This window comes from Scyliorhinus canicula, chromosome 11 (genome assembly GCF_902713615.1).
Source record: "Scyliorhinus canicula chromosome 11, sScyCan1.1, whole genome shotgun sequence".
In the NCBI taxonomy this organism is placed as follows: domain Eukaryota; kingdom Metazoa; phylum Chordata; class Chondrichthyes; order Carcharhiniformes; family Scyliorhinidae; genus Scyliorhinus; species Scyliorhinus canicula.
This window is the reverse complement of record NC_052156.1, coordinates 28,393,652-28,537,830: the sequence shown is the minus strand read 5'-3', so window position 1 is coordinate 28,537,830 and position 144,179 is coordinate 28,393,652. Positions and strand designations below refer to the sequence as shown.

The 144,179-nt window shown below is 46.0% G+C and overlaps 1 protein-coding gene across 1 annotated transcript; it reads right to left on the bottom strand.

Moving 5' to 3' along the window:
• Positions 1-88,570: 88,570 nt before the first annotated feature.
• slc6a1b (solute carrier family 6 member 1b) lies at positions 88,571-138,589 on the bottom strand. Its single transcript, XM_038812653.1, has 15 exons — positions 138,230-138,589; positions 136,856-137,317; positions 136,236-136,367; positions 135,649-135,749; positions 135,175-135,284; positions 134,920-135,052; positions 133,329-133,463; positions 133,126-133,229; positions 129,528-129,652; positions 126,210-126,322; positions 123,190-123,321; positions 119,547-119,649; positions 102,875-102,975; positions 92,239-92,406; positions 88,571-90,842 (listed from the first exon to the last, which is right to left on the bottom strand). The coding sequence occupies exons 2-15, from the start codon at positions 137,088-137,090 to the stop codon at positions 90,738-90,740; spliced, it is 1,797 nt and encodes a 598-aa protein (XP_038668581.1). The 5' UTR covers positions 137,091-137,317; positions 138,230-138,589; the 3' UTR covers positions 88,571-90,737.
• Between the last annotated feature and the right edge of the window lie 5,590 nt (positions 138,590-144,179).

The following is a 144,179-nucleotide window of genomic DNA, read 5'->3' as shown; positions in this document are numbered from 1 at the left end:
ATCACAAGGAATAGTTTTGGTGAATAACATAGATGCATTTAAGAGAAGCTGGATATGTACATGAGGGAGAAAAAAGCGCAAAGATAGGTTGCTAGCATTAGATGCAGTGCAGTGGCAGAAGGCTCATGTGGAGCATAAACATTGGCATAAACTGACTGGGAAGAATTGCCTATTTATGTGCTGTACATTCTATAGAACCCTGTCTAACTTTGTTGATAGCAGATGATCCTTCTCTGGAGGCAATGGCCTATCTTTTGTTTAAAGTTATCTTGTCCATAGTTTGTTGTCTCGTTATTTGGTGCCTCACTAAGAGGTCTGGAGGTTGGACATAAACCATTTATTAACTAAATGATCATAACTATGTACACCTGCAAGGTACAGTTCTACATGGGTGCCGTCTCCATTTTGGCTTCTGCTAGATATACTGCACACGATCGGCTATCATGTGACTCCCTACATCATACTGTAGGTGGTGCTGTTTTCCAGTCCCATATTAACCTTGCTCTGCCCGAACACCATAATACTACACCCCCCCCCCCCCACCAAGTTCTTACCCAAATATGTTCAGAATACAATCTGCTTTAATTCCATTCCACCCCTTCTCCCGCCTCATTGAGTCTCCGGCTTTATAAATGCAGACCGCCTGGGAATTTGACAATTATTCCAGTTCTCATTCTTGTCACAATGGGAGGTATTTTAGCCTCAGTTATTTTGGGTTGACTTTGCGTGTTTGGTGCTTCTGATACTTGATTTTTCCCATTTGATTCACTTTTGTTGCTCGTTCAAGTTGAGTTTCTCTTTATCGACAAGCCATCTGCTTTGTTTGGACGCGGTGGGTTTTTCCCTTTCCTTCCGAAGGAAACGTTGGCCCGTAACCTCTAAGTATCGATGGAAAGCCAGAGCCCGCCCATGCTGGAAGAGAAAACTGTGCACTTACCTGTGCTCAGAAATCATGGCAAACCTTCCTGTTCCAGCTGCAGCCTCGGGCCTCCAGCGCAGCAGTCGGCGCAGGTTCCAACGTGGCGCAGTTTCGATGTAGCCACGCCGCCTTGTGCCGCAGCAGATACGGAATGTCCATCGAGGGCAGGCATATGAACTGCAGATTTATATTCAAGGCTACAAGTGTTTCAAAGGTATGTAGAAGTTTTTTTAACAGTTTTTGTTTCCTCTTTTTTTTATACAGGCATTGCTGTTGTTGGTTCTTTTAAAGTATTTTTTATTTTTTATGATCAAAGGTGTTTATTTTATTTATAAATGAACATAGGTTTTGTTATTTGCTTTTAAATCTGTGAAACTATTTAAATTTGCAGTACATTATTATATAACTTCATGTGTGCCAATCTCAAAAGTGTTCAAATGTTTTAATTTAGAATATGGTCATAAGATTTTAAAAGCACCCCAGGCTTTTTGATGTCACTGTCCTAGTAACATCTGGGGCTGGATTCTCCGACCCCCCGCCAGGTCGGAGAATCGCCGGGGGGGGCAGCGTGAATCCCGTCCCTGCCGTGTCCCGAAGTCTCCGGCACCAGAGATTTGGCGGGGGCGGGAATCGCGCCGCGCCTGTCGGCGGGCCCCCCTGGCGATTCTCCGGCCCGCGATGAGCCGAAGTCCCGCTGCTGTCATGCCGGTCCCGCTGGCAGGAATCAAAACACCCCCCTTACTGGTGAGACTGGCGGCGCGGGCGGGCTCCGGGGTCCTGGGGGGGGGGGCGATTTGGCCCCGGGGGTGCCCCCGCGTTGGCCTGGCCCGCGATCAGGGCCCACCAATCGGCGGGCGGGCCTGTGCCATGGGGGTACTCTTTTCCTTCCACGTTGACCATAGCGTTCACGATGGTGGACGAGGAAGTGACCCCCTCCACTGCGCATGCGCGGGGATGACGTCAGCAGCTGCTGACGCTCCGGTGCATGTGCGGACTTCTACCGGCCGGTGAAGTCCCTTTGACCCTGGCTGGTGTGGCGCAAAAGGCCTTTCCCGCCGGCCGGCGGGGCGCCAACCATTCCGGCGCGGGCCTGGGCCCTCAAGATTAGGGCTTGGCCCCTAAAGGTGTGGAGAAATCCTTTGGGGCAGCCCGACGCCGGAGTGGTTCACGCCACTCCATCCCGCCGGGACCCCCCGCCCCTCGGGTAGGGGAGAATCCCGGCCCTGATTTGTGTTTCTAGAGCTGTAGAATCACCACAGAGCGCAAAATAGCCATTTGGCCCATCAGGTCTGCACCAATGGTCAGAAAGACCACTCTACCCAGGCCTATGCCTCCATCCTATTCCTGTAACCCCACCTAACCCATTGGACACAATGGGCAATTTAGCAAGTCCAATCCGCCTAATCTACAGTCATTGGTCTATGGGAGGAAACCAAAGATCCCAGAGGAAACCCATGCATCCACAGGGAGAATGTGGAAACACCACACAGCCACCCAAGGTCTGAATTGAACACTGTTCCCTGGTCTTGTGAGGCAGCAGTGCTAACCAGTGTGCCACCGTGTTACCCCGTTATTATGTTTCTACCTTGTTTACTTCAGTTATCTTATTCATTTCTACTTATTTCATTAAATGTTGTGTTTTGATGTTTTAGTAAGACATTTGAAGAAGCTTGTAAAATTTAATGGAAAACATCTATCAACAAAAGTAATTTTATAAATACCACACTTTGAAACAAGCTAATATTTCACTTAACGTTTAACTTTATCGGCTGAACAATAACATTTTGTGTAATAACAGCCTCAACTTTTACAAATTCCTTGCTATAAAATATATTTTCTCACTTCAGCAGAACGGTCAATAAAACATACTTTTCCACAGAAACACTATGGTTCTGTCTATTTGTAAAGGAGAGGAGGGGGAAGGGAGGGATGGAAGGGAAGAGGGGGAGGGAGAGAGGGAGGGAGGGAGGGAGGGAGAGAGGGTTTAGACCTATCAATTATTAGTTTTACAAGCTTAAAGTCCAAAAACAACAGCTGTTAAAGTGCAGTATCCTTGCACATATCTCCTCTGACATCATTTCAGGATGTCCTTTGTCTGTACACACTTCGGCGTGGGTAATTGATTCGCTTCCTCACCAGTTGGAGATGTAGCCTGACTTGTCTCTCATGAGACCTACGTCGAAGCCTTAAAAGAAATTGAAAGATTTTAAGAAGCCAAGCTGTAAGTGTGATGCCCCAGTAGAGGTGAAACATGACTACAGATTTTGAATCTGCTCTGGATTCTGCAATACCTGTCAGAGAGATAGTTCACATTGGCTTATAGGAGGCTTGCGTATGTCAATGAAGGCATTAAACTTTGATGACCCGCGGGTGGGTTGCGGGCGGGTATTGGGAGGGTCGCGGAGCCGTTGTCCGCGGCGCTCCGGATCGTGCAAATCCCCGCGTAGCAGCCGGCCTTTCGTAACGCCGGCTGCAAGAGGCCGCGAGCATGTGAAAATTTTTTTTGCCCGCATTGCGCATGCGCGCTCGATGATCGGGCACGCATGCGCAGTGCGGCCGCTATTTTTTTAAGTAGTTGCAGCTTTTGGTTTTACATGTTCTGAAGTGGTTTTTATTCATTTATTCATTTATTTTATTCATTAAAAAAATTTTTTCATTTATTTTATTCATTTTATTTTTTTTACAAGTTCGGGAGGGTTTTATTAATTTTTAAAATTTATTTTATTCATTTTATTTTTTTTACAAGTTCGGGGGGGGGGGGTTTATTCATATTTTTTTCATTTATTTTATTCGCTTTATTTTTTTTACAAGTTCATTTATTCATTTTGTTCATTTATTTTACTCATTTTATTTATTTATTTTTTACAAGTTCGGGGGGGGGGGGGGGGTTTATTTGATAAAATTTTACAGGAAAAAAATTCAGAACTTTGGACAGATGGAGACTCCATACTTTCCAACACTGGATGGCTTCACCTTTATCCAACAGATTACATTGGAGGAGCGTGTACGAGGGCCAAAGGGACCCAAAACCATTTCCTCCATTTTTGTCAGCAGCAAACAAGGTAAGAGAAAATAATGCGTCACACATGTCGGATCTTTGGACAGATGGAGACTCCATACGTTCCGACACTGGATGGCTTCACCTTCATCCAACAGATTCCATTGGAGGAGCGTGTACGAGGGCCAAAGGGACCCCAAACCATTTCCTCCATTTTTGTGAGCAGCAAACAATGTAAGAGAAAATAGTGCGTCACGCAGGTCAGCCGGCATGGGTCACGCAGGTCGGCCGGCGTGGGTCGCGAAGATCGGCCGGCATGTGTCGCGAAGGTTGGCCGGGTTGGGTCCTGAAGGTTGGCCGATTGGTAAAAATGGGTCCCCGAAAAAAAAGTTTGAAGAACACTGGTCTAACGTCATGTAACCCTTTACATCATACTGTGGGTGGTACTGTTCTCAAGTCCCACGTTAACCTTTGCTCTGCTTGAACACCCTTATACTCTATAGTTTAGCATCCTTCTTCCTGAATTGTAGCCAGGTTTCTACATGTTATGAACCCCATTGATGTTCATTTCAAGGGCATCCAAATACAGGTTCTTAATTATTTATTTTTGTGATTTGGAAAAAATATGAGAAAAGAGATGAAACCCAGTGACGAAAGGGATCAGTCTTGTTGTAAATTATTCAAATAAAATGTTTATTAAACTTTAAAACATACAAGAAGAAAGGCAACACAAAAGAACGTTTACAATTAACCGTTATAATGGCTACCCAGACAGTATACTTAAATTATCCCCCCATTCAAATCTATCTACTTTCCTAAACTCTGAGAATACACCTTCTCCAAAACAACATCCCATATGTTTTAACACTATGAGCCAAATCCAGTAAATAATTACCACACAGGACTTGTAGCTTTCTTTTGGAAACCCTTCTTATAATTTAGAGTAGAACTTATGGGTTATGACACAGACAGACTTTTGTTGCTTTCATTTCTGATCAACAGTTTGATTCTGTAAGAGAAAGCTCTGCTTTACAACTGGGCATGGCTATGATCTAGGTCCGAGATAGATAGGGCGGGATTCTCCGACCGTGTCCGGAATGCGACCGGAGAATCCCACCCGAGGTCAATGGAATGCTCCATTGTCTGCGTCTCGCCCGTGGCATTCTTGTGGCGGGCAGGGCGGAAGAATCCAACCTATAGTCTCTACTTTTCTTAATGAAGTATCTGTTTCCTCCTGCTACTAGGCTAATCTGCATCTCACAAGTCCTTGGTGTACCTAAATCCCTATCCAATTCTTTACTTTTTGTTTGATTCAAACTTCATAACAGACATCACTCTTTGAATGATTGTTTCCAAACTAGCTGAACTAGTTCTTGAAGAAGGTGCTTTTCTTGTGCATGCATAAGTTATCTTTTTCCTAACTTCTTGAAATCATGCTTCCAATGCTTAATTATATTTAGGTCTATCCCACCCTGATTTCATTATACAGGAAAATGGTTGAGAAATCCCAGGGTTATCTCTCCCTTGTGTAAAATTTAGGGACTTAATTGTCAAGCTAAACCAACTAACTGTTGGTCTGTGTATTAATGATTCCTAATGCTCCATTGAACAATGCATTGTGCAGATGGAAGGGTCACATTATTTCCGAATGGGAACAGCAGTATTGAGCATAAATGACCAGATGAGAATTCACCTAAATATCATTTGTTGTCCATAGCCGTGCCCAAAATAGCATTTCAAGGGCAGGTTCTCCTCTCGAGTTACCAAATGGAAGTCTTTTTACAGCAGAAAGAATTAGATAGCTTGCAGCAATGTGGTCATATTTATTTTCTGTCAGAATAAAGGCTCCTTGTATTCTTTCAAGAAGACCTCTGGTGTTTTCTGATCAGAAAAGATTAAAAGTTTTAGCCTTGGGGGGAAGACGGGCAGGTTTTAGGGAGGTTTTAATGCTTCCATGATTACACAACATGGCTTTCTCATATGGCCTTATGGCTTTGAGCAAAGATATAGAGCTGCAATTAAATAGAGCTTAGCACACCTACTTTTCTGCCGCTTAACCATCTGTGTCTACAGTTATTTTTCAGGCACAATAAAGTTGAGATTGTCAACTAGAAGTACTTACTTTGTCAATCTTTAATAGCATTTTCTTAAGATGGTTAATTTTGTAAACTGCAAGCATAAACCAAGCGTAGAATATTGGTATGAAATGTATTTTCGTCACATGAGTTTCCCAGATAATGCAAAATGACTGTTCTCTACTTTATCATAAGACAGTATTAACATTATAAAATGCAATTAGTCATTGCTTTAGACTGTATAATTTCATTTATATGCTCCCTGCACTGCAGTTTTGGTATTTTGTTCCAATCTCTCTCATCTGTTTCACATTCACTAACCTCAAGAGAGAATTGACCAGAAATAGCACAAAATTGAGAATCTGACTCAGATTTGTGTGAGAATTATCAACCTTCACCACAGGGAAGTAAGTGGTGGCCTGACTGTTCTGCAATGGATTGTTGGCACAATGTAATTGGAAACAGATGACTGCTGCACACCTCTTTTATACACTGACACATTTATACACTCCCACCAGAGCAGGTTATTTACAATGCCCCACCCCCACTACCAGATCATCCATGGGCATCAGTCTTCAGCAGGCAGAATCATTTCTCCAAGTACTGCTACTTTACTTGTGGGTTGCAAAATATACGGTCGGATTCCCAATACTTCAGCACTATTAACAGAGAATCAAAAAAGCATTTTAATATCCGACTGTAATTCAAAAATGACCCAGAATGTCCGACCTCTGAACGGCCCGTCTCCATGATGCACTGGAGGCCCGCTCAGAGCCTGACGCACTGACTAGGTGAGAATTACCTGCAACGTTTGGACTACCAATGGGAATTCCTCTGCATCTGTAATCCTTTGGAAAGGTCTCCAACTCGGAGTTAGAATCAAAGACTTCGGATGGTTCTGATTTACTTACTTGCATAGTTAACAGAAAAAGTTAGAAAGGTTAAAACCAGTTATAACTTCTGGGTAACTATATTACTGATCCCCCCCCCCAACTAGCCCCCCCCCTCCCCCCGACTACCCCCCATGCCTCAACTACCTGCCCAAACCCTGTGATACAACTACCCACCCAACCACCTGACCTCCCGGTCCATCCTACTCTCTCGATCGCCCAGCTCCCACACTACCCCCTCACCCACCCACTTGCCACCCTATCCCTCACCCACTTATCTGTCCCCATGCCCCCACCAGCCACCCTACCCCCTCACCCATCTACTTGCAACTCTGTCCCTCAATGATTCACCAGCTACCACAGCTCCTCGCCCACCTTCCTACCACCTACCTTCTCTCCTCAGCTCCCCTAAGTGTCTTTGGGGCATTACGCTCTCTACTTACTGGAATGTGGCAGCAAGCGTTATAAAATAGGGATGTGGCTTCCGGTGCTATGTCTTTTCGTCCGACGTCATTTCGTCCAACGACACTTCGTCCACGTCTTTTGGTCCAACGTCTTTTTGTCCGCCCGTCTTTTGGTCCAACGTCACTTCGTCCAATTATCCAATTACAAAAAGTTTAATTTAGTTTTTCAATGTTACTGCTCAAGGATCCTCTCCACCTATTTCGCCTCTTGATGTTGAGTTCTGCATTTGTGCTGCTTGATCTCCAGACATTATTAAGATAAGCTGCAGGATATTCACCCATGTATGCTCCAGCGTGATGAGAGCCATTGTATCTGATGGAATATTTGATCATTTCAGACCTGTAATGTCAGAACCCACTGCCAACCAGAGGTTTTAATCACTCGACGAAAATCGAGAAATAAATCTGCTTCTTTCAGAACTGCACTCATTGTCTAAATCCAATTAGACTCCCACTTATATCTGTGTCTGTCGGAATTGTAGAATATCAAATCATCTTGTCCTCTCCCCATTATTCTCTCTCGGGTACAGTTCTGGAAATCTAACTTTTAGGGAATTTCGGGAATTTACAATTTACATCAATTTTAAGTAATTTCGGGAATTTTATGTAATTAGTAAACTTTTAGATTTTTTAACTGCACTTTTAGATTTTTTAACTTTTTAACTGCATTTTTCAACTTGCATTTTACTTGCATTTTATCAATTACTTGCATTTTAACAATTAAATTCACTTGCTGTATTGTACTTGCATTTTATCAATTAAATGGTTTTATACGGAGTTAATTTGTAATTGGATAATTGGACGAAGTGACGTTGGACCAAAAGACGGGCGGACAAAAAGACGTTGGACCAAAAGACGTGGACGAAGTGTCGTTGGACGAAGTGACGTCGGACGAAAAGACGCGACACGGTGGCTTCCACTGCTCTCTGTGAGGGCTTCTGCACCGTGTGAGTTTGGAAGGACTCTGCATTGGAAGATGAGCCCGAATAATATAGGAAGGGAAGTCGGTAACTTTTTATCTGATTAGTGTTGAAAATGGGGGTCTCTAGCCAGATCAGAAGTTCCGGGTTAATGTGACCCAACAGAGGCGTCTACCACTTAGGGTACCATTTCCTGTATTACAACAATTAATGCATTTTTAAAGCACTTTAATGTCTGTGAAGCACGTTGGGACATTCTGTGGTTAAGGAAGACGCTATATACTGTTGCTTCACAGCTCCCACTATTCTCCCCCCCCCAAAATGGCGTGTCCGGTTTTCCGACATGCCGCTCGGAGAAACGCGGGCCGCTGTTTTTCACGGCGGCCCGCGATTCTCCGACCCCGATGGGCCGAGCGGCCTGCCGTTCCCGACCTGTTCACGACGGTGGCAACCACACCTGGTCGCTGCCGTCGTGGACATGGCGCGCCAGGTAAGTGTGCGGCCTAGGGGGGAAGGATCGGGGATCGAGCACCGCGACCATGCTCGGGAGGGGACTGGCCCGTGAACGGTGCCCACCGATTGTCGGGCCGGCGTCTCAAGGGGACGCACTCTTTCCCCTCCGCCGCCCCGCAAGATCAAGCCGCCACGTCTTGCGGGTGGCTGAGGGGAAAGACGGCAACCGCGCATACGTGGGTTTGAGCTGTCCAACCCGCGCATGTGCGGCTGACGTCATTAGGCTCCGCCGCGGCGTCATTCTTGCGCGCCGGGCCTTGAAGCCAGGGACAAGGCCCGGCCGCCGAGTTTCCCGGTACGGCCCGCATATCCCCCCCGGGTAGGGGAGAATAGGGGGTCGGGAGAGGCTTCCGACGCCGTCGTGAACCTCTCCAGGTTTCACGACGGTGTCGGGCCATGCGGAGAATTCCGCCCATTGGGTGCGATTCAAAGGAAACATTTCTAAGTGTAATTTTGGGCAAGTTTGATGGGGTATTTCGCGCCGGCTTTTTCAGTGAGATCCACACCAGTATTTATGCACACCTAGGCTGGAGATTTCTGATCGTTGCAATTCATTTTTCCCACCGGCAATGCACCCACGGGGTCCCGGCAGTGTCAGGTAATTACATTGGGAAAAGTAATTGACAAGCAGCGGGGAGAAAGAATCCCGTTGCCAGTGAACGTTGCGCCTCTGAGAAACACATGGCTGGGGAACTGGAGAATCCCGTCCTTGGTCATTCTTTTGGGTATTGGGTAGCTTCCCCCTGGTTTAGCCCACATGTAGAAATGTTTTCATCACTGGGGAGCTGAACTCACTGGCGAGAACAGCTCCTCAAAGATTGGGCCGCCATTTTGAAAGGGTGCCCCGATCTCTCAGTGAGCATGCGGGTCCCCCACACCCCCCCCCCCCCCACCATGGGCAATGTCAGCCCCCGTACACATGCACATTACCCCACATCCCCCAAGTGAGGACACCCTGCTATGAGGTCGCTGAAGGCCCCCTTTGTTCAGGCCTCTCCATCTCCCTCTTTTGCCCCCCCTTTTGGGACCTTATCCCCCCCAACCTTTAGGAGGCCCCTTCATACCCATCTTTCACCCCCCCCCCATTCTTCAAACCCCCCTCATCACCTCTTTCGTGGGCAGGCCCCCCCTCAGGCTCCACCTAGGCAGTGCCACCCTGGCACCCGGGAACGCTGACACTGCCATCCTGGCACTCTGGTAGTGCCCCTGCCAGCCTGGCAGCGCCACCTTGACAGTTCCAGGATGGCAGTGTCAAGGTGCCAGCCTGGTGGATATACAAAAAAGAAGTTTGGAAGGGATCATGAAATTAGGTTCACTGAGTATAAGAGCAAGATGGTGTGCAGCAGAAAGGAGATCCCACCCCACTGAAAGAAGGTGTCATCTCCAATTTCTGCATAGGCTACAGACTAAGATCTCACAGGTCTTACTTTCAAAACTCAAATGCTTGCTGAAAATGGAGCCCAATGTATCTTTGGTGAGGTAGGCCTAACACCCATTTCTCCCACCCACTGATCCCACTGCTGCGTTCGGCATCCTTTCGGAAGATTCCGGTGTTTGGGAATACATCCTGGGAAGGGAAGTAAAATTGTGGTGACAAAACCTGGTCATCTCCCTCCAGGACAAAGGAAGAAAGATTTTTCAAATGATTAATAATGAAAGGGTAGTAATTACGCTCTGCTGTTTTTTTCCCACATTTTCAGTCTATTCCTGACCACTGCACCGATACTGCAGGATTACATGGATTTCCTGTTAAGCATCCAACTCCACTATGGTAAGAATGACAAGAAATGTATTTAGTGTCCCCCATTAATTGTGGTAAAAATCTCAGAAGGAGCAATGACCCACAGGAAGCCGGTGGAATAGTTTCCCCAGCCAAGCTCTCGCATCCACTCATCCTAAATCCACCTGAAATTGGGCAGCTGAAAACTCCGGCTTCAATCTCTTTTATTAATAGGTTCAAAAGATTTTGTTTGCAGGCACTTTTAGGTCTGGAATCTGCTTCAATGAGCGTCTTAATTGCCTCATGAGTAAAAGATGCTCAATTTACTTGTCATATTTGAATGGGAAGCGTCAATGAGATAATTTGACTTGCAGATATTTGCAGAAAATTTTCAACGCACAACCTGAATCGGAATCTGCATGAAGAGATGAAGCTCCTCTGTTCTAACAATATTCTGGGCCGAGCTCGTTAGAGCAATCAGAACTCATGCTTTTATCATAATTATGTTGTGTATGTTTGTGTGAGATAACTGCAAAGAAGCATTCGGCATGTCACTGGATAATTTAGGGTGTTTGCTGCTAAATGGTTCTTCCTGAGCAATGCATAAAGGCTTAAATATCTCCAGGCAATTATTTTTAATCAAAGTAACTTACAGACCATAACAAAGGATTATATACTGTGATAAAAAGCACTGATCACTGTTAAGTGTCCACGTTAGCTAAAACAAAATACGGTCGTGTATAGTATTTTATGGAAGAGACTGGATAAATGGATAATGCTGTTGATGTTTTAAGATATATGTTCCAGTATTTGTATGGTATGTGAAGAAGTATATTTGCATTTAGAATGTTAGGGTTTGTTAATGCAACTCAGGCAACTCGAACAATTCAGAATGATACAAAAATAGCTATTTCTGGCAACGATAAATACAGCGGGGGTGGGAGGTTAACCCTAAAATGTTGTTTAAGTAAGGTTTTGGGTTTAAAGTGTTAAAAATCTGAATCGTGACCCCAGACCATCTCGATATGTTTATGTTGCATGACTTTCCTACTTCCAGGATTCTATTGGCGTGCAGGCTAGGATTGCCAGCTCTGTTTGGGCATATTCCTGGAGATTGTCACATAGAACATAGAACAGTACAGCACAGAACAGGCCCTTCGGCCCTCGATGTTGTGCCGAGCCATGATCACCCTACTCAAACCCACGTATCCACCCTATACCCGTAACCCAATAACCCCCCCCTTAACCTTACTTTTTAGGACACTACGGGCAATTTAGCATGGCCAATCCACCTAACCCGCACATCTTTGGACTGTGGGAGGAAACCGGAGCACCCGGAGGAAACCCACGCACACACGGGGAGGACGTGCAGACTCCACACAGACAGTGACCCAGCCGGGAATTGAACCTGGGACCCTGGAGCTGTGAAGCATTTATGCTAACCACCATGCTACCGTGCTGCCCCGGCTGGCCTCCTTCACACTGCTCCACCCATTCAAACAGCCTTTTCCCCATCATTGATGCTTTTTTTTGCAAAGAGACAAAAGTGTGCAAAGAAAATATTTTTAAAAAAACACACCAAGATAAATTTTCTCCTGATTGGCTCAAGGTAACCCTAGAGGAGAACGAAAGGCCACAGCCCAATGTCACCACAACACTGTGATGTGATTTTAACTCCTGGGACTGGGAAACCCTCACTGCACTGAACCCATCAGAAAAAGCAATAACTGTTGAATCAAAAGAAACCCAGGGAGCATTACCGTTATATTTTCTTGTGGCTCAAAAAGGAAGCCTTGGGCCTCCACTCTCCCAAGCTTCCTCTCCCTCTTTTCCAGTCACAATTCATCTGGTTTCCTCCAGCTCCCTCTTCACTTAGCTTGCTAGGATTCAATCCCCTGATTCATCACTCCCACTCACCAGTTCTTAAATTATTTGCATTACCTATGGGTGGAAGACGGTACAGAGAAATATGGATGAGGCCCAGGAGTAAACGGCCCAGCCCTCACACTGATGAATCCATGGGAATTTTCCTCCCACCCTCACTCAGTCCACCTTGTTATGATCCCAATTGGTGTTACAACTGGACAGGAAGATTGCAGAATGGAATCCTGACTCAAAAAACTGTGACGTTTTCATTTCTTTTCGAAAACCGAGAGGAACAGAGTCACAGGAATGCCAATTAGCTTTTAGCAACAAACAAAGCATTTATTAAACACAAAAAGTTTGACTAAAATACAATACTCTTTCACTCCCACTTTTCTTTACAAATGTACACAGATTTCCAGGATAACACCCCACTCTGAAACCAAGTGTCAGATGTCACTCAATTGATCCGCTGTGGATTTGCTCTCAAATTCCCCCCAGGTGATTGTTACATGGGTTTGTCAAACTCAACTCTCAAAAAGACATACTTTAAAATCTTTTTTCAACCAATACTTTCCATCAAATGTTTTCATCAAGAATCCACCTCCAGTTTTCCAACTATCCTTTCAAACAAGGCTTCCTCTCCAGTGTTGTAACAAGGATTCTCCTCCAAGTTTTTGAACTCTCTTTTTAGGATCCCTTTGTCTTGAATGCTTTTACACGAACTCCGAGATCCAGCCTCCGATTACTCCAAAGTTATTTCACCATTCACAGGCTATAGTAGGATATCACATATCTCGTTCCAGTTTTCTCTGTTCCTTCAACTTCAGACTTCCTGGAAACCTCTCCTTATTTCTTTACTTTCCTTCACTAGCTGTTCTTTGAATTTCTGGCACTTGTTTACTTCCTCCATTGTATGCTTTTTCTTCTAGCAGGGCTGATAGAGATGTTCCCTCTCTACTTTGGTTTCCAATTAAAACTAAAATAAAAGAGGTATTTTCCCTAAAGTGGCCCCTGGTTGCCAAGCAACATCTCATTCTTTTCGCAATCTCTTATTTACTTCACCCATCGTAAACTCTTGCAGCTCAACAGGAACACAGATTGAACTGAAACCCAAAACAGTACATACATGCAACCACCTTTATTTAACATGAATCTAGCCAGAGTTGTACCCTTTCCTACACAAAACACTGAATTAAACCCACTTACATCTATAATCTATTTTTAATATTTAACAATACAAATATACATCACTTAAACTACCTGTTTCCTGACAACCTGAGTTAAGATCAAAACTAGAAGATTATTCATGGAATACACTATTTTCTATTCTGAAAGAGCTAGCATATTGGTTAGCACTGTTGCTGCACACCACCAGGGACCCGGATTCGATTCCCGGCTTGGGTCACTGTCTGTGCAGTCTGTACGTTCTCCACGTGTCTGTGTGGGTTTCCTTAATGTGCTCCGGTTTCCTCCCACAAGTCCCAAAAGCGTGCTTGTTAAGTGCTTTGAATATTCTGAATTCTCCCTCCGTGTACCCGAACAGGCACGGAGTGTGGCGACCAGAGGATTTTCACAGTGGCTTCATTGCAGTGTTAATGTAAGCCTACTTGTGACACTAATAAAGATTATTATTATTAATAATAATTGATTGCTATAGGATACCAAGCTTTGTTCAAAGATCCCTTTGTGCTTGGAAAGACAAATTGCCCCCTGGCAATTTGTTCAAAATCAAGACCATACAAAAAAATAAGCTGTGTTTCATTAGGTGCTGTATTAATGTCACTGACACTATTGAGAGGTTAAGACAATCAAAATAATCTCAATAGCACAAAATCCCCATTCGCAATGAATGAACAAGCACTTTTTTTTAAACAAAGATATGAGAAATCATTAAGAAGAATTGTTGGAATTAAACTGCGAACAAAGTAAGTGATACTGAAAGAACAATTTCACCAGTTGGTTTAATTTGTTCTTTAAACAGTGAACTACTTAGCAAATTTGTTGTGAAGATTTTTTAAAAATGAAGTTAAAATAAACCTGAACAAGGTATATCGGCACACCATACTGATGCATAGTGAGTTTGCAATTACAATTGCTGATATTAGCTCAGTGAACAATATAGACTCTTAAGTTCTTTCTGAACATCAGTTAAGGCAGATGGCTCAAATAAGTAGTAAAACTTTGATATAACACAATCCAATATCTACTTTTAATGGGGTGAAATACATTTAAGGTAAAAGCACCAACATTTTATTTCTGATTAGGAGCTACAGCATGTTCATTTTGATTTGCAAGCTATTAAATGGGACATTAGCTGCAGATGTTGACTCCTCAGTTAATTCCACATGAAATAGCACAATTGGGTGTTTTGCATTCTTCATTTTTCAAGTCACACACATATTTCTGTCTGATAAACCTCCCCTATCAAGCGTAACACAAAAAAATGCCAAGCCATGCTGAGACAATCACCACAGCACCAGCATAGCAAGTTAATGGGGAAATAAGTCACTGAAGGAGAAAGCCTGAATTGATGACATAACCGTTAAAAATAAACCAGGCGAATTAAAAATGTTAAGCGTTTTAATCTTCTAAACTAAATGAACGTATATCCAGCAGAAGAAAACAATATGCGGCGGGATTCTCCGTTGCTGTGTGTTGATGCCGGGGCAGGATTCATGGAGTTCCACGACAGCAAAACTGGCGCCGCCCTGGACCGATTCAGCGTCCGTTGAGAGGATAGCACCGGCGGAACGTGGAACACAACCGATTCCAATGAGGAATGGCGCCGGATTCGCCGGATATATGAGTGACACTTAGGAGGCCGGCAAGCTGCAGCCGAATATACATACTGCATTCCCACACACAAACTCATCCCAGCCAACAAGATGGCACTGGTTGCGCTGGAGGGCGCCCATCCCGCTGATGGGTCACCTGGGGCCAGAGAGTACCTGAGGGGGGTGGCCTGGAGGACTCCCGTACATCCCGTATCCCTAAGCTCACAGTGGGCAGTCAGTGGTGTGCCGCGATTTCGGCGTCGGAACCGATTTTCCGCCCAATCGTGTTTCCGATTCTGCTGTCGGTCAATGGAGAATCCCCCCCCCCCCCCATTATTTTTGGCTGCTTCCGTGGAGAGAGAAGCAGTGTTAACATTTCAGGTTGATAACCTTTCATCAGAATGTTCTAATGCAAGGTAAACTACTTGAAATGTTTAACTCTGTTTTCCTCTCTGCAGACGCTGCCTGCCCTGCTGAGCGTTTGCAACATTGTTTCAGATTTCCAGCATCCACAACATGCTTTTTTTGTTAGGCAAACATATCAAGAGATATAGAATTAAGGCGGGCAAATGGAGTTAAGGTGCAGATCAACCACTATCTAGCTGAGTGGTGGAACAGACTCAAGGGGCTGAACGGCAAACATATGTCCCTATATTCCGTTTGCAGTACAACATATTTGCGCTTTGAGGTATAGTGAGGTATAATGGCACAGAAGAATATAATTGTCATCTTCTTTTGTCTTCCCACTTACTCTGCTACATCCATAGTTCCCAAGGTTGGCCACCTTTCTCACCTACATGCTACCCCTCAGTGACAAAATCTGTAAACACATCCATTCCCATGTTCTGAGGATACTCAGATCACCAGGGTTTGTGGATGGTGTGGTCATATGCCTATGGGCTATACCATAGTTGGAAGGTGTGCAACCTCCAACCAGCAGGTGGTGGTACTGATGCACCATGCGGTCTCTAGACTGAGGTCATGTGACCTGAGACGCCGATATAAAGGGAGACACATCCGGACATCTTCAGAAGAAGATGGAGAGGGTAATAAGACAAACATGTGAATGGTCAGTGCTAGGTGTAAGTTCCAGAGGAGTGGTTAGCAGACTCCATGATAATGTGCTCTGTATCAGATTGCCATCTTACCACACGAGACTCAATAAAAGATTCTGGTTTGGGCAAGTCAAAGAGTTTGGTGGATTCCTTCATAAAGTACAAAGGACCAAACACAACAGATGGGAGTTGGGGCTTGTAAAATCCAACCTGGTGACTTCCTGCTGCCTACTCACAAATCTGACAACATTTAAAAAATAAATGTATTTTTCCAATTACAACCTTGGACATATTTGGGTTGTGGACTGATATCCACACAGACACGGGGAGAATGTGCAAGCTCTACACGGACAGTGACCCGGGGCCAGCATTGAACCCGGGTCCTTGTTGCCGTGAGGCAGCAGTGCTAACCACTGCGCCACCGTGCCACCAGCTGTTACAAATCTTATGTGAGTGGGATAGGCAATGTTGGCTACATAAGGGCCTCATCCCGCCCCACCGCTATTTTACCCACAGAACGGGGAGGCCGACACGAAGCAGGTAGAACGGATGTTAAGCTGCACCAGTTGGAATTGGGCAAGTGGGGAGGCACTTCCTTTGTGGGTCTCCTCTACCCATTGAAGGCACACCCCCACCCCCAGATCACACCTCCCCACCCCCAGATTACACCTCCCCCTTTATGCAAACCCCCCAACCATCTCACCCCCTTGTTGGGGCTTGCTAGCCTGATCCTGGTAAAATCCCCCCCCCCCCCCCCCCCCCATCCCCTACACTTACCCTGGTGTCTGGCGCCAGCAATGGTCTCCATTACAGACCGCCTGTAATCCAAGCAGTGGCAACCATTATTACCTGGTACAGCTGGTATTCCAGAGCTGCCAGCCATTGGATTGGCCGATAGCTTTCTGAGGTGGGACTTCCTATCCCTCAGGGATGGAATTTCCACCCCCAGTTTATTAACAACCAATTGGTTGTTGAGTGACAGTGGGGCCACCATTCTTCCTATCGACAGGCGGGATTGGTGGCGACCACAGCATCCCGTAAAATACCACCCCTGTGTTTGACACTGAGATGTGTTTCCACCCCCATAATCTCCTCCAGGACTGAATACTCTCATCTCTGCAACATTGCTCGACTCTAATCCTGCCTCAGCTGCTGCTGCAAACCTCATCCATGCCTTTTTATCTCCAGACTTGACTATTTGAATGTTTCCCTGGCTGGTCTCCCATCTTCCACCCTACATCACGTTGTACTCATCCTAGGAATCGGCTGTCCGTATCTTAACTCACTCCAAATCTCATTCACCCAACGGTCCTGTGCTGACAGACCCCACAAGACAAGTTTTCGGAATAGAGTAGACCGTGTAGTCCGTTGAGCCTTCTCCATCATTCATGGCTGATCTTCGGTTTCAACTCCACTTTCCTGCCCATTCCCCATATCCCTGGATGTCCTGAGAGATGAAAGCTCTGTCTATCCCGGCCTTAAATGTATTTAAACACTGCACATTCACAACCCTCTGGGTAGAGAATTTCAAAGATTCACGTCCCTTTGAGCGAAGTAATTTCGCCTCATCTCAGTCCTAAATGATTGGCCCCTTGTCCTAAGGTTGTGCCCCTGGGTTTTAGATTTCCCTGTCAGAGAAAACAATCTATCCTGTCAAGTCCCTTCAGAATCTTACATAAAAACAGAAAATGCTGGGAAACCTCTGGCAGCATCAATAGAGAGGGAAACGGAGTTAATGTTCCGAGTCTAGAATGACTGTTCTTCGGAAACTCGTATGTTTCAATGAGATCACTTCCCGGCGCCACGGGTTTTTGAAGGGCTTCAGCAATTGGTGAATAGGCCTTGCTGAGAACTCTTTCAGGCAGAGCGAGGAATATGGACGCACAGGCAAGAACAGCATGTGTAGACCATTTGGCCTCTCAAGATTGCTCCTCCAGACACCTTGATCAGCGAAATTATTTTAATTGGTCCCGTTCTCCAATCACTCTCAGTAACCTCATGGCCCTGGACATCTTTATCATTCTAGAACGTATGAAAGTAACTTTGGCATCCATTCACCGATAATGCCTCAACTGCACTATGTGTGAAGGACCAACCACTCACAACCCTCTGTTGGCAGATCCTATATATCTCAGTCCTAGATGACCTTAGCATTACTGTGAAATTGTGTTTCATCATCCTGAATGCCCCAAACAAGTTAAACATCTTTCCTGAATGGACACTGCTGTGCCCTGAGAGAGCTCTTGACGCATGCCGGGGCCCTGCTAGCCCCCTTGAAGACGGAGAATCATCCCGGATCTTCTGGGAAAAAGTCCGGAGTGATTCCCGCCCGTTTTCCGGCGCACGTGGGGACTTAGACCCCAGAAGGAAGAATCCCGCCCAGGTTTTTAGCCTTTGCTAAGGGTGTACATTCATTTTCAAGTTAATAGAAAGCATTCTGGACTGTTCCTTAATTTTTGCTTTCCCCTCGACTGTGACCGGGAGCCCTTGGGAGAGTCGGAGATGTGAAATGGAAAAGGTTTTTCAGTCAGTGTGTTGATTGTAGTACTGGTTGATCAAAATCATTGGCGGGCCCAAAGCCGCCTAGAAAATGAGCAAAGTAAAGAAATAAAGGGATGAGTTGCTTATTGAAGCTGGGGATCTTTCCAGCTGCCTGCCTTTGCACATGGCGGGCTCCAGCGTCGGACCTTGAACTCAGTGAGGGCGAGGCAGACCTGCTTTTGGAAAGAGCAACTGCACAGAATCGAACAATAATGCAATAGTAACCAAGATTGAGCAGAATTACCGCTGAAATCTTCTGATTTTAAAACAGATTACTGTTTACAAAAATCCAAAAAATTCTTAAAGGTACAGTCCAACCAAGAAAATAATTTTTTTTTAAAAACAACAAAAGAAATAATACAACTTAAATTGGATGAAAAAGACATTATGGGGGAGGAAGAGGTAAAGAAGGTACTACAACTTAAGAACAGGCAACTGCGATGGTGAGAAAAGGTGACGCCAGGGTATCATTTGATGAGAATGCGGAATCATGGAGTTCCTACGAAGAAAAATTCCAACACTAATTGCTGCAAACAGGATACCGAACTAAATTAAAGTAGTAACTTTCTTGTGTGTAATAGGGTGGAAAATCTTCACCCTATTACAAAGTCTAGTCCATTCTGCAAAGCCTGGTACAATAACTTACACAGAATTAAGGAAAACACTTGAATAACACAACCTGCCCAAACCATTAATCATAGCAGAGAGATTCAGATTTTCATGGACATAGTCAAGAAAATGTTCCACAATTTATACTTGTACTAAGGAGATTAGCCAAAAATTGAGAGTTTAGATGAACTCTTGAAGACACGCTATAAAACAGACTTGTGTGTGGATTGAGAAATGAGGCAATCCAGAGACGATTGCTGACAGAAAGCTCACTAAAGCTCAAACTTGCTCTGAATGCTGAAAGGAAACTGTGCCCTATGCTATCAAACCAAAAGTGGAAGTGGAACATGGCAAATTGATCAAAGATGGAGCGATCGAGAGTGTGACGACAACCGATTGAGCAACCCCAATTGTTCCAGTTATCAAGCCCATTGGAGGCTCAGTAAGAATCTGTGGTGACTTTAAAATGATGTGTTGTATCCCAACCAATATCCCTGACCATAAATAGAAGATGTATTTGTTGCATTGCTGAGCGGACAGTAGTTCAGTAAGATAGATTTTTCCCAAGCATACCTCCAGATGAAGGTAGCAGCTGAGTTGCAATCTCTTCTAACTATTGTAACACATAAAGGACTGTTCAGGTACAAGAGCCCACTGGTCAGAATAATGTCTGCACCGTCTCTATTCCAAAAAGTCCATTAACCAAATCCTTAGTGGTCTCAATAGTGTTCAATGTTATTTGGGCAACATTTTAATTACCAGCAGGACTGAACAGGAGCACCTAAAGAATTTAGAAGACACATTGGAATGTCTTGATTTGCATCAAGAGAGAAGAAATGCTAATTTTTCCAATCATCAATAAGTTACCGTGGCCATTTAATTGATAAAGATGGGATCCACAAGGAACCTAAGAACGTGACTACAATTTTAGATACGCCAAGATCGCAGAATATATCACAACTGAGATATTTTTTAGGACTCATCAATTACTACGGAAACTTTATTCCAAATATTGCTGCCACATTGAAACCACTTCATACATATGCATATCAACAATGGCTTGGGTAAAAGACTGCGAAGAGGCATAGACTGAAGTTCAAAATGTGCTAAAGAAATTGGAAGTCTTGGTTCATTTCGATCCTAAATTGAAAATATGACTCGCTGGTGACACATTACCCTATGGGGTGGGGAGGTTGTCTCTCATATAATGCCAAATAGAGATGAAAGAGCACTAACTTTCACTTCAAGCACATTGACAAACGCTGAACAGAATTATGCCCAATGAAGAAAGAAGCATACGATTTCATCACTACGTGGATGAAAGACATTTTACCTTGGCAACAGATCACAGGCTTTTGACAACGGTTTTTGGTCCATACAAAGGAATACCATCTCTAGCTGCGAGTTGTGTGTAGAAATGGTCCCTCATCTTATCAGCGCATAATTACGAGATTAAATGCAGGAAATCGGAGCAACATGCGAATGCTGGTACTCTATCACGTTTACCAATGCGGGGGCAAGGTTGAATCACAGGAGAACTATATGTCTACTTTTCCCAAGTGGAACAGTGTACCTATTACTGTATTTCAAGTGCAAAGACACACAAGGTAAGATCTGGAGATGGGGAAGGTCATGGACATGATAGTGAAAGGTAAATCCGTGGATAAACAGCAGGAATCTGGAATTCAGGTCAGACCGAAGAAGGGAACTTGAATTAAAGGTACAAAATGAAGTACTTACAAGGGGGATTCCAGTCATCATTTCTTCAGGCTTGCAGAGTCCCGGAATGGATGAGCTCCATGAAAAACAAAATACATATGAAAGAACTCACAAGGAGTTATTTCTGGTGGCCAGGACTAGACTCACAGATTGATAATAAAGTAGGTCAATATCAGTTTTGTGATGGGATAAGAAATACTCCACATCTCCATTCACTTCACCTTTGGGATTGGCCAATGCAACCATGGCAAAGAGTACATATCGATTTCACAGGACTAATTGAAGGATATATGTATCTTGTCCTCGTGGATCCACATTCCAAATAGCCCGAAACAATGATAATAAAGTTGTGACTATGGAAAATCAACCATCTGGATGAAATATTTTCACAGATTGGCAAACTGGAACAACTAGTCAGTGATCATGGACATCAGTTCACGTCAAAATAATTCATGGACTACCTTCAAAACAATGGCATACAACACATAAAAACTGCACTATATCGTCCCTTGTAAGTTTCAGCAAACTCAAAACCAGAGCTTGCAAAGAAACCTGAACAGCCAGAAATATACTGCTATAAATGACAAAACCTCCCCTAAATAAGTCAGAAACATCCTGTGCTCTAAATGCCACTCCCACATCATAATGGCTACTAGGTCATGCACTAGAACATCCCCAGCAGCTGCAAGAGCAGAGCCTTGTGCTAATTTATTTCAAGTTAAAGCAGGGTGCCAAAATGTATTTGCAACAAAGCAATTTTGCACGACCATACTGAGCATCTTGCATGCCTTACTGATTAATCTGCAAGGTACATCCGAAAGTTAATTCGACTAACACCAAAGAAACCTGGAAGAGCTAAAAATCTCCAGCAAATGGTTGCAACAACCAGAGAAGGAAATCAAACTGCTGGAGGAGGAGCTGTGAGACTCCTAACAGAGATAAAGAGGTGAAACTTCTGAAAGCTGCCTGTAGGTGGCAGCAGGGAACAACAACCGGACCTGGGAGAAGACAGTCCTGGCTAGGCCAGGAGATAAAAAGGCAGCGCCAAACTCAGGTGAGTGGTTGTGGAGAGCAAGAGGTGTGTGAAGAGTGAGAGACCAAAGGAGACAGAGCGGGAGAGACGAGAGCTAGAGACCGAAGGAGCAGAGCAAGCGGAAAATGCAAAAGAGCAAGCGGAAAAAAGGCAGAAGGAGCAGAGCAAGCAGAAGAAGCAAAAGGGCAGGCGGAAAAGAGACCAAAAGAACAGCAGCCCGGCAGCCACACGGACCAGCCAGTATTGAGGAAGAGCCAGAAATATCCATATCAGCTGGACTTTTCTCCCTGGGGACAGTGGGTAAGCTCTCTCAGCCCACAGAAACTCCCAATTAGTTTAGAGTGTTGAGGTTTTGGGGTGGGTGAGTGAATATATATGTTTATGCTTGTGGCTGTTGAAATAAATTTGTATAAAAGTTGATGTGCCATCAATTGCACGAGAGACGAGTTGCTTTACAAAAGTTAGGCTTTAATAAACTAGAACTTAGCCCTGCGGTTGTCTACAATAAAATGGACAACCGCCGGGCGTTTAACTATTTATACCTCGGCAAGGAGGCGTGGTTAACTCAGCCTCTCGACCAATCGGTCGAGAGACACATGACCGACCAGGGCCAATGGTAAGCCGGTGTTCTGCCCCAATGGCAGACAGGTATGCAAATCATATCACCACAAAAGTAAGAACCTTTGTTATGCCATTTTGTCTCTCGTTTTTATAGTATAGTATTTTTATAACCAGTGTTTATCTGATAGTTTGAGCTGTGGAAGGCCTAATTTTCTTGAATAAATGAATTAATTTCAAATCTACCATTGTTGTGGCCTCACCTTTCTTTCACTGTCTGCTCTGGGTGAGTCACAATTGCTGGAACATAATCCCGTAGTCGAGGACCCAAAGGGAATCTGAGCGCTTCGAACACGCTCACTCAAGAGAGGCTACTGGTTAGGGATAAACACTGGTCCCTCTTTCTCTCTCTCTCTTGTGAAGGTGCACTAGTGGGGCACTTCCAGGTGACATTTTACCATCACAGGACAGAGACTCACACAGGTGTAGGTGGCAGTCAGGGTAACTGGTGTGGCATAAGGAAAATCCCACTGGTTAGGTATAAACAGTGAGATTTGTTCTCTCTTGCGAAGCTGTCCCAGTGCGACACTTCCGGGTTGTAGTTTCAACACCAGGAGAGAGACACCCACAGTTACCTATGACACCCAATACCAGCCTGTTGTGGAGTAAAGGAAACCGTGACACCTTCCACAAATGGATTGGCGGACAGTCTTTGGAGAATACCATCAAAGCCTCCAAGGACGGACGTCCATTGTCAGTAAACAAGTTCCTTATTTCCTATAAAAATGCTGCCCATGCAACAACCCAAAACCCGCTGGCAATATTGTTTCTAAAATGGAAGTTGAGAACAGTTTGATTTGCTCTTATCGCCTGACACCATTACCAATGTAGAGCAACAACAAAACCAAATTGCTCGCCATGAATGGACATCGAAACCAAGAAATAAGCAGAAAGGGTTTTGACAAGAAACTACTCGGGTGAGAAGTGGGTACCTGTCACAATACTCACAATATGGTGCAAACTAATAATGAGGGAGTTTGGAGGACAGACTGATCAAATGCTCGCGTCAAAATGAAAATCTGCAGACGGTAGCTGAAGGGCCAACATCAGGCATTCACGGTTGGGAAATCCCATAACCTATGACTACAACTGAATCGAGGGCAGAATCTACAATAGTCGAACAAACCACAGCTGTTGAAGCTGAAGGAAAACCTTCAGTTAGATGATGTGCCTGAGCCCAGTGTATAACCGGCGACCGAGAGTTTGGAAACAAAGACTCCTGATCGACGGGTTCTGCCTAAGTGAAGAGACTCTCATACCAATAAATTGTATAACAATAATACTTGTTAATTGATCACTGTTTCACCATGAGTAAAAGTTTAAGTTAATATTTGTTGTCGCACTGCAGGTGTAAAGGAGGATGGATGTATGGTTACAATACATATGTCCTTCTGAATAGTATGTCACGTGATACATGGTGGCATCTCCAGAGGGACTAGGGAGATTTTCCCTATCTTTTACCAAGGACTGGAAGCAAGAAGCACCTCTGCAATAAACTCTCACAGCTGGTTAAATAACCTGTGGTATGGCATCCTTTATATCCTTTATATCTATTGTGAAGTAAAGGCAAAACCCCTTCAAACATAACCCTTAAAACATAATGCTAACTTCTAGGAAAACCTCTGGTTTTCTATTCTTCAGACTTGGAATATCACCATTCCCTCATTTAAAAAAAATATTTTTTTATTCTCCTTTTTCACATTTTCTCCCACATTTACACCCAACAATAAACAACAACCAGTAATGAATGTAATGTCAATCCCCATATCAATAACAACGATCCCATCCTTCCACCAAACCCCCAAACATTAGCCCGCATGTTAACATAAACAAATGATAAAAAGGAATCAGGATTCACCCAGTCACCATTAACATATACAGTCCCCCTCCCCCAACCCTCCCAGTCCCCCCCCCAATGTTCGATGTAACCTAATTCTCGAAAGTTTATAATGAATAACGCCCATGAATTGTAGAACCCCTGAATCCTTCCCCTCAGTTCAAATTTGACCTACTCAAGAGTCAAGAATTCCAGCATGTCCCTCCGCCACGTCAGGGCACAGAGTGGAGATGTTGATCTCCACCCTAACAGGATCCGCCTTCGGGCGATCAACGAGGCGAAGGCTACAACATCTGCCTCCGCACCCGTTTCCAACCCTGGCTGGTCCACGCCCCGAATATGCCTCCCGAGGGCCTGGGTCTAGTTTCACGTGCACCACTTAGAGGTTACCCTAAACACCTCCTGTTTCCAGTAATCCTCCAGCTTTGGACAGGACCAAAGCACATGAACGTGGTTTGTGCCCCCCCGCCCCCCATGCAACGTTCACACACATCATCTACCCCCACAAAGAGCCAGCTCATCCTCACCCTTGTAAGGTGTGCTCTATATACCACCTTCAGCTGCATCAGCCCCCAACCTCTCACACGAGGTGGAGGTGTTCACCCTCCGGAGCACTCATAGCAGAACCCCTCCTCCATACCCTCTCTCAACTCTTCCTCCCACTTTGCCTTGATCCCTTCCAGCGGTGCCTTCTCCTCTTCCAAAATAGCCCTGTAAACCGCCGATACTACCAACTTCTTCTCCTGTCCCCCTGTCGTCAGCACCTCCTCCAGCAATGTAGAAGCCGGCACTACTGGGAAGCTCTCTATCTCCTTTCTGGCTACGTCTCGAACCTGGATGTATCTAAATATTTCCCCCTGCTCCAGCCCATACTTCGCTCCCAGCTCCTTCAATCCTGCACACCATTCCTTCATTGTCACTGGGTCAAACTCTACCTAACAACACAGTGGGTGTTCCTACAACGCATGGACTGCAATAATTCAAGAAGGCAACAAGGGCAATTCGGAATGGGTAATATATTCTGACCTAGCCGGCCACACCCATATCCCATTAATTTATTTTAAATGAGATCACAGTGGAGACCTTCACTCTTAACCCTCAAACTAGCTGTATTTACATTGTTCCTTGCCATCCACATAGTTTGTTTAACTCCCCTGGAGAACTCCACTTCAGGGTAACAACAGCAGTAGATGCAATGACCTCGCTGCACATTCTGCACAGGCATCATTCTCAGAGTTCAGAACCTTGTAAGCTGCAAGTAATGGATTGCATGATGTCTGCCTGGCTGCACACTCACAAATGATAGCCAGTGTTTAAACATGTCAGAATTTTCAGAAATTACAATGCTGATAATATGGGAAGTAACTATGGCAGGACATTATTGGACTTTGATGAGTAAGTTCCATGCCCTTAAATGCACGTGACCATTGTAGCAACTAGCAGCAAAGTGTGGATCCAGGACACGACCAAACAGTGCAAATGAACATACATTTAAAAGTGCCAAAACTATATACAATGGTCATACACTCATACAGCCTAGACTTCAAAATGTCTTTATCTTTCTTTTCTACTGCAATGTCCAGGTGCAGCCCAACAATCATAGTTGAGGCAGTCTATTGACTGCTCTACCCTGTTACTGTGTTGACTTTCACAGGCATTCTCTGGTGGCCCGACGCCTGGAGGACTCCTAGCCTGCTATGGGTCTCCTGCACAGCTGCAGGTGCACCCTCCCTTGGCCTGACCTGCTGGAGGTTATGGGGCCACTGGCCAAGGGGAGATGGAGCAGTAGGACCCCCTTGGAGTGTCCTGGGCTGAAGCCATTAGGTTGTATGCCTGGCGCTCCTCCTTCATATCAATGCGTGATGGCACCTCCCTGACTCCTTGAGGATGTCATGTGAGAGTACCTTTAAAAAATAGGTGTTTATAAATGGGTATGTATATAAATATCTGTAGTGAGAGTGCCTTTAAGAAACCGATGTTCACTGCTGCAGTGATGTCAGAGAGTGGGTGGAGCTGGGCTGTCTGTCAGCTTTTTACTTTCGCTTTAGGCTTTTTGTTGCAGGGTGGGTTTGGTTTCATTTTAGTTTGAGAGAAGCGGAAATCACAGCAGGATGTGTATTAATCTCTGCAAGCTTATGAATGTTCATTTGCTGATGTCAACCTGCTAACTGTTCTCAGTAGTGAATATAACCTTGATGTGCTTCTGTTAAAAGGTGTTTTTTTAAGTCTTATGGGTGTTAAAAGGAAAGTAAGGATTACTTAGTGTTGTATTCTTGGGTTGTATTTGAATTAATGGCTGCTAAGATATTCACTGTATGTTTTAAAAAGGTTAACTTGAGTTCAGAATAAACATTGTTTTGCTTTAAAAAATACTTTTCCATTTCTGCTGTACCACACCTGTAGAGTGGGCCATGTGCTCCCCATACCACAATCTAGTAAATGTTGTGGGTCAGGTGAACTCCATGATACACTTTGGGGTTCTCTAAACCCTGGACCATAACAAGGAGAAGGGGTGGCTCCTTCCACAAGTCCTGAGAGCCCTCCCCTAGTAATATTTTTCATTCCATGGGTTTTTCAGCCGCGTCATTGGATCAGTTTGAAAAGTGGTGGTGCTGGGGCATTACTACCAGTCCAACTTTGAGGCTTCCCTCCCCCCCCACCCGTGACCTCCAAAGTCCCTCTCACCATGGCGAAGGAGCATCGTATTCAGGTTTCCCTCCCTCCCATGTCTCTCCTTCCTCCCACTCTATTCCTTGACTCCATCATTAAAGTGGTTAATATCCCTCTGCACCTCCCTGAATCATTTGATTTTGATGTCCCAATGCCCTATGTAGACCTCCCAACTCGAAACCCATTGTATTGTGGCATAATGAGACCGCCATTGAGCACCCCTCTCCCCAACCACACCACCCTCCAAAATTACCTGTTCCCCATCTACAGGCCACAAATGCCTCCCATGCAACCTGTGGCCCAGTGTCAAACCAGCAACCCCCAGGACCTCTGGCCATGCCTTGCGCAACATGCTGGCCATGGCTGGCACAGAACTAATAGACCCTCTCCCTTCCTGGACAGGGACATGGACAGGCATGCCAAAAGCAACCCTCCAAAGTGTGGTGAGATCCACAGGACTGTCTCAGTTTCGTGGCTCTGATTATTTCTCCCCCTCAGTCGTGTGTTTCTGTGCACTTTCCACACCCCTCTCCCACCCCAGTCAAGCGGCTGCCCTCCAGCATCTTCCACCACCGCTCTCCCCCGTCTTCCCACTGGTTTTGCATGGTAAGCCTTGGCTCTGAGACCCAGCACCCCCCACCCCCCCATTAAGTTTCCACTGAATCCTTGGTGCAGAGTTGAAGCTGCTGCGAGCTGCAATCAAAGTTCGGCAAAGATACCTCAAGGCCATGAGTGAAGTGGTGCCCACCAGGTGCATATCATTTATAGCCATTCAGTTGTGAATCACGCCTGTGTAACTAACCACCGTTGTGGTCATTTGATCTGGATTCAGAGTGTGAATCTGGCGAGCTGCCTATTTAATGAGCATTAATGGTATTCAAATCAATGTGAATATAGTTTCCGACATGGCGCGGTGGGCTACATGATTTGCCATGAAAACCGGGAGCTATGCCAGTGGGAAACCGACTTTTAGGCGTTCTCCACATTTTCCCATCCTGCCTGTAAGCACCTGAAAAATTCCACCCTAAATTTCAAGTGGCACACCTTATAAGAAACTTGTAATATTTTTTGCCATGTTTCCCCAGCCCCCCCCCCAGGCCACACTTAGACTTTGTTAGAATGAAATACAGTCTATTGTATCTTGTTCTGCATAGCTTTGGGTGGCTTGTCCAGTATGAATCTAGTTCTTGTACAAAATGATTGATGTGTGCTCGACATTGACCATCTTGGTTCCCTTTGTCCCTTTGTGTTCAAAAGCACAAAAAAGTGAAATTAATATAAATCACTCTCGACTGATTTCCAGTGTCTCTGTGAAAAAAAAGACACAATCATTCCTGTCAGTATTTATTAGTTAAAAGTCTTAACGTGTAAGGAACAAATTCTTTCCCACAGAATTTTCCTTCAGTTGCCAATTTCTGCCAATGAACCGCACGATGATTATACATTTATGGGAACTCATTAGTTCAAATCGATAATAAAATATGTGGTAAGCGTGTCTGAATGTGAAGAGTACAAACGAGAGATGAATTGGAGTTATCAAAGGGACATTGTCAAATTGACATTTTATACAATTTAATCTCTGATATGTGTGCAGACCAAAAGTGGTCAATTTACAATTACTGATGATCAGCTGGGTTAAAGCCAGCTCTGGCGAACGGGTGCTCCCTTGAAAATAATTAACCATCATGGGGAAATGGCAGGGGGAAGGGTGAAACTTTTTCTTTGACAAAGAACACAAGAATGCTTGCTGTTCTCCATAATTAATGACCTACTAATGAAACTGAATTCTCAGAAATGGCATGTTGCTGTAGGCAAGTAATTATGGAGAATAATTGGCATTCTGCTTTTCATCATCAAAAGACAAATTTGTGTACAATTCTGGCAGCAGTCACGATCCTATACAGTAGAAACAACATCTGGGATCTATATTGACCTTCAACACACTGCTGCGAGTCAGTTACATTTCCAAGTAGCGGGGTGCCTGGAACAATGCAGGTTGAAGTTCAGCTTGTTGTGTTATGTACTCTGGGATACCACAGACTGCAACTCGATACAGCTTTGACCAAAAGATACTCCAGACTTTGAAGTAAGTTCAATGTGATTTATTGAACCATTAGCACAGTTCTCTATCAGTTTGACTCTCCTGCTAATCTTGCGATAGTAACTCAGTCTAACTAACCAGTCTGCTCTAAGCCACAAGGTTGGTGTGATGCTTCTGATCTGCCCCTGCCCTAGTCTCTAAGTGTCGCCTGTGGAAAGAGACAGAGCATGTGTGCCCTGTCCTTATATATGGATTGTGTAATGCCCCCTTGTGGTAGTGCCACCTCTGGGTGTCTTGACTGCTCATTGGTTGTGTCCTATTCTAAGTGTTCATTAGCTGCATGTTTGCATATCATGACATCTCTGGTGCTCCCTCTAGTGGTTACTTAGTTGTAGTGTATTTACATTAACCCCTTGTGTATATACAGTGATGCATATCACCAAACAGCCCACTAAGTTTCAACAGCTGGCAGACAGTTGTGAAAAACTTGTAAAAGAGGACTCTGTCTTTTGACTGATGCATTTGATTGTTTGAAGGATTTGGAAAGCGATTATTCTGAAATCAGATGGTTGAGCATTCGACTACTTTGTGTAACGTGCACAGGAGTTTTATGAAAGTTAAATACATTTTATGACAACTTCAACATGCTGAAACTCAAAACAAAACCTGCCAACGTCTATCCAAACAACCTTCACATTCTGCAACCTTAAAATGATTTCACCATGAAGCATATCTCTCCCTTCCTACCTCTATATCTTCCCAGGCGACACATTCCCTGGACAATACACTTCCACTATCCCGACTTCCGGTTGTCCTCCTGCGCTTTCCAGTGTAATGTACGTCCATTTTTCCTCCTCCCAAAGGCTCTTTGCATGTAAAACAGTCAATTACCTAGGATATCCGGTGGCGACATGTAGGAGGAGGTCACATGTTGGGTAGCTCCCTGCCAGTCCTCGGTTTTTGGCCTTCACTCACTTTTTGGGGAGAATAGGATTGGAAACCTTTCCCAATTGAATGTTGGTTATGAAAGAATTTCTGAAAGCCAAAGAAAGAATACTTTGAAGAAAGGTGTGAGCGCTAGTCCACCGACAGAGTTGGGTTTAGTGAGGAGTGCGGTAGGAGGGAAGATGGCGGAAGTGAGCTCTTCGGATGGGGCCCCTCTGGTAATGATTGAAGCGCTGGCGGAGGTGATGGTGGCTGGGTTTGAGAAGTAGTTCAGCAAGCAGTTCGAGTGGCAAGGAAGGCAAATGCTGGAGAGTCTGAAGCATAGAGTGGAAGACTCATTGGCCCGATGAGGGAGGAGATTGGGAAGCCGTCGGGGACGGTGTGGGAGCATGGTGAGGTGTTGAAGGGGGTGGAGGCAGCGCACCCCAGGCACAGTGACCAGCTCACTTCTTTGTAAGCCGAGCTGTTGAACGTGGAGGCCAGTAATAAGGGCCTGAGAGCAAAGTTTGAGGACCTGGAAAACACGTCCTGGAAGCTGAACTTGCGGATCGTGGGGCTGCCTGAGAGTATGGAGGGCCTGAGGCCGATGAAGTACTTTTTGGCAATGTTTGGCAAGCTGTTGGGGAAGGAGGGAGAACCCTCCCCCCTTCAAGCTGGTTGCTCCGGCAGAAGCCACGGGCTAATGAGTCACCTGCAGCTGTGATCGTTCGCTTTCACAGCTATCAGATGAAGGAGAATGTACTGCAATGGGATAAGCAGAACCTTGAGGTGAGGTGGGAAGGCAGTGGCATTCGGGTATACCAAGATGTTACTGTGAAGTTGGCGAGAAGGCGGTCCCGTTCAACAAGGCGAAGGCAGCACTTTTCAAAAGTGGAGTGCATTTTGGAGTGGTCTACCCGGCAAAGTAAAGGACACGCACAGCTCGAGGGATCACTTCTTCGAGAGGCTGGAGGAGGCGTTCGTACAGGTAGCGTGTCTTGGATTGAAGTGAGAATGGTTGAAGGGGGACGTTGTTGTGAAAAGGGGGCGTTGGAGGGTTGGAGGGCTATGTTAGAGGGCTAGGTGTTTTGTGCTTTTTGTGTTGCATCTGGGGCCTTGTATTTTCTTTGTATTTTGGTATTGTTAATCGTTAATTGAACATTGTTTTGGGGACTGTTTGATGGATTGGGTTGCTTCTCTGGGTGTGGGCGTGGAGCATTCATTGTTTTATTGCTGATGAGAGGGTGAGAGGGTCTCTGGCCAGGGGGGAGGGGTGGTCTACCCTGCCAGCAAACTGAAAATGGGAGTGAGGTGGGGGCAGGGGCTGCGGCCTGTGATGCGACCATCAATTCATTCGAGACATGAGTAGAAGTAAACCTTGGCTTTAATCAACTTAGAACAGTGCCTGCCTGCGACTGAACTAATGCTGAGAACTGCCTGCAGGTCGACTGCTCTTTATACCTCCCTTCAAGGGGAGGAGCCATGGGCAGAGCCCATACATGCCCCAACATGTTCCCCTATGGATAGTGCCATACAATGGACCATAGGAGAAGCCCACAAGGGCAACAGCAGAGCACAGATACAAATACAAGTGCAACAGCACAGATACAAATATACTGGTGAATTATTAGTATAATACATTCACCCCCTGTTAAAAAATTGAAGTCCGGCGGGGGTGACGGGTTCATAAGTTCAGCCGGTCCGGCTCACGGATTGTACGCTGTGATCACCAAAGCTGTGGCGTTGTTGCTGGACCGGGTGTCGAACTCATCCGTGCTGGCATCGGTAGTGAGGGCGCCGGTGCGGGTACAGACGTGGACTCCGGGAGCATCTCTTCTGGAGCTTCATTTCTGTGGATCGGTGAAGGGGGGATGGCGGGCAGGAGGGAGCGCGGGAGCCATATAGGGGCGGGGGCGCTGGTCGTGGTAGGTTGGGCGGGATATGGTGGAGGGGCGGTGGTGGAACCGGCAGGCGCCAGATCCCGGAGGGAGACCGTATCCTGTCGGCCATCGGGGTGTTCGATATAAGCGTACTGGGGGTTGGAGTATAGGAGCTGGACCCTCTCTACCAGAGGATCGGACTTATGGCTCCTGATGTGCTTTCTGAGTAGGACCAGCCTGAGAAGTGTCTTCAGCCAGGATGGAAGCGAGGCCCCTGAGGTGGATCTCCTAGGGAAAACAGATAGTCGGTCATGAGGGGTCTCGTTTGTGGCCGTGCAAAGTAGGGACCTAATAGAGTGGAGCGCATCGGGGAGGATCTCCTGCCAATGTGAAATTGGGAGGTTCCTGGACTGCAGGGTCAGTCGGACGGTCTTCCAGACCGTCGCGTTCTCCCTCTCCACCTGCCCGTTTCCCCTGGGGTTGTAACTGGTAGTCCTGCTCGAGGCGATGCCCTTACCGACTAGGTACTGACGCAGTTCGTCGCTCATGAACGACGAGCCCCGGTCACTGCGGACATAATTCGGGAAACCAAACAGGGTGAAGACACTATGTAGGGCTTTAATGACGGTGGACGTGTCATGTCGGGGCAAGGGATTGCAAAGGGGAAGCGGGAGAACTCATCAGAGGAAATATGTATTGCGGTTATTGGAGGGGAGGGGCCCTTTGAAATCGATACTGAGGCGCTCAAAGGGCCGGGATGCCTTTACCAGGTGGGCCCTATCTGATAGAAGTGTGGTTTACACTCCGCACAGATCTGGCAGTCCTTGGTCATGGCTCTGACCTCCTCATTGGAGTAGGGCAGGTTGCGGGCCTTGATGTAGTGGAGAAGCCGAGTGACCCCCGGGTGGCAGAGGTCATCGTGGATAGCCCGTAGTCGGTCACCTTGCGCGCTGGCGCATGTGCCGCGGGACAGGGCATCTGGGGCTCAGTGAGCTTCCCAGGATGATATACAATATCGTAATTATAAGTGGAGAGTTCGATCATCCACCTCAAGATCTTATCGTTCTTGATTTTTGCCCCGCTGCGTATTGTCGAACATGAAGGCTACCGATCGTTGGTTGGCGACGAGGGTAAACCTCCTACCAGCGAGGTAGTGCCTCCAGTGCCGTACAGCTTCCACAATGGCTTGGGCCTCCTTCTTGACTGAGGAGTGCCAAATTTGAGAGGTGGTGAGGGTGCACGGAAAAAAACACTACCGGTCTGCCTGCTTGATTGAGGGTAGCAGCGAGAGCGACCTCTGATGCGTCGCTCTCCACCTGGAAGGGGACGGACTCGTCCACCACGCGCATCGCGGCTTTGACGATGTCCGCCATGATGCAGCTGAAGGCCTGGCGGACCTCAGTTGCCAGTGGGAAGATGGTGGCCTTGATTAGTGGGCGGGCTTTGTCCACGTAGTTGGGGACCCACTGGGCGTAATATGAAAATAACCTGAGGCACCTCTTCAGGACCTTGGGGCAGTGGGGGAGGGGAAGTTGCAGGAGGAGGTGCATACGGTCAGGGTCAGGTCCTAGAACCCGGTTTTCCACGACGTAGCCGAGGATGGCCAGTCTGGTTGTGCGGATAACACATTTCTCCTTGTTGTACGTGAGGTTTAGGGTTTGGGCGGTTTGGAGAAATCTGTGAAGGTTGGCATTGTGGTCCTGCTGATCATGGCCACAGATGGTGACATTGTCCAAGTACGGAAATGTGGCCCACAGCCTGTACTGTTCCACCATTTGGTCCATTGTTCTTTGGAACATCGAAACCATGTTTGTGACGCCACAGGGGGCCGGAGGAAGTGGAAAAGGCAGCCGTCTGCCTCAAAAGCCGTGTAGTGATGGTCCTCCGAGCGGATTGGGAGCTGGTGGCACGCAGACTTCAGATCCACCATGGAGAACACCCTGTAGTGTGCAATCTGGTTAACCATGTCTGCGATCCGGGGAAGGGGATACGCATCGAGTTGCGTGTGCCAGTTTATGGTTTGGCTGTAGTCTACAACCCGGTCCTGACGACCATCACCTGAGCTCTCCAGGGGCAATTGCTGGCCTCGATGATCCCCTCCCGCAAGAGTCGCTGGACCTCCGACCTGATAAAAGTCCTGTCCTCTATGCTATATCGCCTGCTCTGGTAGCAACCGGTTTGCAGTCAGCGGTGAGTTTGCGAAGAGCGGGGGAGGGTCGACATTTAAGGTCGCGAGGCTGCATATGGTGAGTGGGGGTAGGGACCCCCTGAACTTCAGAGTTAGGCTCCTGAGGTTGCATTGGAAATCTAGTCCCAATAGGAGAAGAGCGCAGAGGTCTGGGAGCACATATAATTTAAAATTGGCGTACTCGGCGCCCTGTATTGCTAAGGTTGCGGTAGTGCACCCTCAGATTTGCACCGAGTGCGACCCAGAGGTGAGGGAGATGGTTTGATGCACCGGGAAAATTGTGAGGGAGCAGCGTCTTACCATGTCCGGGTGAATGAAGCTCTCTGTGCTCCCGGAGTCGAAAAGGCAAGGCGTCTCGTGCCCATTTATCCGGACGGTCATCATAGAGCTCCGGAGGAGCTTGGGTCACGACTGGTCCAGAGTGACCGCGCTGAGTTGCGGGTAGCTGGCGTGGTCGGAGGTGCTGGGGCGGCTCCGTGATGGCTGCTCTTGTTGATCGTACACGTCGAGCGGCGTAGCAGATGGCAGCCAATATGGCGGCCCCCATTGGTCGAGCGTGGCGGGCGGTGAGGAAGATGGCGTCCAAGATGGCAGCCCCCATGGATCGCATGTGGCCTGCCATGTGGGGGAGGATGTCCAAGATGGCAGCCCCCATGGATCGCATGTGGCCTGCCACGTGGGGGAGGATGTCCAAGATGGCGGCCCCCGTGAGTCGCACGTGCTGTGAGGTCTGGAAGATGGCTGCCCCCACGGATAGCACGAGGCTGATGACGCGTCTGCAGGGGGTGGAGTCGGCAGACACGCTGCCACACTGCGGGGTCTGCGGGCCTGTGTGTCTGAGGATCGGGCCTGTGAGTTAGAGTTCTTGGACTTGGCCAGGCAAACTATGGCGAAATGTCCTTTTCTCCCGCAGCTGCTGCAGTTCGTGTTACGGGCCGGGCAGTGCTGTCGGGGAGTGTTGGGACTGGTCGCAGAAATAGCAGGGTAGCCCCCCGTGATGGGCGGGTGGCCGGGCGGCACAGGCCTGGGGTAGTCTTTGGTCGGGGGTCCACGAGGGGGCCGCGTGGTCAGCAGGGAACACCTTAAGGCTCTGGAACGCTCCTTCCAGAGAGGAGGCTAACTTTACTGTCTGATCCAGGGCCAGGGCCCCCTTTTCGAGTAGGCTCTATCTCACATAGTTGGACCGAACTCCCGCCACATAGACGTCTCGGACAGCGAGTTCCATATGTTGAGTGGCCGTAATGGCCTGGTAGTTGCAGCTGCGTGCGAGGACTTTGAGGTCGCGTAGGTAGTCATCTAGCGATTCCCCGGGATGCTGGCGGTGAGTGGTGAGGATGTGTCTTGCCTTGACCTCACTCACGGGCCGTACATAGAGGCGTTCGAGCATCGCGAGGGCGCCTGCGTAGGAGGAGGCCCCGTCGAGTTGAACAGAGGTTCGATGGCTCACCCGTGCGTGGAGGAGGCTCAGCCTCTGTTTGTCGGTGACGGAAGGCGTGGAGAAGGCTACGAGATAGGCCTTGAAGCAGCGGAGCCAGTGCGAAAAAATCTCTTTTGCCTCCGTGGCTTGCGGATCGAGTTCCAGTCGGTCAGGTTTGAGGGCCGATTCGATAGTTGCGTTTAAGTTGATTAAATTGATGCGACCATTAATTCACTCGAGACATGAGTAGAAGTAAACCGTGGCTTTAATCAACTTAGAACAGTGCCTGCCTGCAACTGAACCAATGCTGAGAACTGCCTACAGGTCGACTGCTCTTTATACCTCCCTTCAAGGGGAGGAGCCATGGGTGGAGCCCATACATGCCCCAACATGTTCCCCTATGGATAATGCCATACAATGGCCCATAGGAGAAGCCCACAAGGGCAACAGCATAGCACAGATACAAATACAAGGGCAACAGCACAGATACAAATACACTGGTGGATTATTAGTATAATACATTCAGCACAGCCTGCTGATCCTGTTTGTGCAGGTCTTGGCATGCCTAGGATGTGTGAATGGTGGGGGCATTAGGATGGGGGACATAAGCGTGGTTTGGAGAGGAAGTGGCTTTGGGATTTATGGGATGGGGAGGGGAAGAGGGGTAGATTGCTAACGGTGACTGGGGGTTGTTCATTTGGCTCCATCCAATGTGTTGGGCCAGGTGCCATCATGGGCGGAGACTGCTGCTTGGGGAATGTAGGGATGATGACTTATCCAAGGAGGGTGGGGACGGTTGGCGATGTGGAATGTGCAGGAGTTGGGGTTGCGGTAAAACGGGTGATACTTTTTACTCGTCTGAAGAGCTTGTTGGCCGATGTGGTGCTGTTACAGGATACTCACTTGCGGGTGAAGGATCAGGTAGGAGTGCGTGAGTGCCGGGTAAGAGAGATGTTTCATTCGGGCTTGGACACTTGAGCCCAGGGGGTGGCAATTTTGATCAATAAGACAGTCAGGTTCCAGGTGTAGAAGGAGGTGGTGGATCAGGGGGATAGACATCTTATGGGCGCAGGAGTGTTGGAGGACAGGCCGATAGCGTTGGGAAATGTATACGCTCCAAATTGAGACGATGTAGATTTCCTGAAGGGGGTGGTGACTATCCTGGATATGAACACTAATCAGTTGAACCTGGGGGGGGGTCAGAATACGTTCTTGGATCTGTAGGTGGATCATTCCACGCAAATTCTTTATCGGGTGGGGGGGGGGGGGGCGGTTGGTGAAGGTGTTGCCGGCATTTATGAGGGAGACGGATGGGGCGGATCCATGGAAAGCTATGTGCTTTGTGTTATTTTTTTTGTCATATCTGGGGCCTTGCATTTTCTTTGTATTTTGGTATTATTAATTGAAAGTGTTTTAGGGGGGACTTTTAGATGGATCGTGTTGCCCCTATCCCCATTTTTGTTTTGTGGCTCTTAGAGGCGGGTATGGGCATATGGAAAGGGGCAGGGGGTCAATGGTGTTTTGAAAGATGGGTTGGCTGGCCAGTTGAGATGGTAGGCAGCTTTCTAGAGATTGTTCATGTGCGGGATATGGGAGGCGGGTTGCTGGATGTCCCCGAGAAGGTGAATGTGGCGTTTGAGGCATTCTATGAAATGCTATAGAGGTTGGAATCACCGGAGGATGAGTTGGGCATGGGAGAGTTTTTGGTGGGATTTGAGTCTCCCACATTGGAGGAGGGGGATCAGGAAGGATTAGAGGAGTCTACAAGATTATGAGTTGCATGGACAGAGTGGATATGAAAGATGCTCTTTCCTAGGGTAGGAAAGTCAAGTACTAGGGCACATAGGTTTAAAGTGGAGAAAAGTTCAGAAGATGTGCAGGTTAAGTGGATTGGCCATGCTAAATTGCACTTCGTGCCCAAAAACGTTAGGTGGGGTTATTGGGATAGGAGGGAGGTGTGGCCTTAGGTAGGTTGCTCATTCCAAGGGCCGGTTCAGACTTGATGGGCCGAATTGCTTCCTTCTAAACTCTAAATTCTATGATTCTATGAGTGGGAGCAACTGTTTGAGAGAATTCCAAGATCGCCGAAGGTGAAGATTGGAATCCTTCATGAGTGGCAGTGTTTCAATGAGATAGATTGTTTCACTGTGTTTACTTTATGTTTGGGTAAATGGTCGAGAAATCCATGGAATCTGACTTGGTTGCATTTGCAATTGTTGTTGCAGTGTATTGCGCCTGACCACAGTTTGCCTCGTACTAATCCTGAAGGTTAGCATATGAGATCGATATTATAAATCGTTTTATCGTTTTGACCTTGTATGCTAAAGTATGTTTTGTTTGTTTAAAACCTGTGGAATCGTGTGGCTTTATTCTCTTACTAAGTGTGTTGAATCTCAAACTTTCTCTCCTTTAATCATAACATTATTGGTCCGTAATCAGATCTCACCAAAATCTGGCGGTCCTGGTCTTGGATCACAGCAATGTTTACAAAACAAATTCCCACAAACCACAATGTGATATAAAATGATCAGATAATCTTTTTTATTTGTGACGCTGATTGAGTGATAAATATTGATCAGGGCTCTCAGGATAACTCTCCTGCTACGCTTCAAAATAGTGCCACGGGATTGTTTCCATTCACCTGAAGGCAGAAGGGGCCTTAAACCTAACATCCCATTCTAAAGTTGATTTTTCTGACAGTGCAGTCCTCCCTCGGTAGAGCTCTGGAATTTCAATTGGGATATGTGCACTCAAGTTCAGGACCTATAGGTCAGAGTGCTGCTGTCAAGCGAGCCACCGCTGAAGGAGTTGGGTTTCGATTTGCTCTATCCCTGCTGTGCAGCATTTATTTGTACACAAGACAAAAAGTGCTGTTGAATAAGAAATAGGTACTGGCTGACATGTTCCAGTCGTTCCCTCCAGCAGATTCCCCGGCGGTGGAGGGTGTGAACAACAGGAAAGCATGTTGACAGCGGCAGAACCGGATGATCCCACCGTTGGACAATGACGGGCCGCTCACTGCTACAAAACACACCACGGGGGGTGGGGAACACACGGCCAATCTCATCCACTGCTTCCGATGATCAGTCAGTGCCTGATAAAGAAAGGACAAAATACAGTTCATACAATTCTGAAACATTGATCTATTTTGCATGGATGCTAGTGGCCCTGCTATGTATTTCCAGTATTTTCTATTTTTCTGTTTGGTTTTCAATCATAGTATCATAGAATTTACAGTGCAGAAGCAGGCCATTCGGCCCATCAAGTCTGCACTGGCTCTTGGAATTAGCACCCCACTTAAGCCCACACCCATAATAAAGTAACCCCACTTAATCTTTTTGGACACTAAGGGCAATTTAGCATGGCCAATCCACCTAGTCTGCACATCTTTGGACTGGTGGGAGGAAACCAGAACAAACACACGCAGACACGGGGAGAACGTGCAGACTCCGCACAGACAGTGACCCAAGCTGGGAATCGAACCTGGGATCCTGGAGCTGTGAAGCAACTATGCTAACCACTGTGCTACCGTGCTGCCCTTGTACCTTTTCATTTTAGTAGCTAGTAAATTGTGTGGCTTCTTCTCACCCGGTCCCCTTTCAAGACTTCAGAACAAAATGCTAAATCCCTTTCCATGTTTCGTTTGACCTGGGGTTCTGTGATTCTGATTTGGCAACTAAGTAATAAATATACCCAGTAAAGAACAAACGATCAAACGGCCCATTTACAACGTAATATAGATTTGGGTATGGAAAGTAGTCCCACATAAATATTGTGTGTGTGGGGAAAGGAAAAAGACCTTGAGTGATTCATTGGAACAAAATAAAACTGTTAGTTTCCTTTTTGGACATGAGCTGCTGGGATGGATCCAGCCCTGTTGAATTGCACAATAGTAGCATTATGAAGCTTGAAAGAAGTATTGTAGCTACCCACCGGAATTGGGAAAACTAGAAGTTGCAGCCGCACAAGATAACGATGAAATCGGGAATTCGATGATCAAACTTGTATTTAATTAGGTTTCGCAAGAGCGAGATTTATGTGAAGCAAATAGCTCACTTTGTAGGCTGCAAGACTGCAGCCTACAAAGGCAATTCTCAGTGTTTGTTAATTAGAATGAAAGTACATATATCAAACATACTATTCATTTTGATAACATTATTGTAGTATTCTTATGCTTCTTATGTTCTGATGAAGAACAGAAAACTCCACCATACTGTTATTAAACATCATAGAATTTACAGTGCAGAAGGAGGCCATTCAGCCCATCGAGTCTGCACCGGCTCTTGGAAAGAGCACCCTACCCAAGGTCAGCAACTCCACCCTATCCCCATAACCCCACCCAACACTAAGGGCAATTTTGGACACTAAGGGCAATTTATCATGGCCAATCCACCTAACCTGCACATCTTTGGACTGTGGGAGGAAACCGGAGCACCCGGAGGAAACCCACGCACACACGGGGAGGATGTGCAGACTCCGCACAGACAGTGACCCAAGCCGGAATCGAACCTGGGACCCTGGAGCTGTGAAGCGATTGTGCTATCCACAATGCTACCATCAACCATTATAAATTATATCAGTTATATTGCACGGACCTGGGTATGCCCTGTCTCACCGACAGATCCACCAAATCTGTCATTATGCGGGACAGTGGTAGACAATCAGGAGGGAATTGTCCTGGGAATCCTCAACATTGATTACGGACCCATGGTATTGGGTCAAGCATGGGCAAGGAAGCTTCTTCTGATCACCACTCACAGACTGCCCTCAGCTGATGAATCAATACTCCTTCATGTTGAACACCACTTGGAAGAAGAACTGAGGGTGGCAAGGGCACACAATGGGCGTGATCTACCCGAATGGGAACAGGGTCCCATAACAAATCCATTTAGTCGGGTGTTTCCCGGAGCAATCAGAAACTCCATGCTATTGAATGGGACTCTGGGCGGAATTCTCCGATTCCCCGGGTGGTCGGAGAATCGCCCGGGGCTGGCGTCAATCCCGCCCCCGCTGAGTCCCGAATTCTCCGCCCCCCCGAGATTCGGTGGGGGCGGGAATCGGGCTGCGCCGGTCGGCTGGCCCCCCGCGGCGATTCTCAGGCCCGCGATGGGCCGAATTCCCACCGCTGACAGGCCTCTCCCGCCGGCGGGAATCAAACCACCTACCTGACTGGTGGGATTGGCGGTGCAGGCAGGCTCCGGGGTCCTAGGGGGGGGGGGCGCGGGGCGATCTGACCTCGGGGGGTGCCCCACGGTGGCCTGGCCCGCGATCGGGGCCCACCGATCGGCGGGCGGGCCTGCGCCGTGGGGGCACTCTTTTTCTTCCGCCCCGCCATGGCCTACACCATGACGGGGGCGGAAGAGACCCCCTCCCCTGCGCATGCGCTGGTATGACGTCAGCAGCCGCTGATGCACCAGCGCATGCGCGGACTTCCGCTGGCTGGAGAAGGCCTTTCGGCCCCGGCTGGCGGGGCGCCAAAGGCCGTTCGCGCCAGCCGGCGAAGCAGGAGCCACTCCGGCGCGAGCCTAGCCCCTCAATGTGAGCGCTTGGCCCCTAAAGGTGTGGAGCATTCTGCACCTTTGGGGAGGCCCGACACCGGAGTGGTTCACGCCACTCCATCCCGCCAGGACCCCCCGCTGCCGGGTAGGGGAGAATCCAGGCCCTGTTCCCTTTCGAGTAGATTCGGGGCTTCAGCGGCGAACTCCTCAATGAGGCCGCACTTAGTTCCATTCACTGCACTGAGGAGCTCCACTCGCTGGAAGTCCTCATTGCAGAAGGAGATCGGGAAGCCGTTTTTAAATGGCGGCCCAATCTCCCAACATGATCCCAGAGCCCTCCCAAAGCCCCATCTCCCCTATAAGATTGTTCCCCCCCCCTCCCCCCCCCCCGGCCGCACTTCCCTGCACCTGCACAGGGCAACCCCCGGTCCCAATCCCCATCCCAAGAAAAATGCCAGCTTGGCACCTTGGCAGTGCAGGCTGGCACCCAGTTGGAAATGCCAAGGTAGCAGGTTGGTAGTGCCAAGGTGCCCAGGTGCCACCAGCAGTGCCAGGGTGCTATCCTTCCCAGGGGCAATCCAATCCCCTGGGGGACCTCCGCGAATGTCATTCTGCATGTTTGTGGGGACCAGCACTGGATGGCATATGCCCGTGATCTCTAAAGCGAAGGGGTTAGATCCCAATGCCTTGGTTAGATTATGGGAATGCATATTAGAGTGAGACTAGCTGTTTCGCTCTAATATGCAGATTTGCTAAAAAGTGATCCGCTACAATGGGCAGGATTCATACTGCACGATCTTACAAGTCATGGTGAGCCTGGTAGATCCCGGAAGAGGGATTTCCCAACAGCTGCCTTTCGGGCGTAACACAGCCGGTGAATGACACCCGATGTATTCTGCATTGATTACTTCAATGTCCATCAACAAGAGTGGCTCAGTACCACCAATACTGACCAAGCTAACTGAGTCCTGAAGGACATAGCCACCGGATTGGGCCTCTGGCAGCTTGGGACTAACAAGGAAAAACCTACTAGACCTTGCCCTCACCAATATACCCATCGCGGATACATTTGTTCATGACCGTATTGGTAGAAGTGAGCATTGCACAGTCCTTTAGTCCTGTCTTCACATTGAAGATAGCCTCCATCGTGTTGTGTGGGACTATCAACATGCTAAATGGGTTGGATTTCAAACAGATCTAGCAACCCAAAACTGGGCATTCATATGGTTCTGTGGATCATCAGCAACAGCAGAATTCAATTCAAATACAATCTGTAACCTCATGGCCTGGCATAACCCCCACTCCACCATTATCATCAAGCCAAGGGATAAACACTGGTTCAATGAAGAGCACAGGAGAACATGCCAGAAGCAACAGCAGGCATACCTAAAAATGAGGTGTCAACCTGGTGAAGCTACAACACAGGACGTCTTGTGTGCCAAACAGCACAAGGAGCAAGTAATAGACAGAGCTGAGCAATTGCACAACCAACGGGTCAGATCTAAGCTCTGCGATTCTGCCACATCCAGCCGTGAATAATGGACAAGCAAACAAGTCACTGGAGGAAGAGGTTCCACAAAGATCCCCATCCTCAAATGATGCCCAGTGCAAAAGGAAAGGTTGAAGCATTTGCAGCAATCTTCAGCCAAAATTGCCGAGTGGACGATTCATCTCGGCCTCCACTGGAAGGCTCCAGCATCACAGATGTCAGTCTTCAGCTATTTCAATTTACTCCACTAGTTATCAATAAATGGCTGAAGGCACTGGATACTGTAAAGGCAATCGGCCTGGAGAACTCCCCGATAATAGTACTGAAGATTTGTTCTCCAGAACTAGCTGCACCCCCATCCAAACCGTTCCAGTACAGCTAAAACACTGGCATCGACTCGGTAACGTGAAAAACTGCCCAGATATGTTCTGTACACTAAAAGCTGGATAAATCCAACTCGACCGATTACCACCATATCAATCTACTCTCAATCTTCAGCAAAATGATGAAATGAGTCATTAGTAACCAGCTCACTGATACCTCAGTTTGGGTTCCGCCAGGGTCACTCAGGTCCTGACCTCATTACTGCCTTGGCTCATACATGGACAAAAGAGCTGAACTCCAGAGATCAGAGGGAAAACTCTCCGCTGCTTGTAGTCATACCTTGCACAAACGAAGATGGTCGTGGTGCTTGGAGGTCAATCACCTCAGCTGCCGGAGTTCCTCAGGGTAGTGTCCTAGGCCCAACCACCTTCAGCTACTTCATCAATTACCTCCCCTCCATCATGAGGTCAGAAGTGGAGATGTTTGCAGATGACTGCACAATGTTCAGCACCATTCGCGACTCCTCAGATACTGAAGAAGTCCATGCCCAAATGCAGCAAGACCTGGACAATATCCAGGCTTGGGATGACAAGTGGCAAGTTACCTTCACGCCACACAAGTGCTAGGCAATGCCCATCTCCTACAAGGAAGGATCTAAACATTGTCCCTTGACATTCATTGGCATTACCATCGCTGATTCCCCCATAGTCAACATCCTGGGGGTTACCATTGATCAGAAACTGAACTGGACTAGCCATAAAAATACTGTGGCTGCCAGGGCAGGTCAAAGGCTAGGAATTTTACGGTGAGTAACTCACCTCCTGACCCCCCCCCCCCCCCCCCCCCCCCACCCCCAACCCCAAAACCTTTCCACCATTCACAAGGCACATGTCAGAGTGCAATGGATTACTCTCCACTTGCCTGGTTGAGTGCAGCTCCAATAACACTCAAGAAGCTCGACACATCCAGAACAAAGCAGGCCGCTTGATTGCTCCCCCTTCCACAAACATTCAAACCCTCTACCACTGACAAACAGTGGCAGCCAAGTGTACCATCTACAAGATGCACTGCAGTAACTCACCAAGTTTCTTAAACAGCACCTTCGAAACCCACAACTGCTAAGATCTAGAAGGACAAGAGCAGCAGATGGCTGGGAACCCCACCACCTGCACGTTCCCTCCAAGCCACTCACCATCCTGATTTGGAAATATATCACCATTCCTTTACTGTCGCTGGGCCAACATCCTGGAACTCCCTCCCTAACAGCACTGTGGGTGTACCTACACCTCATGGACTGCAGCTGTTCAAGAATACAGCTCACCATCACCTTCTGAAGGGCAACTAGGAATGGGCAATAAATGCTGACCAAACCAGCGACATCGCATCCTGTAAATGAATAAACACTTACGCACATGGAACTCCATCTGCTTTAGTTTTGTCCATTCATTTAATCTATTTGTGTCCCTTTGTAACTTCCACTTCCCATTTATGCAACTTACTGTGCCTCCTAAGTGCTATCTACAAACTTGGAGATATAACTCTTCATTCCTTCATCATAGCCATTCATATATGTGGATATGAGGCTGCAAAGAACAGGTCCGAGGCTATGAATCCTGCGGCTAGTAACTCACCTCATGACTCCCCAAAGCCTGTCCACAATCTACAAGGTACAAGTGAGGATTGTGATGCGATACTCTCCACTTGCCTGGATGAGTGCACTCCAACAACATTGAAGAAGCTCGACATCATCCAGGACAAAACAACCTACTTGATTGGTACCTCTCCCACTACATTCACTTCCTCCACCATTGATGAACAGTGGCGACTGTGTGTATCATCGACAAGATGTATTAAGGCTCCTTAGACAGTACTTTCCAAACCCATAATGGCCACCATCTAGGACAGGAACAGCAGACCCATGCGAACACCAGCATCTGAAAGTTTCCCTCCAAGTTGCTCACTGTTCTGACTTGGAAACATGCCACTGTTCCTTCATTGTGGCTGGGTCAGAAGCCTGCAACTCCCTCCCTAACAGCACTGTGGGTGTACCTACACCACAAGGAATGCAGTGGTTCAAGAAAGAAGCTCACCATCACCTTCTCTAGGGCCATGTGGGGATGGGAATAAACGCTGGCCTAACCAGTGACACCCACATCCCGTAAAGGAATATAAAAACAATGTAGATGAATGTGTTAATATATAGAGGGTGGAATATTGCCAAAAAATGGCAATGTGTCAGTCCCGGCGAGAAAAGCGGAGTGAATGCTACAGATTCTGTCAGCGGCATTTCTTATGAAATCTTGAGCCTCTAAGAAACAAAAAGTGAGTGGAAGTAGTTAACACGGTCACTCTGGCAAGGTGGGAACTCTTAGAAAGGGAAACCGACTTCAAACAGATCAATGCGCCACCTTTAAAAGATGCCCGACCAGCACTGCAGGTAGGTGGCACTCAGGCCACATCTCGGAGGTTTCAGGGGTCTCCCCACTGACAGTTATCGTCGGCCAATCCCCCTCCACCCCTTCGGCAGTCATTGCTGGCAGATCCCCCTCCCCCCAATGTCCACCCACCCAGCATACATATACGTCCTGGCACTGTCCCCTGGCACAAGTTGGCACTGCCAGGTTGGTACTGCCAGGTGCCAACCTGCCTGTGCCAATCCGTACCGGGGCATTGCCTGGGCATGTCCCTCTGATCACCCTCCACCCCCGGAGGCTATACTTACCTCTGCGCTCCCAGAGGAACCCCTTGACTGCCTCATGCCTGGTCACACTTGGTGTAAATGATGCTGGCGAGACAATATGTCGACGCTGGGTCAAGATTCTATGAAGCGGAAGAATCTGGATAGAGTGCTCGTTACTGACATGCTAATGTATTTAAATGAGATTCCCAGGCTTGTGCCACGTGATTCACACTACTCCACTGGCGAGGGGGGTGGGGTAACATCCCAAAAGCCAATCATGCCAGAGAGAGTCACATGTTACACTTCTCTCTGGATTTTGAGCCCCTGCCGTCACTCTCACGGACGGAGAGATCTCAAAATCACCCCCATTGATCCCTCAGAAACATCACCAGTCACGTCTCATCAATCAGAATACATTCCCTTTATTCATGTCTGATACCTTCCAATTGGTTAACAACTCATGTTGCAAGGGTACTTCAAATCCTGTTTGGTTTTATTTGTACTCGTAATCTCTTGACTGCAACTTTATCAAATGTCTTTTGTAAGTCCATTTCGACAACATCGACAGACATTGCTCTGTGACCTCCTAAGACATTCAGCTTGATTTGTCAGACAAGCGCCGCCCTTAGCAAATCCATGCTGATACTCTATGATCAGTTCATCCTTCTCCAGCTGCGTGGTCACTTTGTTTTTGATCATAGATTTCAGTAACGTCCTCACATCATGTGTTAAACTGATAGGTTTGTTGGTTTCATGCTTACCATTAAATTCCTCTTAATGCATTCATGAAACCTTTTATTGTTCATTTTGATGTCTCGTTCAAGTTTCTTTTCATGATCTGTTTCACTGAAGCCTTCGATTTTAGCTCAATACTATGTCTTATCTCACTAGGTTTGATTGGTTATTCACCACTCCAAAATTATTGTAGCAAATTACCTCTAACATCTTCCAGAAATCATATCCCGTGTGTGTGTGAAAATTTAAGTTGCCCGTATCAACCATGTTATTTCTACTATGTGCTCCCGTGATTTTTAAATCCACATTTAACCCAACCACTCCAATCCATTACTCCTGTCAGGATGCCTGTAAATAACCCTACTGGAGTCTTACATCCTTGACTGTTTCTTACTTCAGTCTATATTGTTTCCACTGTTAACACACTGATCCTGAAGTCCTTTCTCTCCATCACTGTAATGGCACCTGTTATCAATATTGCTATATCCACCTTTCCCAATTTTCCAGGCCTTTCTAAAGATCTTGCAACCTGTTTGATTCCCAAACACGCCCGGTTTATAGGGCGCAATTCTCCGCACTCACGATGGTGCGGAGAATAGCGGGGGTCGTTAAATTTTACGGCCACGCTAGTCCGACGCCATCCCGCTATTCTCCCCCCCCCCCCCCCACGCCCGACTCCCGATACGAATCGCTGCCGCCGTTTTTTTTACGGCCAGCAGCGATTCTCAGCTGTCCGATGGGCCGAGTTCCCAGCCCTTTACGGCTGTTTTTACGAACGGCAAACACACCTAGTCTGGCCGTTCGTAAAAACGGCCGTAAAGTGCCGATTTTTAAAACCATGGCACCGATTGGCACGGCAGTACCACGGCCGTGCCAAGGGTGCCATGGGCCCGTGATCGGTGGGCACCGATCGCGGGCAGCGGGTCCGATGCCCGCGCACTCTTTGTCCCTCCGCCGCCCCGCTGTATCACTTCGCGGGGCGGCTGAGGGGCATCCCGGCCCGCGCATGCGCGGGTTTCGCACAAATGCGCGATGACGTCATCCGCGCATGCGCGGGTTGGAGTCTTCCAATCCGCGCATGCGCGGCTGACATCATGTGACGCGTCAGCCGGCGCAAACTCTGGCAAGCGGGCTTAACGAAATTCGTTAAGCCCGCGATGCCGGAGTTTACGGCGGCGGCATGCTAGCCCCGACCGGGGACCAGAATCGGTTCCCGGTCGGGGAGGGGGGGGCTGGCGTCAAACCCGCCCGGATTTGACGCCAGCCTTACGTTTTCTCCCCCTCTGGGAGAATCGCGCCCTAAGTCTCTGCAACGGCTACATGATACTTCACGATACACCTTCAGCTGAATTTGTGCTTCTAACTCATTGGTTGTATTTCTTGTGCTGAGTGGACACAGTGGTAAGAGAAAGATTGTGGTCACTCAGCTGGGTTTTGATGAGGACGGAGAAAAAGTCAATAGTATTATTAAGACTCGACAATTCATATTTCAATTTGATGGATTCCATCATGCAGTTAGTCTTCTCACAGCATGGGGATCGAGCAGCACTGTACAGCTGAGAGATTATTTCAATAGCAACATTACTCAGAATAGATACTGAAGGAAGCGAAGAAGCCCATTGTTTTAGCATTAATTAGGAAGCAATAGACTAGAAAATTAAGAAGCACACACTTAAGGAGTGGGTATGGGGAAAGGAGCAGCTGAAGGAAGGATTTAGAGTTGTTCTGAATCATTGTATTTAAACACTTTAATGATTTCATATTGAAACGTAACCATCTGCATAGAAAAGATAAGCAATCATTCCCTGTGGGAAACATCAAAAAATATTGATTTGTACAATTTTACATATGGATTAACAGGGATTAAATATGTTTACTGATAAATGTATGTGGCTTTTTTAGAAAATTGTAAAGCACAGTCACAAAATTGAGTTCACATGTACACAAATATATATTTTGAACAGGCATTGATCCTCAGAACACTGATCCTGATCGCCCATGGGTGTTACTGCTGGTCTCCCACCGGACCTCTGACAGGAAAGCGATGTACCTCTCAGGAAAGTGGCAGACAATGAGTCTCAGCCATTGGAGGGGCTTAATTTCTCCAACCACACAGATGCTGTTATGTTAAGCTTATAACATCAATCGATTTTATCGCTGTTATTTATTCCTGCCATGTTATAATTTTGTTTGCGTCTCTATGTTTTCTTTTTATGTCTATTAGAATCCAAACCGGTTTATCAGATTTTAGAAAGAGGTTTATTACCTTTCATGCAGTTCAAAATTCTAAACAAAATCTCGTGAGGCAAACATCTTGGCTTCAGTTTCATAGTACAACGCACCCAAAATTGAACACTGAACAGATGTGAAAAGTCCATTCTATCATTTCATTTGTACAAAGGCATTAGACCTAGCTCTGTATGCTCCAATGGGCGAGGCTGTTTGAGGGAAAATCAACATCTGACATGTGGGAAGCTTTTAAATGTCAGTTGATTAGAATTCCGCACTGGCATGTACCTGTGAGGACGAATGATAAGGGTGGCAAGTATAGGGAACCCTGGATAACGAGGGATATTATGAACCTTGTCAAAAAGAAAAAGGAAACATTTATAAGTTCTAATAGATTTAGGACAGATGAAGCCTTTGAAGAATATAAAGAAAGTAAGAAGGAACTTAAGGTAAAAGTTAGGAAGTCTAAAATGGGTCATGAAATGTTGTCGGCAAACAGGATTAAAGAAAATCCTAAAGTGTTTTATACATATGTAAAGAGTAAGAGGGTAGCCAGAGAAAGAGTTGGTCCATTCAAGGATATTGGAGGGAACTATGTATGGAACCAGAGGAAATGGGAGAGATACTAAATGAATACTTTGCCTCAGTATTCACCAAAGAGAAGGACTTGGTGGATGAGGAGTATAGGTTGGAGCAGCGCCGGCCCTAGGGTTGCTGGCGCCCCGGGCAAGCTGAACTTCGGCGCCCTTCGTGGGGGGGGGGGGGCTGGGCCGGGGGGGTAGGGGGGCGGGGCCGGGGGCCGAGGGGGGGCGGGGCCGGGGGGGGCGAGGGGGGGGCGGGGCCGGGGGCCCGAGGGGGGGGCGGGGCCGGGGGAGCCGAGGGGGGGGCGGGGCCGAGGGGGGCGGGGCCGGGAGCCGAGGGGGGCGGGGCCGGGGAGGGAGGAGGGGGGCGGGGCCGAGGGGGGCCGAGCCGAGGCGAGGGGGGGCTGAGCCCGAGGCGGGGGGGGGGGGGCCGAGCCCGAGGCGGGGAGGGGGGGCCGAGCCCGAGGCGGCGGGGGGGGGGGCCGAGCCCGAGGCGGCGGGGGGGGGGCGAGCCCGAGGCGGCGGGGGGGGGGGCGAGCCCGCTGGCGGGGGGGGGGGCTAGGGGGGGGCGAGCCCGAGGCGGGGGGGGGCGGGCCCGATGCGGGGGTGCCGAGGCGGAGGCGGGTGTGGGCGGGGCCGAGGCGGGGTGGGCGGGCCCGAGGCGGGGTGGGCGGGCCGAGGCGGGGTGGGCGGGCCCGGGGCGGGCCCGAGGCGAGCCGGAGGCGGGCCCGAGGCGAGGGGGGCGGGCACGGGGGCGGGCGCGGGGGCGGGCGCGGGGCCGAGGGGGGGGGCGGAGGGGGCCGCCCTGGGGGAGGGCAGCCACCGCGCATGCGCATTTGGCACCGGCCCAACTGCGCATGCGCGGGACCCGAGTCTGGCGCCCCCTAGCACATGGCGCCCCGGGCGACTGCCCGAGTTGCCGGTGCCTTGGGCCGGCCCTGGGTTGGAGTGTGTAGATATTCTGAGTCATGTTGATATTAATAGAGGAGGTGTTGGGTATCTTAAAAAGCATTAAAGTAGATAAGTCCCCAGGGCCTGATGGGATCTACCCCAGAATACTGAGGGAGGCAAGGGAGGAAATTGCTGCCTTGACAGTAATATTTGTATCCTCATTGGCTACAGGTGAAGTTCCAGAGGACTTGAGAGTAGCCAATATTATTCCATTGTTTAAGAAGGGCAGCAAGGATAATCCAGGAAATTATAGGCCGGTGAGCCTAATGTCAGTGGTAGGGAAATTATTGGAAAAGATGCTTAGAGATATGATTTACTCATATTTGGAAACAAATGGACTTATTAGTGATGGACAGCATGGTTTTGTGAAGGGATGGCCATGCCTCACTAATTTAATTGGGTTTTTGAGGAAGTGACAAAGATGATAGATGAGGGAAAGGCAGTATATGTTGTATACATGGACTTCAGTAAAGCCTTTGACAAGGTAGCTCATGGGAGACTGTTACAAAAGGTGAAGTCACATGGGATCAGAGGAGAGCTGGCAAGTTGGATACAGAACTGGCTTGGGCACAGAAGCCAGAGGGTAGCAGTAGAAGGGTGCTTTTCTGAATGGAAGGCTGCGACTAGCGGCATTCCACAGGGATCAGTTCTGGTGCCTTTGTTGTTCATGGTGTATGTAAATGATTTGGAAGAAAATGTAGCTGGTCTGATTAGTAAGTTCTCAGACGACACAACAATTAGTGGAGTTGCGGATGGTGAAGAGGATTGTCAGAGGATACAGCAGGATATAAATTGGTTGGAGTCTTGGGCAGAGAAATTACAGAGTTTAATCTGGAAAAGTGTGAGGTAATGCACTTTGGAAGGTCCAATGCATGTAGGAATTACAGAATAAATGGTAGAACACTTGTGAGTACTGACAAGCAGAGATCGGTGGGCATGCATGTCCAGCGATCACTGAAAGTGGCAACGCATGTGGATAAGGTGGTCAAGAAGGCATACAGCATGCTGGCCTTCATCGGTCGGGGCATTGAATATAAAAATTGGCAAGTCATCTTGCAGCTGCACAGGACCTTCGTTAGGCCTCATTTGGAATATTGTGTACAATTCTGGTCACCACAGTACCAGAAAGATGTGGATGTTTTGGAGGGTACAGAAGCGGTTTACTAGGATGTTGCATGGTATGGAGGGCATTAGCTAAACTCGGTCTGTTATCACTGGAACGACGGAGGTTGCGAGGCGACCTGGTACAGGTCTACAAGATTATGAGTGGCATGGACAGAGTGGATAGTCAGATGCTCTTTCCTCGGGTAGGAGAGTCAAGTACTAGGGGACATAAGTTTAAAGGGTATGGGGAAAGGTTTAGAACAGATGTGCGAGGCAAGGTTTTTACACAGAGGGTGGTAAATATATGGAACGCGCTGCCTGGGGAGGTGGTGGGAGCAGGTACGATAGCGGCATTTAAGGGGCATCTAGACAAATATATGAATAGGGTGGGAATGGAAGGATACGGACTCCGTAGGTGCAGACGGTTTTAGTTTAGGCAGGTACCATGGTCGGCGCAGGCTTGGAGGGCCAAAAGGCCTGTTCCTGTGCTGTATTGTTCTTTGTAACGTCTTGTAATTTCCTTTTAGACAACTGCAAAGATTAATTTTAATGGTTTGGAAATACATGGCATATTCAATGGTTCACAGGATTATACAAAATATACCAAACAGAAACAGGCCAATTGCCGCAACTGGCCTGTTCTGTTGTTTATACTTGAAACGGCTCTTCTCATATTCTATCAACCTCATCTCAGCCTTTCAATATGTCTTTCTTTTCTCTTTCTTCTCGCGTATGTCTCTAGTTTCTAGTTTCCTTTGGCAATTTCAAGCTGTGCCCTTTTCCAAAATAATCACATTTTATTAAAAAATTAAGTCATAATTATTTATTTAAGCACTTACCCATGCAATCTAGTATAAACAGGCTTTCAGAATTGAGATTGATATTTTCAAAAGTACTTGGGAGGACCCGAGCTCTCCAAACAGCCTTCTACTGGCTGTAAAGGTCTTGATTCGTGATCCCTCACTGACAACAGAAACTGTGCCAAGCAGCTTTTCACTATGGGCAGCTGACGAAGGTCACAATCCAGGTGGCTGTTCAATAGGCCCAACTGCAGGTCTGGTCCTGGTTGAGGCCTACAGCAAGCATCAGGTGGTAGACGACCACCTGAAATCAGCAGGGCGAGGCAGGCCTGACGACTTTGAATCTAGGTTGACTGGGGATGATCCTGGGACAGTGGGAGGGCCAATCTGATTTTGTGGCGTTTGAAGGAATAATTCTGCTCCTCACACCCCCTTAACACACCTGTCGAGTTCTATTGAGCTGCATAGTGTAAACTCCATCTTCTGCGGTCCTAAAATGTCAATCCAATGCATAATGTTGCACCCTGATTTGCATTATAAATTAGACTACCATCTGGCTGCTGTCCAATAGGTGCGGGGAAGATTGCATTGATCAACGCAGCAGTGTAAATGGGACAGCAGTTCATTCCCTGTCAGTTTCTCACACAAACACTATCTCAGTTTCCAGTTGCGAGGCCTTCATTCAGCTTGACTCCTGAATCTTTTAAGAAGGGAAGATGTTTCACCATAGGGGAAATCAGCCAGTATTAATTTCCTGGGGTGTCAACAACACGATTTTGGCTGGGCATGAGGCCTCATAGTCAACGCCTGAATCTCTTAGACAGGGAATATTGTCGAACACAAATGGGTATAGCATCCATCATTGTCTCATTAACGAGGTTGAAGTCGAATGCCGCGGCCTCCTGGCAGTCAACCAACTTCCCAGGGAGTTGTCAAGCGGGCATTGTTTAGTACTCCATTACACAAACGGGAAGCTGGCATGCAACTGAAGGTTACCAGAGCTGCTGCCCCAGTCCTCAGGGGGTGGAGGGGGCATGGTGGGGTGGAGGGGGGGGGGGGGGATGGGCTTTTTACCTGTGAGGCCTTCAAGCCATCCTAGAATACTGTGGAGACCCATAAATAGGGGCAACCACAGCTGCAGCCTGTCTGTCCCACCAAACACTCACAGGACAGAGCCAAGCTGAAGCTTCTCTCATGGAAATCAATGTTACCCCTTTGACTGTGAGCAGCCTCCAGCTTCACAACTGAAGTCTATTTCAAAGGAGGGTTAGCTTTTTTAGTTGTGATGGAACTTCACGCTCCTCAACTCTCAAGTCACTCCTTGAAGAAACAGGTGCCATGTCTGAGAGGATGATTAGTTGACTGGATGTCCTGCAACCTTTTATGCCTGAACAGTGTGCCTGTACTCTTTGAGCATCAGCACCATAGAGGCAGCTGCCAAAAATCAAACACTAAAGGGCAGGGCTTCACCACTGAGAAGCCTCTCATGTCCTAAGGGTAAGTGTCTGGATGAGCAGATGGCAGCTGAGCATGACCTCCCTAATGTTGCTGGCAGATGTGTGGAGTCCAGTGCTTCGTGATCTGGCCAGGAGTGAGTGTCCAGAACGAGGTTTGCCTGACTCGCTGGATGACACTGTGAGAGAATGTGGGACAGCCATGTTAAGGGAGAGACTTGGGGGATTTGAGGGTCCCTAGATGGAAGTTCCAACTGATTGTCGGTCTCTCTCCTTCTCCATCCCTACCAAATACAACTATGTTAGCTGGTGTGGATCCTGCAGAGGCTATCCTTGCTGTGTTTATCACAAGGGAGCCCAAAGATGTACCAAGGTGTACAGGAGTCGTTGGTCCTTCCATGAACTGATGGAAAGCATATGCCGCAGAAAATTACATCTCAACAAAGAGACAGCACAGCACCTGTGCCACGTTCTCATGGACATTGCACCCAGTGGAGGAGGAGGACACCCACTCCCGATGGCCATGAATGTAACTGCAGTGCTAAATTTCTATGCCACTCGCTGTGAGAAAAGTTGTGGTGCTCCTCAGGATCTGATTAAGTCTGACTCCTGCCTTTCTGCTGTCAATGTGCTCCCACCCAACCTCATGATGGAGTCTGCATCAGGGGGTTTGATGTTGGACCACTGATTATGTCGTGGGGGGGTGAGGCGGGGGGGGACAGAGGGGAGAGGAAGGGGAGTGGGGAGAACAGGGGATAGTGTTGTGGGCAAGCCTGCTGTGAAGACTAAAGTGACAGAGGCTTCACATATCTCAGGTGTGGATCGTTTTAATGGTGAATATTTTAATATGAGAGATTTCCATTAGCCCCAGCATTAGATAGTGACCTCACCAGTGCCCACTCAATGCTCCTCACGCCCTTTAATCTTTCATAATTGAGTGCTATGTAGAGAAGTGTCCCCAGGATGCACATTAGAGGTGGAGGCAGCCTGCAGCTTTCCACGCCCTATGACCTTTATGCCCTTGATGGTTGTCCTCTGGAGGGCCTGGAGCCAGGGGGGGCCCCCAGCTGACTTACTGGTATTATAGGTGTTGCCGTGCCACCCTGTACTGCCCGTTGCTCTTGCGATGTGCCGGTGTCAGGACGGGGTGATTCAGAAGAACTGGAGACTGCCTTAGTCTCCTTGGTGACAGGTCTGGGATGGGATCCAGTGCTTCCTCCTCCCTAAGCATGCCTATGGGGTCTTGTATGACTCCATAAGATGGAGGAGCAGCTGGAGTGAGCTCCAGAAGCCTCTGCATCATCTGGCGCTGCCAGTTATGGGGCCCCCCGTTATGTGCACCATGTGGCGACGTGCTCTGCCATGGTCCTCAGTGACTGGGCCATGCTCTGGAGTGCTCGGCAATATCCACCTACATCTGGGACATATCCTTCAGAGTCGGGAACATGATGCTAAGGCCCTCAGCCATGGTTGTCACAGACTGAGCCATACCTTGGACATCACCAGTCAAGGTGTTGACGTCGTGCTGCAGGTTTTCCACTGCAGTCGCCACCCCAGCAGTGTTGGCCTGGGTGACACACATTGTCGGCCCATCTCCCGTGTCGGAAAGCTTTGGGACTCCTCAAATCAGCCTTGCAGTCACTGGAATGTCGCTGACATCCACTTCTGAATATCATGGCTGTGTCCTATCATCTGCATCAGCTCTGGGAGAACATTGTCCAGAGGCTTGGCATCTGGCTGGAACACAGCTGAGTCCTGGGGTCCAGCAGACCTGCGACTGTTGCCTTCCTTGGATGTTCCTGTCTTCACCTGATGTGCATCAGCATCTGTGTGGTGCTCACCAGATTGTGCCCCGAATCCTGTCCACTATTGCTGCCCACCGAGGTGTGTATCTGTCCACTGGTGGTAGGTGCGGGTAAAAGCTGTGAATCATTGCTGATGTTATCCTCAAAGCTCTCCTCCAAGGTTGTCTCTTGGCTGGCAGGGGGTGGGGGTGTTGTCAGGGTGCAAGTGGTCAGCCAGTGGATTGCGAGCAGGAGGGGATAGGGGAGGGAGGGTGGTGTTGGGAATTTGAGAGGTGGCAGGCGGAACAGATGCAGGAGTGAGGAGGTAACTTACCCTTGCAACTTGTTGTACTTCATTGGTCTTCCGACGTTGGACGATGGTCCTCCTGCTCATGCTGCCTGCACTCACTGCAGCTGCTACTGTCTCCCAGGCGGCATTGCTGACCTCGCTGCTGGTTCTCCGACCCCCTCAGGGGAAGAGGGTGCCTCGCCTCTCATCCACGACATCGAGAAGCCTGGCCAGATCGGCATCCCCAACATGAGGAGCAGATCTCCGTGTGCCATCCTCTTTTGTTGACTGGGAATGAGTGCTGAGGGAGTGTTTAAAAGCAGCTCCCCTTTCTTAGCGATGAGCAGCTGAGATGTGAGTCGGGTGAATCAGATGGAAAGGGAGTCAGGCATGTCGAGGTTCACGTGGGGGCACATTTTTTGCACTAGGTGCAGGTGGGTGCAGACCTCGATCTCGCCATTGCAGCCGATGCGAAACACCCTGCCAAACTCAGCCAAAATGACACTTTAAAATTCTTTGGGTGATTCGCACCCTTGGTGTTGTCCAAATGATTTATCACTCAGGTGGCGTATAATGGCACGCGATAAAGGTTTGGAATCCGGAAATCTTTTTTTCCTCGCTGAGATTTCTACAATCAGATCAAGTTCCAAATACATGCATGTAGCAAACACAAAAGTATCCAACAAGGAAGATTCTCCCATATCAGAGTTTATGAAACTGAATTTGAAACACCATTTTTTCCTTCTCAACACAAAGCATGTTCAAAATAACTGGCTGTCTAAAGCCATTCACAAGGGAATGAATAAAGAACAAATCACAGTGACTTGTTTTGATTACACTGCACTAGCTATTTTATAATAGGTCAATGCCAACGTACATTCAAATCAAAGCTACTGTATGCATTTAACTTCAACATACCGTATGTGCAAGGCTCTATTTGTGACCCGTTAACAATTAAGGTTGTATACAACACAGGTCAAGGCTGTCATTTATACTGATTTGTATTTATAATAAATAAATCAAAATGTCACCTCTTAAAATCAAAGTCATACTAATTGTGCTGATGGTGCAAGTCTATTTGAGGTGAACAGGGTATGGATTGGAACAGAAGGAATACATTTAAAAATGAGACAAAGAGCAAATCCCAGTCATCCACGTGATAAGAATGCAATTATAATAATGGTTAGCAATCCACACAATAATAAGGTATTTTCACATTGACTAATTAACACAATCAAAATATGCCATTCAAACCGTCTTTATTTTATGCCATGCTTCTGCCCAGCTAGACAACCTCATCTTTTGTTTCCGATTCGAACGGAAAACCAAACCACCTTGCTCAATCACTTATAATAATAATCTTTATTATTGTCACAAGTAGGCTTACATTAACACTGTAATGAAGTTACTGTGAAAATCCCCTAGTCGCCACACTCTGGCGCCTATTCGGGTACACTGAGGTAGAATTCAGAATGTTCAAATTACCTAACAGCATGTCTTTTGGGACTTGTGGGAGGAAACCCACGCAGACACAGGGAGAATGTACAGACTCTGCACATACTCACCCAAGTCGGGAATTGAACCTGGAACATTAGCGCTGTGAAGCAACAGTGCTAACCACTGTGCTACGAAACAGACACATGATGACACTGTGTTGATGTGAGATATCACACTTTGAGCTTTCATTGCTATTTCTGGTATTTCATTCACCTAAGCATTCAGAAGATGATGCAGCAGACTAAGGCTCAATTAAAATTTGATTTGAGTATTCTTTGAGAAAATTTTGGGTTAGGATGCCAGTGCATGTCCATTCATTAGAATCAAGGACACCAAGGTCGGGGATAACGTAGGTTAATGATAAGCATCCCAACAATAAACTTTAAAAAAAAATACTTTTATTCAAATCAGGATATACATAACATAAAAACATTTATTCAATAACAAAGTAAACAAAATACAATTCTCCTAATTTAAGATTTGTCCCTTTATTTCCATTAAAATTTTCTCTTCTTCCCTCCCCACCCCTCACTTCCCACCTCCCCTACCCCACTCCCCTTACCCACTGGCAACAAACGGATCTGTAAATAGAGACAAGAACAGCTTCCATCTTGTCCAGGACCCCCCATCTGAGCCATGAAAGGCAAACTAAATTTTCTCAAGTTTAAGGAATTCCGAAACATCCCCCAACCATGTTGATATTTTTGGCGGATCTTCTGACTTCTATTCCAATAAAATTTGCCTCCGGGCGATCAATGTGGAAAAGGCCACCACATTGACTCTTTTCTCTTCTATTAGTCCTGGTACTTCCGACACTCCAAAAATTGCCTCAAGAGTCCCGGTAATATTTCCACCTCCACAATTGTTGTTAATGTTTGAAATTCCAAGATCTAAAATCCCACTAATCTTGGACATGGTTACATCTCATCTGGCAAGAGCAATTTATCAAGCAGGTTGTTATCTGGTAGTTGAGGGAAAGAGGACAACTCCTTTTTCACCAAATTTCATAATTGAAGATATTTAAACTACTGCTCGCTCTTCATTTTGTGTTCGCAAACCTACCTTTTAAGAACAAGTCTTTCACCTGTCTCAACCCCCCCTTTATGCCACTGTTTAAATGTTGTATCCAATCTTGCCAGGGTGAATCGGTGGTTTCCATAAATAGGGACCAGCACTGACATGTTTCCCAAACAAAAATGCCATCTCAATTGGCTCCAGATTTTTAAGGAAGATGCCACCATCGGACATTCTGTAAACTTGCCTGGGTCATATAATAATAAATAAATAATAATAAAAGGTAAACAATAAACTTAAGAGATAATGCCTTGAAAAAAAAGATATGCATTTAGAGAGCGCCTTTCATGAGCTTGGCCAACAGAGTAAATTTTGATGTGTAATCATGGTTGTAATGCTGGAGACATAGCAGTTCATTTGCCCATAGAAATCTCCCATGTGATAATAATCAGATAATCTGCTGTCGTGCTGTTGTTTGAAGGGTAAATATTGGCCAGGGGGCCACTTCTCATTTTGAGACAGTCATGGATGTTTCATGTCCACTTTGACATATATAGCTAAAGGAATAGAGTGTAGAGATAAGGAAGTATTGTTGCAATCGTACATGGCATTGGGAAGACCACACCTGGAGCATTGTGCGCAGTTTTGGCCCCCTTATTTGAGGAAAGATGTAGTGGCATTGGAGGCAGTTCAGAGGAGGTTTGACTGGTGGGGTAATCTCTGGTGCTGGCTCCCTGCCTTTGAGGTATGCCACATGCTTGTGTACAGTCCATTCTCTGCTTTTGATCTTATGGGAAACATTGCTGGGAAGGTGCCAGTGTTGTAGCTGTACTGGAACAGCTTGGCTTGCGAGGCAAGGGGGGCAGGTTCTGGAGCACAAGTCTTCAGTACTATTGTCGGAATATTTTCAGGGACAGCTTTTGTGGTATCAGGAGAGATCCTCGCCGGGCTGCAGTGGGTCTTGGCCAATGGGTCTGACCACGTCATTGCTCAGATGGCAACTGAGTCCCATAGACCCTGCTCTTGAGGGGCGTTACTTGTCAGAATAGGGAGGTCACCAATGCTTTGTACATCAAATTCCATGCAACCTTGACGTTCCCGGGCCCCCTTTTTCACATGTTCACATGGGAGGGATAGATCTATGGCTTTTAAAATCCAAGGACAGTTCGGCCAACAATTTCCATTGGTCACCCCATTATTAATGCCACACACTAGGCTGTCTCGCAACATCTCCGTGAGGGATGGGCCGCAGTGGTAATGCTCAGGCAGCTTGTGAAAGCGGGTCAGGAGTTCAGTGACCAATTATCCCAGGGTTCGCCCAACTCTGTTGTGCCGGTATCTTTGCCCCAGGACTGAGACAATTGACGTTCAACAACCACATCTATCTTCCTTTGTGCTAGGCATAACTCCAAACAGTGGAGAGTTTCCCCCATGGTTCTTATTGGTTCCGGTTTGGCGAGGGCTCCTTGATGCCATACTATATCAAATGCTGCCTTGATGTCAAAAGCAATCACTCTTGCCAAATCTCTGGAGTTCAGCTCTTTTGTCCATGTTCGAACCAAGGATGTAATGAGGTCAGGATCTGAGAAACCCTGATGGAATCCAAACTTAACATCCGTGAGCAGGTTATTGTTGAGTAAATGCTGCTTGATAGCAGCTTCAACAACACTTTCCATCACTCGGTCAATGACCCTCTGCTATCTCAGCCACTGACTCAAATCTGTGATTCACATCTAGGGATTCAAAGAAATATCCCATTTCTGACCTGCTCTTACCAGATCTACTTGCACACTTTGGGATAAACACTCCTGAGCTACCAAAATCAGGCTAGGGTAGAAGGAAGTTGCTGATTTAAATGCCCTGCTACCGCTGTAAACCACACATGTAAAAACACGCCTTGTCCCTATCCCTGTGAAATTGGGAAGTGTTGTTGTATTGAAAATCCAGGCCTAAATCTGAAGTTAATCCCATTCATCCAGCAGGCTCACTTCTCCCTGCCACACCAAGTCGAATCTTCCGGTGTTGTTCAAAAATTGTTCCACCCCGTCTTAGTACTCAAGGACAAACTTTCACAAGCAAGATCCACCTTGGTGACTCCTTGTCCCTTACATCTCCAAAAGTCCCATCAGTCCTTTCCCCTTCCTTTTGAACAAAACAAAAACACTTTGTCAGCAGCCTACTTATTTGTTAACACACAGTTCATCCCACTCTTCACGAGAAGCTGCTGCTTCTCCATACAGCTGTAATTCCTTTATCGCTAACACTTTGTATCCCGGTGTCTCCAAAAGTGTGGAAACTGTCACTTGATTTTCAATATATTTTGGTTTGGTCTCTTTTGCCAATAACAACCAGATCACATGGGCCTGTGTCCAGGCAGAGGTTTAGTTTGATCACCTTTCCCTTCCCCAAGACATTTTTTTTCATCTTAAATTAAAGGAAACATTTTAAAACATAACCACCTTGTAAAGTTCAATGTTTGTAATATGTAATTTTAACCCCTGTTTTGCCTATTTTCTATCATTTAGAGGGAAGTAAATTCTCCCTCAAGCTCCCAGTTGTACTATACACACACAAGGTGTAGTGGAGTTTGAACCCATAATCTTTTGACTTATAAATAAGAGCACCAACACTGGGACAAAAAAAATCCTTTAATCCTGTAGTATTAAACTATATTTTTAATGATACTTTATAGCATATGTATAAATGAGAGGCAAACTGTAAAGCAGATCCTCACCAGCATCAATGTTAGTCTGCAATCTTCCCCCAAACACCTAGCTGTTTTCATGGTTGTGGAATGTAAACATTGTTACAGCTTATAACTTTTATTTAGAGTACAGACAGGAATTAACACTGAGATATATACAAGCCATACTGTAGATGATGTGTATCAATCGTTAACCCAGTGTCTATTCTTTTTTATTCATTTGTTTCCCAATTAAGGGGAAATTTAGCCTGGCCAATCCACCTAACCTGAACATCTTTGAGCTGTGGGGGTGAAACCCATGCAGACATGGGGATAATGTGCACACTACACACGGACGGTGACCCAGGGCCAGGATTCGAACCTGGGTCCTCAGCACCGTGGTCCCAGTGCTAACCACAGCGCCACATGCCGCCCCAACCCAGTGTATATTCTAATTGCAAAAACTAACTTGCTTCAAAAATTCTTTCATTTTCTCCATGTAAATATCAAGCACTATGTAATGCCCAAGATCGACAGTGTAATTAATTATGTTCATATCTGGCGGTAAGATTTTTAGCTTCACTTGCTCTTCTGTTCTAGTTATTTCAATGGGTTTTTAAATCTTGCAAATGCCAGTTCACGAGCTTATAAGATCACATTGTAGTAACAGGATCAGGTCAAAGTTCAATATTCTGTCATCTGATTGGCTGACGAACCAGCTTTTTGAATCCAATATTCAGCCAAAGATCTGAGTTTTACTTCCACAGTCTTATCTCTGGAATGGAGAGCATTAAAAAAAAATTATGCATAGTTTGAACTGTTTTACGAGGGTAAAAGAATATATAAAATGAAGTGGAAATAATAAGGATTAGAAGAGCCCATTCAGCCTGTTCCAACATTCCATGGCCTGACTGGCATCATAAACCTACTTTTGCCCCATATTCCTAAATGTCTTTGGTTGACGAAAACCAGCCAATCTCAGATTTAAAATTTATCATCCATCCAGCATCAATTGCCACTTGTAGAAGTGAGCTCCAAACGTCTACCACCATTAATGTGTCAAAGTGTTCCCTAGTTAATTTCCTTAAATATCTGACTCTATTACTTAGACTAAACTCCCTACTCCTGGACTCCCTGAACTGGTGAAAATAGTTTTTCTCTATCCATCCCATCTGTTTCCCTTAATACCTTGAAAGCTTTGTTCAATCCACCCTTTTGCCTGCTAAATTCCAGGCAATACAAAGCTAGTGGATGTAATTTCTCCTGATAATTTTAGCTACTGAGTCCAAGTTTTGATTGCACTAAATCTATGCTGCATTCAGTCCAAGGTCATTGAATTCTTCCTTTGGTCTGGTCCTGTCGAACTCACTGGCCAGAAATTTGTAGAAGTGTAGAGAAAAGAAACAGGATGGAAAATGAGGACTGCCAAAATCCAAGAGTGTCTAAAACCTATCTAAACGTTTTTTTAAAGTAGGCTAATTTCACATAATAAAGATATCCCCAAAATCATAGTATTGTTATCGGAATATTTTAAGAATTTCAGCCTCACAGTGAGCGAACTTAAATGTCAAAGTGACCAACCCTAAGAAACTCCAGAATTCCCTGGTCCGTCTGAGAGTCTCAGAACTTTTTCTACAGCTAAAATACTATTAAAGGGACTGGGGAGTAACAATTTGAAAGACACAAGCTAAATAAGCACTTTCACTGTGCTGCATGAGAGATTTTTGAATTATTCATCTTCTTTATGCTTCTTTTCAAATAATAGATTCCCAAAATTGTCTTCTTTCACTGGATTGACAATGTCCTCTGGAATATGGAATACCCACGGAGCTACCTCGAATTCCCCTTTGCTGAGAACATCGTTACCTGGGAGGGAAGACAAATATGTTACTCGACATTGTTTGTTGCTGTCGGCAATTACTGTAAGCAGGAAAGTTTTGCACACAGCATTCATGTCAATGTGAAATATGACTTAGAATGAAAAATTATTTATGTTTGTAAGGCAAGCTAGGGACAAAGATGATCAGCTTCTCTGTGAAAAGAGCCTTTGAGCAGCTTGAATCGTGGAAAACATTTAAAAATCAGCAACTTAAGTCCTAAGGTTGTGCAAAATAATAGGTTTCACTACTTTATATTGGGGAATTGTAAAATATGTTGGAAATTTGATGAGTATATATAGATAAGTCATATAAATTGAGTGGAGTGTGTAAGAAGATAAATTGCAGAGTCTTTGGAAGAACAGCGACGGAATTCTCTGTTCCTGTTAAAGCTAAGGCAGGATTCATGGACTTGCACGACAACAAAACTGGCACCTCACCTGGACCGATTCAGCGAACTTTGAGGGACTAGCACCTCCGGTACCACATGGAACACAATCGATTCCAATGAGAAATGGTGTCAGATTTGCGATTGACACTCGGGAGGCTGACAAGCTGCAGCTGCATCTACACACTTCACTCTCCACACACATCATCCCAGCCAACAGGATGGCACTGGTTGCGCCGGAGCGCGTCCATCCCACGATGGGCTGGCTGGGACCAGTGGGCACCTAGGGAGGTGGTCTGGGGGAAACTCCATATGACCCGTGGCCCTAAGTTCAAAGTGGAAAGTGGACAGTCAGCGGAGTACGCAGCTGCATGGCGGCCTGGCAATGGTGTTCCATGCCTGTACACACTGACCCCATAGTCAACCTCCTGGCCACCCCCTGATACTCTCCCATCCCTGGAAGAAGCACCCCCCCCCCGGCTGGTGGCAAAACTGTCAGAAAACTATGGCGATGATGGACACTTTCCGTACCCCTTCTCTCTCCCTCAGCAGCCAAGACTGTGACATGATGTTTGAAAGCACAAGTGAATCTTGCCGTTGGGAACTCGCCCCAGTGGAGGCGGAGCATCGCGGAGGCCCCGGAGAATACCAGGTCAGGCCAGCTAATGATATGCCAATGGCGTTTACTGTACATGCATTCTGGAACTCATTTATGCCACTGTCGAGGCACTGGAGAATTGTGATTTGATGTGAAACTGGCTCCGGCCATGATTTTGGCGGCAAAACCGATTCTCTGTCCAATTGCGTTTCCCGATTCCAGCAATTAACGACGGACAATCCCGCCCCAGGTCTGTTGTGGGAATAGACTTTTTTATTTTTTTATATTTTTAGTTCAAACATGATCAGCACACATGTGGAGCTTACGAATGACAAAACCTAACAAATTACATCGTAATCTAGAGAAAGCAAATAACAATTAGAGAAAAATGTGTCTCTTTCTGAATGTAGCCGCTTGGCAACCTGATTATGTCTTCATCTTAGCAATTGATCTCAGTGTAGATTGTTACTTTAAAGTTTAATATGACCTCTAATCTGGTTGCTGAAAACTTTGTGAAATGTTTCGATTTCATTGCATTCAAAAATATTCCTCAGACCACTGGTGGTAAAAATGTGTATTTATTCAACATTTTCAGAAAGATTAGATAATGTGAGACATTCACAGGAATTAAAAATGATCCTGTATCTATAATTTTTGGATCAAAGCTGACCGCCGTCTTAATTATCTAGGGAGATTTTATTTCACAGGGACCATCACGATGGGTACATTTTTCTTTATTCCATTACAAATTTGATTTCCAGCTGGGTGCCAAAGAACGTTGTTCATTGGATTTCGATTTGAGAAATACTAAAATTTGTTAGGTCCTGCAATTCTGCAGTGATTCCTGCAGTCTCCCTCCATGACACTGGCGGGTAACAAGCTGAACTCCTTGAGAAACAATGCAAAGGGCTGAACGCAGCTTCCAATGCCATTTCCACAGAGTTGCCATGGGAGACGGAGAGAATATATGTGCGCTGTGTTTGTGCGTTTGATTGGTTCGTAGTAACACATATACTTAAAAATGACCAAGCAGAACACTTTACACCCTCTGGATACATCAGCCACTCTCCTTTAGCTTATGGATACTTGTCTGATGAAAAGAAAATCATTGTTATTACAGATGATGTCACAAACAATGGTTGCAAATATTCTCCTCCAGTTTACAAATAATCAAAGCAGCAGAGCCAGTCATGGGCATTGTTTTTTTTACAAAATAAAATTGAAATGATACATCCCATGCTATCGATCATTTGTACTGCTCCCACTTATAAGCTTTGTAGGGCTCATAAAATGTATGATTTGGATTAATACTGCTCATAAAAGGTTTATAAATCAGATGTTCATTTAAAGCACACTGCCTGTCATTAGTTAGCTGGGTTTTCTATTCTTTTCGTATTGAAATGTTTCCCAGTCTGGGTCATCTTACCATCAACATCAGCAGTGTGGAATGGTTGGACTGTATCATCTTCATTCGTTTCTGTAATATTTGATAGTTCGTTGAGGCTGATTGATCCATCTTTGTTCACATCATATGCTGCAAATTCACTTGGTATCTCTACACACAAAATATGAGCTTATGAAACGACAGTGCTTTTTGCATGCATCATTAATGTGGACAAACACAGTTTTAAGTTAGACTTTTAAAAAATGCATTGTTAAAAAAAAAGAAATGGACCATTTAGTGAGAAATACCGCAGAAATGAAAGTTACAGAATGTAAGAGATCCTGTGGTACTAATTGAAGAACAGGAGAGTTCTCCTGGCTGATATTTGAACCTGACCAACCACACTGTTTGACCATTTATCTCATTGTAATTTGTGGAACCTTACCATGTGAAAGTTGTCTACTGTGTTCCCCTCTATTGTAACAGTTATTAAACTGGCTGTGAAGCACTTTGGGTCTTTGTGAAGGGGCGAAAGTTACTGTATGAATAGAAATGTATTTCTGAATGATGCAGTCAAATGTGCAAAGTTAATATTCACAAAATATTTTAATGTTTGTGTGGTGATCCACTGTGTTAACTGTGTGCACCTGTATTAGGGGATTTATGGTAGTGCCTATACTACAGGTTTGCCGGTAGCCCCTGCCGGCTAGCTCCACCCACAAGGAGCCATATAAATATGCATGACTCTGCCTGATCAGCCATTCTCCCAGCTGCTGTAGGAGGCCACGCATCTGACTGTAATAAAGCCTCTGTTGTACCAATCCGAGTCTTTAGTACAATTGATAGTGCATCAATTTATTACAGTCAGATTTTCTGCATTATGGACATCAGGATCAAACCAGATCGCCTGCAGCTGGATCCGCACTCGCCAGACGTCAGCAAGGACTTTAATCACTGGCTGGCTTGCTTTAAGGCCTACATCAACTCAGCGACCCCCGCGCCGACGGAAGCTCAGAAGATCCAAGTTCTATACTCCAGGTTGAGCTCCAGCGTGTTCCCGCTGATCCAGGAGATTCACTCTCCTCACTGACCAACGGTCGGTAGCCTTCATGTTCAACAACACGCACCGGGGCAAGATCAAAAACTATAAAATCTTGTGGTGGGGAATCAAGCTCTCCACCTATAATTACGAGATTTTGTATCGCCCCGGCAAGCTCAACGAGCTCCCAGACGCCCTATCTCGAGGTACATGTGCCAGCGCACAAGTAGACCAGCTCCGTGCCCTGCACGACAGCCTTTGTCACCCGGGCGTCACTCGGTTGTACCATCTGGTCAAAGCCCGCAATCTGCCCTACTCCGTCGAGGAAGTACGGACAGTCACCAGAGACTGCCAGGTCTGTGCGGAGTGCAAGCCGCACTTCTACCGGCCAGACCGTGCGTGCCTGGTGAAAGCGTCCCGCCCTTTTGAACGCCTTAGCGTGGATTTCAAAGGGCCCCTCCCCTCCACCGACCACAACACATATATCCTCAGTGTGGTCGATGAATTCTCCAGGTTCCCCTTCGCCATCCCATGCCTGGATATGACGCCTGCCACCGTCATCAAGGCCCTCAACTCCATCTTCGCTCTCTTCGGTTTCCTCGACTACATCCACTGCGACAGGGGATCCTCATTCATGAGCGGTGAGCTGCGTCAGTTCCTGCTCAGCAGGGGTATCGCCTCCAGCAGGACGACCAGCTACAACCCCTGGGGAAACGGGCAGGTAGCGAGGGGGAACGGGACGGTTTGGAGGGCCGTCCAGCTCGCCCTACGGTCCAGGAACCTCCCAGCCGCTCGCTGGCAGCAGGTCCCTCCCGGATGCACTGCACTCCATCCGGTCTCTACTGTGCACTGCCACGAATAACACACCCCATGAACGTGTTTTTACCTTCCCTAGGAAGTCCACATCCGGGGTGTCGCTCCCAACTTGGCTCGCAGCTCCAGGACCAGTTCTATTACATAGGCATGTCCGACTCCACAAGGCGGACCCTCTGGTGGACAGGGTACTCCTGCTCCATGCCAACCCCCAGTATGTCTATGTGGAATTCCCCGATGGCCGTCAGGATACGGTCTCACTCAGGGACCTGGCTCCCTCGGGTTCCACTCCCACACACTTCCCCACCCACGCGCCACCCTCCCCTGCCCCGGCGCTCCCAGCATCAGCTCCACCAGTTCCATCCCTCCTTCCCCTGCCCACGCTAGAGGACGAGGAAGATTACGGCACGCTCCCGGAGTCATCCAACTACTGGCCAGCACCAACACAGCCAGCACCGACGTTGTCGACGCCGACACCGCCAGTAGCGACATCGCCACCACCGCTACATTGCTCCCAGCGAACCGTCAAACCACCGGACAGACTTAACCTCTGATGGGCACCAGACTACAAGATGGACATATATTTTTCCCCTCCCCTCTATAAATAATTCACAATTCTGTGTATAGTTCCACGCCACCCCCGCCGGACTCATCTTTAACAGGGGGTGAATGTGGTGATCCACTGTGTTAACTGTGTGCACCTGTATTAGGGGATGTACGGTAGTACCTATACTACAGGTTTGCCGGTAGCCCCTGCCGACTAGCTCCGCCCACAAGGAGCCGTATAAATATGCATGACTCTGCCTGATCAGTCATTCTGCCAGCTGCTGTAGGAGGCCACACATCTGACTGTAATAAAGCCTCTGTTGTACCAATCGGAGTCTTTAGTACAATTGATAGTGCATCAGTTTGCAAATAGTTTATATATCCAAAGTATCTTTTCTGTCATCATGTCCACCTTCATGGCTTTGATTTCCCTTGCTCAATTTGGAGAAATAAATCCGAAAGGCGACATTCTCCCAAGTACACAAAAACAAATATATTCCCAGGACTAGACTACCATCCAGAAGATGTAATGGAACTTTCTCCATACAAACAGAACCTTCCCCTACATCACCTCACTCCTTCTGACTTCTGATGAGCACATACTGGTGATTTCTACCTGTGTGAATTTTGTCCACCAGCAGTTGGTCCTTGTTTTCTTATAATGTAATGGTGTGGCTGGCATCAAATGCAATAGGTCCATGATCAGGTCTGATCTTGCACCAAGCTCAGGGGGAACTAACAGAGGCACCAGCTTAGCATCTTGCAGATTCTATTGGAGGGAAGATTAAACGGTAGCACTGTGGTCAGCACTGTTGCTTCACAGCTCTAAGGATCCGATTAGATTCCTGGCTTGGGTCCGTGTTGGGTCTGCACGATCTCCCTGTGTCTGCTTGGGTTTCCTCCGGATGCACTGGTTTCCCCCCACAAGTCCCGAAAGACGTGTTTGTCAGATGAATTGGACATTCTGAATTCTTCCTCAGTGTACTCGAACAGGCGCCGGAATGTGGGGGCTCGGGGATTTTCACAGTAACTTCACTGCAGTGTTAATTTAAGCCTACTTGTAACAATAATAAAGATTATTATTAAACTACCGGTGCGTCACGGTGGCGCAGTGGTTAGCACTGCTGCCTCACAGTGCTGAGGAACCAGGTTCGATCCCTGCCCCGGGTCACCGTCCGTATGGAGTTGCATATTCTCCCCGTGTCTACATGGCCGTCACTCCACATCCCAAAAATATGCAGAGTAGGGCCACGCTAAATTGCCTCTTAATTGGAAAACAATAATTGGGTAGTCTAAATTTATTTTCAAAATATTATTAAACTATCCAACAATGAATGACAGCTCTATTTAACACATTTCTTGTTATCGGTTGTCGTTCATCTTTTTTAAAATTTATTAGTTCTTAATTATTTTTCCATTGTTTTCACATTTCCGCTCCCTGCTGTTTTTATTTACATATTCACTTTTCATTCACTGTGCAGATTCCTGGTCATTCTTAACTCTGTTCAATCCCATCTCTATTCGCTCTCTCCTTATTTGCTCTGGCATTTGTGCTTCTGAAAGAATTCTATTCACCTGCTCTCGTTTTACCCTGTTCCTGGTTTTTAAAAGAGATTTCCTGTCCCTTGTTCCCTCGATGTTGTTTATTCTATTCCACTTTAATTATTGCTCTTGTCTTCTTCCTATTGCCAACTTTGTTCAAACACGGAGACTGTTGCTGGTAATTTACTTCCTTGCAGCTGTGCGAGCAGGAAGGAAACAATTGACCAGCCAAGCAGATAAATGCCTGGGCCACACTTATAAACTCAAGGCTTAAGCTTTAGCTTGATACTGGTTATGGCGGGATTTTCCAATGGAGAGAGATTAAGTAAATTGGGCCTATAGATTTTGAAGTTCAGAAGAGGTGACCTTACTGAAATATACAGGATTTAAAAAAATAATAATCTTTATTACTGTCTGAAGTAGGCTTACATTAACACTGCAGTGAAGTTACTGTGAAAATCCCCTAGTCCCCACATTCCGGCGCCTGTTCGGGTACACTGAGGAAGAATTCAGAATGTCCAAGTTACCTAACATGCATGTCTTCTGGGTCTTGTAGGAGGAAATCAGGGCACCCAGAGGAAACCCATGCAGACACGGGGAGAACGTGCAGACTCCGGACAGACAGTGACCCAAGCCGGGAATCGAACATGAGTTCCTGGCGCTGTGAAGCAACATTGCTAACTACTGTGCTACTGAGGATTCTCAGGGGGCTTGACAGGGTAGATGCTGAGAGGCTGTTTCCCCTTGTGGGAGAATCTAGGGTCAGAGGGCATAATCTCAGAGTAATGGGTTGCACATTTAAGAGATGAGGAGGAATTTCTTCTTTCAGAGAACAGTGAATCGGGGGAATTATTTACCGTAGAAGGTTATAGAGGCTGGACCGTTAAGTATGTTCAAGGCTGAGATAGACAGATTTTTGATCAGTAAGGGAATCAAGGGTTATGGGGATAACCCTTGGTTATCCCCATGGGGGCTGGTTTAGCTCACAAGGCTAAATCGCTGGCTTTTAAAGCAGACCAAGCAGGCCAGCAGCACGGTTCAATTCCCGTACCAGCCTCCCCGGACAGGCGCTGGAATGTGGCGACTAGGGGCTTTTCACAGTAACTTCATTGAAGCCTACTCGTGACAATAAGTGATTTTCATTTCATTTCATTTTTCATTTCATAAGGTGGGATAGCGGAGTTGAGGATTATCAGATCAATTATGATCCCATTGAATGGCGGAGCAGACTCAACTGGTGAATGGCCTACTACTTTTCCTACATTTTAAGGTCTTATACACTGGGGCCATGGCTTTCTGGGGACAGATAGAGGGCAATTTGCAAATTAGATCCAAAATTGCCTTAGTGGCAAGAGGTAGAGGGAGATAGTTGAAGGTTGTTTTTGTGACTGGAAGCCTATGTCCAGTGGTGTACCACAGGGATCCCTTTCTGTTTGTAGTTTTAAAAAAAATCATTTACGTGTGTTTTCTAAATTGATTTATGGGATGTGGGCATCGCTGGTTAGGCCAGCATTTATTGCCCATCTCTAGTTGCCCTTCAGAAGGTGGTAGTGAACCTTCTTGAACCACTGCAGTCCCTGAGGTGTACATTAATGATCTGGATGAGAATGTAGGAGGTACGGCCAGTAAGTCTGCAGATGACACAAAAATTGGTGGTGTGGTAAATAGTGAGGAGGAAAACCTTAGGTTACAGGATGATATATAAGAGCTAGTTAGATGGGCAGAATAGTAGCAATTAGAATTTAACATTGAAAAGTGTGAGGTAATGCATTTTGGGAGGACTAACAAGGGAATATACACTGAATGGTTGGACCCCATGAAGTACAGAGGATCAAAGGGATCTTGGTGTCCATGTTCGTAGATCCCTGAAGACAGCAGACAGGCAGGTAACGTGGTTAAGAAGGAATATGTGATACTTGACTTTATTAACTGAGGCATAGAATATAAGAGCCGGGAGATTATGTTGGAGCTGTATAAAATGCCACAGCTGGAATACTGTGTGAAGTTCTGGTCACCTCACTATAGGAAAGAAGTGATTGCACTGGAGAGGATGCAAAGGAAATTTGTTGCCTGGGCTGGAGCGTTTCTGCTATCACGGGAGACTGGATGGTTGACGTTGTTTTCCTTGGAGCAAGGAAGGCTGGGGGGGGACCTGATTGAGATGTATAGAATTATGAGGGACATAGATAGGGTGGATGGGAAGGAACTTTTCCTCTTTGCGGAGGGGTCAATAACCAGGGGCATAGATTTAAGGGTCACGAGGTTTAGAGGGGATATGTGGAAAAACCTTTTTCACCCAGAGGGTGGTATGAATACGGAACTCACTACCTGAAAGGGTGGTAGAGACGGGAACCCTCACAAATGGTTGGTTTGGGCTAGGTGCTGGAAAATGGTATCAGAGTAAATAGGTGCTTGATGGTCTGCATGGACAAAACGGGCTGAAGGACCTCTTTCCGTGCTGTGAAACCTCTATGACTCTAACTGAAAATTGCACTGTTCCAACCCCACTTTGACAAGGTTATCTGGTTCTGTAAAATTACATTCAAGGCTGAAACTCTAATCGCTGACCATTGCGAATCCACTTTGCAATGTCTCTCTTCACTTGTTGTATAAGGGTCAGCGGTATTATCACTTGGGGCCAGTCACTTGCTGACAAAATCCAGATGTTTGTTAGTCTTTTGGTGCTGTGCAGAGATCCAAATGGAGAGATGGAGGTTTCCAGTATAGCAGCAGCATCAAGAAGAATATCTGTTCCAGAGACCAAACTTCCAGCGACTGAATGCTGGCCGGCATCGTTCTTTGTGTCCAGAGCATGAACCCTGCATTGATTTCCTTCGTGGCCTTTTCATGCAGGCCTGGGACATGAGTACAATGGCTCACTCTCAGGCATGGTTCAACGCTGCGGGGAATTCAGATCCGCAGCTGGCGGAAGCTTTCACAATTCTCACTTGGATGGGAAATGTAATCATCTATTGGCTAAATAACTAAAGAGGCCAGGATAGTTAAAAAAAGAAAATCAAAAACTATGTTCACGGAAGCTGTAACTAAAGTCTCTGAATTTGTAAGCATAGGGGGGTGGGGGATATTTGTCTGCTTGGCGCGATTAACAAATATATTACACTGATTCAAAGAATCACACTTTTAACAGCTAGTGTAAAGTTAATTTGCAGCTGATTCATGTTAAAATTCGTCAACCTTAACGTTTTACGGTCCTAGTAATGTCTGCTTTGCATTATCTTTTAAATTTAAAATAAAAACAATCAACGCGTCCAGATTTACACCCACATTAACACATCCCTGTGTCCCAATGATGTACAGATGAATGAGCAACTTACCCACAATTTGAAAGTTGCCAGTTCCTTTTGGCGCTGGATTGGGTCCATGTTGCCGGAGATTGAAGGTTTGTTCCTGGTCTTGGATTGGGAGAGGATTACAGCAGAACAGGGCCACCCAGGAGACGGAAAGCAGCCGGAACAGATGGCACCTCATGGCCGCCAACTCTGTAATAAACTCAGCGGAAAAGCGGCGGCCTCAGTGCTAACGTTTTTTTTTTAACTCTTTGCACACTGACAGGCTCAGCCACTCTGGCAGACAGCCACAAGTGAGCTAATGATTGGTGCAATGCTTCATTCATTCCAACATGCCCCAGGTCGGTTGTGGAATGTAAAGAGTAAATGGCTGCGTCTCTCAAACACCTACAGACACTGAATAAGGGAGCTCTCCTTATTCTCTCTCTCTCTCACAAACACACACATGATGATTGCGAGCTTATATCTGGTATATATTTGCTTTAGCAGGTCGCATGAGGGATCAGGCTGGTTCACCAGAATCAAATCTGTACAGAAGGAGGCCATTCGGCCCATCGTGACCCTTCGAAAGAGCTACCCAGGTATCCATTTCCCTAAGGTCACAAGCAATGTACTGCGGATACTGGAATCTGAATCAATAAGAGAACATGCAGGACAATCTCAGCATCTGTAGGGAGAAGGGAGCTAACGTTTCGAGTCTTTGTCAAAGAGTCATCCAGACTTCTCTTTTCCCCAGATGCTGAGATTTTCCAGCGTTTTCTGGGTTTCTTTTGTCCATTCCCAGCTCTTACCTTGCCTGTTGAACATTGTATCTGAGTTAGTTTCCAGCACCCTTCCAGACAGCACGACCCACAACATCAACATTTCACTGAGAAACATCTCCCCTCCCGCCTCTTTTGTCAATGACTTTGAAATAACAAGGAAGTCTGTCCGAGAACAAGTTAGGAACCTTATCCCCAAGGCACAGCCCTTCAAGCACCACGGGAGGGGGAAATGTGGCCAGCAGTTTATATGTTTGGTATCAGCCCCTCCAGAAGACACTCATCGTTAAAGGGGCAATATTCACTCTTCCACTTTTTTGTTCTGGGTCAAAATCCTGGAACTCCCTCGGGTCCCTAACTGCACAGTGGGTGTACCTACACCATAGGACTGCAGCAGCTCAAGAAGGCAGCTCACCATCACCTCCTGAAGGGCAACTAGGGATGTGCAATAAAAGCTGACGATGCCCGGGAATGAATTAAAACATTGTGAAGAAAAGGTACTTTTTGAAAGTGTTGCCTTTTTTACCTACTATAAATATGGCAGTCAGTGAGATTGCCCTCCTTCCTTTAGATATTGATATCATATTGCTCAGAGTCGCCAGGTATCAAATGATACCACCACAAGATTCAATCGGCTATTGATCAAAGAGCCAAACTCCAGTTAGTTAAAGATCAAGGGTACTTTATTTACACACACAATCAATCATGCAATATAAACACTACGAGTTAAACTACACCTATCAACTATGACAACCTGTACTTAACTTCAGGCACCCGGCTTAGGTCAGAGGAACAGTGGCCGTTGTTCAGATCTGTAACTATCGGGTCTGAAGCAGTAACTACTGCTCAGCTGGGCTCATCTGTCTGGTAGTGGTCGTTGAACTTGAACTTGCTTCTGGTGGTGCTGCACTTGGAAGTGGACATTGCCAGAGCGCCAGGTCCAAGAGAGGCCGAACACATGGTGGTCTCTCTTTTTATTCGTGGGGGTTTTCACGCTCTTTTGGCGGTGCTTCAGTTTGGACCCCACTAATTGGGTAACACTTGATCACTGCATTCAATTTGAACCAATAAAGGGGCGGGTGCGTTGATGGCTGGGCGTGTCCCAAGCGGTCATTGACCCTGTTGTTTACGCTTCCTGAGTACAGGGAGTGGTGTCGAAATGTCTGAGGTTGTATCGGTCGCTCAAGTATCAGTCCTTTGTCTGGCGGAGATGGGCCATCAAATGTAATCGGTTGGGGGTTTCGATACCTTCTGGATTCCTCATTTGCAAATATACATTCAGGCTCTGAGCCTGCCTGGATCTCGCATTGCCCATTTTTCCCTGTTCCTCAGTGTAAGTGGCCATTCCAGATGGCTACAAAAGGGTCAATATTAACTCTTCAATTGTGAAGGCAAAGTTGTTCCTACTCAGATTAATTCTCTACGTAGATTAATTCTCTAAGTAGACCGACAGTGCTGAGGCTGACAGTATGATGGGATTTATCTTTCTGGCTCCATGCACTGTTATGTTCTTGTTTTCTATCCGGTTGGTGCTGATCCAAGAAAGGGCCCTGAAAGTGAGTGGGGAGTGGGTTCGCCCTCCCGGTGTGTACTGAGGGTCGGCACTCCCGGTGTGTACTGATGGTTGTGTATTGAGGGTCTGTGGCTGTCTCCCTGGACTTGCCATGAAGCATCAGAAACACTCATCCAAAATGGCCAAAGCTTCAGATTGGCGATAGACTGAAGGGGGTGGGCAGATACCATTACATTCATCTTTCATTGACCTGCTGAGCTATTGAAACTGAATTTCCCCTTCTTACCAGTCAGACTTTCTCAAACTTTTCCCGAGATCCGGTCTTGAATTTTTAAAAAACTTCAGCCCCTCATCACCAGCACAGCACAACTACAATACCCCCTGGGTACCTGCCAAAATTGACTGTGCAAACCACACAGGGGGGTTCTTTTGTTTCTTCATAGCTCGAGTGGCTAAAAGCAGTCCTGGCCTGTGGGATCTGAGCTCGGGCTTGTGGGACCTGAGCCGTGGCGTGTGGGACCTGAGCCCGGGCCTGTGGGACCTGAGCTCGGGCCTGTGGGACCTGAACCTGGGCCTGTGGGACCTGAACCTGGGCCTGTGGGACCTGAGCTCGGGCCTGTGGGACCTGAACCTGGGCCTGTGGGACCTGAGCCCGGGCCTGTGGGACCTGAACCTGGGCCTGTGGGACCTGAGCCCGGGCCTGTGGGTCCTGAGCTCGGGCCTGTGGGACCTGAACCTGGGCCTGTGGGACCTGAGCCCGGGCCTGTGGGTCCTGAGCTCGGGCCTGTGGGACCTGAACCTGGTCCTGTGGGACCTGAGCTCGGGCCTGTGGGACCTGAGCCCGGGCCTGTGGGTCCTGAGCTCGGGCCTGTGGGACCTGAACCTGGGCCTGTGGGACCTGAGCTCGGGCCTGTGGGACCTGAACCTGGGCCTGTGGGACCTGAGCCCGGGCCTGTGGGTCCTGAGCTCGGGCCTGTGGGACCTGAACCTGGTCCTGTGGGACCTGAGCCCGGGCCTGTGGGTCCTGAGCTCGGGCCTGTGGGACCTGAACCTGGTCCTGTGGGACCTGAGCCCGGGCCTGTGGGTCCTGAACCTGGGCCTGTGGGACCAGAGCCCGGGCCCGTGGGACCTGAACCTGGGCCTGTGGGTCCTGAACCTGGTCCTGTGGGACCTGAGCTCGGGCCTGTGGGACCTGAACCTGGGCCTGTGGGACCTGAGCCCGGGCCTGTGGGTCCTGAGCTCGGGCCTGTGGGACCTGAACGTGGGCCTGTGGGACCTGAGCCTGGGCCCGTGGGACCTGAGCCCGGGCGATGAAATCGCTCCCATCCCCAGCAAGGTAACTGGCTCATGTTCCACTCTTTTCCACATGGGAGACCTCATCAGCTTACAGAACTTTGGTTTCATTCAGCAAAATGATTAGGATCCCACCTACCCCTACTCCCTCAGCACAGGCCAAACCAATCCTGTCACAGAGCCTAGGAGAGTGGAGCTCCCAGAATTACCAGATTACCAGATAATCCCAGGTAATACCAGGTTGTTCCTGGGTAATTGCTGCCATATGGTTATAATTTAAAGTCAATTCCTCTCTATCATTAAAAAAAAGAAAATTAGTTACTCATGAGAAATGAATCATTATCACTTGCCAACCATGCTAACAGCTGCTGACGACAAAACATCTTAAACTCCTCAACAATTTGTTAGGTTGTTACTTTGCAAAGTTAAATATTTGATATTCCATCCCTATAACTGAGAACTATTTGAATGTGAACGCTGTTTGTAGATTTAAAATAACAATGCTTTCACACGTTAAAACCTAAATTTACTTGTGACAATAAAAGGTTATTATTATTATTATTTTATTTATATCAAAATGAAAATTGATCATCTGACCTTATTGTGTTTTATATTGACATGAGATTGGGCATCCCCTACTCTGATACACACATTCTATGGTAGCTCACAATATTACTTTACAATACTGGCCTTTTCCCCTAAAAATAGATGCTTATTGTAGTTTGTAGCCAACATGTTTCATTTTGTTCTTTTTTTGTTCATGGGGTGTGGGTGTAGATGGCTAGGCCAGCATTTATTGCCCATTCCTAATTTCCTTTGTGAAAGTGGCGTTGAGTTGCTTTCATGAACCACTGCAGGTCCAGTAGTGTAGGAACACCCACAGTGCTGCTAGCGAGGGGGTTCCGTTATCTTGAGTCAGCGACAATGAAGGAACTGAGATATATTTCCAAGTCAGGATGTGTGTAGCTTGGAGAGGAACTTGCAGGTGGTGGTGCTGTTTTATGTGGGTTTGGAAGATGCTGTCAAAGGAGCCTTGGTGATTTGCTGCAGTGCATCTTGCAGATGGAACACACTGCTGCAACTGTGCATCAGTGGTGGAGGGAGTGAATGTTTATGCCAATGAATGGACTGCCAATCAAGTGGGTTGTATTGTCCTGGGTGGTGTAGCTTCTTGAGTATTGTCGGAGCTACACTCATCCAGGCAAGTGGAGAGTATTCCAATACAAGGCCTCATGCCTTGTTGATGGTGGACAGAGTTTGGGTGTTAGGAGGTGAGTTACCCTTTGCAGAATTCCCAACCTCCGGCCTGCGCTTGTAGTCATAGTATTTATATGACTGGTCCAGTTAAATTTCTGGTCAATGGTAACTCCCAGGATGCTGCGGAAACAGGGAATCTGAAATAAAGACAGAAAATGGTGGGAAAACTCAACAGGTCTGGCAGCATCCATAGAGAGAGGAACAGAGTTAACGTAATGAGTTTCGATGTAGACTTAAAATGTTAACTCTGTTTCTCTCTCCACAGATGCTGAAAGACCTGTTGACCTCTTCCAGCATTTTCTGTTTCTAGCTTCTGAGTATCTGAAATGAAAAGAAGGGGAAGATGGGCTTTGCTGAGGGGAGAGGACAAAGCTAGGAGTGCAAGCTTACATCATTTGTAGTTTGTAGGTCAAAATCGGTTGAATGGTGAGGGAGGAGTGGGCGGAGAGAAGGAGGAGTAAATATGTATGGATACCATCCTTAGCTGGCTGTGGCCTCAGCAATGGTCCTTCCCACAGTGGCCAGCACAGCCTCCTCCATGAGGTTAACACATGCAATGAACACTTTTACCCCTCCTGTTAATTCATGCTCCCTCTTCTATGCGCTGCCTTCTCTTGCAAAGAGAATAATAATAACAATCACTTATTGTCACAAGTAGGCTTCAGTGACTGTAAAGACTGAATTTACTGTGAAAAGCATCTAGTCGCTACATTCCGGCGCCTGTTCGGGGAGGCCAGTACGGGAATTGAACCCGCGCTGCTGCCTTGTTCTGCACTACAAGCCAGTTGTCTAGCCCACTGTGCTAAACCAGCCCTGTTGTGCAATATATTTGTGTGATGTGACTGCCAATGAATATCTAGCAGCCAGTTTATGCAAGCTGCCAGTGTAGGCACTAGACTTGCTACAGTGCTAAGTGTGTGATAATGAGGTAAAATATATGAATGTAAAGTACAAGTAATGCCAGCCACTCTTGATATTGAACATTTTGGTGGTGCGCACAGACAATGAACAGTGTGGGAAGCACTGGCTGCGCACGCCAATCATGAAAATAGGCAGGCAGCAGAGTTGGTGACCTGCCTGCATTGCAATCAATGAGCAAGAGTTATTCACATATCCCAGTCCCCATGGGTCGATGGCTATCCAAGTTAATCCCCACAGCCCTCAACATTTTGGGACAATGTCTGTATTAATTTATTCAGTAGAATGCCAGTTGTACCCTTTCACTAGAGAAAATGCTGGAAACACGCAGCGGGTCAGGCAGCATCTGCGGAGAGAGTAACTGAGGGCGCGATTCAGCGGACCTGAGCATTTAGTGGAGTGTTTGCCGGCCTCTGCAGCACCGAGAAACATCCAGCTATTCAATAGCACTTTGCCATTTATTTTGGCCCCAGGGCATTTCTCGCTGCTGGGGCCACACTTCGAGGGATTTCCTGCTGGTGAGCTGAAGCAGGATATTTTCCTTGCATATCGGAGCACCACTTCCACTCCCCCCTGTCAGGCCCCCATCCATTTTCAATCCCCCCCTCACCCCATGAACCTTGGTGAGTTCCCAGGAACCCCCTCTCACTACTTCTACCTAGTAAGGCCTCTCCAGGCCCATTCCCTGGCAGTACCAACCTGGTAGTGCCAACCTGGCACACTGTCAGTGACAGCCCGGCACTCTAGCAATACCCCTGACACCTTGGCACAATGCCCTGGAGAGGTCTCGCAGGCACAGCCATCGAGTCCAGGGCTCTGGGTGAATACGGTGAACGTATATTCAAAGGAGCCATGTCCCTTATTTAAATATGCAGATCTGGATCGTGCCCAGTGAGGGTCAGATCCAGATCTGACATCTCACAAAATTCAATGGAATCTTGCAAGACATTTCAATCGTCACGAGTCACACGAGAGGCCTCTCACAAGATTCAATGGCCTCGTCCTGACACCAAGTCAGGCATGACAAGGATGCTGAATTGCACCCTAAGTTAATGTTTAATGAGACCTGGAAGTTGTTAGAGATTTAAAAAAATATATATTTTTATTCTCCTTTTTCGCATTTTCTCCCACATTTACACCCACCAACAATAAACAATAAGCAATAACGGATGTAATGTCAAACCCCATATCAATAACAATGATCCCATCCTCCCACCAAACCCCAAACATTAGCCCGCATGTTCACATAAACAAATGACAAAAAGGAATCTGAAAGGAATAGTCACCATTAACACACACCGCCCCCCCCCAACCCTCCCACCCACCCCCCCAACTAATGTTCAATGTTATCCAGTTCTTGAAAGTGCATGATGAATAATGCCCATGAATTGTAGAACCCCTCCATCCTTCGCCTCAGTTCAAACTTAACCTTCTCAAGAGTCAAGAATTCCAACAAGGTACCCCCGCCACTCCAGGACACAGGGTAGAGAGGCTGCTCTCCATCCCCTCAGGATCAACGAGGCGAAGGCTGCAACATCTGCATCTCATTTCCAACCCTGGCTGGTCCGACACTCCAAATATGGCCTCCCGAGGGCCCGGGTCCAGTTTCACGTGCAGCACTTCAGCGATTACCCTAAATACCTCCAGCCAGTAATCCTCCAGCTTTGGACAGAATCAAAACATATGAACGTGATTTGCGGGGCCCCCTTGATTTGCCCCCCCCCCCCACACAACGTTCACACACATCTTCTACCCCTTCAAAGAATTGGCTCATCCTGGCCCTCGTGAGGTGTGCTCTGTATACCACCTTCAGCTGTATCAGCCGCAACCTCACGCACGAGGTGGCGGTGTTCACTCTCCGGGGCACCTCACACCAGAACCCCTCCTCCATATCCTCTCCCAACTTTTCCTCCCACTTTGCTTTGATCCCTTCCAGTGGTGCCTTCTCCTCTTCCAAAATAGCTCCGTAAACTGCCGACACTAACCCCTTCTCCAGTCCTCCTGTCGTCAGCACCTCCTCCAGCAATGTGGAGGCCGGCTCCACTGGGAAGCTCTGTATCTCCTTCCTGGCAAAATCTCGAACCTGCATGTATCTAAACATTTCCCCCTGCTCCAGCCCATACTTTGCTTCCAGCTCCTTCAATCCTGCAAACCGATCCTCAAGAAACAAATCTTTTACTGCCTTAATCCTCTTCTCCTCCCATTTCCGAAAATTCCCATCCCATTTGCCTGGCTCAAATCTGTGGTTCTCCTGAATCGGTATTTCCCTTGACCCTGCCCCCAACCCAAAGTGTTGGGGAAACTGCCTCCAAGTTCTCAATGAAGCTATTATAACCCGACTCCATGAATATTTTCCCGGGGCCATCGGGAGCGGCGCTGTTGCGAGTGCCTTCAATCCCGCCCCCCTACACAAACTCACATCCATTCTGACCCACTGGGAATCAACCCCTCTGACCCAGCTCCGCACCTTCTCCACATTCGCCGCCCAGTAGTAGTACATCAGGTTCGGGAGACCCAAACCCCTTGCCTGCCTTCCTCTCTGTAGCATCACCTTTCTCACTCTGGCCACCTTCCCTCCCCATATGAATGAGGTAATTATTCCTTCAATCTCTCTGAAAAATGCCTATGGCATGAAAATCGGCAGGCATTGGAAAGTAAACAGAAATCGTGGCAACACGTTCATTTAACCACCTGTACCTGAACCGCCAGTGACAGATGGAGATCATCCCACTTTGCCAGATCAGCTTTCACTCTCTCCACCAAACTAGAAATGTTGAAACTGCGGAGCCTCCCCCACTCCCGGGCAATCTACCTGCACCCCCAGGTATCTAAAATGAGTCAATGCCCTACGGAATGGCAGCCCCCCCACCCTGCCCCACCCCTGGCCGAGACACCACAAAATACTCAATTCTTGTCTAGATTTAGTTTGTACCCAGAGAAAGACCCAAATACTCGAAGCAGCTCCAATATTCCGTCTATTGACACATTCGGTTCCGACACGTATAAAAGCAAAACATCGGCAGATAAGGACACCATATGCTCTGTTCTCCCCTCCGCACTATTCATTTCCATACCCCCGAGCATCTTAATGCGATGGCCAACGGCTCAATCACGAGTGCAAACAGCAGGGGGGGCATCCCTGCTTAGTCCCACGGTGGAGAGAAATGTATCTCGAGCTGATGTTATTTGGGCGGACACTCGTCCTCAGCTCCTTATATAGTAGCTTTACTCAGTCCACAAATCTTTGTCCAATCCCAAACCTCTCCAGAACTGCCATCAAGTACCCCCATTCTACCCCTTCAAACACCTTCTCACCGTCCAATGCCACAACCACCTTTGTTTCCTTCCCCTCCGCCGGTGCCATAACCACATTCAATAACCTTCTAACGTTTTAAATGAGCTGCCTCCCTCTCATGAACCCTGTCTGATTCTCACCTATCACCTTCGGGAGGCACTCCTCCAGCCTACCCTCCAGTACCTTCGCCAATACTTTTGTGTCCCCGTTTAAAAGTGATATGGGCCTATATGACCCACACTCCATCGGGTCCTTATCTTTTTTAAGCAACAGGGACATCGATGCCTGCCCCAAAGATTGTGGCAACACCCCCCCCCCCCCCCCCCCCCCTCCCTATCGCCTCTTCAAACATCCCCACCATCAGGCGTGCCAGCTTATCCTTGAATTTTTTATAATATTCCACCGGAAACCCATCCGGCCCTGCCACCTTCCACGACTGCATCCTCCCAATCGCATCTTTTATCTTCTGCTCCATTATCACTCCTTGTACCCCTCCCCTAACCTCGGGTACTGCAGCCCATCTAGAAATTCCTGCATCTCCCGGTCTTCCCCAGGTTGCTCTGACCTGTACAACCTCTCATAGAATTCCTCAGAGACCTTGTTAATCAGATCCGGAGCCACCACCACCTTCCCTACCCTGTCCCTCACCTGAACAATTTCCCTTACCGCTGCCTCCCTCCGAAGCTGACCTGCTACCAAATGCCCTGCCTTATCTCCATGCTCGTAAACTGCACCCCTTGCTCGCCTCAGTTGGCGCACTGCCTTCCTGGTAGATTCTCGGTCAAAGCTCACCTGTAGTTCCTTCCTCTTTTCCAACTTCTCTGGGTCCCCATCTTCTGCACAACTCCTACCTACCTCCAACATCTCATCTATTACCCACTGCCGCTCCAACCTCTCCTCTTTGTCCACCCTGGCCTTAAACGAGATCACCTCATCCCTCACCACTGCCTTTAGAGCCTCCCAGACATCTGCCTTCGACACCTCACCTGTACAGTTGAAACTTACATATTTCTCAATTACCGTTTCAATTTTGTCACAGAACCCTTGGTCCACCAACAGTCCCATGTCTAATTTCCACACCGGCCTCTGTACTACCCCCTTCTCCAGTACTATATCCACCCAATGCGGAGCATGATCGGATACTGCAATTGCCAAATATTCCGACCCCTAACCCTAACCAGCAAAGCCTTCTCCACCCCAAAAAAGTCGATCCGCGAGTTCACCTATGGACTGCTGAGAAAAACGAGTACTCCCGCTGCCTCGGGTGCAGAAACTTCCAAGGGTCCACCCCTCCCATTTCCACCATTAGCCCAGCCAATGCTTTACCCCCATTCCCCCCTCGTGATGGGACCAGCGAGCGCGGCCTTGACCTGTCCAACCTTGGCTCCTGCACCAAGTTCCAGTCCCCCCCCACTATCAGTTTATGTGTGTCCAAGTCGGGGATGGCCCCAAACACCTTCTTCGCAAATCCCACATCGTCCCAATTGGGACCGTATACACTTACCAGCACCGCTAACCTCCCCTCCAGCGCCCCTGTCACAATCACATATCTACCCCCCGATCTGCCACCACCTTCTCCATCTGGAAGCGTACTCTTTTGCTGACCATTATCGCTACCCCTCGAGCCCTTTCGTCAAATCCAGAGTGAAACACCTGACTAACCCATCCCTGTTTAAGTCTCACCTGGTCCTTCACCCTCAAGTGAGTCTCCTGCAGCAGTGCTAGTTTTTCAAACTTTTAAGATGCGCAAGCACCCTTGACCTCTTGACTGGACCTCCTAACACCCTCACATTCCATGTGACTATCCTAACTGGGGATCTCTCATGCCCCCCCCCCCCCCCCCCCCCACCCTTCTTATCCACTATCATCATACCAGCGGGCCCTGCAGCATGAGCCTGACCCGCTCCTATCCGTTATTAACATTGAATCCCTTCCCCTCCCTCCCAGAATACCCCCCTACATTTCCTCTTGAAGAAACATCTCCCAGTGTCGATCCCTTCCCCCCCCCTTGCTCCCCTCGTAGGACCATCGGAACCTGCTAACCAGGCTCCAATGTCCGCAGCCCTCCTCTCACCTCACCTCCGTTCACTAGCCAACTTTAGTTAGATAGCGTGTGTGGCTTGCCCCCTCATCAAGGTATACCATCCCTCCCCACCCAGTTACAGAGAAAAAAAAACAACAATCTAACTCATACAATTCACTAAAATAAGATATAACCGTCGCAATGCAGAATGCCAATCAACCCAAACAATAACTTGAACTCTGTAACAATGTGAAGGGAAGTAAATTACAATACACATCAGTAAAAAGAAATTATAGCATTTATATATTTTCCAGCTCCCCAATCACGTTCCACAGTCTCTCTTCCAGCTCCGCTCCTCACGTCTGACCCAAGCCTTCTGCCTTCAAGAACGCCTCAGCCGCTTTCACTATTTCAAAATAAAAGTCTTTGACGTTATACGTTACCCTCAGCTTCGCCGGGTACACCATACCAAATCCCACCCCCTTGCTGTACAGTGCCGCCTTCATTCGGCCCAACACCGCTCGTCTTTTTGCCAACTCCACCATGCAGTCCTGGTAAATCCGAACTCTAGCACCATCCCACTGTACCTGGCGCTTCTGCTTCGCCCAGCATAACACCTTCTCCTTCACGCGGTGTTTATGGAAGCAGATAATTATTGCTCTCGATGGCTCATTTATTTTGGGCTTCGGTCTTAATGACTGATGAGCTCGATCCAGCTCATACCGGGAGGGGTTCTCACCCTCCCTATCAATTCCGCCAACCTCTTAGCAAAGTAGTCTGTTGGCCTTGAGCCCTCTGTCCCTTTGGCAAGCCCACAATTCTCAGATTGTGCCGCCTCGAGCAGTTCTCCAAGTCCTTGAGCTTTGCCCAGAGTCCTCTGTTGACCTCTACCACTCTCCGCAGCTCGTCCCCCATCGAGGTGAGCTGGTCGCTGTGCTGCAACATGGCCTCCTCCACTGCCTTCATCTGCTCTCTCACCTCGGCCGATGTCTTTGCCAAAGCTACCCTCACCAGGGCGTTTGCCTCCTCCACCAATGTCTTCAATGCGGCCGCCATCTCCTTCCTCAAAGCTTCCATCTGACTCGCAAACTGCTTTTCCAGCTTCACGGCCATCACCTTGGTCATCATCTCCACCAGCCCCATCATGTGCTCCGGCATCCGCCATCTTGTCAGCGCTTTTGCTGGTCCTCTCATTCAACGGCGAGCCCACGTTTCCTCCCTTCTTCTACAATGCTTTTCGCATCCTTTAACAACTTATTGTTATTTTTTTCTTTCTTTCTTCAATCTTTTAAAAAAAAATTCTTCCTTCAAAAAAAACAAAATTAAAAAAAAAACTTTCTTTAAAAATGTTTTCATTTCCTTTCTATATTCCTCAAAAATTCCCCAGGGACCAGACTTCAGACTTCTTAAAACATACACATGCTAGGCGGGAACCACCCAATGTGGAACATCTCCACAGCATCGCGCCCTGGCTCTGTGCCTGCCACCTCAAGTTGTTAGAGATTTAACAATTTATCAGGAAATGAGTGTTTGTAATACGGGGCGAACAAAGGGCTTGGTGGGGTAGGATGAGAGAACAAAGGAGGTCTGTGATACATGTAGTGAACGTCGGAATGACAAAAGGGATGATGGTGAAATAGGGAAAGTGGGATGTAATGGGATGAGTAAAGTAACAAAAATTTGGTCCAGGGGTAGTGTAAATGGTTATATTCCAACATAATATCCTCTGAAAATTTGAGGTCTTTGAAAACTATTCTGGTTGAGTCCTTACACTCCAAGTCCCGTTACCCTTTCATCCATGCTCTCCTAACTACATTGCTTCCCAGCTAAACAACACCTTTAGGTTTAAAATGTTCATCCTCATTTTCAAATCTGCCCATAACCTCCTCCCCTCCCACATCCTCTCATTTCTGCAATCTCTCCTCCAACCCCACAACTTAGTGGTGTTGGTGCTCATCTAATTCTGGCCACTTAATTTGATTTGATTGCTCCACAATTGGTGATCTTGCCTTCAACTGCCTTGGTCCTAAACAATCTTCCTAACATCTCTGGACCTCCCCCTCTCATTCTTCATTTAAAATACTCCTCAAAATCTACCTCTTTGATTTTGGATTTCCGCCCTAATTATCACTTTCTGAGGCTTGTTGTCTAATGTTGCTTTATAACACACTCTTGTAATGCGCTTTGGAATGTTTTATTACACTAATGGTACCAAATGAATTGAAGTTGTTGTTCTTGCTGTTGTACAACAGAACCATAACCAATAACTGCTGTCCAAGAAGATGGGAGCAGAGGTTATAACCTACTTTGTTGATCTCAATGTTGAGGCCGGATTTCTGTAAGGTGTACATTTTTACCTTTGTGTATTTGTAGACAATAATTAATAATGAACCAGTTTGGATCAACAAGATGCTAAAAGTGTTTCTCTGCACTGCAGCTCACTCCCTCTCATCAGGTACCATGCCCTAAAAGGGCATGGCAAACCATGGACCTCCATGTTAACCTTGCTCAGAAGGCATGGATCATCTTTGATGGAGGTGCATTCATCCACTTTGTGAGGCTCTTTCGAAAGATTGCTCTTTGTCTACCTCCATCTTTTTTTTACCATCGAACATCCTCATCAGCATCAGATTTTCTAAATCATGAGCTATTATTATGTGCCCAAGAAATTCCAGCTGTCCTTTCCTTCCTGTCCTTTCCTGGTCTTGGTCACATTCTGGTAGGACTTTCGTTTTTGGCACCACTGGACATTTTGCTTGATTACAATTCATGTTCCACCCTGCCTTCCCACTCTCACCCACTCCTCTGTCCAAAACCTTTAGCAGTTTCTCGCCAGAGTCGGCAATAAGAATAAAAACATTGACATATCTTATCCCATTGAAACTAATAATCCAGGAATGTCTTCAACCTCTCGAAGAATATTTTCCCTGTACAAACTGAACAAACCCATAGAAAGAACACACCCTATCTGACCCTTCTTTTGTCTTTCCAAAATTGTTCAGATTGTTCTCAACTTTGACGCTTGCAGTTTGTTCCCAATAACGATTTATTCGCACTCTGGGATCTTTGCACTGCATCAGACCTGCCATAACACATCATACCAGGAGAAAAATGAATTGGAGGAAAAGTGAATAACCGATGTTCCCTTTTCAGTGCAAAGTATGGAATGAAACTTTATAGTGAGAATAAAACTTTTGATTCTGGATGGTAGGTAAAAAATACCTGCTCCTTAAAAAATTGCTTTCAAATGTTTGTTTCCATATATATCAGACTAACCAAATTCCAAAATCAAAGTCGTACTGATGGAGTGCATCAGTGAGCAGATGCCACTTGATAGTGATAGCACTGCTGATGCCCTCTTTCATCATTCTACTGAAAATGAAAATGGCTTATTGTCACGAGTAGGCTTCAATGAAATTACTGTGAAAAGTCCCTAGTCGCCACATTCCGGCGCCTGTCCGGGGAGGCTGGTACGGGAATCGAACCGTGCTGCTGGCCTGCTTGGTCTGCTTTAAAAGCCAGCGATTTAGCCCAGTGAGCTAAACCAGCCCCTAAGCTGGAGAGTAGAATGATGGGGTGGTAATTGAATGGATTGGATTTGTCTTGCTTTTTGTGTACAGGCATACCCGGCCAAATTTCTAAATTGTTGGGTAGATGCCAGTGTTGAGACTGTACTGGAACAGTTTGGTTCGGGACATGACAAGTTCTGGAGCACAAATCTTCAGTATTATTGTTGAAATGTTGTCAAGACCCATAGCCTTTGCAGTATCCAGTACTTTCAGCCCTTTCTTAATATCACTTGGAGTGAATCAAAGTGGCTTAAGACTGACACCTGTGATGCATATTTCTGTGGTGACCTCAGGAGGAGGCCAGGACAGATCATTCTCTTGGCACTTCTGGGTAAAGATGGCTGTAAAAGCTTCAGCTTTATCTTTTGCATTGATGTGTGCTGGACTCCCCCATCATTGAAGGTGGGATATTTGTGGAGCCTCCTTCTCCGGTGAGTTGTTTAATTGTTCACCACCATTCACCTGCCCCGGCAGGAGAAGTTGGATGGGAACTACACCTGTTTGTTATGGGGAAACATTTGCATCATTGAACTTTCAATCCAATTTTGTGCAAAATTAATTTATAGTATTTTAACATGGGCACCAATATACAGTGTGTTCAAATGACTGTATATCAAGACACACTAAGAGGTCCAGTAAACAGCTTGAATAAATAGTCAGCTTGGATCATTGGATATGACTAAATAGTTTATCATCTTACCATTATGTTACAATGGCTTTACTGCAGACATCAAGATAGTAGCACTTAATTTCAATGAATTTATTTGCTTTTCTATTTTCTCCCTTCTTGGGTTGCAGTTCCATTAGGACAATCCACCTACTAATAATTTTGTTCCATTGCCCATTCTTGAAGTGTGACTCTAGGTAGTGAGTATCAACATATTAATCAACCAGGCAGGGTGTAGTAATCCATGGGAGGCAGGAGTTCCGTCACCACACCAATATTTATTTACAATAACTATATTACAGGAACAGCTACAAACAGTGCTGCTAGCTGTCCAGTCAACCTAAGACTGGCTCACAAAGCCTACACAGGTGATTATATGGGCCCCCTCAATGAGCTATCATTGAGGGAGCTCATACTCCAATTGGCCAACCAATAAAGCCAATTGGAGTTCATTACACAGGGCATCACACTTGATACTGATTTTGTTTGTTTAAAGTGCCCAATTCATTTTTGCCAATTAAGGAACAATTTAGTGCACATCCTTGGGTTGTGGTAGGGGGGGGGGGGGGGGGGGGGGGCAAAACCCATGCAAACACGGGGAGAATGTGCAAACCCTACACGGACAGTGACCCAGGGTCAGGATCGAACCTGGACCTTGGCGCCGTGAAGCAGCAATGCTAACCACTGTTCCACCATGCTGCCCCCTGATACTGATTTTGTTGGTTACAAAATAATTTGGATGGGAATGAAATTGTTTAACGTAACTTTCAAGAAGGACCGATGATTCAATCCTGCAAGAAGCTGATTGATTCCAAAGAGTGGGCATCCGATGCCAACTAATTTAAAAAATAATTTTAACCTTTCACTTTGATTTTGACAAAATGCTTCAGGTGAGAGGGATCTGCCATTTCTCAGTTGTAACACGTGAACTGCAAATGCCAACCATAGCACAGGCATAATGTAAAGATATTGCGAATTGACTTTGACCCTAGTATATTGGCTGGAGAAAATATTCCGCTTTATTGCTTAGCTCCATGGAAGGAAACTAAAGTGATTATTAACATAGATCGAGATATACCTCCATGTAATTACAGCGTAAGATAAAGTTTTTATTTGCTTTCCAAAAATTGACAACATATATATGATAATCATGCCCTGGTATCAATAACACCATTTAGACCTTAACTACACCATTTAATATATACGTTGAAAACTGTACATTTGATCAATTTAACATTTATAAATCTACAAAACAATACTCTCTTTACTAGACTCATTATATATTGAATATATTTTATACAAATTAAATACATAGCTGATGTTGAAAGAATAACACTTTAATGATGTGTCTGTGCTAAGAGTTATTACAGTGTTAAGGTCTATGATGGAAGAATTGTTATTTTATTTGACAAAACTACATTAAATAAGATGCAGACATTTATACTTAATTTTTACACACTCGCTATGCGACAACATTTTGACAGATATAGTTGTAATAGTTTTGTTTTTAAAGCAACCAATGTTTAATCAATGCACATGTACTTTCTGCTTTTACTTAGAATACATTGTACAATATACTAAAGTTTCTTCCATGGTTCTGTTTCCCTGTCACATTTGCTTAGCTGCCATAGACACAAGCTGATGTCTGTCTCAAAGTAGAAAATTGTTGAAGCACTGCCTTAGTCTACTGCTGCTACATGATATAATGAAATCAATAGTCATTTACCACTCCCTGGAGTATAAAGTACACTGTTAATGCCCGCAACTGGATCTTCAAATATAGCAATTCCAAAATATTTGCTGCAACTACTTTCTATACTAACTGAAATGGAAGGTCATGTTTGAGTAAATAAAATGTTTATACAAATATTTAAATATATTCTGACCTAGCCAAGATATGATGGCTGTACTTGACCATAGGATGTTTGAAAAGAAAGAAAATGAAGATTTGGTGTACTCGGGGAATTGGTTAGTCAATGCTGGGTTTCAATGCTAACGAATTGGCTTTGGGACCAAGTGGGAGTTTGGTTAGAGATAGTTGAGCTTTGAAGCTTAGGTGAATGAATAATTGATATCAGGAGAAAAAGTTCCAACCTTTTACAAGCAAAATCCTGGGGAAGCCGGGTGAGTGATATTAAGGAACCCAACCTCCAATCTGCACGTCTCTCTTTCCTTCTCTGACCCTAAGTATCATATCTCATGCCCCATGTCCGTGCATCATCATCTTGTTCATATTCCAGACTGCATACATCTGCCTCTCATTCCTCATTTTCACCAGCCTACCCTCTACATCTCTGCTCCTTACTGCCGTGCTGTCAATTGCCACTGCCATAAGTGCTTTTTCTACTCACTCTTCAGCGAGAGACAGCAAATCAACATCATTAACGGTTGGGACTATTCTGGACATTAATTTAAATTATAAAATGTTATCAACAATATGGAAAAGAATAGCTTTCCATCTTCTAGTATCAATACTTTGCTTTCTCGCACTGGAAAAATAATGAATTCCCACATTGGCATCTGACAAAGGTACTTGGGTGGACCCGGAAGTGGAGTGAATATGTGGACATAGGGCTAAAAAATGGATGCCAGGTGGACAGGGGATTTCCACAGATTGTAGAATCCACCACGGGTGACAGGAAGAAAATTAAGTAGACTCCTGGAAAATATGACAGGACTATTAAAGAGTAGGTAAGAAAATTCTATAATTTTATTGCAAAACCATAATTTTGATTAATGGCCTTAGTGCTATAAACTTGACAGACTGAGTATGTTGACGTGTATAAAATAAGTCAGTGACTCTAATCACGTCCACATGATCATAAGATCAAAGAGACTTATAGCACAGAAGGAAGCCACTTGGTCCATCATGTCTGTGCTGGCTCCTTTGGAAGAGAAAACTATAGTTTTAAAAATGCTAACAGTCTGCCTCTATTGATGGTCCTTTGCCAAAATTACATTGTTATCAAAACTTGATTTGAAACTTTTTCATTAAGAGTTTTACTGATGTCCATCAACAAAGGTTTATAGCCTCGTATAACTATTGATCATATTTGTGATAGGAGGTAGGTGCACAATAATGTAACTACAGTCCTTGGTCTCGATCAACCGGTGAAAGATTCATTTTCTGGGCAGTGTTAGTATCTTATATTTAATAAATAATCTACATATAGGCTTCATCACTTGGAGTGTTGCCATGCTCTGGTTGTTCAGGTCCATTCTCCCGGCATTTCGTGTCCTCAGTTGGCTGGGTCATAAGTCGGAGACGCTAAAACCAAAAATATAAAAGTAAAAACACATTTAAAGGCTTGGAATATACATAATAATGACTGTGCAAGAATATATTAAGAACTAACCTCAAGTCAAGAATAGTAGTTCTTCAAGAAAAGCCTAGCAGCAATATCATATTTAAGTGATAAGAAAAACATGGATGGAATATTTTGAATATGATAAACCTTGCTACGTGTATAATTCAAACTAAAATGAAAATCCTATTTCATAGCTGCCAGGGGATATCATTCACTTTGGATTCCATTTGCACATCGACTCATTCAGGGACAAATTATGATGGTGCTTAATATAGTTAAATGCAAACTGATATTCTGAACTGGCTTCTGTTGGCAACCGAACCAGGGAAATGTTGCACTCTAGAGATTACAGGAATACCCATAAAGCTCAACTTTTCTTGGCCTTTGGCATTCACTTTAGACCAGACTGCAGGAACAACTGCTGTATAAGTGAATGAAGATATTGCAAAATTACACCCTTATAATTTACGTCACCAGATAATGGATACGAATGGAGATAGAAAGGGTCAAAGCTCTAAGGTCATGCAAGTGAATGACTGAAATAAAAAATCCCGACCAGGTAGCAGACATATTCCTCATTTATTTCATTATAAAGATATGGAATTATATTGTATTCAAAGTACTCCTTCTAGATTCCATTCTCCTGTTACTGAAGTAGAAGTCATGCTAAATATGGGTGCGTTGTAATCTTCAGGGGATATGATGTTTACAGTTATATCTGGACCAGGGTTCATATACTGGAACAAGCAGACCAGCAATGTGCTGAGGTTTTTACAAATATGATAATCAATTGCTACAAAGATAAAATTCATAGATGTTTGTGTAGTATGTGTAGCCCAGCGAGTAATTCTCCAACCATTTTCCCATTCTGCTGAAAGGTCATCAACTCAAAACATTGTGTGGGATTTTCTGGCCTTTCCCATCGGCGGGATCTTCCGGGCGTGGGAACGGTGCCCCCCTCCCACCCTCCACCTTCCCGGTTGCAGTTTCCCCAGCAGCAGAGAATGAACAATGGGAGACTCTGCTAACAGTGGTGGGACTGGGAGATCCCGTGGCCAGCCAGTGTCATGCCACCTCCGCCGCTGCCAAACATGCAAACATGGTGGTGGTGGGGGGGGGGGTCATGGAAAATCCTACCCATAATGGGCGTTTCCATCTCCACAGATGCTGCCTGACCTGTGGAGTCTTTCCAGCATTTTCTGTTTTATTTCAACATTCCTGCATCTGCGGTATTTTGCTTTTGTACTTTTTCCAGTCAATTTGGATTAACTTTTAACTGATTGGATCCTGGTCACATTTCAGGAGTTAAATCTCCATACATTTATTAAGTACAGCTTGTCACACGTTCTCACATACCTGTTTTAGAGAGCCCTTTGAAGTGAGGAACAAGTAACCCATATAGCCAGGAATCAATATCATGGATGATAAAGCCATAAGCCAGCCCACACCTTGGCCCCACTTGGGAAAAACATAACTTCCCATCTTCAGTGGTGTCATCTGAATGGCACTGAAGAGAAATACACCCTGGAAATAAAGACATTTTAGAATTTATATTCCATCTTATTTCATCTTGCAAGAACATCTCAAAACACTTCACCTAAAATGCATTCCTTTAAAGTATAGTTAGTGCTGTTATATGGGCACAGTTCAACAAAATACTAGAGGAAAATAAAAGAAAGTTTTATGCCTTTTATGACTACAGGATGTTCTAAAGTGCTTTAGAACTAATGAAGTACTTTAGAAGTGTAGTCACTGTTGTATTTCAATTTGTGCACAGAAAACTCCCACTAACAGCAATATGTTAATGACCAGGCATGGCTTGTCAGATGTTGATTGAGGCATAAATATTGGCCACCATTGAGAATTCCCCTGCACTTCTTTGAAATAAAACCTTGGAATATTTTACATCTGCATGATAGAATAGACAGGGCTTCAGTTTAACATTTTACCCAAGAAGGCATCTCCAACAGCACAGCACTCCCTTGCTACGGCGCTGTATTGTTTGCCTGGACCTCTGCTTTAAAATAAATGAACAAAAATGATTGCACAGCTAATCTGATTTTGAAGAAGAAATTTGTGCTAAGATTGTTGGACATTGGAAGTTAAATGACACTGGTGTATGTTTGTTGATCGTCTGTGACATCATTCACAAGTTTTTCTTCTTTGTGTATTTGTGTGTGTGTGTGTGTGTGTGTGTGTTTCCTACTCTCTGGGATTGGAATTTAACAAGAGTGGAAGGGAAGAATGGGCAGTAGAAAATCTCCAGCCTGATTTACAGACTGCCTAATTTTCATTTAGATTGAAGTCAATTTGCTAATGCTCAAGACCAATTTTACCTCCATTCATTCTGCATGCAACTTACACACTCAGGCCAATTGTTGTGTCTTCAACTTTCTAAATCTCTCCTTTTTTATCTTATGTGTAGCCCGTCATTCTTTGGACCCATTGGATGTAGGTTACTTTTATCATTTAATAATTGGTATCTTTACCTTTCTCAAATCTCACCATGGCAACCAACCTTGGTCGGTTGTAGCTCAGTGCAGACGCCAGGTGGAATAGGGAGACTGAGGATAAGGACAATAATAATCAAGAATGATTATTATTAGAATTATTTAATTAATTACACTTGTGTCAGAACTTAATGAATTCTATCATGTATAGTTTTACAAATGAAAGCTTGGTATGCGACACAGCATTGGATTTCAAAATGTCTATTACATGCTGAAGTTGGTATAATAGCGGTGAGCTGAAATAACTACTGTCAAGTAAGTCACATCAATGATTAAACACAAAGAGATTACAAACTACATCCATTCAGTCGACAGGTAAAACAAAAATCAATAAACATGCATTGTTGCCGAGGAATCAAATGAATCAGATTTTTCAGTACCACAAATTGCTCAAATTTGTTTTTATTCTTTCATGGGATGTGGGCGTTGCTGGCTAGACCAGCATTTATCGCCCATCCCTAATTGCCCTTGAGAAGATGGTGGTGAGTTGCCTTCTGGTACGGCTGCAGTCCCCAAGGTATAGGTACACCCACGGTGCTATTTGGGAGGGAATTACAGGATTTTGACCCAGTAACAGTGAAGGAACAGCGATATAGTTCTAAGTCAGAATGGTGTGTGGTTTTGAGGGGAACTTCTGTGGGATGTTCCCATGCATCTAGTCCCTTTGTTCTTTGAGCTGGTAGAGGCCACAGGTATGCTGTCGATGGAGACTTGCTGAATTAGTGCAGTGCATCTTGGCACACACTGCTGCCACTGTGCATCGATGGTGGAGGGAGTGAATGTTTTGATGTGGCGGATGGGGTGCCAATCAACTGGACTGCTTTTTCCATATGGTGTTGAGCTTCTTCAGTTGTTGTAGCTGCACTCACCCTGGCAAGTGGAGAGTATTCCATCAGACTCCTAACTTGTGCCGTGGAGATGGTGAACAGGATTTGAGGAGTCAGGAGGGGAATTACTCTTCACAGAATTCGCTGGTTCGGAATTGTTTTTAGAGCCACAGTATTTATATAGCTGGTCCAGTTCAATTCCTGGTCAATGGTAAGCTCCCAGGATTTTGACAGTGGGTAATTCAGCGATGGTAGTGCAATGGGAGGCAGTGGCATAGTGGTATTGTCGCTGGACTAGTAATCCAGAGACCCACAGTAATGATCTGGGGACCTGGGTTCAAATCCCACCATGGCAGGTGGTGGAATTTAAACTCAATAAAATATCTGGAATTAAAAGTCTAATGATGACCATGAAACCATTGCCCCAAAGTTGGGAGAGCTGTCTCACAGACCAGTCAAGCAACAGCCTGACACAATTACTCACACAATCATACTTTACAAAGTCTCAGACCACAATCACCACTCCTAGGTATGTCCTATCTCACCGGCAAGACCAATTCCGCAGAGGTGGTGGCACAGTGGTGTACAGTCGGGAGGGAGTTGCCCAGGGAGTCCTCAACATCAACTCCGGCCCCATGAACTTTCATGGCTTCAGGTTAAACATGGGCAAGGAAACCTCTTATTACCAAGTACTGGCCACCATCAGCTGATGAATCAGTACTCCTCCATGTTGAACACCACTTGGAGGAAGCACTAAGGGTGGCAAGGGCTCAGAATATGCTCTAGGTAGGGGACATCAATGCCCATCACCAAGAGTGGCTCGGTAGTACCGGGTTGATCGGGTCCTAAAGGACATATCTGCTAGACTGTAGACTGGGACTGCAGCAGGTGGTGAAGGAACCAACAAGAGGAAAAACATACTTTAAAAAAAAAATTTAGATTACCCAATAATTTTTTCCAATTAAGGGCAATTTAGCGTGGCCAATCCACCTACTCTGCACATTTTTGGGTTGTGGGGGTGAAACCCACGCAGACACGGGGAGAATGTGCAAACTCCACATGGACAGTGACCCAGAGCCGGGATCAAACCTGGGACCTCAGTGCCATGAGGCAGCTGTGCTAACCACTAGGCCACCGTGCTGCCCTAGGAAAAACATACTTGACCTCATCCTCATCAATCTGCCTGCTGCAGATGCATCTGTCCATGACAGTATTGGTCGAGGTGACTACTCAGGTGACTACCGCACAGTCCTTGTGGAGATAAAGTCCCATCTTCACTTTGAGGATACCCTCCATCGTGTTGTGTGGCACCATGCTATTTGGGATAGACTTCGAACAGATCTAGCAACTCAAGACTGGGCATCTATGAGGCACTGTGGGCCATCAGCAGCAGAATTGTATTCAACCACAATCTGCAACTTCATACCCGGCATACCCCTACTCTTTTTTTAATTAAAAAAATAAATTTAGAGTACCCAATTAATTTTTTCCAATTAAGAGGCAATTTAGCATGGCCAATCTACCTACCCTGCACATCTTTGGGTTGGGGGGAGGGGGGGGGGGGGCGACTCCCAGGCAAACACAGAGAGAATGTGCAAACCCCACACGGACAGTGACCCAGAGCTGGGATCGAACCTGGGACCTCGGTGCCGTGATGCAGCTGTGCTAACCATTGTGCCACTGTGCTGCCCTCATATCCCCTTGTCTACTATTACCACCAAGCCAGGGGACCAACCCTGGTTCAATGAAGAAAGCAGGAGAGCATGTCTGCAGCAACATCACGCATACCGATAAATAAGGTGACAACCTGGTGAAGCTACAACACAGCTCTACTTGTGTGCCAAACAGCATAAGCAGCAAGTAATAGACACAGCTAAGCTAATCCACAACCAACGCATCAGATCTAAGCTCTGCAGTCCTTCCACATCCAGACGTGCATGGTGGTAGACAATTAAGCAATTCACTGGAGGAGGAGGCTCCACAAATAACCCAATCCTCAATGTTGGAGGAGCCCAGCACATATGTGCAAAAGGCAAGGTTGAGGCACGCCCAACAATCTTCAGCCAGAAGTGCCGAGTGGATGATTCACCTCGGTCTCTTCCAGAGGTCCCCAGCATCACAGCTGTCATTTTTCAACCAATACGATTCACTCCACATGATGGCAAGAAATGGCTGAAGGCACTGGATACTGCAAAGGCTATGGGCCCTGATAATATTCCAGCAATAGTACTGAAAATTGTACTTTAGAACGTGCCACACTCCTAGCCAAGCTGTTCCAGTACGGTCAAAACATTGGCATCTATCAGGCAATGTGGAAAATTGCCCAGGTATGTCCTGTACAGAAAAAAACAGGACAAATCCAACCCAGCCAAATACTATCAGTCCACTGTCCATCATCAGCAAAGTGATGGAAGGAGTCATGAACACTGCTATCAAGCTGCACTTACTCGGCAATAACATGCTCACAGATGCTCAGTTTGGGTTCTGCCAGGGTCACTCAGATCTTTACCCCATTCAGCCTTGGCTCAAACATAGACAAAAGAGCTGAATACTAGAGGTGAGGTAAGAGTGACTGCTCTTGACATCAAGGCAGTATTGATCGAGTATGGCATCAAAGAGCCCTAGCTAAACTGGAGTCAATGGGAATCAGGGGGAAAACTCTCCGCTGGTTAGAGTCATACCTGGCACAAAGGAAGATGGTTGTGGTGGTTGGAGGTCAATCATCTCAGCTCCAGGACATCGCTGCAGGGGTTCCTCAGGGTAATGACCTAGGCCCAACCATCTTCAGCTGCTTCATCAATGACCTCCCTTCTGTCATAATGTCAGAAGTGGAGATGTTTGTAGATGACTGCACAATGTTCAGCACCATTCGTCACTCCTCAGATAATGATGATGTGGAGATGCCGGCGTTGGACTGGGGTGAGCACAGTAAGAAGTCTTACAACACCAGGTTAAAGTCCAACAGGTTTGTTTCAAACACGAGCTTTCGGAGCACGGCTCCTTCTTCAGGTGAAGAAGGAGCCGTGCTCCGAAAGCTCGTGTTTGAAACAAACCTGTTGGACTTTAACCTGGTGTTGTAAGACCTCTTACTGTGCTCAGATAATGAAGCAGTCCATGTCCAAATGCAGCAAGACCTGGACAATATCCAGGCTTAGGCTGACAAGTGGCAAGTTACATTTATGCCATTCAAGTACCAGTCAATGACCATCTTCTACAAGAGAGGACCTAACCACCACCACTTGACATTCAATAGCATTGCCAGCGGTGAATCCCCCACAATTAACATCCTGGGGGTTACCGTTGATCAGAATTTGAATTGGATCAGCTGTATTAATACTGTGGTGGCCCCGATTAAATTGGAGGAGATTATCAAGGGTACAGAGGGCATGCAATCAGGTAAAGTCCCGGGCCGGACGGTTACCAGGCAGAATTCTATAAGAAATTTTCGGAAATATTGAGCCCACTCCTGATGAGGACCTTTAATGAGGCCAGAGAGAAAGGAATCCTCCCCGCAACAATGTCACAGGTTTTGATCTCACTCATTCTTAAACGAGGGAAGGACCCGGAACATTGCGGGTCATACAGGCCGATTTCGCTTTTAAACGTGCCTGCCAAATTGCTAGCTAAGATTCTGGCCACAAGAATTGAGGATTGCATCCCAGGGGTGATAGAGGAAGACCAGACTGGGTTTGTTAAAGGCAGACAACTCAATACCAATGTCTGGAGACTTTTGAATATTTTTATGATGCCCTCAGAGGGAGGGGAGGCAGAGGTGGTGACAGCGATGGATGCAGAGAAAGCCTTTGACCGGGTGGAGTGGGAGTACCTCTGGGAAACGCTGGGGAGGTTCGGGTTTGGTGAGGGCTTTATTCGCTGGGTGAAATTGCTTACCAGGTGCCCGTAGCAAGTGTATGTACAAACCAGCTGAGGTCGGGGTACTTCGAGGTTCACCGGGGAACGAGGCAGGTGTGTCGCTTCTCCCCGTTACTATTTGCCCGAGCTATAGAACCGTTAGCTCTGGTGCTGAGAGCCTCGAGGAACTGGTGGGGACTGGTTTGGGGTGGGGGGGGGGGGGGGGGGGGGAAACATCGGTGGAACATCGGGTCTCGCTATACGTGGATGATTTCCTCCTGTACATTGACCCTGTGGAGGGGATGGGGGAGGTTCTGCGGATCCTGAGGGATTTTGGTAGTTTTTCAGGGTACAAACTGAACATGGGAAAGAGCGAGTTGTTTGTGATCCAGGCCAAAGGGCAAGAGGAGAGACTGAAAGAGCTGCCGCTCAGGATGGTAGAGAAAAGTTTTTGTTACCTGGGTATACAGGTGGCAGGAAATGGGATGCCCTGCACAGGCTCAACCTGACCCGGTTGGTGGAGCAAATGAAAGGGGACTTTAAAAGGTGGGACATGCTCCCGCTGTCACTGGCAGGGAGGATGCAGACCGTGAAAATGACTGTCCTCCCCAGATTTTTGTTTGTCTTTCAGTGCCTGCCCATCTTCATCCCTAAGGCCTTTTTAAAGCGGTGAGTACGATCATTACGGGCTTTGTGTGGGACCCCGGGAGTAAGGAGATCACTGTTAGAGTGCAGTCGGGGGGTGGGGGGGGGGGGGCGTGGTGGGTTGGCGCTGCTGAACTTTCGCAACTACTACTAGGCGGCCAATATAGCTATGATTAGGAAGTGGGGGCGGGGGGGGGGGGGGGGGGGGGACGGCGTGGGAGCAGCTGGAGGCGGCGTCATGCAAAGGTACTAGTCTGGGAGCTTTGATCACAGCTCCTTTGCCATTCTTGCCAACCCATTACTCCACAAGTCCGGTGGTGGTGGCGACACTGTGGATCTGGGGACAGTGGAGGAGGTACAAGAGGGTTGAGGGAGCGTCGGTCTGGACCCCGGGTAGGATGGATGGCGGGTTCCAGAGCTGGCAGAGGGCAGGCATCAGAAGGATGGGAGATCTGTTCATAGACGGAAGCTTTCCCAGTTTGAAGGCGCTAGAGGACAAACTTAATCTGCCGCTAGGAAACGCCTTTAAATATCTGCAAGTACGAGCCTTCCTGAAAAAACAGGTAGTGGCCTTTCCGACGCTGCCACCACTGAGGATACAGGACAGGGTGGTCTCCGGCACCTGGGTGGGGGAGGGGAGGGTGTCGGATATCTACCAGGAACTACAGGAGGCGGAGGAAACCCCGGTGGAGGAGCTCAAGGGGGCAAGTGGGAGGAGGAATGAGGTGAGGAGTTGGAAGCGGGTCTGTGGGCAGAGGTCCTGGGCAGGGTTAATTCCTCCTCATCATGTGCCAGGCTCAGCCGAATTCAATTTAAGGTGGTCCGCCGGGCACACATGACGGCAGCGAGAATGAGCAGGTTTTTTGGGGTAGAAGACAGTTGTATGAGGTGCAAGGGCAGTCCTGCAAACCATGTCCACATGTTTTGGGCATGCCCAGAGCTTAGAGTGTTCCAGCAAGGGTTCGCGAGGGCACTGTCCAAGGTGCTTAACACACGGGTGTTGCCGAGTCCAGAGATAGCGATCTTTGGAGTGTCAGAAGACCCGGGAGTTCAGGGGGTGAAAGAGGCTGACGTCTTGGCCTTTGCCTCCCTAGTAGCCTGGAGACGGATTTTATTAACGTGGAGGGACTCGAAGCCCCCGAGTGTAGAGACTTGGGTTAACGATATGGCTGGGTTTCTCAGCCTCGAGAAATTAAGTTTGCCTTAAGAGAGTCTACGCTCGGGTTCTGTCGGAGGTGGCAGCCCTTCGTCGACTTTCTCGGGGAAAATTAAAATGGCAGCAGCAGCAGCAATCCGTAGGGTGGGGGAGGGGTGAGTGCTTCATTAGGATGGTGTAGGAAGACTGGGTCGCATGGGGTAATGTCTATTTAATTGTTATTGTATATTCTCTTTTTGCACTATGTTAATGTTCACTCTAGTTTGTTTTGTTATTATGGCTACTACTGTTTTATTATGAAAAATTCTGCAAAACCTTAATAGAAATACTTCAAAAAAAAATTAATACTGTGGCTACCAGGGAGTCAAAGGCTAGGAATCCTACAGTGAATAACTCACCTCCTGACCCCCCCAAAGCCTATCCACCATCTACAAGGCACAAGTCAGGGGTGTGATGGAATATTCTCAGTTGCCTGGATGAATGCAGCTCCAACAACACTCAAGAAGCATGACACCATCCAGGACAAAGCAGCCCACTTGATTGCTCCCCTTTCCACATTCAAATCCTCCACCACCGATGAACAGTGGCAGCCATGTGTACACAATGCACTGCAGTAACTCACCACAGATCCTTAGACAGCACCCTCCAAACCCATGATGACTACTATCTAGAAGGACAAGAGCAGCAGATACCTGGGAACCCCACCACCTGGAGGTTCACCTCCAAGTCACTCACCACCCTGACTTGGAAAAATATCGCTGTTCCTTCACTGTCGCTGGGTCAAAATCCTGGAACTCCCTCCCTAGCAGCACAGTAGGTATACCTCCACATATAGGACTGCAGCAGTTCAAGAAGGCCACTCACCGCCACCTTCTGATGGGCAACTAGGGATGGGCAATAAACGCTGGCCTAACCCGCGACGCCCATATCCCGTAAATGAATTTTTAAAAACTCTCACCTCGAGTTCAGCTGTTTTGTCCATGTTTGGGCCAAGTTTGTAATGAGGTCAGGAGTTGGGTGGCCCTGTCAGAACCCAAACTGACTGTCAGTGAGCAGGTTCCTGCTGAGCAAGTGACACTAGGCCATTTTCAGAGGGCATTTAAGAGTCAATCACATTATTGTGGGTCTGGAGTCACATGTAGGTCAGACTTGGTGAGCACAGCAGATTTCCTTCACAAAAGGCATCAGTTAACCAGACGGGTTTTTACGACACCAGCTTTATGGTCAGCAGTATTGAGATTAGTTTTTAATTCCAGACTTGTGACTTGTCCTGCTCGTGAACGTATATCCCCAGAGCCCTATCTCACTATCCCTTGTTCTTGTAGGAGAAATGGGCATATAATATGCAAGAGAAGGTTCAGACAACCCCTTACCTCAAGTCATCACACCCCTGCAGGAGGAAGCAATGAAAATAGTTTTGACAGACAAAGTGAATAAGCAACAATATGCAAGATGGAATGTAAGATGGATAAGGGCGAGGTTATCCACTTTGGTAGGAGGAACAGGGACACAGAGTATTTCTTAAATGGTGAGATATTGGGAAGTGTTGATGTCCAAAGGGGCCTGGGTGTGTTTGCTCATAAGTCACTGATAGCTAGCATGCAGGTGTAGCCAGCAATTAGGAAAGAAAATGGCGCGTTGGCCTTTATCACAAGAGGATTTGAGTGCACAAGTAAAGTTTTGCTTTAATTGTATACAGCCTTGATGAAACTGCACCTGAAGCATTGTGCTGAGGTTTTGGCCTCCTTACCTAAGGAATGATATACTTGCCATAGAGGGAGTTCAGCAGAGGTTCACTAGACTAATTCCAGGGATGACGGGGCAGAATGGCTCATGAAGAGAGATTGAGGAGACCGGCCTGAAATCTCTGGCATTTAGAGGAATGAGAGGTGGTTTAATTGAAACTTACAAAATTCTTGAAGGGCAAGACAGGGCAGATGCGGAAAGAATGCAATCCCCTGGCTGGGGGATCGAGAATCGGCACACACCATCTCAGAATAAGGGATAGCTATTGATCACTGAGGTAAGGAGGATTGTTTTCACTCAGAGGATGGTGAATTTTTGGAATTCTCTATCCCAGAGAGCTGTTGAAGCTCAATCATTGAGTGTGTTCCAGACAGAGATGAATAGATTTCTAGATACTGATGACATTAAGGCAGGGGTGGGCAAACCACGGCCCGCGGGCCGCATGCGGCCCGCCAAAGGTATTTCTGCGGCCCACCAAGTCATTAAAAAAAAAAAAAAAAAAATTTTTTTTTAAAAAAATTTTTTTTTTTTTTTTTAATTTTTTTTTAAGGTTAATGCGGGGGGGCTGTTGGGTTACTTACTGGTATAGGGTGGATACGTTGACTTGAGTAGGGTGATCATTGCTCGGCACAACGTCGAGGGCCGAAGGGCCTGTTCTGTGCTGTTCTATGTTCTATATGAGGCGCCCAGAATCATAACCGGGTGAAGTAATTATTTTACTTAATATACTATGCGGCCCTTTGTGAATTGTGAATTTCTGAATGTGGCCCTTGCACGGAAAAGTTTGCCCACCCCTGCATTAAGGGATATGAGGATAATGCAGGAAGGTGGTACTGAAGTAGATATCATCCATGATCTAGTTGAATGACAGAGCCGTGGCGAGGGGCTGAATGGCCTACTCCTGCTCCTATGTTCCTATGAGCTTTTTAACATTAGTTAGCCTTCACAATGGAGTGGGCAGACTCTTGGGACCACCCTCCCCAATCCTGGTGAAAACCAGCACGTTGGCCAGTGCCACTGTTTTTCGCCCTCAAGTTCCCGCACTCCCACCCCCAGCAGACCCAAAAATTCCACGGTGTGGGCTGTCATCACCCCTTCCAGTAAGTGAGCCCCACCTGAGAAACGTCACGGACCTTATGTACTGATTTGTGCAGTAACCTTTGTGGTGTTTGGAATGGAACACATAACATTTCGTTTGGAATAATAGATAATCCCTTTGGCACCAAGGTATTTTGTGCATGCATGCTCTTCCTTACCCCCACAATAATTGGAGTGAAAATGGACCAGCAAAGCTTCCACCAGAGACAAGGTTTGTGGCCAACCATCTCCCCGATGTTTTCAAAGAACCTGTTCACGCCTGAAGGAAGAAAATATAAATTTACTGGAATTCACCAAATAAATAAATACAGTAATATAAAACATTCACTCTCAGATTGACACAACAGCATGCATCACTAGTTAAATAGAGTGCAATAATACAGTAATATAATTTACTATTAACTTGTTGAATAAATTAAATATTTCTGTGTGGAGGATAGAGGCAATTATTTAAAGCAAAACTCTGAAAATGTTACAAAATATTCTGCAACTGAATACAATATTACCAACGTGTTTTGTCCCCCACAGTGTGGATTAATGAAGAGGTGATCTGAAAGCTAAGTAGAAACTTTTCTCCATGTTTCATGGCACACAGTCTATCACTGGCCAATGTTACAGCATTGCGGACAAATCAATATAGCCTATTGACACACTGAACTCAGATGGGATTTGTGAACTGCACAGTTTAAACAAGTATATTTCTGTAAAGCCCGAGTGTCAGGTTTGCACTGACTTTGGGTAGTATCTGGTGTATGTATGTTTCTCACATATACAAATGGGTTAACCCCTTTCACAGATGACTATTTCTAAACTATATACTTTGGTCATTTCTGTTTCAGGTTAATTTGTGAATGTGGCAAATTGCGTTTCTCAGTTCCCTAATGCCAAATGCACTGTGATGATTTTACAATTACAACCGTTAACACATTTTTCCAGTGAATTATCTATTATTCTTTGTACGTTTTCCATGTTACTGCTCAGCTATTACTTTCATTGTTTTCTAGTTTGACACACAGTCCTTTTACAAACTAGTCCTCCTTCTCAGAACTTCTCTTAAGTTTCCATGAATTACTGCTGTCTTAATTTACATTGCCCTCTGGTTGTGCTACCTGTCTTCACTACACCCTTGACCTTTCTGTCAAAGAGCAAAGACAAATGTATATATCTGTCTTATGTCACTGTTGGAGAGACAGTGCGAGCATTTATTGGGCGCGATCTAACCAAATTGGTTCTAAGTGTGGACGCGAGCTGGAATTGCCGGGTGTTTCCCAACGTCTGACCTAGTGAGGCCATCACCGGCATCTAATGTTAATTAGGGCATTTACTGATGCCCCACGGGTTTCACACTGCAAATGACTGTCCTGCCAGCTGATTCGCCAGGATTGCGCCTGTTAACTCCCTGCTAACAAGGAGGAGCAGTACTTAAACCAATCCAGCAGAGCAAACAGTGCGATTCCCCCAGACAGCATGGCAGCCATGCCACCGCGCAGATCAGCTCCACGTTTTGGAGATGCCGACCCGCCCAGGCTGAAGGATGCAGTGGAGTCCAGACTGGATACCCTGTTCCCCCGATGGGTCGGAGGGTCGGCCAGTGCCACCTGGGAGGCAGTGGCAGTAGCCGTCAGCTCGGGGAATGCCACCAGGAGGACTGCCACCCAGTGTCACAAGAAGCTGAACTACCTTCATTGGGTCACACAGGAGAGTTGGCATTGGCCCTCTGGCACTGGTCCCACCTGTACCCCCGCCCCCGACGATCCTGCGCGTAGCATGGCCACCCTCCCCCAACACAAGACCAAAACATGCACATGCCCCAGCACACCCTTGCACCCACCAGTACACCTCACCCATGCCCAGCTGATGCAGTCGATAGGGTGCAGCTGTGCGGTTCAGAGGGGTTTGTCAGCGACATTCCCATGGGTCCATAGCCGATTGGAGGAGGTCAAAGGCATCAGGCACAGGAGATGGTGCCGGCAATGTGTGGCACCGAGGCCAACAGTGCGAGGGTGGTGACTGCAGTGGAAAGCCTGGAGCACGCGTCAGCACCATGAGTGGTGGTGTCCAAGGTGTAGCTGACCGCCATGACTGAACACCTCGACAGCATGTCCGAGTCCCTGGGAGACGTGTCCTTGACATAGGTGAACCTTTCCGAGGGGTTGCGGAGCATGTCCCAGTCTCAGGTGAGCATTGCCGAGATGCTCCAGAGCACATTCTGGTTGCTGAGGATTGTGTCCCAGATGCAGGTGGACTTTGATGAGGCACTGCAGAGCCTGGCCCGCTCTCAGAGGGACATCTCTGAGGGTATCGGCACCATGGCACAGACATTGGGGAGATGCCAAGGGCTGGCAGAGCCAAATGATGGAGGTGCATCCAGATCTCAACCCAACTGTCCCTCCATCCCGAAGTGACACCCAGGGCCCTCGGAGCACTGATTGGGAGGATGGAGCGCTGGAGGCCAATCCCTATGGGGTGACAACTGCTCTCCCGAGTCCACCCCCCCTGCCCTCGACAGCGGAACATCTTGGGGTCAGCGTGCGGAACAGGGTGGCACGGTAAGGCATGTGCCACCGCCAAGTTTGTCGGGGCCCTCCAGCCACAAACCCTTCAGAGGACGCGCGTCAGGCGCATCAAAGACCACAGGATGCAGTAATCAGCAAGTTTCATCCAGCCCTGATGTGCATCTTGCAGACACACCTAAACATAGCAGCTGGGCAAGGAGGGCTAAGCAGATAGTTATTGATAAGGTACTGGAGGGAAGGGGGTGGCACCATTGGGAGCTCGGGACTATTGGGTGTCACTACTGTATACCATTAAAGAACGATACATCCGAGACATGTGAAGCTTCTGACCCGTTATTCCGCACTATGGGCCGACCAGGAACCCCCCCCCTCCCCCAGAAGCCTTTTGCACTCCCCTGCCCCAGACCCTTGGGCTCCCAGCTACCAGACCTGGATCCTTTTCTGCCCAAGGCATACAACATGCAGGTCATGGAGACTATGGCATAGATTGAGAAGCACCAGAGCTCAGTTCGCAGTGGGTTATCATCACCCTCCTGACTTGTATATTGACCCGCTGACAGTGCCAAAACAGGCCCTTCACCCTGGAATGATGTAACACAGACCCTGGGAGGATTGGTACAGGGTGATTGGGTGGGAGAGGCAGGTGTCGGGCGGGTGGATGGGGGATGGTCTGGGTGGGAGGGAGGGGATTGTGTGAGGTGTGGAGAGGAAGGTGGGTGGGAGGGGGGAGGGGGAGAGATGACCAGTATCGACCCCACCAATGATGGCGGCTGACGCTCCCCCCCACCCCCGACCTAACCCAACCCCCCCCCGCCCCCCACCTTGGCCCCAATGCCCCCTGGCTGACTGCCCGATTTTTAGGATGGCTACTCATCTCCACGGATCTCCACAGCAGCCAGATCACTGGCTTCACGTTTTAAAATTGGTGTGCTGAACGGCGCCCGCGTGACCACTCGCAGGGGGTTAGATCACGGGAGATCATTCGATAGGGGGTCCTTCTCATTAACGGGATGGGGTTGACCTCAATTGGTGATTATTGGTTTCTCACCATGCTGCGGCGGGTTCAGGATCTCGCCTACATGAGCGGGCTGGTTAGATTGAAAACTGATCGGTGGCCCGCATGGTTCCTGATATCGGCTTCTCCCGCTATCTAACCGGCCCGCTGGTTTTCACGCTCAGCACAATGCAGCTGGTAGATCGCAACCGTTATTTCGAATCTGCCATTGGGCCTTGTTGGAATCTCCTTCTGAGTATTAGCGAGTCTTTTTTTTGTCACTAGGTAGTACACCAGGTAGTTGCTCAAAAAAGTGACACGCTGTTGAAGCTTTTCATCTTGCACGCATCAGGGCAAAATCTCAATGGGGCCAATTTATACTGCATAAGAAGAGGGGGCTGATTGGTTGGCAAATGGGCTCTAAATAGTAGAGGCATTGCCATGGAGAATGCACAGAGGACAGATAACTGCCAAGCTTTTGTTTAAAGTCAAACCAGGCAAGTAAACTCTGATTGGCAAAGGCATTACTGGGGAATGAACCAGAGAATGGCTGCCCCCAAGTTTTTCTGTAGTTGAAAAAAGCGCAATATGTGTACATACTCTTTTTGTTTGCAAAATGCCGTGCTCTGTGTGTGAATACATGTATCTGTCTAGTATCTGTGATTGTGCTAAGAACCACACTAATAACCAATTTGAGATCATCAGTTGAGGTAATACTGTGGCTCACTTGTGCATGCGCAAAACAACATATATTCATACGCAGGGCCCTGTCCTTTGGAAACAGAAAGAACGTGTCAACACATTGCACATTTTTCGACTAAACAAAAGGTTGGGGGACAGCCATTTCCTGGTACATTCCCCATGGAAAAGCCTTGATTAATCAAAATCAATCTGCCTGGCTTGAATTTAAACAAAGGTTTGACATGTAACTGTTTCCTGGTGAATTAGCCATGGAAGTATCTCCGGCAATCAGAATCCAATTGCCAACAAATTAGCACCCTCTTCTCATTCAGTAGAAATTCTTCTTTCCTTTGAGGCTGTATTGTTTGACTCTGTCCTGATGGGCACAAGAGGATGAACTTTGACAGCATGCCTCTTATTTTTGTCCTGGAAATATTAAAACAAACCAATTAAGGTAAATGTATCAGCTATTCTAGCCTTGGCGGGGTTAGTTATTTCACAATCGTACTGTACATTTCTGTTGGGTTTTTCCACTATACGTAGGAAAATACAGAAAAATGTCTGAGATAGTCCATAGGAGCTGATGCTGATTCAAAGACAAATTGGTTTCACCTTGCCGTAACTTTTCATTTTCCTACCCAACTATCATGACTGGCCAATTCATCTGTTCAGTTACTTTTCATGACTGTCTCTCCCGACTGTGACATTCTCTGCAGGAGTTCTTCTTTCTTCCAAACTCTTGACAGTCATAAAGCAGTTCTGTCCTTTTGACAATTCGGAACCTGTTGCCTTATTTCTTTAATTTCTTCTAAATGCATTTTTCAGAAGTTCTGTATTGTGCTTCATTCATTCTTCTCTTCTAGTGTCTTTCACTAATGAAAAGGAATTTGCTCACTTTTTCACCCCTCTGAATGACTGAATGTTACTTATCATTGGACCAGACAAAGTGAGGTCTGCTGGTTGGCTATGAGTTCTGACAAGAGATCATCGACCCCAAACGTTGATTGTATTTCTCATCTCCACAGAAGCTGGTGGCCTGACAGAATATTTCCAGCGTAGCCTGTTGTTATTTGAAGTTGGAATATTCATGGTATGAAAATATTCACTTGTTCTAGTGTGGCCGTTGAGTTGTAATGAGGGGAGAATTAAGAGTGGCACGGTAGCACATTGGTTAGCACTGTTGCCTCAGCTCCAAGGATCCGGGTTCAATTCTGGCCTTGGGAGATTGTCTGTGTGGAGTTTACACTTTCTCCCCGTGTTTGCATTGGTTTCCTCCCACAGTCCAAAGATCTGCAGTTTAGGTGGATTGGCCATGCTAAATTTCCGCTCACTGTCCATGGATGTGCAGATTAGGTGGGGTTACAGGGTTAGGGTGGGGGAGTGTGCCAAGGTAGTGTGCTCTTTCAGAGGGCCGTGCAGACTAATGGACCAAATGGCTTCCTTCTGCACTGTAGGGATTCTATGGTATTCTGTTTAAAATCTGCCGTGTTAAAAAGATGGGATTGGGGGACAAATGTCTATGTGAGTTCTCTCTCTTTTTTCATATCCCTTCCACCGAAATGAAAAACTCACCCTGTTATGCGTAAGCACATCCTAAAAGCAGTGAGAGTGAATTAGCATTGAAACAATGTTTCTGGTGAACAAAAAGCCTAAAATAAAGCATATATGCAGTTGCAGAAAGCAGGACACTAGTAGTTGACATTTATGGTTGCTATAGCTACATAACATGAATATCAGTATCAGATTGCTTTGTTACAATATCAGATGGTCAATGGCATCATACACAGCAAAAGCAGTATAATAATTTGATAACTGCACCACGGTATTTAATAGAAGCATTATATATTGATGCTATTGCTATGAATATAAGCCTAGAGCTGCAATTACACTGAAGCTACTATTATCGAGCTATTAGCTGCACAGTATGACACCCTGTTAGCATCAGTTGAATCTGAGTAACACTGTTTCTGGTCATATTAAGGTCAGCTAACATGGAGTGCTGTATATTTGCTTGAACTTATGCTCCTCAAGCAATTTGTTTTTAATGGCCTTGAAAATGTGTCATGGAATACCAGGGTACAAATGTTGAATATAATTTGTATTGAATTTCTTTCTCCATTCCTTTAGCAAAGGTGACAACCTGGTTATTTTAAACATGTTGGTATCTGAACAGCCCCATGGGTGGAATTTGGCAGGCCCGCTAGCTGTGGGTGCAAATCCTCTCACGAGAGGCCAAAAATGGGATTTGCACCGGCGAGGAAGGACGCGTATTTGCATGAATTTATAATATACTTAGAGTGGTTAGTTTTTCCGACTTTTTATGACAGTAATTATTCAAAGTTCTTCTCTCTGTTTTTCTCTTGATTTTCGACTATACATGGGATGCTTTATTTGTGCCTTCTAGTGGGAATACATCTTTGTTGACAGCTATGAAATATATCATTTAATGTCTGCACTACACCTCTACAGTCTCACCTTACAACCTATTTTCCCAGTCACCTTTAGCCTACTCTGTCTTCTTACCCTTTTAAATGCCGTTATTTAAGTTCAACATACTAGTTATGGACCCACATTTCTCACTCTCAAACTGAATGTGAAATTTTCTCATGTTCTCATCTCTCTCGCCAGAGGACCTTTACTACGAGCTCTTTTATTAATCATGTCTCATTATCGGTTGCTGAGTTCAAAATAGCCTGATCCTTGGTAGGTTCCAGAATTTGTATTCTAAATTTTATTCTGAATGCAATCTATGAACTCATCCCCAGACTACCATTGCAAATTTGATGGGTCCAATTGATCTGAATATTAAAGTCACCTGTCATTATTGCACGACCTTCTTTTCTTGATTGTTTCTTGATGTATACTCAGTCCTACTATGTAGCTACTGTGAGGAGGCCCATAAATTACTCCCACCAGGTACTTCTTCCCTTTGCTGTTTGTTGTCTCTATTAAAACTGATTGTCCCCTGCACTACGGGCTCATAATTTAACTCTTTAAATCCTGTTAATATCCTAGTGAATCTGTATCATTCCCCGTCAAAGGTCAATATATGTTGACTGAGGATTAATGCCCATAACTGAAGGCATAGCTCCACATGGGATCTGAACATTCTCTGTGCAACTGAAGCATTCCTTCTTCACTTTAGAAACTCAGACCCTTTACAATAAAGACCAATTTCATTACAACACTCAAGCAAATAATACGGATGCTGAAAACCTTTCTTTTTATTTGTTTTATTCCAGCATTCCAATTCACCTTTTTAATTACTTTTTTCTACCTGAGCACTAACATTAAGAGGATATTTACCAATAGGAGAAGATTTGCATTCCTCAGATCCAAACTGAGATTCCCCACGTGAAACTCTATCTGCCATTGTTTCGTCCGTTCATTCAGTCTGTGCTGTGTCTTTTTGTAACTCCTTGCTCCCAGCCTCAAAGCTTATTGCACCTGGCATCCCGAGGCCAACCGCATGAGAAAATGTCAGTGAAGCTATAAATCGGCAAGAAAGTTATTGCTTATTATTTAGCACAATGCTGCACGTTGGACTGACCTACAGTGGTGGTCAGTGCCAACTCAGAGCAGTGTGAGGGTGCTTTCACTCTGCAACAGGAGAATTAGTGTTACGTTTCACCTCATGCCCAATGCTCTGGCAGTAATTCACTCTGGACCCAGAATGAGGATCCTGGGCTGGATTCTCTGACCCCCCCCCCCTGCCGGGTCGGAGAATCGACCGGGGGGGGGGGGGGGGGGGGGGGGTGGCGGCGTGAACCCCGCCCCTGCCAGCTACCGAATTCTCTGCGCCGGAGATTTGGCGGGGGCGGGAATTGCACCACGCCAGTTGGTGGGCTCCCCCTGCCGATTCTCCGCCTGCGATGGGCCGAAGTCCCGCCTGGTCTATGCAGGTCCCGCCGGTGTAAATTGGAGTTTGTCCCTTACCGGCGGGACCTGGCAGTGCGGGCGGGCTCCGGTGCCCCCACGGTGACCTGGCCCTCAATCGGTGCCCACCACTCCGCGGGCGGGCCTGTGCCATGGGGACACTCTATTCCTACGTGCCGGCCGTGTAAGTCTCTACGATGGCAGGCGCAAAGGTGAACCCCCACCCGCGCATGCGCGGGAATGATGTCAGCAGTCGCTGCCGCTCAGGTGCATGCGCGGACCTGCGCCGGCCGGCGGAGTAGCTTCGGCCCCGGCTGGCGTGCCAAAGGCCTTCCACGCCGGCCGGCGGGGCGCAAACCACTCCAGCGCCAGCCTAGCCCCTGAAGGTGTGGAGGATTCCGCACCTTTGGGGCGGATCCACATTGGAGTGGTTCCCGCCACTCCACTGCTCTGTTTCTGCCCGCCCCGACGATTCCCGGAGAATCCCGCCCCTGAACTTGGTTAGACAGCTGGTTTATGATGCAGAGCAAGGCCAGCAGCATGGGTTCAATTCCCATTCCGGCTGAGGTTATTCATGAAGTCCCACCTTCTCTATCTTGCCCCTCAGTGTGGTGATCCTCAAGTTAAATCACCACCAGTCAACTTTCCCCCTCAAATCGGAAAGCAGCCTATGGTCATGTGGGACAATGGCAACTTTACCTTACATGGATGAAGATTTTTCAATCAGCATGTTCTACATTATAGATTGCACAGAGAAATTGTCTTTTGTGAGGAACAAATGGATATTGGCTGGGATTCTCCCGTACCCGGTGGGGCGGGGGGTCCTGGCGTGTCGGAGTGGTGTGAACCACTCCGGCGTCGGGCCGCCCCAAAGGTGCGGAGGTCTCTGCACCTTTAGAGGCCAAGCCCTCACATTGAGGGGCTAGGCCCGCGCCGGAGTGGTTCCCACTCCGCCGGCTGGCGTGAACGGCCTTTGGCGCCACGCCAGCCGGGGCCAAAAGGACTTCGCTGGCCGGCGTAAGTCTGCACCTGCGTCGGAGCGTGTGGTGGTATGAATGTGAGCACTGCCATTGGTGCAGAGCATTGGTTTCCCATTGGCTCTGGCTGGTCATGTGCCTCTCATCCGATTGGCTGGGACTAGTCATGTGACTGCTCACCAATTGGTTGAGAGGCAAGTAGACCCCGCCTTAGAGGCGGGGTATATGTACCCAGAGTTCCCGGCGGTTGGCCTTTCTCTGTAGTCGACCACCGGGCTAACAACTAGCTGATTAAAGCCACAGTTTGGATCTTCATTGTGTCTCGAGTCCAATTGATGGTACATCAGAGCTTCAGCGGCTGCTGACGTCATACCGGCGCATGCGCGGGGGAGAGGGTCTCTTCCGCCTCCGCCATGGTGAAGACCACGGCGAAGGCGGAAGAAAAAGAGTGCCCCCATGAAACAGGCCCGCCCGCCGATCGGTGGGCCCCGATTGCGGGCCAGGCCACCATGGGGGCACCCACCAGGGTCAGATAACCCCGCCCCCCCCCAAGACCCCGGAGCCCGCCCGCGCCGCCAATCCCGCCGGTCAGGTAAGTGGTTTAATCCACGCCGGCGGGAGAGGCCTGTCAGTGGCGGGACTTTGCGGGCCGGAGAATCGCTGCGGGGGGCCCGCTGACCGGCGCGGGTGGCCCGCCGATCAGCACGGCGCGATTCCCACCCTGGCCGGATCTCGGGGGGACGGAGAATTTGGGACATGGTGGGGGCGGGATTGACGCCGGCCCCGGGCGATTCTCCGACCCGGCGGGGGGTCGGAGAATTCTGCGCATTGAAGTTATGTACTAGGCAGAGATGGATTTGTTGGATTCTGTTATCCTAGTGGCACTTTGGAAGAGAAATCGCTGTTCCATTTTAAGCGATGTTGAGATTAATTGCTTGGAATGTCTTCTCATGTACCTCCGCATTGCTACATCAACGTATTTAATTTTTAATTGGGAATCAACCAATCAACTATAGATTGATCCCTGGGATGAGAAGGTTGCCCTGTAATGAGAGGCAGAGTAAATCGGGTCTATGTTCTTTGGAGTTTAGAAGAATGAGAGGTGATGTCATTGAGATTCTGAATGAGCTTGACACGGTCAGCATTGCAAAGCTACAACATGAGGGTAAGTCTTCGGACAAGGGCGTTGATCATTTAGGACTGAGATAAGAAGAAATTACTTCACTGGAAGAGTTATAAGTCTTTGAAATTCTCTATGCCAGAGATTTGTAGAAGTTCCATCATTGAATATATTTAACCCTGGGATCAGCAGATTTTTAGACTATGAGGGAATTTAAGGGATATGGGGAACAGGCAGGAAAATGGAGTTTAAGTTCAAGATCAGTCATGACCGCATTGAATGTGAGAGAGTACTTGACGTATGGTCTACTCCTGCTCCTATCTCCTATGTTCTTGTGTATTTTTTCCCCAAACTATAATGAAATCTTCACAATCACTGATGTAACCTGCCCGGATGCTATTGGGTAGGGGCAATTGGTTACCCCTTGGATCTTGGGGAATATGAGCTCCCCCGATAAGGGGGTAGAGCAATTGTTAACCTTTCAGCTGTATAAATAGAGCTGGCCAGCGTGGTACCGGCTGGAGAGAGAGAAACAGCAGTGAACAACTGGTGCTGTGTAAATACTGTTGTAAATGAAAATTACTTTCTGTTTGACTCAACAAACTCACGCTGGACTCTTTGTGACCCTCACAAAAGCCACACTGTAGATATATTGTCACTTGTTTAGCATTTCTTTGAATCTTCACTTTCTAATGCTGACTTGTCCCTTTGGAGAGAATCGTTCAGTTAGCAATCTTCTGCAAGATTACACAAAGGAGCATCGATCTGAGACTTGGAACTAGGATTTCCAACACTTCACAAACTTTGCATAATTGACACTTTTTTCATCAAGTGAATCTTGCTTCCATTTATTGGTAGATTGATTGCTGTGGTGAAATCTACATGTCAGAAATTGAAATAAATCTATTGATGTCACCCAATGGACGATGTAAAGTTGAATAATGGTCAACATTTGTTAATTCTGAACTTATCATACCATCCCTTGGGATTTTATATTCTTTTGTTTCAGATAGTTTCTTCCTCCTGGGTATCTTTGACAGCTGTATCAACACTAAGTTGAGACAATTGCCTAGTATTTTGGTCATCTGCCACGTTCCTTACTTTTTTCTGTGGTGAATTGCGCCCGTTCCGAAATAACTTCAAAACTGCTGGAGGATATTCTTATCCAAATTCTCTGAACTAATTTATTTGGCCATGTAATGAATGGTCTGCTCCCAATATAAGCAGATATAACTATGGACTAGATTTTTAGAGCCAAATTTTTGTGATTAAATATTTTTAGTTTCAAAATTGCTATTATTGCGAAATTTAATTCATATAAATATTTTGTTCTGAGCTTTCACCTCCTCACACTTAATAGTGATTTTCCCATGGTATTGCAAATGGCTAATTGGAGGTTAGGCTGTATTATAATGTGCATCCAGCAGCAGCTATGCTTTGGGTATCTCCAGATATGGAAAGCCCCCCTCTCTCTCAATGTGTAACATTTTGCCCCTCTTCTCCCTTCATTTATCTTCAGAGGGTTTATGTGTTTTTCCTTTCCTCATCCTCAAGAGGTCCTGTCTCTCCTTCCCCCCTTCCTATGATTAGTCTAGAAAAGGTTAAAAGCCAAATGGTTCACGCAGGCTGCTGTTTGCTAGCTGGTAAATTCTTAAACACAGAAACTAGTGATGAGAAACCAGTTGGTACAGCGCAGAACATTTACAGATAGTATTCAAGGACCCATGTTATATTAATTACAGAAAGAATGTAGTCACATAGCTTGCATGCAAACATTCAATTAATCTTTATGCAACTGCCACCCATGTGTGTCTTACAAAACACTGGACAATGGGATGGGAGTATGAGACACCAGGCATATCTTTATCTTACTCATGTCTAGCAGTTAGTAGGTAAGTAGAGACAAATACATGCTTGCCGATATAATACATACATGTCGTGATTATGATTGATAATTAAACTCATTATGCATATATTATACCTTAATCAATAGTCATTATTGAACATAGATAATTAGTAACAAATTATTGGTATATGCTAATTTCTTGTAACCGGATCTCAAAGTATAGCCGTCTGTACCATTCTTGAATCTGTGCTCTCTGGTACCCCAACTAGGCATGCCACTAGCCCCTACCATAGCTTGTAATAAAGGCTTAGTTTTAACGCCAAAAGTCTTTGTCTGGTTTCTAGTGACTGGAAGAGTGAAGTACACTAAAGTTGAATAGCTGTTTTTTCCCCGCAACAGTGTAGTTTTGGGCTACCTTCTCTTCTTTCCCCCTTAACTCCTTGTGCCCCCATTTTATGATGTGCAGTCTGAGTTAAAATGGTGGTCATGAGGCAATGAGTACGGAATACATGAGGTAAAGGCAGCAGATGTAAAAATCTATTTTACCGTCACATGTCAGGCCTTCAAGATGAGCCAAGATGTGAAAAAATATGACATCACAGCTTGAACAAAGTGTGAAATGTTGATTGACTTAAGTAGGGAACCATTTACAATGGTGGCAAGATACCAAAAATGCAAGATTCCAAAAATGAATGTGCCGGGCCAAGAAATGTGAAGTCCACTTGTGTTCTGTAGTTTGTTTGCTTAAATACATAAAATCAGACGTTTATTTATTTCCCGCAATGGGGAAGAGGTTGCAAAATAAATATGGGGGATTCCTATGGCCTGTCACCTTCCTCCTTCGCCTTTCGTTAATTTGGGATTTCTGTCACCAAATTCTCTTTCTTTATTTTTGGAAATGGAGAGTTAGTTACTTTTCTTCTCGCAGAACACTAGCGGTTTTTCATTTTAATTACCAAAGGCTGGAACGTCCTTGTGGCACTGAGGTAGCAAATGCTCTAGAGTTCCAAAGCCAGGTGAAGCCAGGGCGGCAGGGTTGCGCAGTGATTAGCACTGCTGCCTCGCAGCTCCAGGATCCCAGGTTCAATTCCGGCCTAGGGTGATTGCGTGGAGTTTGCACTTTCTCACCGTGTCTGCGTGGTTTTCCTCCGGGTGCTCTGGTTTCCGCCCACAGTTCAAAGGTGTACAGGTTAGGTGGATTGGCCATGCTAAATTGCCCCTGAGTGTCCTAAAGGTTAGGTGGGGTTACTGGGTTACAGAGATAGGGTAGAGGCATGGGCTTAAGCAGGATGCTCTTTCCAAGGGCCAGTACAGACCCGATGGGCCAAATGCACTGTAAATTATGATTCTATGATAGATGTAAGCTCCAAGAATGGAATTCATAGAAATAGCCAAGGCCTTGCGGAGAGGTAAAATTTGGTTAAGGCACAGAAGTGTGACAGAGGTGAACCTCGAGAAATGTTTGTTGCAATTAATTAACTTATTATTTACTATCATTCTGTGGGCATATTGTGTGGTGGGTGGGCAATCAACATTGATGCTTTAAAATACTTGTGGAAAAAATTCAGGAAAAGTAGGCACATCATTTTATGCATGGAAAATTATTGTGAGATCCAGATGCAAATGTTCAATGTTTCCTTTTAGTGAAAATATCATTTGAACTAATCAGCATGTTTTGTGCACTTCAAATTGCTGCACACTTTTCTAGTTGCAAAATGTTTAGATCTATAGTCAGATTGTCCAGAAAAAAAAAATTCAACAATGTTTCCTATCATTCCTGGAATTCTTTTTCTGTGACTCATGTACCTGAGCAATTTCCAAAGTATCCTCTGCTGTCGATTGGCAGTTTGTAGGGAAAAAAAGTGTTTGATCAGTTCATTCTCTTTGTGAATTCAACATCAAGGCAAATTTCCCCTTGGCTTAACAAATAAAACTTTGATCCTAGGACCTAAGGGCAGTAGTTTGGCAAGAATCTTTATCGAATGCCATTCATGTTGCTTGCCTGATGTATTCCAACAGTCGTAAATAACAATGTAACTCAGCAGAGTTGTTATTTGTTGTCACAATGTGTGTCACAAACTGATTTATTTGTGAATTAAGTGCATAACTTTTTTTTTAGCTCTTGGGACATTAAAGGTCGAATCAGCTTCGATATTGAGTTGAATCATTAATAGGATATCCTTATCGGCCTGGAATGACTGGATACACAGCCCATCCCAGATATACAATTGGAATCAAGAAAATGGTGGTCATGAGGCAATGAGTACGGAATGCATGAAGTAAAGGCAGCAGATGTAAAAATCTATTTTACCGCCAGACGTCAGGCCTTCAAGATGAGCCAAGATGTGAAAAAATATGACATCACAGCTTGAACAAAATGTGAAATGTTGATTGACTTAAGTAGGGAACCATTTACAATGGTGGCAAGATACCAAAAATGCAAGATTCCAAAAATGAATGTGCCGGGCCAAGAAATATGAAGTCCACTTGTGTTCTGTAGTTTGTCGCTCAAAATGAGATGCGATGGTCTCAGTTCCTGAGTTTTTGAGTGATTCACGGAACCTCCTTTCTTGATGACTCACTTTTATTCCGCCAGATTTGACATGGGTTCAGAGGATTTCAACGAATGCAGATGGTTATATTCTTAAACTGGAAAAATGTTGAAAATGCTCTTGTGGCCAAAATAAGGGTGTTATGTCATTGAGTTCAACGTTCAATGCAAATCCAGATTGCAGCCAGTCTGTCAATAGTCAGCCTTTTGTTTTATTCATCCCAAAAAATGGTCTGACACATCAATGAACTTTGGCGGAGCAGACTCGACAGGCCGAATGGCCTAATTCTGCTCTTACGTCTTATGGAAATGTTTCTGGTTGCCTGCCATTGATAATCAGCAAGGGCATCAAGTTCATACGGGTTACTTATTGCTTCAGTAGCAATTTATTGATCTGTCTGTTTTTCTTTAAATAAATTGTCGTCAGACAACAATCTTTTTGATTTTATATCCAAGCCAAAAAACATCAATGCCGAGTTTCTCAACAGTATATTATTCCAGTTACATTCAGAAATTCTATTCCATTCCAAATGAAAATCCTCAGATTGAGATTTTTGCATTTGACAAATCCTCTTGTGAAAAAAATGAGTGAAATACCATTGGCCTCCATAATTATGGTCTGCTGAGTTGGTTGAGAGATGGCTCATACTATTAACCATATTAACCATTGGTTAGATCAAGGACAAAACTGTAGCTTCTTCTCCTATTTCTGAACACTATTCGAAGAGGATGTGGTGATTGCTTCGCTGGATGTCAAATTAATGACCAAGCATTTCTGTTTCTCATGTAGAGTAGATTATTTCCCATGCTGAGCAGATGAACATTTCCTCCTTTGTAGTGGTAATCAGCTGCCATTACAGTTACAAATAACTGTTTGCACAGCCTTAATCTGATATGATAGTATACTGATCAAACTGTTTGTGGCAGAGAGTGCCAACTAAGCCTGCTCTGACGATAGCACATGATCTACACTTAGCTGCTGATTGAGACAACTTCATGAAACAACAGGCAGATAAGAAAAGTTGTAAGAGGAGGGCACAACAGCAAGGCGGTTCAAACACAAATGTTCAACATTACCTGCCATTTTCGCCTACGCATATAAATAGCAACACAGCTGACGAGTACAGTGTTGATACTATCTGCTATCAGTACCTGCTTATGAATGACTAATAATACTCTGTCATTTATTCTGTACGTGTATAAAAATATACATACATTTATTTTAAAAACACCAGTAAAACAGATTTAACTGAGATAATCTGCTAAAGGTTTGAATTCACTGTAATCTGATGACTCTTCCTGATGAATATCGTAACTCTTCAAACGATTATAATTTATTTTGAATGCAAATGTTATGCTGTGTCACAGAAGTGGTGGAACTGTTGTGAAAATATGCCAAAAAAAGCATATTTTTCAAATTAGAATCTAGGATTTTTCTGGTCAAATGTAATTGAAGTGTACTTATTGGTATGTTATACGAGGAAGCAGGGTTCAGCCACCTGAAATATTTGGTATGTAGTTAGTATTGGATGAGGAGAGGTTTTACAAACTGGGCTTGTTTCCACTAGAGTTTAGAAAGGTGAGGGGATGACTTGGTTGAAGTACATAAGATCCTGAACGTTCTTGACAAGGTGGACATGGAAAGGATGAGTCCAAAACTAGGGGGAACCATTTTAAAGTTAAGAGTCTTCCTTTTGGGACAGAGATTAGGAGATTTGTTTTCCATCTCGGTGGGTTGTGCTACTTTGGATCTGTCACCTAAAGCGGTGGTGCAGGGCTATTGAATATCTTTAAGGCAGAGGTAGATAGATTCTTGTTGGCAAGGGAATCAAAGGTTATCATGGGTAGATGGAAACACAACTGATCAACCACGATCTTATTAAATGGTGAAGCAAGCTCGAGGGGTCGAATGCTATTCGTTAACACCATTTCGCATGTGTGCATGTTATTTGTCATTGTGCATTGAAACAAACCCAATTACATAGTTGAATTTTGGTTCCCAAATTGTCTTAATAGCCGTTCGCAGAAAATGTGTGAGCTTGATCTTCAGTGTAGTGACCTGACACCAAGCTATTTGGGACTGAATATTTCCCCCCCCCCCCCCCCCCCCCCCCGTGTTGGGCCGTGGGGATGGAGCTGCTGGGTGAAATGAATGATTGTGGCCTCATGATGACTGAAGGGAAAAATGCTGATGTTTTTCACCTCGGCCCAAAATTTTTAACAGAGAAGTTTCATGATATAAAAGAAAATCTGTATTGATAATTCTTACCATAGCACCAAGATATTGAGACGGTCTCAAAGAAAACAAGAAACAGCAAAGACATTCCACTAGCAGAGTAGTAGTCAAAAAGTTTAAAGACATACAGACCACCCTGGGGAGAAAAATGATAATAAATTGCTTAGATAACGTTTCATTTTTCAATCTTCATCATTCATCAGCATCTCTTAGTTCTGCACCAGTTGTGGATTATAATTGACCTACTCTAAATATAATTGGCAGATTAACTAGCCTGATAATACTGTTCTGTGGATAATTATGATTTAAATAAGCTTGCAAGATGTGTTACCATTAATATATTTTGCACAATCTCTTTGATATATTTTAACCATGCTTCAGGTGCCTATGTGTATAAACATTATTAACCCAATATGCTCATACAAAGTGACTGGCAACGCTGAATAATTGTAATTTTTCTCTATTTCACTTCCATCGAATGAGCTCAGTGGAAAATACTTTTTTTTAAACCTTTCAAGTTTTAAGTTAAGCATGTAGTGATTACAATAAGTTATTCCTGAAAGTCTATATAATAAAGTTACAAAGTCAGCAACCTTTGACCAACTTTGTATAATTCTACACTTACTTGCCATATAATTATACTCCACATTTTGTACCAAAGATGTATTCTATTGAAATCAAGTAAGCATTACTCTTAATTTCAATGCGAGTTTGTTTGCCCTTGGTGAAATCTAGTTTGGGCATTCAAAAATAGTTTTCCAAATATATATATGCCACAAACAGTATCAGAAACCAGCAGTAGGAAACATTTAAGCAGGAGATGGAAAGAGAGCAAACTGAGCGTATTGCATTAGGGGAAAAACAGGGGAAAAGATTGTTCTGTTGCTAGTTCTGATTCAGATGATAAATGTAAGGTATATCAAAAACTGGTGTTCCTTGGGTAAATACATTGATTAGCTTCAATTTGAAACAAAAACAGATATTACGATTTCTAAAGGAGAACAACTTGAATGGTAAGATTTCAAAAATGGTAGAGGATCCGAGATATCATGGTGTGCAGAAGCACAGCTCATTACCAGTATGGCACAAGTGAATAAGGCCAAGTAAAGACAGAGAGAATATTTGATTTTATATCCAGAGGCACAGATTACAAAAGCAAGGGCATCATGTTAAGGTAGTACTTTGTGGTTCGGTCTTATTGGCGTATTGAGTAGAATTTTACTCACCCATTGTAGGAAGGAATAAAAGCAGTTGAAGAAATAATTTCACTAGGGGTGAGCTGTTACAATTATGAAGAGAAACCTAAGATGCTAGGGCTTTTAAATTGAAAATCAGAAGGTTGAGGAATGGCCTGCACAAGATGTTCAAGATTGTGAAAGGCAATGATAGGGTAAATCGTAACAATTGTTTCTATTGATCAGTATATGGGAGCAGCATGGAACAGATTTGAGCTAATCAGAAAAAATATAGAAGCTGGGGAGAAAAAAATGTTTATAAAGAGATACTCTGAATGTTGAAAACTTTGCCACAAACAATTGTTGAAATAAAGTCATGAAATGATTTGAAAATGGAATTAGACAGTTGCTTAATAAGGAGAAGTGTTTGAAGGTATGGGAAAAGTGTCGTATTAGAATAGACATGGCTCATGTTGGGGGAAAAAAAATCTTCAGGGGAATCATTTTGGGTTGAGTTGATTATTTCTGTGCTGTAATATTCTCGCTTCTGTGACCAAACCCGTACATCTGATTTGAAAATGTAACAGATACGTTTTAATGCTTTATGTACAGATTTTGGAAATACGATATGTTGCTTAAAGCTTTTACTGCATCATTTTTGATCGTTCTGAAACCTGACAATTTCTTCGGACTCTCACATATTTAAAATAGGTTAGATGTAAGGGAATGTAAGGGGCTGGTTTAGCTCACTCAGCTAAATCGCTGGGTTTTAAAGCAGACCAAGCAGGCCAGCAGCACGGTTCGATTCCCGTACCAGCCTCCCTGGACAGGCGCCGGAATGTGGCGACTAGGGGCTTTTCACAGTAACTTCATTGAAGCCTACTTGTGACAATAAGCAATTTTCATTTCATTTCATTTCTTTAAACGACCCTAACCCTCGCCTCAGATGATGTCGCACTAGTGCAATCTGGCTATTTCCATATCAGTCTAAGTGGCATTGTCAATCACTGTCTGGACGAACAAAGGCGATTTATGTGCTGTGGACTCAAGCCCGTTAAGAATTGGATTTAAAAATACAAACACATTTTCTTTGGAATCTTCAAAGGAAGGAAACTTTCAACTTGTTCATTTGTGACCAGTTAAAGGATAGATTAATAATCCTCTTTACCATCCAATTGGACATTTGAAAGTACTCGCAATCTAAATTTGTAAACAGTAAACTTTGTTAATTTTGACAATTAATTGATCTTTTATTTAAAAGTCACAATATTTAAATTATGACACTGACTCTCTTATTATGTTTATAATTTATTTTGTTACTAGGGTTTTCCCAGGTTAATTTCATGGATTGCAACCCAGCCATTCACCGCATGGTGGACAGAATTTTGCAAGACCACTTGACTTGTATATTGATGGACAGAAGAATCTTAGCAAGGAACCCTGCCAGTGCAACAGAGTCCTCCGAAAGGTCTGCCCATTATTTAGTTCGATCATCCAATGAAACTATTCTTTTAAAGAGTCAAGTAATGCAGTTTTGGAAGTTCCATTTAAGTCTGGATTCAGGATTAGTTCCTTTTATATAAAGTTTTGAAATGACCTGTGGCAGGTAAAGTACAATTCTACAATTAACCAAACATGCCCCTTTAAAGCCAAAACTGCTGTGAATAAAAGACCCTGAATCAATTAGAGATTATCTGTTGTTTGAAATTTTGTTTGTAGATTTCCAACTCTCGATCTGAAGAAACTGGAATAACTGTATTTCTGTCGACATATATTTCTGCTGCTTCTAAATGCATGTGTTGATTTTTAACTTTTGGTGTAAAATTGGTAGTTAATGGGCAGTGTTGTTCGTCCCTGGTAAAAGGCCAACGCTATTTTGAGGCTTTCATTTGCATTAATCCAGTAAACTGCACTTTCTAAAAACACTGCAGTGCAACTCAATGGATGGGAAGGACATTAAATTGTTAGATTCGAACGCTGGTCGGGTGTGTGGGGAATGATATGCATGGACTGGTAGAAGGGTGGAATGTTTAAATTGGGTCTTTAAGTTCTGCTCATTAGGATGCTCAATGCCAACAAAAAAGGGCAGAACTGCATAGTGCAGACTTAGATTTTCAGCTGAAGACATCGTTCATGGTAAATATGAAAGGGATGGCAAGCCAAAGGCTCTTACTAAGATGGTGATGGCTGGAGTACAGCATAAACAGAGCAGTAAGTGATCTGATTACATTTTTGACCTACTTCTGTCCCATTTACACACAATAGTTGAAGTTCAACCTGGCGCTGTGACATCCAAATGTCGCAAATGTGCATAAAAATAAGATTTTTGTTTAGCGACGCTGTAGGTTTGCATTGTTTCAATTTCAGCTGAGCCAAACTCACAGCTGTAGAACCCAGAGCAGCAAAATATTACACTGTATCTGTCACTTTTTCAGATGGAAATCCCTTAAAAATAAAAAGTCATATTTAATACGGTTTCATGGAAATCTATTGTAATTTACCTGGGTAATGGTCGAGAGTCCTATCAAATATGAAATAACACAGACCACAGCAATGAAAATTTCTCTTCTTCCTCGTAATAATTTGGGAAACTCATCCACCAATGCAGTTATAAAGCCTTCTACTGTGCAAAACTGAAAATGAAGAAGTATTGCACATGAACTTCAATTTATTTGTCTGTTACATTGTTTGCTTTTGTTTGTAAACAGAACAAACTCAATGATAAATGCAAAAGCTTACTTACAAAGATAAAATAAAATGTACAATCTTGTGCATTCCCTATTAGCAAATGAGTAGTCATTATAACTTCTTGATTGCACCATATCCGTAAATTAGTCAATATTCTGAAGAAAATTGGGCTGGATCCTCCTGCCCCGCCGGCCGCAAGAATACCACGGGTGAGCCGCGTACAATGGAAAACTCCATTGACCTCGGGCGGGATTCTCTGGTCACTGGGCAATTGCGACAGGAGATTCCCGCCCAATGCATTTCACAAATATTAGGCTTCTGAATTAAAGATGAAAACAAAACGTTCTTGAGTGAATATTGCCTCAGACCCTGCCCAATGGCTGCCTTTACTTCATGCTTCAACTTCATTTTGATTTAAAATTTGTTTTCCTCTTTACTTTCCATTGAGTGCCAGTCTCTCTTCTGAATAAGTTTACAATCTTTAATGTTATTTAACCTCTAAAATAATTTCCCCCTCCTTTCATCATATGCTTCCTCTCAAATTCTCTCTTTTTATATATATGTCATTTATTTTTTTAAAGGGTGGCACGGTGGCACAGTGCTTAGCACTGCTGCCTCACAGCGCCAGGAACCCGATTCAATTCTGCCTTGGGTGGCTGTCTGCGTGGAGTTTGTACGTTCTCCCTGTGCCTGTGTGGGCTTTCTCGGGTGCTCCGGTTTCCTCCCACAGTCCAAAGATGTGCAGGTTAGGTGGATTTGCCATGTTAAATTAATGTCCAGGGATGTGCAGGCTAGGTGACGGGGATAGGGTGAAGTGGGCGGGGGAGTGGGCCTAGGTAGAATGTTTCTTCGGAGGGATGGTGCAGACTCGATGGGCCAAATGGCCTCCTTCTGCATTGTAGGGAATCTATTAATCATATTTTCCCCCTCTCACACAGATCTTCATGATTTCCCCACAAAACAACTTCCAAACAAAATTGTGCAAGACTGCAAATTGGTGAACTAGCATTTGCACAATAAGTGTGGAGAAAAAGTCTAAAGTAACATTTTTTTCACACGTAAGTCATAATTTGCCTGCTTTTTGTTAAATTTTGTGTACTGAGCTACACATAGTTTCTGGAAATTCAACTTTGTGACTGGATGCTGCGAATGGAGAAGTCAACAACAGGAACTCAAAGTGGTTTGCTGTTCAGCCTAAGTGCCTAATCTTCTCCCAACTTCTCCTCTTGCTAGCATACCTGAGTTTGGGAACTCACTGTGTGTAAAATGGCAAAGTGTAAATTTGTGTCTTTACTCCATTACATGCTGAGCATGTTGGTGTAGGAACCTACAGCCAAAGAAACAAAGTACAAGGTTCAGCAGGACCAACATCAAACTGTCTTACAGGGATAATGTTGAAAAAAGAAAATGCCTCCCCTCAAATTCCATCTTTTCAATATATATTATTTATGTTTGATCAATGGCAGCATTGCGGCACAGTGGTTAGCACTGCTGCCTCTCAACACTAGGGACTCGGGTTTGAATCTGGCCTTGGATTGCTGTCTGTGTAGAGTTTGCACTTCCTCCCAGTGTCTGCGTGGGTTTCCTCTGGGTGTTCCAGTTTCTCCCCCCACTGCCAAAGACAGGCAAGTTAGGTGGATTGGCCATGCTAAATTTCCCCTTTGTTTGCCTGTGTGTGATTGCCGCTATGCCTGATGTAGTGTAATGCCCCATAAACTATAAGCCCCTGAAGACAGACTAGCGACCTATTTCAGGAATAATTAGCTACAAAAACAGACCAAAGCCTGACCAATGCACCGTCAGAGTGCTGAAAGGGTGAGAGAGAGAGAGAGACTTAACAAAACATATTTACCAAACATCTAGGGACAAATCAATTTTGTAGCTAAATGTTCCAAGTCACTGTGTCCCCGAGTGTATTTCGCTTTCCCAAGTCAATATTGGCAAATGTTTAAAAGAAGTAATTGCCTGTCTCAGTCACACTTGTTATTAAATGTTGACCACACTGCTGCACTTGCCATCTGCCAAACCCGACTCTTCTTATCTCGCTTGTAACCGTCTCAGCCTGTGCGCCGAACATGAATTTATTTAGATTGTTGAACAGTGTTTTTTTTCATTGGAAGAATACATTGAGAATAGAACAGTTCTTCACACTGGCATATTTAGACAGCCTAACTTGGACTACTGTTGACACACAAAACATTGATTTTACGAAGAAACGTGATTTTTATTACAGCACTTCATTCTGGAGATTGCAGCAAGAACACGGCCAGGGGCCAATCAGCAGTGTTACCCATAGCAACAGGAGGCTGTTCAGTGCTGATGTGTGGCGGAGGCAAGGATTGGGTATGTCTGCACTTGTCAGGCACAATTAGTAAAGGCATTCATGGTGTTTATCCCCCCTAAATCATTAGACTCATGTTGAATACTTCAAGCAAATGGCATGAATAATCTCTGGCTAAACCTCCCAGCTCAATGAATGTAGAGTTGCAATTCTTCATTGTGGTATAAACTGTAACCAAATTGTTTTTACTTAAGTGTAATATTAAATATTGCTTACACTGCAAATCTAATAATTCAAATTTGTTCAAATAGCATAATTTTAAAATGTTACCATATTGAACACCATATAAATGTTGTTAGTAACAGCTATTGAAAATGTCATTAAAATATGCGCAAATATTCTTGTTGCATTATTTTTCTTTCCCTTTTTAAACTTTTAATCAACTGCGATCAATCAAGAAATTAACCCTATTCAAAAATTAACAATCAGCAACTTTTATCACTGACCCATCAGACATTCAATAAAACACAAAGGGTTAAAGCTGAAGCTTACCTGGCTGTCAATCCCAAGCATAAGTAGCATTGAAAAGAAAAGAATGGACCATAACGGAGATATCGGTAATTGTGTCACTGCCTCAGGGTATGCCAGAAATGCCAGGCCAGGACCTTAGAAAAAACAGGATCAAACATTACCTGCCCTATTTTCAAGAGCAAACATGGGCAATATTAAATGTGTTGTAATATAATTTAGCTAAGATAATTTTCACTGGGGGAACACACTATTAAAATGAACTTAAAGCATTATAAAGCACAAACTGAAAAATGATTATCCATTCACAGACAATGTACAAGTTCTTCATCAAGACTCAACCAATTAAATTGCTGCAAAGTTCATTTCGAAGAAAGTAGTGACAAACTCCAGAAAAGCTATTAAATGTTATATCCCAAATTACTCTTCCTTGACTTTTTGGTTATCTTGTAGGCACATAAAACATCTCTTTTATATGGACACGGGAAGTCCACACCGAGTAAAATCAGAACAAAGTTTTATTTACTCAAATGATATATACACTACCCGGTAGATCCCTACCGGGTTCCTCTCTCTCCGATCGGTGCCCTATTGGCCGACCTTATACACATTGGTTAATTGAGATACCCCGCCCCTAGCGGGGGAGCCTGTACTCCACAAGGAACACTGGAAAGACAACCATTCCCACCACGTAGGTCCCCTGCGGGTCATTACAATCTCATATGATACATTTCAAATGATTGTGAGCAGAATTCACATGCAAGAGAGTTCTACAACTGTTTAGATATTGCACCTCATGTAAGTACTCTTGTCCTAAAGGAAAGCATGTCGCTGTACATCGGCTGGCCGCCATAAGTGGGTGGGCAAAACTCTGGCAAATGGAGTGTAATTTGGGAAAATGTGAAATTGTCCATTTTGGCAGGAAGAATAAAAAAGCTTATTATCTAAATGGTGAGAGATTGCAAAGTTCTGAGGTGCAGAGGGTTTTGGGTGTCCTCGTGTATTAATCACAAAAGACTGCAGGTACAGCATTTAATGTGAGGCAAATTAATTACAAAATTAGGGAGGTTGTGCTTCAGTTGAAAGGGAAATTGGTGAGACCACATCTGGAATGTTGTGTACAATAATGGTCTCCTTATTTAAGATGTAAATGTGTTAGAAACAGTTCAGAGAAGGTTTACAGACTAAGACCAGGAATGTACAGGTTGTCTTGCGAGGAAAGGTTGGAGAGATTAGTTTTGTATCCAGTGGAGTTTAGAAGAGTAAGAGGCAACGTCATTGAAGCCTTTAAGATTCTGAGGAGTATTGAGAGGGTGGGTGTGGAGAGGATGCTTCCTCTTGTTGTAGAGTACAGATCTGGAACTAGGGGTTACCGTTTAAATATAAGGGATCATTCATTTTAAGACAGAGATGAGAATAAATGTTTTCTTTCAGGGTCGTGAGTCTCTGGAACTCTCTTCCTCAAAAGGCAGGGTGGCGTAGTCTTTGAATATTTTTAAGGCAGAGCTAGATAGTTTTGTGATTAACAAGGGGGTGAAAGGTTATTGTGGGTGGGCATGAATGTGGGGCTGAAGTTACAATCAGAACAGCCATGATCTTATTGAATGGCGGAGGGGTTGAGTAGTCTACTGCTGCTAATCTGTTTGCCGAACATGACATTTGGAACTGTCTGAAGTCAACATGCATGAAATATGCATTCATCTTGACAGATTTAGTAAGCATATAATATTGGCAATCTAATTGTAATAATGATGATGATTGCAAGAGTCTCAGGCCTGTCGCCGAAGAGTTTTAGGTCCTTCCGCAATGATAATTACAAGTATCCGGATATTTCAATTTCAGATTCTGTTCTTCTGTTCTTGCTTAATCTTCTAGCTTGGTCATCAAGGAAGTGTTACGCAGAAGTCTGCCATCTGGCATTTTCATATCTCATCTCATTTACAGCAGCATGCGATCAATGCTGGTTGTTGCTTCCCTGATGAAGATGTTGGTGTTGAATCTCGCATGTCATTTGACATGAAGAAGGGTGCAGGACTATTACAATTGGAACTTCCCCAGCTCATTGTGGTAGTTATAACTCTGCAATTATTGTGCAATTCAAGTGCAGCAGCTTAACACACAGCAGCCTGATGGACTTAAATTATCATTTTAATTTTCCAACCCAATGTCATGTCATGCCTAAATGTTCTCCACTTCTATAGGCTCGCATTCTGGATATGGCTGCAAATTTCCAAGTCTATTATTCCACGACTATAATGATCTACCCCAGATACGAAAGTATTGCAGATTTCAGTGTGGTACTCACAATGGTGATGGAAGTTTCAGGGTATGTGTTCCGAGACACAAGCAGACAGATTACTTCCAGCTACTTGGTAAAAAGGTCTCTAGTGTCCGGCAAATTGTTGGGACAAGAAAATTGGTTTAAAAAAGGGGTCAGGATGAAGGAAACAGTTCATGGCCTGACGTTTTGAACTCAGCGTTAAGGCCAGATGGCTGCAAAGTGGCTAACGGGAAGATGAAGTGCTGTTTTTCCTGTTCGCTTTGGGCTTTACTTGAACATTGCAGCAGGCCAAGGACGGACATGTGAGCATGGGAGAAAGATGGCCAGTTAAAATGGCAAGTGATAAGAAGGTTGGGGTCATGCTTGTGGACTGAAAGGAGATGCTCTGCAAAGCAGTCACCCCATCAACGTTTAGTCTCCCCCAATTAGAGGAGACCGCACTTTAACACTACCATTAGCACTCCCTGCGTCTTGTGCCAATGACATAATTACCTAATCTGTCCTGGCTCCCACCTATCCCTGACTTTCTACTTTGCTCCACCTACTACAGCCCTCTTGAATAGTATAAAATCCATCACATTTCTCCCTCTCTTTAGCTCTGAAGGAGAGTCATACGGACTTGAAACGTTAACACTGTTTCTCTCTCCGCAGATGCTGCCAGACCTGCTGAGTTTTTCCAACAGTTTCTGTTTTTTTTAAATTTCAGGTGTTAGGAATCGTTCCTTGTGGAAGTGAAACACATTGAGAAAGTGTTGCAGAAAAAAAAAAACTTCTGCTATCCATGAATATTTTTAAGGTGAGAGAAGGTAGCATTCGGTACAGGGGTGCAAAAGTTATTCCAAAGTTGGACAGAAGTACAACATTTTACCATTGAAGTTCAAACGACTGGCATTGGGAAAAATAATAGTGTCTTGCAAACAACATCAAAAAGTTTATTCGGATCATTCAGAAATGGCGCAAAAGGTATTCCCTATTGCTCAAATAAGATCAAGGAAGGTCTAAATCTATACATTAGAGATGGATTAACGCTGCAAAATGGTGTAAGCGAGGATTTAACTTACCCGAAGCAGCCACTTCTGCTATAGATCTTTTTGTCACATGTGCCATGAAGCCCACAATGGAGAAAATTACAAAACCAGCAAACATACTGGTGGTGGAATTTATACAGCAGACGATGATCGAGTCTCTGAAATAAGTGAGAGAAAAAAAATGCATTTGTTGCTAGATTGTGTAACATTACTGAATTATTATGGGGGCAACATCAATGTAGCACCAACATGCAATGCCACAGAGTAGTGGAACTTGGATTCCGGCTTATGATTTGGCAAATTGTTGACTTACTGATATCTAAGAGGAGCATTTAATGGAGGCAAACAATTCCTCAAAGCGTCAGAAGGGAAATGTATGAGTCTCAACATCATACGACCCATGTACAACAATCAAGTAGTTGATAATAGCATTAACAAAGGCTGTGGAAGCAAATTAACATGCTGCCTTCTCTTCTATGGTTCATTCATGGTCTGGTTTGATCTTATTTGGGTGGTTTGCCAGCCTGGAGGAGCTGAAGGAGAAATTTGGGCTGTTGGGCTTGGACATGTTTAGGTACCTCAAGGTGTATTTGACCTTCTAGAGGAGGTTTGTTAAGAGGTTTTATTAAGCTTTCCTTATTTGAGCGGATTCTCTCCTGTTTGGGGTCGGAGAAGGGCAGTATGTTTGGCATATGTGTACAGATAGCGGGGAAAGAGTTGAGTTCAATGGAAGGGGTGAAGGCAATGTGGGTGGAGGAGTTGGGATTAATACTGGAGGAGGGGGTGTGGATTGAGGCACTGCAGAGTGTGAATGCTATGTCATTGTGTGCAAGACTGAGCCTTATCCAGTTAAAGGTAGTGTATGGAGTGCACCTCACAAAGGTGACGATCAGTCGTTTTCTTTTGAGGGAATGGAGGATAGGTGCGAGCGCTGTTCAAGGATGTCCACAGACCACACACACTTATTCTACTCCTGTTCCAAGCTGGTGGGTTTCAGGAGGTCCTTTTGTGACACCATGTCAGCAATCCTAAATATTGAGTCAGAAGCCTGCCCCTGGTGGCTATTTTAGGGATTTTGGATGTGCTGGATGAGTGCAAGGGCAGATGTCCTTACATTCGCCTCATTGGTGGTGCAGAGACGGTCCTGTTGAGTTTGAGGTTGACAAGACCGCTGAGTGCTTTGGCGTGGCTAGGGGATTTGATGGAGTTTTGCACCTCCAGAAGGTTAAATACACCATGACAGGGTTGATTGAAGGGTTCTACTGGAAATGGCAGCCATTTATATTGTATTTCAGAGAGTTGGTCACTGTTAGCTGCTGGAGGGGTGGGGATGGGGGGGGGGGGGGGAAGGGATGTGTAGCTGGGGTGTGGGGGGGGGGTGCTCATGTCTTTTCTTTTTTTTTGTATTGTTTTTGCAAGGTTATGGGGGGGGATTTGTGTGCGGTTGGTGTTTTGTTAAAGGTATTTGTTTATATGTTTTGTAATTTTGTATAAAATGTTGAAAATTTAACAAAACCTTTTCCAAAATAAAACACTGACTGTCTTCTATGGTGTTTCCATTTGAGTTAATGAAACAATTTGGGGAATGCGAAGGCACAGAAACATCCAGCAACTGGTAGCACAGGAGTGAAAACCAACCCCAAATGACTGACCTAAATTTGAAGTGAGAATTAAAATAAACTACCCTCTTTACAACACTTGTCGAATCAGGCATCAATTTAAAACAGAAATATGTTCAACACTTTTTAATCCGGCCTGTCTGATCAAATGACATAGTCCAGCTCGATGTAATGAAATGGAACAATCCTGTGTTGATATGTCAAGCAAAACTGAATTTAGAGACTTGGATTCCATTGGATTTTTCCTTATTGCATTATGGGAAAGATATGATCACAGTACAGAGGTTACAGAGCAGATTTACAAGGATGTTGCCTGGGTTTAAGAGTTTTGACTATGTGGGAAGATTCGATAGACAAGTGTTGTTTTCTGTGGAGCCAAGGAGGTAGATACGAGATCTAACTGAAGTGTATGAAACACTCCCAACACAAAATGGCTACCTGCACATGCGCACTGGTCCACTTGGACTTCAATTTGCTCAGTTGGAAAGTAATTAATGTCCTGACAACACACAGGATATATTTCTGCTATAATATATTCCAGGCAAAGAAGATGGTGGATCACATTACAGTTCGTATTGAGAAATTTACATAGAATTTACAGTGCAGAAGGAGGCCATTCGGCCCATTGAGTCTGCACCGGCTCCTGGAAAGAGCACCTTACCCAAGGTTAACATCTCCACCCTATCCCCATAACCCAGTAACCCCACCCAACACTAAGGGCAATTTTGGACACTAAGGGCAATTTATCATGGACTGTGGGAGGAAACCGGAGCACACGGAGAAAACCCATGCACACACGGGATGAACAGACTCCGCACAGACAGTGACCCAAGCCGGAATCAAACCTGGGACCCTGGAGCTGTGAAGCGATTGTGCTATCCACAATGCTACCATGCTGCCCCAAATTGGTTCATGATCCAACTGAAATTTGAAAAGGAGAAGTGTAACACAAATCCTTTCAGTGTAAATTTAATGGAATGAGTTACAGTATAATCGCAAACATCCGGGAGGGAATGACCACGAACAAATGCCACAGCTTTAAAGCAAGAGGTTCGCACCACCCCTTGCACAATCCCACCCAACTCCAACTGCCTTCTCACTCCCTTCAGATTCATAAATCTGCCCTGTATCCAGACCTGTACTAAAAGAGTAAACATGGCAGAGAAACACTAGAACTGTGTATGTGAAAACTGGCAGCAAACACAGGCTGGTGTAAAGTTATGTGTAGTTCATATGGAATGGATGAGAAGGTCCTATTCACCTTGGTTGATAGGTCCATAACCAGGGGCATAGTTTAGGGTAAGAGTTAAGAGGTTTAGGGAGGATTTGATGGGCTATTTATCCCCAGAAGGTGATGGGGACTGGAGCTTTTTCTGAAAGGGTGGTAGAGGCAGAAACCCTCCTAACATTTAAAACCTACTTGGATATACACTTGAACTACCTTGACCCACGAAGCTATGGCAAGTGGGTTCAGTTGGATGGCTACTTGTTGGCTGGCACCCACACAATGGACTGAATGCTTCCTTCCATGCTATAAATTGCCATAATTCTGTCCTGCATATGATCGAAGGAATTCGGACAATAATTGATGGGAGTGACTTATTTCCAAAGAATAAATGATTGAGCAGTCGTAATGGGGACAGGCCCCTTTTCTGTAGGAATAATCAGGGGGGAGGGGAAGCGAAGATTAGAGATGATGCCAAAATAGTCGTCTGATTAACAAATTCAGATGGCGACAAAAAAAAGTAAATTGGCAAGGTTTATCCATGGTATCTGACGCTGTTGCTCCCTATGTTGCCCTGGGCCACCAACAGGAGACTGAAATAGCTTATTTTACACATTGGCGGGCAATGGAGAAAGAGGGTGGGGGGGGGGGGGGATTGGATGGTTCTTTCAAGGGGCTGGCACGGGCGCAAGGGGCCGACTGGCCTCCTTCTGAGGCTCTGCAGAAGTTACTTGTGACAGTAGAAGTGTGCAACTTGTCACAGTGACAGCCGGAAGGAATATGTTACCTGTAAATGTTGTTGTGAAAGGTGTTGTAGCTGCCAAGCGCCACCAAGGAGCCAAGTCCCAGGCCGTATGAGAAAAAGATCTGGGTGGCTGCATCCAGCCATACCTGCGAGAGAAATGGTCGGATTGGGAACACAGTCATTAAAGTGGCTTTATTTCCCTCTTTAGATAAGAGCCAAACATAAAGATTGCTGTCGACACGTACCTCGGAGTCAGAGAGACGGCTGAAATTGGGGGTTATGTAAAACAATATCCCTTCGCGAGCCCCAGGCAGTGTCACTCCACGGAAAAACAAAATAATAAGCATGACATAGGGGTAGATTGCAGAGAAATAAACTACCTGTGAAAAGACATCCAGCGTTTAGTCCCATGGACACTAATCATTTTTCAAAGTGTTACCAGCATCAGGCTTAGATTTGCAACTTTAATACATTTTTTTCTCTCCAGAGGATTAATACTAAAAGAGTCAAGCAACAAAATATGCTAATTAAGAATTAGCCCTGGTTGTCAGATGTTCAAATCTTTGATGTGACGTTCTAAGCAGCGTTTAATTACTTCAAATGTTTAATTGTCTCGCGAAGTCTCCATTAGGTTCCTCCCACTGTTAATTCTAGCGGGGCCTTTGTAATTTCATTGGGAAGACAAGCCTTGCACGAAGGGAAAACTTGGAATGATATAAACCAGGGGTGGGCAAACTACGGCCCGCGGGCCGCATGCGGCCCGCCAAAGGTATTTCTGCGGCCCACCAAGTCATTAAAAAAAAAAAAAAAAAAAAAATTTTTTTTTAAATTTTTTTTTTTTTAAATTTTTTTTTAAAGGTTAATGGGTGGGGGGGCTGTTGGGTTACTTACTGGTATAGGTGGATACGTTGACTTGAGTAGGGTGATCATTGCTTGGCACAACGTCGAGGGCCGAAGGGCCTGTTCTGTGCTGTACTGTTCCATGTTCTATATGAGGCGCCCAGAATCATAACCGGGTGAAGTAATTATTTTACTTAATATACTATGCGGCCCTTTGTGAATTGTGAATTTCTGAATGCGGCCCTTGCACGGAAAAGTTTGCCCACCCCTGATATAAACAATACGCACTTTGCACCCATTGAAACTTGCGTTGGCGATGTAGTGTATCACAGATAATGTCAGTGCGAGGCTGTGGAAATGTATGCCCGTATTCTTGGAGGTCCCCGACCTTATTATTCATCACTAGCTACTTTGGAAGGGAGGTCCTGTGGTATGTGTCCACCTCTGATTCTAAAACTTCAGGTTCGAGTCCCTCTCGGGGTTTTGATGTAACGAGAGGTGCGTTCATAACCTGGCTAGGCAGGTCCATTATCAATCTGCCCATGAACAGGGCGTGTAAGAACGGGAGAGTCTCCTGGTATGCCGAGAACTGCAACACTTGCCAAGCATAACTATAGGTCAACAGGTGGTGGGCAGTCCATATCCTCTTGGGGCACGGTACCCGAAGAGGGAGAGAGAGCTACTTTGGATTGGCCAGAGTTTCCCTTTACCTATTGCGGAAAAGAATGATTCCAATTGGAGATGGTTAAGACCACTGCATATTTAAAGTCGGAATATAAAAACTTCTTTAAACTAACCGTCATGTGGAGAGTGCTGGGGTTTCTTCTGGTAAAAAAAACAGCACTGGGGCGAAGGGCGGTTTGGCCAAGGGCACATGGGAAGTAATGAGGGGCACCAGGATGTCATGTCTCTGCTGGGACCCTAGCCTCGTGTAGTTTCAATTAAACCCATGCGGTTGGACTAATAAGGTTCTCTGTAAGTAACGAATCACTTTACCTTTCCAGTCCAGCTGACACCTTTCCAAATACAGAAATACACAAGAACCCAGGCGATGGCCAGTGTTATTGCGAGGGGAGGTCGGATCTCTCCAGGCTGATCCAGTCCAACTGATAACTGATGCATATTGCGTCTGTGGACATAGTTACGAGTTTCTCAATAAAAAAATTTCAGCCTTGACATTAGTATTGTTTTTGTTAAAGTTAACCTTAATTGGTACTATATAACAGGCCAAAGACGTAAAAGCTATCTTACTCCCAGAATTCCACAACCGGGCTGGTAAGGTTAGTTGCATTGACCACGCTGTAGTTTGAGGAACAGCTCTCGGTATTCCAGGAATTGTCACAACTCTGCCAGGGAAGTTCCTGTTTACAAAATGTCACAATTATACATGCTTTAAACAACTGGCCACTTGGATCTCCCATGGCCACCAACCAAAGTCTATTGTTCACAGATTTTGTTTGTCAGTTTAATCCACCCCCGCTGTATGAACACATGGATCAGAAAGATGCTAATCCCCCCCCCCCCCCCCCCCCCAGTTGTCACTCACGATTGGAGAAACCGGATTGATTCGGGGTGGCTGAATGTTCCACTTGCCTCGGTAGTTGTAGCCGAGAATGAGAATGTGGCATTCTCGGCACATGTGGCATGCTGGCATCACTGGAGGCTTCGTGTTAGAGAGTCAAGAGAATTTAACTCGCGCCCCCAAAATAAGCAGAAGGAACTTACTGACGTGAAAGAATTGTACAAATAATAAATGGCCCAAGCAATGATGACGACGTAGTAGATGTTTAGCCAGAAAGAGAGGACGGCAGCGGCCAGACCCACGCCTGTAAATAGAGGACACATCGAGAATAACCCGAAATGTTAAACTGAACAGCCTAATGCAACAGGTTGTGCCATTCATTCCGCGGCCAGAAGCGGCCGTCCCTCCCAAGGATGTCCAGGGAAGACTGTTTCACCGTTATTTAATAGAATGAAAGACACAATGTCGCCTGGGACGCCTTCTATGAAACGGGACTGAAAGGCGCCTGTGGCTGGGTTTTATTTCAACTTGCAAACATTCAATATAGATTGGCTGCAACGATTGCAATGACCAACTCCGGGTTGTTGCACCACTGAGAAATTGACATGAACATTTGACGCGCGCATTTCAAAGCAGTCGCCTTCAAAACAAATCAATTTCAGTGGCTGTCGGCGGCGATGGGAACGTTACCACCGTCGCTGTATGTAGATGAATCGCTTTGTTTCCCTTGCACCCCGACCCGCCATGAAAACGGCGGCGCCCCCGCTATGGTGCTGATTTTGTCCCATACCTTTGAACATCGGCGCCAGTTTCCAGACGCCGAGTCCGCCGACAGATGTGTACTGACCCAGGGAGCACTCCAGGAGGAAGATGGGCATCCCGGCGAAGATCAGCGTCAAGAAATAGGGAATGAGAAAAGCCCCTTTGGAGAACAATGAGCGGCATGTTAGACATTGATGGGAAACAGGCAGCCTCTTCAAATCCAGCTAGTCAATAAACAGTTTGCCATGTGAAATACGCGGGCTAGCCTTGCTATCAAACACCTTTTAACACACGCGTTAAAATGCGCTGCGTCGCTGCTTTTGGACTTAATGCACTCAATTCGAAAATATAAGTCGAGGTGGATGGATATGCATCTGGATTCTACTATTCCAATTTCATACATAAAATCGATGCATTATTTGCACGAATTAAACAGCTGGTAAGATCCAATCTCAGCACATCTGCAAACAGCTTTTTTTTGTGGGGGACAGTTGATATTTGTGGTTTAATTGACTCTAGTTAAAAACAAATCCAGGAAAGCTGGAATATTCCGGCTCACGTCAACGTTGACTTATTTATGTAAGCCCAGTTGTGACAATAAAGATTATTATGATGAAATTTTAAAAAAGTTTTGTTTTTTTCCTTTACCTCCGCCGTTTTTGCCACACAGATACGGAAACCTCCACACGTTGCCCAGGCCGATTGCATATCCGATACAGGACAGCAGAAAGTCAAATTTCCCTCCCCATTTCTCCCGCTCGGGAATGGTCCTGTTCTTTTGCACCTTCACCACCAGGGTTTTGGGCTTGTCGTTCGACGTGGGCGCGTCGTGGAGCTCGGTGGAGACCTGGCCGTCGGGGGTCCTGGCGCCGTTCGCCGCCATGCCTTTCGACTTGGGCGCCGAGCGTCTCGGAGCTGGTCGGAGATTTTCAGCACCGGACCACGTGGAAAGCAGCTTCGCGGTCTGTCTGGCCACAGCACAGGTGAGAAAAGGCAAAGATCTTCTGCAGGACACCTTCGGCAGCCGCCGGCGGACACGGAAAACGCGAGCTGGATGGAGTGGGGAGTGGATGGGAAGCGAGCGGGAAGATTGAGTTGAGGCAGGGGCCTCTGTGGGGGGGGGGGGGGGGGGGGGGGGGGTTGGTTGTGGAGGGAGGGCAGAGAGAGAGACTCTGAAATGAAACAAGAATACACAAGGCTAGAGTCGGTAAATATATGCTTACATTCTGCTCAATATTGCTGGCATTTACGGATTCTGGTTGCCTTAAAACAAAACCAACCTTGGTGAAATTGACACGATTCTAAACCAGTCATCTGTTTTCCAGCTGTTTACAATGTTTGGAGAGTAACAGCGGTTTTTAATTTAAAGTAAAATTAAAGATAAATGTGGAAAATCTCACCCAGGTTCACACAGTCGCGTGGTTCCCTAACATGTGCACACTAAGCTCTGCTACTGTGTGCCAATTACAATTGGCACACAAGCGTGCACTTGGCACAAAGCCTCTCTCCGAAGCGCGGGCAACAACACAAGCTGTTTGCAATCGAGCCCCTGTCTGTCTGCCCCTTTCGGGCATTGCCACAGAGTGATAGCAATCACATTGAAGCGGCCACTCTAACCACTGGCCTCAAGCTCCGAGATTTGCCCGTCAGTCTGCCTATTCCTGATGTGGATAAAAATATCCCTTGTCGCCTTCAATTGATCACTGTAAAGACCGCCAGCATTTCTATCTCCCTACAACCCCCCACCCCCCCTCCTCCCCACATGTAACCGTTTGCGTCTTAACCCTAATGTTTCGGACTTTAACATCGTAGCAATTGCCACCAAACTCCCTCACGTCGGGACATTCTCACACAGCAACATTGGAAGTTTCCACTATCCTTCAGTGAAATCGATGTTACCAATGCACACCAATCTGTGTGATTTCTGCTTCAGATCAGCCTGTTGGCTTTCTGTTTTTTTTTCGATGACTGAAGCAAAAGTTCACTCTCTGCAAATGTTACATGGTTCAAACATCCACTTACTGTTGCCAAGCGCAGGGTGAGGTCCAACTTGTTCCTTACTCCAGTACCCCGAGTCTTTGCGCTTCCTTTTGGTCCGATTGGCGTCTGCGAGCTGCCGAGCTCAGAGCATCGGGCGCAGTATCCGTCTGATCTGTGCGGCGGGTCTGGCTGAGTCTCGCCGAGCGGAGCGAAGCAGAAAAGGGGCAGGGACGAGGCTCCCGCGCAACTCCCCAAATGCCTCCAGCGAGGACGTAGCGTGCGCGGCGGCCAGCCTGCTCCCCTCTCATCTACATAGCGTCAATGTCATCTCAAAGTCACATTCACTGAGAGAGCAGTTGGCGTCGCTCTGCTGCCTCTTTCTTGTGTTTTCGTTTTGCTCCAGCCCTCGACACGCTCGGGGCTTTTTTTGTTCCTGGCGGTTTGCTGCCCACTTCCAACCAGCTGACACGGTGCGGAGGCCAAACACATGCCCACTTGGGAGGGCTGGCTGGAAAACTTCAAGTGGAAAGTATTAGCATTTTAATGGGGCGGCACGTTATGTCTGAAGATTACATTCGGAACACTTCCAGCAACCCAAACCCGCTCATGCCCCTCAAGTCATGTCAGGAGCCATTTCAAGGGTTCAAAGTTTTAAAACAAATGGTATTAGGTGGAAAATGGGAGCAGAGGGAGGCCATTCGGCCCTGCGAGCCTGCCCCGCCATTCATTATGATCATGGCTGGTCATCCAACTCAATAGCCTAATCCCGCCTCCTCTCCTCCCTATCCTTTGATCCCAAGTGCTATATCTAATTATGAATTACATAGGGTGCTATATCTAACTATGAATTACATAGGGTACTATATCTAACTATGAATTGTATAGGATGCTATATCCAACTATGAATTGTATAGGATGCTATATCCAACTATGAATTGCATAGAGTGCTATATCCAACTATGAATTGCATAGAGTGCTATATCTAACTATGAATTGCATAGGGTGCTATATCCAACTATGAATTGCATCGGGTGCTACATCCAACTATGAATTGCATAGGGTGCTACATCCAACTATGAATTGCATAGGGTGCTACATCCAACTATGAATTGCATAGGGTGCTATATCTAACTATGAATTGCACAGGAGTAGACACGGGGAGAGCAAAGATTGGATCAACTGCATATTGAATGGAGGGATGCGACATTTTACCCTGACTTCAGGGGCAGGGAAAGTTTCACTCGATATACGAAAGCAAACATCATATCTTCCCGTTGTAAAGATAACGCCCACAGTTTATTTATATATTTTTAAATAACCCCCTGAATGAGAAACTCAAAATAATTCACTTGGCCACAACCCCCAATTTCAACGGGCAGAATGTGGATCCTGGCGAGGTCAGATAAGAAGCACAGTCAATAATAATTACTCTGGAAGGAAGAGATAAAACTGAAAAATAGTCTTTATATAATCTCCTTAACTTCCACATACCAAAGGAAAAAAAAAATCCCCATTGCCAAACTCCGGATCGCAAAGCTTGGCTTTCCAGTTAAAGGAAGTGGATGAGTTTCTGAGCAGAGGACACGGATTGTGCTTTGACAGTTACTTATTCCTGTGATAATCGATATGGTCTCGGCTATAGATTCATGCCGGATCCCACAAAACACCGTTTCTTCAATTCCCACTAACCCACCTTTTACAACAATAATCACTTCAATTAAACTCGCCCAAATAAAGCTGGACTAAAGACCGGGCATTCTGTACGCGACAAGTAGATTCACGTCTAAACTTATGAGGATACAGAGGGAAAGTGGAGTCACCCCATTAACCGTTTTGAAATCCTTAAACATGCCACATAGAGAATATCATATTTACTTTTATTTAATATATATTCCAGTTTCATGATAATTCAGTCGAAGTGCATGTGATAACTGGGAAGTTTGAGATGGTTCATATATCGTTTAAGATTCAGAAGTGTAGGATAGAGATTGAAACATAGAAATGAATGGTTGAAGTTTTACAGTGGATGTAATAATAATAATGACTTATTGTCACAAGTAGGCTTCAATGAAGTTACTGTGAAACTCCCCTAGTCGCCACATTCCAGGGCCTGTTTAGAGAGGCCGGTACGGGAATTGAAGCCGTGCTGTTGGCCTTGTTCTGCATTACAAGTCAGCTGTTTAGCCCACTGCGCTAAACCAGGATGTGTTAATAAAGGCGATACTGTCCTGATAAATATTTGTTATATCTATAATTTATTCAACGACAGTATTTCCCTCCTGCCCACGTAGCCGGTTCTTCAGTCAACAAATACACGCCAATGAAATGATCTGTCCGATTCAGAATAAATGTGGTGTGTTTGACTGGGAGGGGTTAGAAGCTCCAGCCAGGAACTTCATGCATTGTAACTTCAATGCCTCTCGAGACAATGCGGATGCAATGAAACTGGCCGGAAGAATCGCAACAGCTGTTTGCTGAGGAAGGTGAATCCAGTTTCAATCAGACGTGGGAGATGGCTCATGTTAGGAAAATCTACCCCCATTCCACTAAAATATGAGGAGAGGGGCTGAATCGAGCCCCCTTGGTCTGATTACAGCTGGGGACCGACTCAGCTGGAGTTAGACGCTGCAACTCTGCCAATTGTTACATTTCTCGTCATTGAACTTGATGGTCCTCTTCCCAGTACCGATCACTTGCGGTCCGACTGAGTTGAGTTGAAGATTCCCCGACAAACAACTACGGTCCCCACTGGAAACCGGTGTGTGCCGTCAGAAGCTAACCATCTCCTTCGGCCCGGAGCATTTGGCTTTGGGCGTCCTTGGGGCGATGTTCAGCATCATATCCCATTGTCAGGGTCGAGAACTACTTCGCCGCGTTCACTGTGCTGATCATTAATTTCTCAGTAACTTCGTGTTAGCATCCATTAGATTCGTACAAGACATGATCGATGTGGACACTTGGGGCAGCTGGGACATGTTTGTTTATCTCACCATTGCGATAGGAGAGGTGATCAATTGAGACCCGAGGAATATGCCTTCATTTTTTGAAGTGGGTTCAGTTCAAAACGGGGGGGGGGGGGGGGGCTTCCACATAAATAACCCCTCGGATGCCGAGTCCCAAATTAATTGACAATGAACTCTGCAGTTTTCAAATCCTACATTTAAAAAGGGTGCATTCTGTTCAACGCACTGTGCAAATAATGTAACCTCGTTCAGAAAGACGTCGAGAACCACCCACAACAGCAGCTTCGGGTTTTCATCGAAGTCATCTTTTTGTGTAACGAATAGCTAACTTTGTTTGCATTAACAGCTCTGCAAATTCTGCTCCTGTCGCCACGACTGTCACAACGCGCGAGTTGATCAGATTTCAGACTTCACTGAAATCCTATTCCTGGACAAGAGGGAGAACGAGACATGCCCGCTTTTCGGCATACTGTTTTTTTTGGAAAATATCTTGGGTCAATCTCAAGTGTCCTCCGCAATTCTCTATTAAAATTAATTTTCTGTCTAACCAGAAGTCATGTGATTATCAGCTATGTTTATTTCTACATGCAAACGCGGCAACACAGCCACGCGGCGCACAGACACAACACACGGATACACTTCATACTGTGGCTCGACCTTCCTCGGTGGGGATAGAAAGCATAAAATCATCTCCATTACCTCCGTCAGATTGTTGATGTCTGACACGTCCCCCGTCACCATTCCACTCCTGTCTTGCAAGAGTTATCAGCTGTATGTTATGGGAAAGGTGTGTTTTGCTTTCAGTCTCTGCTTCCATTTCAAACAAATGAGTCTAAAAAATCCCCGCAGTTTATAAAACGGTGTTTCGCCCAACATCGGACGGCTAGTAATTATTTTTTAAAATCTAATTTTCTAACCAACCGTCAGTTTGCACCGAACCTCTGAAAGAGCACCCTACCTAGGTTCATTATACCGCCTTACCCCACCTACCCTCTTGCCACACCCATCCCCACCTACCTCCTTGCCCCACCATCCCCACCTACCCCCTTGCCCCACCATCCCCACCTACCCCCGTGCCCCACCAATCCCCTTGCCCCCACCATCCCCACACACACACCTACCGCCTTACCCCACCTACCCTCTTGCCACACCCATCCCCACCTACCCCCCTTACCCCACCTATCCCTTTTACCCTATCTATCCCACCAACCCGTTACCCCAGCTATCCCCACCTACCCCCTTACCCCACACCTACCCTCTTACCCCACCTACTCCCAACTACCCCCTTACCCCACCTATCCCTCTTACCCTATCTATCCCCACCAACCCGTTACCCCAGCTATCCCCCCCCTACCCCCTTAACCCCCCTACCCTCCTAATCCCACTCACCTATCCCCCTAGCCCCACCTATCCCCAGCCCCACTACCCCCTACCCTCCCACCCACCTGGTCCCAACAACGCCACTGGCCCCATCTGCCCCCACCTACGCCCCTACCCCCACCTACGCCCCCTTGCCCCACCCTACTCCCCCAGCCCCACCCTACCCCCCATGCCCCACCTACCCCCTTGCCCACCTAACCCCCCCTTGCCCCACCTAATCCTCCTTGCCTCACCTAACCCCCCTTGTCCCACCTAACCCCCCTTGCCCCAGCTAACCCCCCCTTGCCCCACCTAACCCCCCTTGCCCCACCTAACCCCCCAAGCCCACCTAACCCCCCGTAGCCCCACCTAACCCCCCTTGCCCCAACTATCCCCCCCTTGCCCCATCTTTCCCCCCCTTGCCCCACCTGTCCCCCCTTGCCCCACCTATCCCCCCTTGCCCCACCTATCCCCCTTGGCCCACCTATCCCCCCTTGCCCCAACTATCCCCCAGCCCCACCTAACCCCCCCCTTGCCCCAACTATCCCCCCTTGCCCCACCTATCCCCCCCTTGCCCCACCTACCCCCCCTTGCCCCACCTATCCCCCCCTTGCCCCACCTATCCCCCCTTGCCCCACCTATCCCCCCCTTGCCCCACCTATCCCCCCCTTGCCCCACCTATCCCCCCTTGCCCCACCTACCCCCCCTTGCCCCACCTACCCCCCTTGCCCCACCTATCCCCCTTGCCCCACCTATCCCCCCCTTGCCCCACCAACCCCCCCCCCCTTGCCCCACCAACCCCCCCCCCCCTTGCCCCACCAACCCCCCCCCTTGCCCCACCAACCCCCCCTTGCCCCACCAACCCCCCCCTTGCCCCACCAACCCCCCCCTTGCCCCACCAACCCCCCCCCTTGCCCCACCACCCCCCCCCCCTTGCCCCACCTATCCCCCCCTAACCCGACCTAACCCGCACATCTTTTCTAAAACATAGCTGCCTGATGTTCGGCTGTTGAATCGCTTTCCCCTCCAAATGAATTGGTAATCAATTAATTAGAAAATTAATCCATTTCCTAATTAGTGGTTGTGTAGATTAACAGACATACGGCGCTTGTTTTTGGCTAGAAAATAATCTAATGCAATTTCACTGAAGACGGAATATGAAAAGGGCTTCAAACAACGTTGAAGATGAAACCGTTTAGGAACGATGATCTCCTGAGAACAATTTTGTGTTCCCAACTCGTCTTGGTGGGAGAATGGTTTACATGATAAACTTACCAGGATGAAACATCATGGCAAGATTTGACAGAGCCGGGACGTATTAATAGTTACTAAATTGTGATTGGGTGAGGACAGAATTTATTTTATCTCGTCAGCAATCTAAAGTGCCAAGTTTGAAATAGATTTACACAAGTTAGATCGTAATTCGATTGCAGTGACTGGAGTGAAATGATATTTGAATAATATCATCTGGTAACTATGAACTAATGTGTGTCTCAGTGCGGAGGGCTGATTAACCAGAACTTGATTTCGACACGATAAACCCACTTAACATCCGATTAGAAGAGTGATTCAGAATAGGAACATGCTGAATAATATCATTGCGCTTTTGCAGCTAGAATTGTGCAGCAATGTTTGGAAAGCAGACAGAGCATGTAACATTGAAACTCCAT

Excerpts from the sequence above, each read along its gene's own strand:
- slc6a1b (XM_038812653.1), bottom strand. The coding sequence starts at position 137,090 with ATGGCGGCGAACGGCGCCAGGACCCCCGACGGCCAGGTCTCCACCGAG. Across the intron at positions 133,464-134,919 it reads GTGTCAGCTGGACTGGAAAG|GTAGTTTATTTCTCTGCAAT; the intron begins GTAAAGTGATTC and ends GTCTTTTCACAG. Across the intron at positions 90,843-92,238 it reads CAAAGGGCTCTCTAAAACAG|CGTCTCCGACTTATGACCCA; the intron begins GTATGTGAGAAC and ends TTTTGGTTTTAG.